Source organism: Taudactylus pleione, unplaced genomic scaffold (genome assembly GCF_031769625.1).
Source record: "Taudactylus pleione unplaced genomic scaffold, aTauple2 ptg000395l, whole genome shotgun sequence".
In the NCBI taxonomy this organism is placed as follows: domain Eukaryota; kingdom Metazoa; phylum Chordata; class Amphibia; order Anura; family Myobatrachidae; genus Taudactylus; species Taudactylus pleione.
The window spans coordinates 2,438,793-2,560,688 of record NW_028284796.1 but is presented as its reverse complement, the minus strand read 5'-3'; the positions used below and the strand labels follow the sequence as shown (position 1 = coordinate 2,560,688).

The 121,896-nt window shown below is 44.4% G+C and overlaps 1 protein-coding gene across 3 annotated transcripts; it reads left to right on the top strand.

Moving 5' to 3' along the window:
* Positions 1 to 2,491: 2,491 nt before the first annotated feature.
* Positions 2,492 to 97,313, top strand: TRPC1 (transient receptor potential cation channel subfamily C member 1). Of its 3 annotated transcripts, XM_088446270.1 has the most exons (15): positions 2,492 to 2,656; positions 3,884 to 4,054; positions 8,095 to 8,249; positions 14,643 to 14,729; positions 15,270 to 15,371; positions 33,101 to 33,303; positions 41,254 to 41,385; positions 42,836 to 43,031; positions 44,060 to 44,396; positions 60,340 to 60,479; positions 63,136 to 63,279; positions 74,703 to 74,878; positions 83,473 to 83,674; positions 87,307 to 87,501; positions 96,506 to 97,313. In XM_088446270.1, exons 2-15 carry the CDS (start codon positions 3,928 to 3,930, stop codon positions 96,731 to 96,733), a joined length of 2,424 nt encoding a protein of 807 aa, XP_088302396.1. In that variant the 5' UTR covers positions 2,492 to 2,656; positions 3,884 to 3,927; the 3' UTR covers positions 96,734 to 97,313. The 3 variants fall into 3 exon arrangements, with proteins under 3 accessions (XP_088302396.1, XP_088302398.1, XP_088302397.1); XM_088446272.1 differs by lacking the exon at positions 14,643 to 14,729; XM_088446271.1 differs by lacking the exon at positions 2,492 to 2,656 and having other exon boundaries at positions 3,831 to 4,054.
* Positions 97,314 to 121,896: the final 24,583 nt, after the last annotated feature.

Here is a 121,896-nt window from a genome sequence, read left to right as displayed (position 1 = left end):
TTTGTGATGTATATCTCTCCACGTTATCTCTCCGTGGGCGCGTTGAGCTAAAAAAATCTTCTCTCATATCTTTTAGGCTCTCTGTATGTGTCTCCCCCAGAGGTCCACCGGTAAACCTGGTTATCCTCATATTCCTGAATGACTTTTACCAATTTGAGTTCAAAATTTAATTAACTTCTTCTGATATCTGTCACATTGGGTTTGCAACTTGGTTATCCAATTGGTGGCAGTGTCTGTACAGAGGGTATTGATGTTAATCTTCTCAAAGGATGTAATTGTTTATTTGACCAATTCCAGCTCCCTGGCTGGTTCCTCAATAACCAGGAGCACAAGGTCAAACGACCATTTGTTCAGCACCGCCACCCACCTGCGGCAAAACTCCTGGCTATCACGCCCTATAGTGGGCATGTTTCGTACTCGGAATCCTCGCGGAATTCTTTTGTCACGGAAGTAGTCAGAGAGGGTAACACCATGGAGTGTGTAATCAATTTTATTTGCTTCCTCTGTTGTAAAACTTAATGTCTCGCCCAGGGCCTCTGGGCGAGACATTAAGTTTTACAACAGAGGAAGCAAATAAAATTCTGTTTACTGAAAATCTTTCAATGACAGGAGGAATTGACACCTGTAACGAGTTATATCAACAATTATACAGGTTTAAAAACCGAGAAATTGATTACACACTCCATGGAGTTACCCTCTCTGACTACTTCCGTGACAAAAGAATTCCAAATCGGCGAAAATGGGACCCGGCGAAAACGAAATCGAAGAAAAGTCCTGTCATTGTTTGTGAAATCAGCCTGACACCCCCCAAAAGATGCTCTGATTTGGGGGTTCACTATGGGTACCCCCGAATAGACCTGCTAAAGGTATTTGGGGTCTTTAAATGGTCTCAATAGGTGCTATTCCGCATCTTTGGGAAAGTGGTGAAGAATAGCATTTAGCAACTTTAAAAAAAAAAATAAGTAGTCCCATCAAATTTGGGGTACATGAAAATGGGTACTAGCATATTATAAACTTGCTAATGTGCTAATGTGAAGTTTTAAAAATCGTGAAAAATGCACCTGCCGCAACCACCTGCAATAAAAAAAACACCTGGGGCATGCTTGGGAACCCCCACTGAGTCTATTTCGCTAGTTTAGAAGTTTGTTTTCCAACTTTGTTTTTTTTTACCCCCAAAACGAATGTACTTTTTTTGCGGTGTCCTAAGGTATATTTTTTTGACACAGAATACCTTAGGGGGACTGTCCAAGGGGTGCTGGGTGGTTGTTGGAAGTTTGCACCCCAAAATCCAAATTCTGCACTTTTTCTCGTTACCTATTCATAGGTGATACTTTTTTGCAGGGTCTGATGCATTGACTTTTCACTCCGGAGAAAGGCCGCACAAATTGAATACGGGGATAACTCAAATCGGCGAAAATGACATCATCGGCAAAAAAGTTTTGCTTAAAATGGCTTTTTGCTCCGAATTGAATATGGCCCTTAGATGCTACCATTGATCGTTTGCACCAGCCCTATGGCAGGTGAAGTTTCTCTGTCTGACCATGGCCTCTGTGGAGTACATTATGCAGGTGAATACACTGATACACCCACATCACTTAATACCATACTGGGTGGATCATTTTTGCGGGCACTGCTAGCTACTCCCAGTGATTACCCAGGAAAACCAATCACTTTTCTGCAACAATCATGATACCATCTATTATGATACCATTTGTCTCGCTTGTGCGTTCACTCTGTGCACTTGGGGCAGGGGTGCCGAGAGGGGGGAGCGGGTACTAATTATCCGGGCCTGGGCTTGTTGGTGCGGCCCGGCAGCCGGTGTGGATTAACAGATAGACAGTAAAAAGGTCGACAGTGTCTAGATAGACACCAGATGTTATACAGTCAATAGGTCGACTGGGACAAAAGATTGACAGGGACAAAAAGTCAACGCACTAAAGGTCGACATTTAAGAGAGTCGACATACGCCTGTGGTCGACACAAAAAAAATGGTCGATACATGTTTTTTTTCTAGCCCTAATCTTCACTCTAACCCTCCCCTTGGTGCCTAACCCTCACTCCTGGTGCCAAACCCTAACTGTTGGGGTGGTGCCTGACCTCAACTGTCCCTTGTAGTGTCTAACCCTAACCCTCTGGTAAGTGCCTAACCCTCCCTCCTGGTGCCTAACCCTAACCGTCGGGGGGAGTGCCGAACCCTAACCGTCAGGGTAAGTGTGGGCTAGGGTTGGGTGGGCAGGAAAATTTTCTTCAGGAAAGAGGCCAGAAGCCTGCAATCCAGAGCTTGATTAAATATGTGAAACCCACACCCCTAATTATCTCACTTGTGCTTCTGTGAGGAGACCTGGAAAACATGCACTGTTTGGGGTCCTGAGGACTGAATTTGAGAACCTGTTCTCTACTTCATGCCCTGTTCAAAGATGGCCGCCTATCTCACTACTGAGCATGTGCAGGGGCCATCTTGCCTGTACTCTGCAGTGACAAACATGGTGGGAGACAGAAGTCTCCTACTTAGCTCCTGTGAGAGACCAATGTTATTGCCTGCTATAAAGCTGTTCCATGTTCCTGCACTGCTTCCCATTTGCAGCATACCAGCTGGTGAGCTGTATAAAACCCTGCTTCGCACCAGCTCCTCTCCATTACCAGTGTGTATATAACAGTGAGTATGCCTGCACCTGCTATTTATCAACACCACTAGTTAAGTAACTGGGCTGTTCATAGAGTTAGTCATCCGCTGGAGTGTGTCTATATAACTCTGCTGTATCAACACCTGCGCACACAGAATTTCCTACATTTCTTGTAGTCAGCATGGGATGCATATTGTTGCCCTTACATTACTTTAGCTGTGCTTACACACCCCGTACAAGCCCCATCCTATCCCCCTTAATACAAAGAGTAAGTACAAAATGGGAACGAATGTGAGGTTGAAAAGAAATCGCAATTTGCGGTGAAAATGACATTGGGGGGTGTAGTGTCCTAAGTAGAATGTATTGCCCATGAAAGCTCTCTCTCACACAATAGCGTGCCCTTTGTAGATGCATGATGTCTTCCTGGAAATTGTGCTCCCATGCTGAATATGAAGATGTAACAGTTATGTAAAGAGATTATCGTATACTGGGGAATATAAAAAAAAAAAGATTAATTCATCAAGCCCGCTCAGCAGCGTCACTGATATCTGATAATGATCTGTAGCCAAATGTTATTTACTATCTATGTAAGATGCTATTCTCTTTTATTCTAGTATCAATGACATATACAGTATGATGTACCAAATGTCACTTCTCTCAGTAAATCCTTTCGGCATGGGTGCACTCCTTCCAGCTCTAATTGCAGTTAGTTCTGTAGTGGGAACATTGTATTGCAGTAGATACAGTATAAAGGGATGTATATTTAAATATAAAGACTATTCACTGAGGGGCACAGTAGATAAGGGACTGATTGGAGCAGGGATCAGTTGTAATGATGTCAGTTCCCAGCCCCCTTCTAGTCAGTGTCACTGCTGCAGGCCTGGTCATAGATGTAGAGGTTAAAGCAGGAGGAATGTAAGAGCAGAAGCCCTTCTACTCCTATCTGGCAGCAGTGAGCACTGTACTGTGTGAGAGCTGCTGCAGACCCAGCTCCTGAGGGAAAGCACAGTGCACATCATCATCACTAGCCATGCAGCAGGAGGGACCAATGAGCACACAGGCAAAAATGTGCTGCAAGCACCAATAGCAAAACACTGTGCACTGACTGATAGAGAAATGAAGTAACCAATGGGGTGTTGCATTACATCTGAGCATCACAGACCCTATTACATACAGCTGCTGGGGATTGGCATGGGAAGGGAGCAGGAGGAAGCTGAACAATAACAGCAAGGGACATTCACTCCTTTCTGACCCTACAGAGATGCACAGAGAGTGACAAGGTGTCCCATGGATTTCTGCCACAATGGCTGCTCTATATCAGAGCACAGACTCTTCCTCCCCAAATAAATTTTTGGCTCTAAAAGATGTCAGAGAAGTAAAGGAAGAGACCACTTTGGATGAGAAGCTCTTCTTGTTGGCCTGCGAGAAAGGTATTGTCTGTCTGTCTATCTAACCTATCACCTTTGTTATGTTTTTAAATAGAACCATTATATTATATTGTATTGTACATTAGTGGCTTAAGAACATATAACAATACAGACTGGCATCCATACACTATAACACAACCCATTATGCAGAAAGTTAAAACAAAAAGTAAACTTCTAGGTGATGTTGTCATACACCCAGACATGACCAGTAAGTACCACCTTCTACGGTCACTATATGCTGTGTCTATTACTTATTAACATATATTTATACAGCACATACAGCATATTAGGGAGCTTTTACATCGAATATCGAATCATTCACAATAGTAGACTACATTCCTTACCCACGCAGACAGATACAAACACACATTAGGGTTAATTACTTTTGAATGTAAGCTCTAACGAGCAGGGCCCCCGTCCTTCACGTGCGTCTCCTATCCCTACTTATAGTATTATTTACTCCTAACTCCCCATTTGGCACCCAACATTTGTTTGCTGAGGCCCTGCTGCTTGTGTTATGTAGCTATGTGTATAAACATGTCCTTGTCCTGCATTGTTTTGTATTACTATTAACTGTTTTTATTGTGTGCTCATTTATGTACTGTGTAAGGCGCTGCGGAACCTTTGTGGCGCCATATAAAGAATAATAAGTAGCAAATCATCAAATGAGTTTTGACAGCATAAAAATGAAACAACCTAAAGCTCGGTACTCACATTGGGGTCTATTCATAGAGCAGTGAAAGTCCTGTTTAGCTGAAAACAGGCCTTTTCACTGCTTTCGGCAATTCATATAGAGGGTTACCGTGGAGGCTTCTCCAGTGGCCCCCCTGCTTCGTGTATGAATCGCATCACCATACTTTTGTATGGTGAGTGCAATTCATAAAAGAACGGAAAGCTCAGCTTGCCGTTCCTCTGCAGTGTACAGAGTCACCATCTCAGGATGGCATAATCTGTACTGCCTCCCTGCTCTCTGCCCAGCACCAGATGCTGGCTCCACCCCCTTTAGCCCAGCATTCTTTGCAACAGGTCTGACCTGACCTGCTGCTCTCAGGCGCTGGCGCATGCGCATTGGGAAGCCGACATATCGGGCACTAGAGAGTCTCTGTGCAATGTGGCTGGTAGAGGCACTGTATACATGATGACTGGCAGAGAGTCTCTGTGCAATGTGTCTGGCTTATGTACATAATGATTGTCATAGAGTCTTTGTGCAGTGTGACTGGTATAGAGGCTCTGTATACAATAGTGCCTGGCAGAGTAACTCTGTACAATGTGGTTGGTAGAGGCTCTGTATACATGATGCCTGGCAGAGAGTCTCTGTGCAATGTGTTTGGTCACTGTATATATTGTGCCTGACAGAGAGTCTCTGTGTAATGGTCACTATACATGATGCCTGGCAGAGAGTCTCTGTGTAATGGTCACTATACATGATGCCAGTCAGAGAGTCATTGTGCCATATATCTGGTAGAGGCACTGTATACATAATGCTGGCAGAGAGTCTCTGTGCAATGTGCCTGGTCACTATACATGATGCTGGCAGAGAGTCTCTGTGCAATGTGTCTGGTCACTATACATGATGCTGGCAAAGAGTCTCTGTGCAATGTGACTGGTAGAGGCACTGTATACATGATGCTGGCAGAGCGCCTCTGTGCAATGTGTCTGGTCACTATACATGATGCTGGCAGAGAGCCTCTGTGCAATATGTCTGGTCACTATACATGATGCTGGCAGAGAGCCTCTGTGCAATATGACTGGTAGAGGCACTGTATACATGATGACTGGCAGAGAGCCTCTGTGCAATAGGACTGGTAGAGGCACTGTATACATGATACCGGGCAGAGAGCCTTTGTGCAATATGACTGGTAGAGGCACTGTATACATGATGCTGGCAGAGAGCCTCTGTACAATATGACTGGTAGAGGCACTGTATACATGATGACTGGCAGAGAGCCTCTGTGCAATATGACTGGTAGAGGCACTGTATACATGATACCGGGCAGAGAGTCTCTGTGCAATATGACTGGTAGAGGCACTGTATACATGATGCTGGCAGAGAGTTTCTGTGCAATGTGTCTGGTCACTATACATGATGCTGGCAGAGAGTCGCTGTGCAATATGACTGGTAGAGGCACTGTATACATGATGCTGGCAGAGAGCCTCTGTACAATATGGCTGGTATGGGCTCTCCACTAGGGGAAAATGACTCAGCAGGGTGTGTGCCTGATTATGTGTATTCCGTTATTTGCAAGAAAGAAAAGTGTTATCTGGGAGGTCGGCTTATTGTCCCAGGTGTTCAGGAGAACTTGCTGTAATTTGGGAGTAAGCATGTATGCTCCACACAGGGTAGTTACCAAAGATACTAGTGCAGATGTCAGTGCAGTATACCTGCCAGCCTCCACAGATTATTATTATTTGTTAACATTTATCTATAGATTGTCAGCATACACTGTAGTTTTCGTCACAATTGCATGACAGTGGATCAAATTTAAGGTGGCAACACCCCAAAAATAATTGGCCAATGACTGCCTCACTATATGAGGCCTAACATAAACAATATTTTTTAAAGTGAACTTCTATACACAGGGATCACTGCAACCTTCCTGGATACCCAACAGCAGTTTCAATTACATGCCATGCGCTTATAACCACCATCACAGTAGCTGATGTCTGCTCACACCTCCAGCAGCAATGTGACGAGAATCACATTCTTTGAAGTGTCCATTAGCGGCTCCAGCTGCAGCTCCTGTGTAATTAAATTGGCCCCTTACAATGCTTTTGATATAGCACTTTACATTGTCCTGTTTTGTCGGACTTTTAAAGGTGCAGCACCTACTAAAAAATTTACAGTTTTAGTCCAAAGTGATGCTTGTGTGGATGAGGGCAGGTTTAGATGGATTGCGGGCACAGATTACTTTATGCACAATTTTGTAAGTTTTGTTTTTGCAGCTAGGAACTAGGGTTGGGCTGCAGGGGGGGAGGATTAGGGTTAGGCTGCGAGAAAGGGGGTTTAGGGTCAGGGCACTTACGTAATTGGGTCAGGATTCTGACTGTCGGGATGCGGCTGTTATTCTGACCGCTGGGATCTTGTACCCAACCCCTTATGTTACCTGACCAATAAGCATGATAATAATATTATTTGATGACAACTGTCCCTTATGAGGAAATTGTCAAAGTTTCATCCCAAAGTGGGTGTATTGGGCAAATCAAGGACAGGGCTTATTACTGCGTGTTCTGAATTTGCATGTTTGTATATTGGAAAGTACAGTATGATATAACTAATGTGTGTGTGTGTGATCACAGTCCAGTGCAACTGAATATTAAGTACAGCACTCATACATGTCCCTTATACATGATAAGAGCTAATACAGAGGCACTCTTTAATATTTAAAAGCAGGGGCAAGTATTTCTAGGGACAAATCTTCAAAACCTTGACAACAGATATGATATGGTAAATAGGTTGTCCTAATCCAGATCACTGAGCAGTAACTCATGTATACTGCAGTACTACAGATTTCTTCTTTCAAAACAATGCTCTTTACCCTAAGCATTATTAGACAACAATTCCTGGTAGGGCTCTGCTTATCCTGCATGGCAGGGAGGGGATGGTTTTGCATACGGGTTGGGTATGGGATGCCGGCACTCAGGATCCCGGCGGTCAAAATCCTGATGCCGGCATCCCGACAGGGTTAGGATACAGATACCTGTCGGTAAGTATCCTAACTCTTCTCCTACCCCTACCCCTAACCTTCCGCTCCCTAAACATAACCCCCATTCCCCTACTGCCTAACTCTCCCCATAGTGCCTAACCCTTAACCCTCCCCCTTGCCCTTCGGGATGCCGGCGCTGGATTCCGTCAGGTTTTGGTATTCCGGCGCCGTTATTCTAATCGCCTACATCCCCTTTGCTGGGATGGAGACCGTATCCCATGCATACATGCATGCCTTTATGCTATGCATCATTCAAGAAATAAAATATAGCATGCTATGCCATTTTTCATTAAATCCAAATGAAAAGTTATTTATTACGTAATTTATTTTTTATTGCAGGTGACTATTATATGGTTAAAAAGCTTTTGGAGGAAAACAGCACAGATGAATTAAACATTAATTCAGTAGATGTCTTAGGGAGAAATGCTATTACAATATCCATTGAAAATGAGAACTTGGACATACTACAGCTTCTTCTGGATCATGGCTGTCAGGTAGATAGTTTTCTTATTTATGTTGTCAGTCTGCTTTGTGTGATATACAGTGCATTATAGTCACCTATCTTGTTCTACTCTATCAGTGCACTTAATTACCCAAGTGATGTTAGCAGGTTTGTGTGCACTCTCCTAAAAAATGTGTTCAGAACAAGCATTTGCCATTTTGTTCCTGGGCGAGGCATAATTTCAACACATTCCTCCACACTACTATCGTAGAGGGATTCACTGCGGCTTCTGCTACACCCCCCTCCTTTTTATTACACTTCAACCTCTGTATGTTGTTATACGAGGGGGCATATTGTTATGCACATACAAGGGGGCTGATCTACAGTTGAAAGCAAAGAAAAAAAGAACCTTGGCAAAACATAATGCAATGCAGGTGTGGCAGATGTGCAGAGTGAGTTAGATGTGGGAGGAACATGATGCAATGCAGGTGTGGCAGATGTGCAGAGTGAGTTAGATGTGGGAGGAACATGATGCAATGCAGGTGTGGCAGATGTGCAGAGTGAGTTAGATGTGGGAGGAACATGATGCAATGCAGGTGTGGCAGATGTGCAGAGTGAGTTAGATGTGGGAGGAACATGATGCAATGCAGGTGTGGCAGATGTGCAGAGTGAGTTAGATGTGGGAGGAACATGATGCAATGCAGGTGTGGCAGATGTGCAGAGTGAGTTAGATGTGGGAGGGGACGTGTCCTAGGTGAAGTCTATACTGAAGCATGCTTACCAACTTTTCTCTTCTCTCCTTCGGGTGAAGCCGAAGGAGAGGTTCAGCTGTTCCCTGAAAGGGAGGGGCCAGGCACCTCTTGTCATTTCGCCGCAAATCACGGGTCTGTAAAGAAGGGTGGGGACAAAATTATGTAATTCTTTCTTATTGAATCGTGTCATATTGGCCCCGTCCAACATTATGCACCACATCCGGCCGTTTTCACTAAGAAATGGACGGGTGCGGGAGGGCCAGTCTTCCGATAGCCAGTGAAACTCCTGCACCTTCAGGAGAAGAGATAAGTGTGAATTGAAGTACAAAATAAAGCTGTCCAGCATACTGTATGTGGGTTACATGCAAATGCGGCAAGTACTTACGTTGCATGCAAAACGATAATACCCCTTCTACTTCAGGGTCCATAGAGTATCCACAGGATACCTTGGGGTATAGGCGATGACATCAGAGATCGGGCACCACAGAGTAAAATTTTCAGCCTCCCAGGATGCACTGGGGTCCCTCTCCTATACCCCGCCCCCGAGTCGAAGGCCACTCCGTTTCGTTGGTGCCTGGCTTGGAGTCGGATCACCTTAACAGAGGGGGGCTGTTATGGCCCCTGAAGTTTCTTCAAAAGCAGCTGTAGCTGCATATTTAAGTTGTACAGCATGGACAGTCAGTACTACACCCGCCGGACCAGAACGCTGGTACTGATCTGGGGATGCTGGTAGGTATCTGGGGTCACAGCTAGCGGTGACCCCGGATGCCTGGACTGTAGCCGGATCCAAGGGGAACAGGTAAGCAGCGAGGTCTCGCGGAGGGCACCCGCCGAGCAACACAGTCCTAAGTCCCCAGGCAGGGGGCTCCCTGGGGACTGGCTGCAGCGTGGGGGTGACCCACTCTATGCTCCAGGCTGGAGTTATAGTGCGGTTCCGTTGTCCCAGAGGGCTTCTGGGTATTACTCCAATCTCTTTCTGGTACGGAAACCCAATGGGTCTTACAGGCCCATCCTCAACCTCAAATCACTCAACAAGTTCTTGAGGGTTCCTCGGTTCAGGATGGAGACCCTGCATTCCATAATTTTGGCGATGGAGCCTGGGGATTTCATGGTGTCGCTAGATATTCAGCATATCCCTATTGTCTCAGCGCACCAACGTTTCCTCAGGTTTGCAGTGGTCGACAAACTGTTCCAATTTCAGGCACTGGCCTTTGGTCTGGCCATGGCGCCTCGAGTATTTACCAAAGTTATGGCAGTTATGGCAGCCCACCTACGGATGCAGGGGGTCCGCTTGTTGCCCTATCTGGACGACCTCCTGTTGTTGGCAGGGTCTCCAGAGGTACTTCAGTGCCATCTGGAACTGACAGTCTCTGTTACAGAATCACGGCTGGCTGATAAATTGGAAGAAGTCCTCCCTGGTTCCCTCACAGAGGATGATCCATCTCGGAGCCCTGTTGGACTCCCAACATCAGAGGATCTTTGTGACGGAGGAAAAAGATCTCTGCATTGCAGGCAAAAGTACGCAGTTGCCTGTACACTCGCCGGGTGTCTATTCACTCGGCGATGAGATTACTGGGTTCCATGGTGTCGATATTCGACATGGTGGAGTGTGCCCTGTTTCACTCTAGACCTCTGCAGAAGTTGATCCTCTCCAGATGGATTGGGTTGCCCCATCGGATAAAGACACAGACAATGGTGCTTCCCCCGGAGGTACGTCTGTCTCTGGCCTGGTGGCTGAAGACTGCTCACCTGAACAGTGGGGTCCATTTTGGATTGCGGACTGGGTCCTTCTGACGACGGACGCCAGTCTCCGAGGCTGGGGAGCAGTGACGGGTCCACACTTCTTCCATGGAAGGTGGACGCCAGCGGAATCTGCTTTTCCAATAAACATCTTGGAAGTTTGGGCAGTATTCAAAGCTCTCCAGCAAGCAAGACATGTCCTGCACGGAAAACCCGTGCAGGTACAGTCAGACAACGCCACCACGGTGGCCTACTTAAACCGCCAAGGAGGGACCCGCAGCCAGGCGGCCCTGATAGAGGTGTCCCACATTCTAGCTTGGGTGGAAGGCAATCTCCCTGCCATATTGGCAGTGTTTATACGAGGAGTCCTCAACAGGGAAGCAGACTTTCTCAGCCGTCAAGACGTACATCCAGGAGAGTGGTCTCGTCACCAGGAGGTGTTTCAGCTACTGGTGAACAAGTGGGGCCTTCCAGAGATAGACACAGAGGAACTTCTTGTGGACGCACTGTCGGTCCCGTGGACCTTCCAGTTTGCGTACCTCTTCCCTCCGTTCTCCCTTCTTCCTCGAGTGATTCGCAAATTCTAGCAAGAAGGCAGCACGCTCCTGCTGATAGCTTCAGCGTGGCCCAGACGGCACTGGTACTCAGACCATCGGAGTCTCTCAATAGACACTCTGATTCTGTTGCCTCTACGTCCGGACCTATTGTCTCAAGGTCCTTGTCATTACCCTGACCTGGGTCGTCTGTCTTTGACGGCATGGCTGTTGAAACGGCCCTCTTAAGGTCCAGGGGTTTTTCCAGCTCTGTAGTTAACACCATGCTCAGAGCTCTGAAGCCGGCTTCTGCAAGAATTTACCACAGAGTGTGGCATACTTTCTTTGAATGGTGTCGCCCTAGAGGCTATGATCCTCAGGTGTTCAGGATATCCAGGGTTTTGGCTTTCCTACAGGCGGGCTTAGATCACGGTCTTCACCTTGCTTCACTGAAGATGCAGGTTTCTGCCCTGTCAGTGTAGTTTCAGCGTAGGATTGCTACTATTCCTGATATCCGCACCTTTATGCAAGGTGTACTTCGTATTCAGCCTCCCTTTGTTCTACCTGTGGCTCCTTGGGATTTGGCTGTGGTCCTGAGGGCTCTCCAAGGACCGCCATTTGAACCACTGAGCTCAGTGGATTTAAAATGGCTTACAGCTAAGACTGTGTTTCTTCTGGCCATTGCTTCAGCCAGAAGGGTGTCAGATTTGGGGGCTCTGTCATGTCGCCCTCCTTTTCAGATTTTCATAGAGATAGGGCGGTGCTTCGCACTCGCCCTGGTTTTCATCCTAAGGTGGTATCTAGTTTCCACATCAATGAGGAAATCATAGTACCGGTCCTTAATCCCCCATCCCTCTCTGCTGGTGAGGCCTCCTTAGATGTGGTACGGGCTCTAATGATTTATGTTGACCGTTCCTGTCCATTTCGGAAATCGGACTCTATGTTTGTCCTCTATGGTTTTCATAAAAAGGGTTGGCCTTCCATGAAGCAAACTGTGGCAGGATGGATTCGCATGGCAATTTCTGAGGCTTACAGTCATGAGGGCCTTCCTGTTCCATCCTCTCCTAAAGCTCACTCTGCTCGGTCTGTGGGTCCTTTGTGGGCAGCTCGCCGTGGCGCCTCTGCAGTTCAGCTTTGCAAGGCAGCCACGTGGTCATCTGCCTATACTTTTGTAAGGTATTATGCATTTGATACCTTCGCCTCTCAAGATGCTTCCTTCGGGCGGTGAATTCTCCTTCCAGCACAGGAGCATCCCCACCCTTAAAGGATACTGTTTTGGGACATCCCCAAGGTATCCTGTGGATACCCTATGGACCCTGAAGTAGAAAATATGAGCTATGGTAAGAACTTACCCTTGTTATCTCTATTTCTACGAAGTCCATAGGGTTCCACAGGACTCCCGCCCTGTCGCACCTGTGCTGCAGTTGGGCTTTGCTCTGGTCACTGGTTTTTCCGTCTCCTTCTGGTGAGAATGTGGTTCTTGTGTGTTCCAAACTTTCTTCTCTCTCTTTCTTCTCCTCCCCCGGCCTATGGCTTGTTATGTAACTGGGTGGCCTTTGGCTCGGCGGCGGGGTATAGGAGAGGGACCCCAGTGCATCCTGGGTGGCTGAAAATTTAACTCTGTGGTGCCTGATGTCTGACGTCATCGCCTATACCCCAAGGTATCCTGTGGAACCCTATGGACTACGTAGAAATAGAGATAACAAGGGTAAGTTCTTAACATATCTCATATTTTCACACTTCTAGCAATAACCCGGGTTATTTCACGTGAACGCACAGCAACCCGGGTTACTGTGCAGTGTGAAAGGGCTAGGTTGAATTAACCTACAGTAGGTCCAGTAGGTAACAAGCAGGGTTGAACACTGGTTTAACCTGGCTCGCGGTGCAGTGTGAATGGGTAACCCGGGTCGATGTGACCCGGGTCCCGTTCACAGCATAAGAAGAACCAGCGCTTGGAGATGATCTTATCTTCAAGCGCCGGCTCAACACGTGATGGCGGAGACATCATTGACCCGGCAATAAACTGGGTTGGGCCGCCAGCATGAAATGGGTCTCAGCTGGGTCTTACCTGGGATTGACCCGTGTCCAAAATTCTGGGTGCAATCCGGGTATGCAGTGTGAAAGGGGTATAAATGTATTTGCCCCCCTTGCATTGCAACATGTGTAAAGTTACTCCATTTTGTGTTTTTTTTTTTCTTTGCTCCCAGCTCAGAAACAGCCCCATTACATTTCCGCTGCCTGAAATAAATCTACTTCTGAGATCTATTTACTCCCCAAAAATGTTTATTGTCAATTCCTATATTTTGCAATCTAATGGTTAGATTTTTTTTATACTAAAGTTAATTGTTGTCTAGTGGGGGTTGTACGGGTATGGCCCAGTATTTAATGTGCAGCTTGGTCTGTATTGGTAGATGGCTCAAACCATGATGGGAATTGGTTGGGTAGGTCTACAAATCTGTTAGGCTAATGGTTGAAGCAGTAAGTATGTGAGGTTATCCGCTAATCATATGGTATCTGCTTATCCTGGTTTTTCAGTTCACCTGGGCTTTCCATGTGCATGGCCAAACTGACCACTGATCCAGTCACTACGAGCTTCCAGCATATCCAAACCTCACTGACTTCTTCCTAGATCAGGGATGGGGAACCTTTTTTTCTGCCGAGGGCCATTTTGATATATATAACATTATTTGCGGACCTGGTGCAGGCCACGCCCCTTCTGTGTGATGTCACTCGGGGACGGGGCAACAATCGCCGGTGATTACAGCAATGCCTGGAGCATCCTGAGGATGCTTTGGGGAGCTGTAAGGGCAGCGGTGTGAACAACTGAAGCATCCTAATGATGCTCCAGGCGGCACTGCTGCATAGATTCTGTCCGCAGGGTGCCATTATAGGCACCCTGCTATCCAGATGAGGCTAGCAGAAAAAAGCTCAGAGGGCCAGTCCAAATGACTCCCGGGGTCTTATAAGGCCCCTGGGCCTGAGTTTCCCCGTCCCTGTCCTAGATGGAGTAACCTTATGGCACAGTTGCTGCGTTGTTCATGACACGATTGCAGTAAACAAGGAAGCAATAGTCAGTTCTAATGAGGTAGATTTGTCTAGTAAGACAGGGAAGCATGGGAAGTACACATTTGTCAGAAATATAATGGAAAGATTCTCATAAATTTGACTTATTAAAAAGATCAAGTGATATTTTAAAGGATTTATTTAGATTCAGGTTCTCTGTACTCTGTATGTTTGTACTTATAATTTAGTACCCTACAGTATTTGTGCTCAAGCAATGTTTACGCTGGTTTGTCAGTCTTTTGTTACAGTAGGTGTTTCTTTGTTATATCTGTATATTTCACCCTTCCATTTCTCACTGCATCTTCCTCTGTCTGTTCCCCCTTCACCCATTGTCTTCTCTTCTCCTGTCTCCACAAGTGCTGCCATTCATGGGGTTGCGGGGGGTCTCCTATACTGAGCCCCGATGCTGTCAGGGGTCTAGAATTCCAGTCTGAGGGTCATTTGGTAAGTCATGGAAGGCTGTTCATTCTACCTGTATTGAGCCCCAGCCTTCTTAATGGTTATTTAAAAAGTGAACTAGGAGTCTTTTTTTTATTTTTATTACATTTCTCACTTTCACTTCACCCGAGAGATCATCTCTTTTCCCATTTAAGCATACAGTATCAGATAAAGGAGCTGAAATTAACCACTGCCTTAATCTCTCTCACTTTCCTAATACATTCTGGTGTATTAGTGAGTTCTAAAGAGAGGTTTTCAAGTTATTAGTTTACATTATCCTTCATCACAGCTGGAGTTAATAGATTTGACTGGAAGATGTTCAGCATACAATTATATGTTTTTTCACATATCTCTGTCCCTGGGAGAAACAGTCTGTGTTGATTGAGTAAGTCCGGTAGGTATTGGGAAGAGGTCACATCTTTAAAACCCTGTAATTGCATTCTTGGTGAACCTGAACAGAAAATAACCATTTGCCCTGTTTAGTGATATAAACATAATGTTTTTTGCGAAAGGTCCATAGTAACACTAAAATATCTGATGTTTTAGTCCACGGATGCATTGCTGGTAGCAATTGACTCTGAAGTGGTGGGAGCGGTGGACATCCTATTGAATCATCGTCCAAAATGGTCTACAAGGCCAACTATCGTGGTAAGTTTGAGCCAAACATATTTCACATTATTCAAAACTACACTTTGTGGCATTTATCGCTAAGAGTAGACTGCATGTATGTATTAAGTAAGATCCATTCAAATACATAATGGTACCAATGCAGAGTTGAACACAAGTCGACTGCAGTTGCGCTTTTATTGCATTCATGGAACTAAACGCATATAGTTGCAGAATTATCTATGCAACTGCACTACCCCTATACGTACACTTAGTTTCATAGCCGCCATCAATGTCACTAGGCACCTGTCCTATCGCTGGAGATGCACCTGAAAACAAGCGCATGACTGCATAGACCGCAGTTGCATCAACATGACCTGAACCCTCCCTCACTAAACTTAGCCTACGTGTGACTCCACCTAGTTATGATTTTTCAGCCGCAAGTATAGATGCAAATCAGATACATAAAATCATCTTTGCACACAATTTTGTATACGCTTGGGCATGCCCTAGGCAGCTATATGTAATATCCATCTGCAAAACTGACTTATGTTCAACTCCATATTGGCCCCATTGTGTGATTTTTTTCTAGATGTATTTCGGATAAGGTTAGAATATTATAATTAATGAATGCTACATACCTCACCAGTCTTCTTACAGAAAATTTTGCCAGCTGGGTGGCATCAAGAAGTAGCCGGGTGGGGGCCTTCGCAATAAACAGCGTCCAAATACTGCCCAATAATTGCTTTTTGGACACAGATAATTTTTTAAACAGTGCCAGATACTGCCCAAATTTTGGAGGGATTTTTTTCCATAGCACCCAGCTGCTGGTTACACAGGAGGGTGCCCAGTTACAGGTGTCCACAAACACAGGATGGACGCAGGAGGACCACTCTCTTAACTGTTCGCTGGTGACTATCACTGCTGGCAACCACAGTGCCCTTCCTCTAATACAGGGGGAGGGATCTACTCTACCGTCTTGTCTGACGCTGCCCACCACTGTGATGCGGACGAAAGTTGCGCTAAACGTTAGCGCTACGCTACTTTTGTCCGCATCACAGTGATGGGTGGCAGGGCTTAGTGCAGCGCAGCTTTGGGTACGTCACAGTGCCGGGTGGAAGGGGATTTTTACCGGGTGACCCCTCTGACAGTGGGGAGAACACTGCTCACTATAATGTAAGTTGTAGTTATAAAGCTTTAATTTTAATGATCTCTATCTTTCTATTGTTCTAATATTTGTATATCTTAGTGCGAATGAGTCTGAATCCGTATACGCGATGCAGCAGCCGTGGCTTGTTCTCACGCAAAGTTCCGTTGTACTTCTTCTGTGACTTTCTACATGTTTAAAACTAATTCCTGTGCGGTTAAATTCGCAGCCCGTCGCCTCTGGTACAGACTGAGTGGTGTTTTACTGCATCTGTGATGCAAATAAGATGGAAGTATAAAGGAAAAGTTGCTACGCTACACCACTCAGTGCGGCTCAGTCACACTGGGCGTCTTGTCTGGGTATATTTACTAAAGGTCAATTTTGGCTTATTGGTGCATTTATAGGTGATTTTCTGTGTGATTAGCAAATCAGGGATTTACTAAAGACAAAATCAACTTAAAAAACCGAATCACGAACAAAATCGACCATCGACCAAATATTGATATTTAACATAGGGCCTGATTCTGCAAGGATCGCAATTGCAAAGCTGCACGCAGGCTATAGATATGATGCTTGCACACAGGCAGCTTTGCAATTGTGACCCTAGCAAATATAGTAATGCAGCAGGAGGCATCACGCCTTCTGTGTAGTATTTATCTGAGCTGCGTTGTCCAACGCAGCATTGGATAATCTGCGTACCATCGGCCGGCTGCCGTGACCCATAGAGTCCCGCAGCCGTCCACCGCAGTTTAGAGGAAAAGGCCAGGAAATCTCCGTCAGCTGACGGAGATCCTGGCTTCTTCCCTCCCCCGCAACGGTGGCAACATGCCTCCGTTTTGGGGAACAGAGGGCATCGCCGCCCCCTCCCCGCCTACAAACGGCAGTAGACTGTCAATCACTGCCAGTCTGCGAGCAAGTTAGCAGGACCCATTCTGCACACTCGTAGAATGGATCCTGCGCCTGCGGTGATTCCCAAACATCGGGAATCTGCGTTCAACAGTGCACTAGCAGACCCATAGACCGCTGCAGGATTCTCTCATTTACTAATGGTTGGTTTGAAAATGTACTTAAAAACGGCTACAAAATCAACAGTAAATACCCAAATAGACTTTTAAAAAACAGGTGATTTGTATCTTCTAAATACCATCCTGTTGGTAGGAACCTAATTATGATGCCTATAAAAAGAGACACAAACATGTGGTGCACTGTGACATGCACGTTAACTCCTCACACCAGTTCCTGTGGCATAATTCCCTTGACCTGTTCCTCATACTCATTATAATCCACCTCAACAGGTGAACCTCCTCCAGTGCTGCATGTAGAGCGCCATTCCAGGGCCATCTTGGATTTGACATGGCGTCCAAAAAACGCTTCACTCACTGGAAAATGCCACATTATAAATGCCCAGTAGAATTTGCTGCATCGTACACATTACACGATCCGGTGCTCGACCGCCACATATGTCAACACCAGCTGCATCCTACTGCATGGGATCCTCAGTCGCATTGTCAGATTGAGCTGCATATCGGGCCGACCTAGCAATGCAACTGACGACCATGCAGGAGCGAGCATGGCCCGACATAGGATCTCATTCAGAGGCGGTCGTTAGATACAAGCGGTCGCTCTGAATGAGGGCGGCCGCTTGCATCTTGGTCGATCGCTAAGCTATGGGTCACCACCCACAGCTCTAGCGACCGACCAGTGTGATGGTCGCAATGGTCAAGACCATCGCGACCATCGGGGCTTGCGACGAGACTCTAAGGTTGGGTCTCGGCACTCGCAAGCTCCAGGGAGCTTCGTGCTCTGCTCTGACATTGCTGATGTCAGTGGGGCCGCCCCCAAACTGCAAGCGTTCCGTCGGGAACGCCTCCGTTTGGCCGGCCACACCCCCTGCCCGCCTCCCAAACGGGGCGAGCTGTGCGAGCTCACCATCGACAGCTCACCCCCTTTGGTGCGAGACCCCTAGCGATGGAGCCGGGTCTCGCGCATGCGAATGTCGGAGCCGGCTCCGACGTGCGCATGCCCAGTGGGGAAACATCGACCCGTTTGCGAGCGCTCTGCGGCCAGGTCTGAATGACCCCCTTAGTGCTTACACATTAGGCCATTTTGAAAATATGTTGGCAGATCGGGCAAAATATTGTCTAATGTGTACACAACTTATGTCTTTCTTCCACTCATCTTAGTAGGACTGAAAGTTTTAAATTGAAATAAACATGAAGGAGATTAAACCATGAGGTGTTTCTCTGTGTATTGCCTCTTTAATGTGTTGGAGTTGTTTACCCTTTAAGATCAAGAATATTAGTTGTGGTTTTCTCCCGTCCTACAAAATTGTTAAGGTAGAAGTTTGTTAAATCTTAGCTAATGCTAGGCAGATTTAGTACCTCTCTGATCTGGTTCATCCTCCCACACTTTCTATGTGTGTGTGACTTTACTGTATTGGTTCAGCTCACTCAAATGAAGACCACAAGCAACAAGAATATGCAATAGTACCAGGAGGATTCACTTATAATAGGCTTTTTTTAAGAAGTCACGTTGCTGTGCCTGTAGTCACAGCATAATAAAAAAAAAACAGAGTTTAAAAAAAACAAACAACCTCTTCGGTTTAAACCAAAGTAGTTTAAACCAGCCAATCTTGAAAATACTGCTATAAAGGAATAAACATGAATCAGATGTATACATATGTGAAAACACATGCTTATTTATTAAATTTTTACAAAATTTATACTACAAAATATATCCTTAGTATAGTCTCTCTCTAATGCAGGTGAGCTTCAAGGACTTTCATTAGGAGCTGGATGTATCGGATCCAGTGCTGGAGCCTGGATGTTCAGGCAGTGTGGCCGCGCTCATGATGGCTCAGATGTTCTTTAGGTCTAGGCAAAGTGTGGAGCTTGTGGAGTGGGGCCAACCATTGGAGTGACCACTGATAGAAGATGAGTCTGAGACTACTGGGGCAGAAGCAGTGTGAGCTGTGTTTGCAGGCAAGCCTGTTGTGAGAAATAGGCCCTGACAGGTGAACACTTGGTAGGCCAGAGGCACAGAAGATGTTGGCAATACAGCACTCCAGGGTGAATAGGAGGCAAAATGGTATAAAAAGAGTGGATTAGAGAGTAGGAGAGTCCCCAATAAGCAGGTTTAATAGCTTGGTAAACAGGAGCTCCAGGGATAAATGCCTTACTCAGTCGGCAGCACATCTAACAGGCGTGATGCTGTTGTGCCTTAGAAATACATTGCGCAATGATGTTCCGATTCTGCTTATGAAGCCTCGAAAGCCAGAACGTGGCGTCTTTCCGTGGAGTCTCTCATTTAATTTTCTTTTTTCCAGCTGGAGTTCTCTCAATTCAGCTTTTATCTTTTTCATTTCAGCTTTTACTTCTTGTTTCCGTTGTATTAATGCCTCTGTATTATCATCATCGTTGGGGATTGCCGGTGTTATTTCCTCCTGCTGTTCTTGGGACCTTGCAGCTGGGCTGCTCTGTTCTCCGTTCCTCACAATACCTTCAGGGTCCTCTATATCAGTGGTAGGAATTTGTGGGGTGTCAATGATGATCGACCTTGCACAGTATGCCATTTCCATATTCTTCCAGCCTACTGAAGGGTCATAATTCCATGTATCTGGCACACCAAACATAGCAATCTCCGTGAAGTTATTCCCTATGGTCACCACCAGTTGGTCGTCTTCTGGATATATGGGACATGAGTAGTTTCTCCGCTCTCTTTTCCCATACTGTAATTCCAGATATTGGTTTCCCATACTTTGGGTAATATATTCCTGTATCACATGTCCAACAGGGTCCATTTCAGCGTTAGCTTGGTATGAATCCATGCCAAATATCTAAGAGCTGCTTATCAGTCCTGTGAGTCTGCAGCAAGACAGGTGCCTGTACAGCGAGCAGCTCTTTAGTACAGTCCTGGAACAGACGCCATTGTGACATAATCAGCTGTGCAGAGTTCTAATCCCGCCCCCTCTCTCCCCCAGCACCTAACTGACAGTTTGTCCATCTTTTATATTCATTTTTGTAAGTAAAGTTTACATTTTAGTAAAAATATAAGTTTTATAGCTGATCTTTTTCATATATATTTTTTATTTAATTAACTTTTTATTGATTTTTTAAGATGAATTACAGCAGATAGGAAAGGCATAATAAAGTAAAGTAGTCGGTCGTAAAGACATCAAATACATATAAAAAGAGAACAGCATTGAAACACCAGATAGTATACAACTGTTACATATAGCATACAAAACAATGAAAGGCTTGGGTGGTCCTTGGACCAACCAGAAGCCAGACCTACACAAGATGTTGCCATCCCATCACTGCAATTCTATAAAATAAGGGAAGGGGGGGACTGTAAGTAAAAGCGAGCATCTAACATCACAGAGTATGCGTATGATAAAAAAAAAATACATTTCACCAAAAGAGTCAACGCAAATTTTTCAGGAGCTGACTGGGTCTGAAACACAACAAGGCTATACAAAATAGGTGGAAAACAATCAAATAACATACCAGGCCATGTAAAAATGTACAATATCCTCATGTCAGTTGCCGATACAAGTACAAGATGTTGTTTCAACATCTCATACGTTAAGGATCTTGGTTTCTGTGGAGGAATCAAGCGATTCAATATATTTACCCCACTTTTTTGTATGTTCAAATGCGTCTTATTCGCAAAGTGATGTGAATAGGACGCACAAGCAGCTGATATGCCTATATGGGATGTAGTCGGCATCCCAGGGTGCGGGAGGATGCCGACAGTCCAAATGCCGGCGCCGAAATACCAACAGAACGGGATCCCGGCACCAGTATCCCGACCGTCGGCATCCCGAAGGTAAGTATCGGGGTGTTAGAGGGAGGTTAGCGTTAGGCATTAGGGGAAGGGTTAGGGTTAGCCATTAGGGAGGGAGTGTTAAAATTAGGGTGCGGGAAGGTTAGGTTTAGGCACTAGGGGAAAGGTTTGGTTTAGGCACCGAGGAGGGGGCCTTAGGTTTAGGGTGCGGGGAGGGGGAGTTTAGGTTTAGGCACTAGGAAGGGGAGGGGGTTAGGTTTAGGCATCGGGGAGGGAGCGTCAGGGTAGTGGTAGGGAAAATACTTACCTTTAGTTCCTATGGGTGTCGGGATTCTTGCTGTCAGGATGCCGCTGTCGGTATTCTGATCAGCGGCATCCCGACAGCTGGTATTTCATACCCAACCCGCCTATATTCTGTGTGCATTTGCAGTTATACCTGCATGTGAAATGCTACGTTATAGTGTCAGCGGCTGTGACACGGTAAGGAAACGTTTTGCATGCAGATACACCAGCAGCTGCACACAGAATGTAAAAATGCTGCATATCATTTTAATCAGCAGAAGCTGCTTGTGCATCCTATTCACATCACTGTGCGAGTGAGACACATTTGAAGGGAAGAAGTCGCACGAAAAAACACTTGGCGCTAGCGAGTCACGCCACAGCATTGCGCGACTAGAAGGGCTGTTTAGCATGCAAGGAGGCTAGATGTATGTGAACACATTTGTACAGGTATAAGTATTACTGAAAGCATAATATACTATATATAAATAATATAATAGTTCTTCTTTTGGGGCTCCTCACATTGGGGCCAGTGACTGTGGTTGGTACCCTGGCTGGGCTTCTCACTGAGGGCCTGATTCAGAGCCGGACGCTATTTAAGCTCGCTTGTTCAGAAAATAGGGGTGGCTATTCAAATGAACCGTTTGCTCTTTGTGGTCTGTTCACGCCTCTAGGTCTGAACGAGCGAACAAAACTTGCGGTCGTTTTTTGGAAAACTACGCCCCCTGGCCGCTCGCATCCTACGTCATGTCCGCTATTTATTAGATTAATCGAGTACATCGACCAGGGTAAGAGTTGTTCGCTATTCTTGTGGTTGGTTTTTCCTACCACAATCTTGCGAGCAGTTCTGACTATAAAATAACCCAGTGACGTGGTCAATGACACTGCTGTATTAATTATGCACACCCATAAAACGCCCGTTTTGACCTTTAAGCATGCCTGCGTTCTGATCTCCACTCCCCGTTTTCAAGCACCTTCCCCTGTTACCACCCACATACGCCTTCTCATGTCACTCAAAATAGCAGGCATTCGCTATTTAGCGAACAAACGATTCTCGGCCGCACTGACTGGTTCGCGCATGCGTATTACGATCCGTACGCATGCGCAGTTGTGCAAACATCGCTCGGAACGAAGGAGCGGCCGCTTACGAGCGGCTCTGAATCAGGCCCTGAGCCTGAGTGATAGGGAGCAGCTGTACCCCAGGGGTACTCGCTGTGACAGAAGACATCTCTGTAATGTTGGGGTGGGACATGCAGTAGATAATGTCACACAGGTAAAGCAATGTCAAAGGTATCCTCAGCTCCATGCATCACTGTAAGACACTGATAACAACATTTTAAAAATCTATATCTGTGTCCCTGTAACTACTAATAAGCTCATGTTATTCCTTTATAAGTAGCATACTCATTATATTTCTGGAGTTGAAAGGGTTTGTACAATAGACCTCGCTTCTAAAGGACCTGTTTCAGACCCGGGATAAAGGACCTGTTTCAGACCCGATCGCTTGATGCATATGCAAATTCAGCAAGGCAGGCGATCGCACGGCAAGGCATTAGCACGCCCACTATGTCTTGGTGTGCGATCGCATTGTGTATGCAGACGCCCACCAGCCTGTCTTAAGACGCCCACTTGCGCACGTCATCTCCAGGAAGTGTATGAAATCATCGGTAACATCGAGCACTTGTGGTTGACCATACCCTTCCGCAAGCACTGCGAGCACTTCAGTGTTTAAACCAGCCAGGTGACATTTACTATGACGCTGCCTCTTAATTATGCACGCCTCTGAAACGGTGTTAATACGCTCAAGCACGCCTGCTTTCACATCTCCACTCCCCCGTTTTTAATGGCCAGCCCCTGTAACCACCCACAAACAGCTATTCCTGTCACTCACTCTGCTGGGCAGTCTATGCGCAGTGAGCGAACGCTTCCCGATCTCTCGCAGTGGTTTGCGCACTGCGATGTGTACACATGCGCCCAATGCACACCATCGGCAGCTACGAGCGAACGTATCTTAATGAGCAGGTCTGAATCAGGTCCAAAGGTCCCAGCTCACGGCCTACTTTACTGAACAGATTGCACGTGGCATGAATTATCTTTACAAACCGTTTTTTTTTGTATTAATGTTTTAATGATAAAGAAAATTAAATCTTGCTTATTATATTAATACTGAGAAACATTACTATGTATTGTATTGAAAACCTTGATCAACCATGTTTTAATACTTTTAACAATCCAAAGTTACAGTATTACGATTGTTATCTCATGAAAAGAGAGCCATATCTATCTTCCTTCCACTCATTTCAGTAGGACTGAATTGAAATAAACATGAAGGAGATTAAACCATGAGGTGTTTCTCCATGTATTGCCTCTTTAATGTGTTGGAGTTGTTTACCCTTTAATATCGATGTTAATTGTAGTTTTCTCCTGTCCAATAGGAGTGTTAGGGGAGGAGTTTGTGGAGTCTTAGCTGATGCTAGGCAGATCTAGTACCTTTCTGATGTGGTTTCTCAAGCGCTCCCTATTTCTCTGTTGTGTGTGAATTTACTGTATTGGTTCAGCTCACTCAAATGAAGACCACAAGCAACAACAATGTGGAATAATACCAGGGGATTCCATTATAATAGGCTTTTTTTTAAAGAAGTCATGGTGCTGTGCCTGTGTTTAAAAACAAAACAAAACACAGCAGCGGTTCCTACCTTCATGTATGAGTGTGGTTGCTATTGCCGTGGTGCCTGCAATGCACTAGTCTGGACAGAGAGGAGGGGTCAGTCCTAGGCCCACTGGACCTCGGCACCTGTGCAGTGGACCTGGCAGGTGATGGGACTGGCACAAGCAGCGGTGGTACTGCCCATGCGCAAAACACTGGCTTCTAGGGTCTGCATTAGCAGCCCCTAGAAGCCAGGTGAGGTTGCCGAAAAGAAGAGAAGTGGCTTCCCACTAGAAGCACGCTCTCTGTTAATCAGAGCCCAAACTGGCAGTCCCAGGGGGAGAAAACACCTCCCCCTGGGACTGCCTGACCTTTGTGTGATTGGGCCAGTAGCACTTCCAATGGGAAGTAATTGCCAGTCACAATGTAGCCAGTGCAGTCATGGACTTGCAACTGGCTCACTGAAGTGGCAGATTTTACTGGGGGGATAAAAACCCCTAGGTTAAATCCGCTACTGGTTAATATATATAATTATTTGTTTAGCGAAGATATAGGGCCTGATTCAAAGATGTACGCTATCTATCTATCTATCTATCTATCTATCTATCTATCTATCTATCTATCTATCTATCTATCTCTTCAGCTCTTTATTCACTATCAAAGCTGAAAAATACACAGCATGAAATCTATACTATATAAAATGTGCACAATTGTCAGAGTTCCTTATTTAGGGCCTGATTCAGAGTTGTACACTAATGCCGCTGCCGTTGCTGTGTCTGTGGATGCAGCTGCTGTGCAAATATATGCAAATTTCGCAGCCCACCTACGGTTGTGATTTACTTGGAGATGCGGTTAACACTGAAGGGGTCATTTATACTGGTGTGTTGAAGAAGTTCTTTTACCATCTTGATTATTTACGTTGGAGGAAGTATACTAAGAAGAATACTCCATCTGAAGAATTTATTAACTTTTTTTAAAGAGACTTTTTTTAACTAATTTTAAATTAGTGTGAGAATTGACCTCAGAGGAGGAGCGCTCGAGTTTACTTTTCTGTTTTTACAGCTGTAATCCCGTCTGGATTTTTACTGAGATGCCCACAGTCAGCGTCTTAAGATCTGCTGCTGCCGCTTGTGCGATAATCGCACTTCTGAGTAGCCATATGGTCACTCAGAATGGCTGTCGGAGTAAGGCTCCAGAACCATTTTCTGGGATTGCAGTCGCAAGCTGTGACACACTCCTGAAATGGTTCCAACACTCCTGCGCCACCAGCACCACCTCTCATTGCCGCCCCCACAAACTGTCCCTGCCTGTCAATCAGCTTGCGTATAAATCCTCACTGCGACCACCGTCACAGGACCATCGCGGCACATTCGTAGTGTAAGCCATACATAGCAGAAAACAATAGTCCATTTGCGAAAGCATTGGCATTGCGAACGTCTCTGAATCAGGCCCAAAGCCATTTAATCTTATATTGAAATTGTTTTACTGAGGATTAATTTTATATACTTTAATTGGAAAAATGGGCTTAATAAACCCAAATAAAGACTTCGGCCCTGATTCAGAGGCGCACGCTATTTGCGTGCGCTCGCTCTGAATCAGGGCGTCCCTATTTTTTTTTTGACCGGCCTCCAGGCCACTCGCACAGCTGTGGGTGACCACCCACAGCTTGGGCGTGCGGCCTGGCGATGGTCGCGATTCATCTGACTTGCGAGGAGACCCTGTGGTAGGGTCCCAGGTCTCGCAAGCCTGAGTGGACTTCCTGCTCTAATAGAGGTTGTTCCCAAGCGCTCCTAATGGGAATGGTGGACAGTATTTTAAATGTCTTTCTTACACAGTTATCCGTGCGTGAAGCAATAACACCACTAATCAATCCAAGTAGAATGCTCCTATATCAATGTCACTGATCCGGAAAAAGTTTGAAATAATTCACCGTAACTTCTATTATATCAGGTCGTCGTCATTCAAAATTTTGTTTAGGTTCCTCCTTCCAGGGCAGCACCTCCTTTATAGTGGTATCCTTCAATGTGCATACATGCAAAACAAAAAAGGGGGTTGCCACAATAGTGTGAAATCTTCACAATTTTTAATAAAGTTTAAAAAGTACAAATGGATGCGTACCATAAATGACCTTTCAAGTGAGGTACACTGTAGAACATATAGGGGTATTAGTGTGCTCCCCCTATAGAGCGTTACCTTCCCAGTCTTAGGTACTCCAAGTATGATCACCATACAACCACCAACGCGTTTCCACCTTCTATGAGGTCTTTATCAAGATATATGGTTAAATCTAGACTGACCTGATATATATAGCAGCAGTGGGCGGAGCCACCCTCGTTATATAATGTATGTAAAATGCGCACTTACTGCTTTTACACGGAGCTGTCTCCAAGCTCCATGGTGCTGAGACATTAACAGCGCACCACGTGACCGTGCTCGTGTCCCGGAAGTGCCGCGTATCCATTCTATCTTCCCCACGTGATGCGTTCCAGCTCCTGGAGCGCATCACGTGGTGCACGGCTCTAGCTCCTGGAGCGCAGGATTTAGTGGGCTAATTTTATCATCGGCGCTGTCACGAATAAATTCAGCAGTAGTCGCCCAGTAATTGCTAAATAGCGGACAAGTACCTACCATATATAGGTGCTAATCATTACTTGTGGCATATAGAGATATTAAACTCCATGAATACTTAAATATGCAAATGCAGATATGGATATATCCTGCATATGTATAAAGTGCATTGTGGCTTAAACATGCAATGGGACCATTGTCATATGAAATTTACAATATAACCTATACAAGCAGGTATATAATGGCATACAATAATCATGGTGAATGTAAAAATGCAATATAAAAATACATAATAAATAAGATAAAAATCCAATAATAAAAGTGGAATCAGAAGAATAAATATATGACCATATCAATAGTCTAAAATGGGTGTGGAGATCATAAAAACCATATAACTGCAGAAATATAAGAAATAACAAAAATATAATATACAACCAGAAAGATAAATATATGACCTTACATAAAAATTGCATAAAAAGATGTTAAGATCATAAAAACCATTTAAGTTCAAAATCCGCATTCAGGCCATGCGGTTCTAGAGTTTTTACTTCATAAATGTATTTAATTTCTGTTTTTGCTAAAAATGTGTCAATGCCTTTGGTTCTCCAGTTTCCTTCTACCTTTTTTATGCCCAAGACAGTGAGAAAGAAGCCTCTGATACGGACTTCAATCTAAATATACGCAATCAATTTAGACCGAAATCTATATTCAATCCAACATTTAATAGAGGGTGTTTTTTGGAAAGTTTTAACAAAATTGTGTGTACAATTAGAACAACTAGATGCTAACCAAAGTTTAATACATAATTTATCCCAGAGTGAATTTAGCGCCCTACAACAATTAGAGAAGAATCGAAATATTACAATTAAACCTGCAGACAAGGGTGGGGATATAGTCATAATGGACACCATTAATTATAATGCAGAAATTCTAAGACAACTAAATGACAGGGACACATATAATCCATTAAGGGGCAACCCCATAGAACGGATTGAGAAGAATCTTATAAACCTCATTTCTCAATATGAGGAAAAGGGTGTTATTACAAAACAAGAAAAGGAATATATTATTAAGGACCATCCGGTCCTTCCAGTAATGTACATATTACCCACAATCCATAAGGATCCCATTAATCCCCCGGGGAGACCCATTATTGCCGGCACAGACTCGATCACATCTAATTTGGCACATTTTATTGATTTTCAAAGATACTGTAGATACTATTAGAATTCTAAAGAATACCAACATCCCTAACCATTGCCATTTAGTCACAGCAGATGTTACAGCATTGTACACTATTATAGACCATGAATTGGGAATCAATGCAGTGGAATATGCCATTAGGAAAAACTTGGATTTTACTAGTGAGGATAAAATTCATTTTATTAAAGAATCTTTGAACTTTATGCTTACCAACAATTATTTTTGGTTTAATGGACAATACTACACACAGAAAAAAGGGACCGCCATGGGAAGTCGGGTAGCACCGGTTTATGCGAACCTATTTATGGCATGGTGGGAGGATCTAACCATTTGGAACAATAACCCATTTCTGGATAACATCATAACTTGGATTAGGTTTATAGATGATATATTCTTCATTTGGAAGGGGGAAGAGGAGGACCTAAAGAATATTTGTAAAAATCTAAATAATAATGAATATAACATACACTTGACTTTTAACATTAATCAAAAGGAGGTAAACTTTTTAGACCTTGTAATTTATTTAACGGATGAAGGATTGGCTACTACAAATTACAATAAACCGACAGATAGCAACTCATATGTCAATATAAAAAGTCATCACCATCCCAGATGGTTGAAAAATATTCCTAGAAGCCAAATCCAAAGAATACGTAGAAACTGTACAAAAGATGAAAATTTTACAGAACAAGCAGAAATATTACGTCAGAAATTCTTAGTGAAAGGTAATAATAATAATTGCATACAAGAAGCTATTGAAGAAATAGGTGTTATCTCACAAAATGAACTCCTAGAACATAGGGATAAAAAGAGACAAAATCAAAAACCCAAAGTCGCTTTTATTTCCACATTTCATAATCAATATAGAAGGGTTGAACACATTATTAAGAAAAATTGGTATCTCCTACAACAGGATCCCATATTGAAGGAGATCATTCCAAAGAAACCAATGTTTACCTACAGAAGGGCCCCTAACATTAATAACAGATTGGTAAAAAGTGCCATAGCTGAAAAGAGAACCGGCAGGATAAAAACAAAGGGGTTCCACCGGTGTGGTTCATGTGTGGTTTGCATCACGCACACCAACCAAGATTCAAAAATAGAAACGTTTGATTCTAAATCTAACCCCAAAAGATTCAAAATACAAGAATTCATGACCTGTAATAGCAATAATTGTATTTACATGATTGAATGCACCTGCGGTTTACAGTATATAGGAAAAACATCCAGAAAACTCAAAGTCAGGTGGGCTGAACACCTACGTAACATCAAAAGGGGTGTAACGAACCATGCTTTAGCCAAACATTTTCATGAGAAACACCAAAATTCTGTATATGATATCAAATACATTATGGGCATAAAAAAGGTAGAAGGAAACTGGAGAACCAAAAGCATTGACACATTTTTAGCAAAAACAGAAATGAAATACATTTATGAAGTAAAAACTCTAGAACCACATGGCCTGAATGCGGATTTTGAACTTAAATGGCTTTTACGATCTTAACATCTTTTTATGCAATTTTTATGTAAGGTCATATATGTATCTTTCTGGTTGGATATTATATTTTTTTTATTTCTTATATTTCTGCAGTTATATGGTTTATATGATCTCCACACCCATTTTAGACTATTGATATGGTCATATATTTATTCTTCTGATTGCACTTTTGTTATGGGATTTTTATCTTATTTATTATGTATTTTTATATTGCATTTTTACATTCACCATGATTATTGTATGCCATTATATACCTGCTTGTATAGGTTATATTGTAAATTTCATATGACAATGGTCCCATTCCATGTTTAAGCCACAATGCACTTTATACATATGCAGGATATATCCATATCTGCATTTGCATATTTAAGTATTCATGGAGTTTAATATCTCTATATGCCACAAATAATGATTAGCACCTATATATGGTAGGTACTTGTCCGCTATTTAGCAATTACTGGGCGACTACTGGTGAATTTATTCGTGACAGCGCCGATGATAAAATTAGCCCACTAAATCCTGCGCTCCAGGAGCTAGAGCCGTGCACCACGTGATGCGCTCCAGGAGCTGGAACGCATCACGTGGGGAAGATAGAATGGATACGCGGCACTTCCGGGACTCGAGCGCGGTCACGTGGTGCGCTGTTAATGTCTCAGCACCATGGAGCTTGGAGACAGCTCCGTGTAAAAGCAGTAAGTGCGCATTTTACATACATTATATAATGAGGGTGGCTCCGCCCACTGCTGCTATATATATCAGGTCAGTCTAGATTTAACCATATACCTTGATAAAGACCTCATAGAAGGTGGAAACGCGTTGGTGGTTGTATGGTGATCATACTTGGAGTACCTAAGACTGGGAAGGTAACGCTCTATAGGGGGAGCACACTAATACCCCTATATGTTCTACAGTGTACCTCACTTGAAAGGTCATTTATGGTACGCATCCATTTGTACTTTTTAAACTTTGTTAAAAATTGTGAAGATTTCACACTATTGTGGCAACCCCCTTTTTTGTTTTGCATGTATGCACATTGAAGGATACCAGTATAAAGGAGGTGCTGCCCTGGAAGGAGGAATCTAAACAAAATTTTGAATGACGACGACCTGATATAATAGAAGTTACGGTGAATTCTTTCAACTTTTTCCGGATCAGTGGCATTGATATAGGAGCATTCTACTTGGATTGATTAGTGGTGTTATTGCATCACGCACGGATAACTGTGTAAGAAAGACATTTAAAATACTGTCCACCATTCTCATTAGGAGCGCTTGGGAACAACCTTTTTCTTTTGTCTGACATTACGGTGGTGATTTGTGAAAACCACTTTTACTTCCCTTGCTGCCCTATTTAATGTGGATCGCTATTGTTTTATATTGATTTATCTGTACCTATTCCCACATATCTACTCGAGCTTGGGTGGTATAATCCTGCTGTACTGACTTAAATGGATGTCAACCAGTATTGTCTCTGCTGGCGTTCAATAACAATATGTAAAGCTATAGGGTCCTATTCTTCATACGATAAATATGATAAATATAAATACGGTAACCATGCAGAAACGCTAGTTTCCACATATTTAGGTTACCGGGGTATTCATCATCAGGGGTCCGATAGAACCCCCTGATATTCAGCGTAGCCAGACGACAGCTGCGATACTGACCACGGGGACAACTGCTTTTCGGAGCAGCTGTCCCCTCACTGGAGCAATGATGAACTGCTGAAGTGTCACCTTTCCCCTGCTGCGAGTTGGATACTTAAGTATCCCTTGCAGCGAGTTCAGTACTTCATCATCGGGGGCCATATGGTCTCCGATGATAAATACGCCCCATAAGCATAGAAATGCGAGATGACACGAGGAGTTGAAAATGGATAGCATTATTATGCTAAGTACATAAACCCATTATTCTAAGTGTGTTTTGTACCATTAATTGTGATTGATTTTTGCAGTTTACATCTTAGAAAAATAATGCATAATTTTTTGTGTATTTATTGTTTTGTTACACAGACCTTGTTGTTGCAATTGCTCTCTATATATTATAAAGTGTTTGGCTGGCAATTAGATGTAGTCAATGGGGGATAAAATGATAAACTTGCTGAGTACTCCGAATGATGCATCACACAGCAATCTATATGCACTTCTTTAAATGATTATTAAGAGAACACATTTTTCTAATTAAATATATCAGGGTTTTTTTTTTTAAATGTTTCCTCCATGTTGCACTTTATATCTGCTTCTGCCTCATTCAATGGAGTCTTTAAACATAGAAACAGGGAGAGAGCTTTTCCGGTGTCCAGAGGGGTATAGATGAGTGCAGGGGTCATTTATTGGGAGTGAGGGTCTGCAGGTAAAGGTCCATTTCATGATATATAGGGGTATATATATACTAAAGTGAGAGTTTTTAGAAGCCAATAGCAACAAATCAGATTCTACTTAAGATAATAGCTAGAATCTGATTGGTTGCTATTGGCAACATCTCCACTTCTAAAAACTCTCACTTTAGTAAATTTACCCCATAGACTCACATAATCCTCCCACAAAAAATGAAAGAAAAAAATCCGACTAATTTCTGAGGGAATATAAAATGACAGTTTTTAGTAAATGTAAAAGGGTTTTCCACCTGCTGCTTTTACTAAATACATCTCTTGATACTATACCTTTACTGGTGTCACACTGCCCTCCGCTGAATACCTCTAACACTTCACTTAAAAACGCCGGTCAGGTGTCCATACCCCTCCCTTTTGGACAGTGGGAGACCAGGGAACACATTGGTAACCAGACAGATGTGGTGAATGCTGAATGCATTCCCATTCGCCACAGTGAGCATAGCTGTGTTATTTGACTTTATCTGTATATTTGCTGGTGATCCTGAACAAGTCCATAGTTTTGATGAAGATGCTGCTCTGTAGGCTGACACTGTTCACCCCCACACTTATAATGCAATTATCATTTTCCTCATGTCATGTATATTATGTATAACATTCTAATTTGCTAATATTATTTTAATTCACGACTAGAGTATTCATTTTGCCCTCAGAATAGGCCATATGGTTACAGTGCAGATCATTTCTGAACATGATAATTAGGTATGTACGTGTCTCCACAGTCCCCAATTAATCCTCATACCTACCTGAGATTAAAACCAGACTTTTGTTATGCTAATATAATATGGCTACCTCTAGTAATTATGCAGTGTATGTAGTCATGGGACCATGGTCTTTGTTCAGTGCTCCCAATGTTACAACCCCTGAATGGACGATGGTGAGAAAAGCCAGTTTATGTGCTGAGTGTATATAATCCAGACCTAATATTCCAAATTGTGATCAGGGTTTCTTGCTTGTGGCCAGCATTAGGTGCTAGCGCACTACTTTCCCCCTCAGCAGGACCAGTTCCAGCACAATGACTAATGTAATCTTATCTTAGCAGCTTGTATGGAGTGCTGGCACACAAGGAGTATGCTATCCACAACAAATTATTCTCTATAAACATTATTATATGTATTATAATTATATTATTATCGCAATGCTATTAAGGTTTAATGAAGCAGGATAATGCTTTCAGAGTGACTATAATCATAGTTATCCTTTCTGCCTGTACAGTCTATTGCATTTGATGCAATCTTAACATCTGTTTCCTTTTTCAGAAACTGATGGAGCGTATACAGAATCCAGAGTATTCAACAACCATGGACGTGGCCCCTGTCATTTTAGCTGCTCACAGGAACAACTATGAGATCCTTACAATGCTTTTGAAACAAGATGTGTCTCTCCCAAAGCCTCATGCTGTGGGCTGCGAGTGTACCCTGTGTACAGCCAAGAACAAGAAAGACAGCCTGAGACATTCCAGGTTAGGGCTTCACAGCAGAAGAGGGGATCATAAGTAATGTTGCTGTCAGTAATCTGTGATTGTCCCAATATTACTGCAGACGAGGCGCCGAATGATAATGATATCTGATAATAATGTGACCACAGTCAGTCTGACCTTTGTGTTGTAGGCCTAGAAATACTTGGAAGATGACTGCTTTCAGCCTGTGTGTGCAGTTACATTGTGGATGTTCTTGCAGTCCCTCATGTGGCCGGAACATTATCAATATGTGTAGCTAACTTGTGATCATGAGTTGTGGTTAGGTAATAGATCATAATCGGCTTGTGTGTCCAGTGTATGTGTCTAATGCACTTACTGTAAGTGGGCAGGCTTAAATTAAATCTCATCACATTTTTACTTTCAACAAAGTTTCATTACCCTGGGCTCTATTTAAGAACAAGTCATAACCTCTTTAGAACTAAGGAGTCCATTCAGTATTTAGCAAACAGCTGTATGCTTAGCTTACCATTGTTTGTCACTGTACTGCTCATGCTATAAATGTATGGTGTCAGTAGTAAAGTCCTCATTGCCATTAGAGGGGACCCAGCAATAGCCTTTCCAGCTTCAGTGAAGCTTTCCAGGCCTTGCTGAGTCCTTGCCCGCTTGTAGTACTATGCGCATACACAAATAGCCGACGGGCATGCACTTAGTTAACGACTTGTTACCAGCAGTGGTAGGCTGCTGTGGTGACACATGAGGGGACACCGCAGAGGTAGGGGACACCGTGGAACCTGGCTGGACAGGTAATTTATGTTAAATACCAGCTACATATTTATAAGCATCTCAGTGACTCTAAATGTAACATGCTGCCAATGTTTGGCATCGTTAGTAAATGGAACTCATTGACTCTTGAGGCAATAATGTGTTTGTGGTTGGCCTGGTTGCTTAGTAAGCAGTCAATTTACTAAAGGCAGACAAAAAAGCAAACATTTTGTAAACCCACCCACAAAACACAACATTGTGACAATTTCTTCAATGTAAAAGATAGAAATTTATCAAGTGGCAATTTTGCAAATCACCATAAAACTGCTACAAAATAACGAGCTGGTGTTGTGACAGATCTGATACCAAAAAACTGCTGTCTGAGCTATCTGGCCAATCAAAAGGTGAGGAATCACAATACACTTATAGGGGTATTCAATATGGGTGCGATAACATCGTTTTTTGCGTTAATATCGCACTTTTTAACGTTTTTGCGTTAATATCACTTGTTTTAGTTTTACACCGTATTCAATTTCAAAGACTTATCGCAGTTTTGAAAAGTCTTTGATAAAAAACGGTGATAACTTTTCACCATTGAATAGGTGTCGAAAAAAAGTGCAGAATTGGGGTTTAGGGGTGCAGGCTTAAAAAAAAATAGCTGCACCCCTGAGATTGACATTTAAAAAAGAACTGTGCCAAAAAAAGTTTCAAAAAAAAAATAGGGACACCCCAAAAAATTATTTTAAAAATTGGGGTGCAAAAAAAAAAATGGGAAAAAATTGTTAAACAATAGGGAAATAGGTTCAGGGCTATTCTGCAAGTATGCGGCAGATGTTTTCTAGAATAGAATTATAGCGACAGGTGCACAAATGCAAAATTTTTTAAAAATTACTTTAGGGACACCAAAATATGCTAATACCCATTTTCATGTACCCCAAATTTGATGGGACCTCTTAAAAAAACGAAAAAAATAACCTAAGTGCTCTTCTGCATCACTTCTTCATTGTCGGAAAAAAAACACCTGCTGCGGCTATTTAAATCCCCGACTTTCAATTAAAGGCTAAAACGGGGGTACCCATAGTGTTCCCCCATGTTTTTACAACTTTAGGGGGGTCTTACAATTATTTCAAGGAAAAATTCATAACTTTACACAAATCCAACTTCGGAGTTTCCCGTTTTCGTTAATTTTATTTTCAATACGGGGATAAGCGGGATTGCGCACCATACCTTTACGCAGAAAAAAACTCCGATATGAAACGTTAACTTCGCCAGGGAAGTTAACCTTTCATATTGAATACCCCTCTTAGAATGAGGACAATATTTCGGTATTGAATAAAGAGGCAAATTTATTAGGGGGCAACATTAATGTTTCATTTTATTAAGAAAGCAATATTATTTATTATATTAGAGGGGAAATATAAATTTATTGTTAATTGGTGTACAAAATGTTGTTGTTTTTTGTTAATTACAGGCGCAATACAGTGCCTTGCAAAAGTATTCACCCCCCTTGGCTTTTTACTTTTTTTGTTACATTACAACCTGTATTTTTTTTTTACTTTAATCTGAATTTTATGTGATGGATCTGCACAAAATAGTCTAATTTGGTGAAGTGAAATGAGAAAAATATATATAAAAAAGAATCTTTATAAATAAAACTCTGAAAATTGGCATGTACATATGTAATCACCCCCTTTGATATGAAGCCCCTCAAAAGTTCTGGTGCAACCAATTACCTTCAGAATTCACATAATTAGTGAAATGAAGTCCACCTGTGTGAAATCTAAGTGTCGCATGATCTGTCAGTATAAAAACACATTTTCTGAAAGGCCCCAGAGGCTGCAACACCACTAAGCAAGAGGCATCACACCATGAAGACCAAGGAGCTTTCCAAACAAGTTAGGGACAAATTTGTTGAGAAGTACAATTCTGGGTTGGGTTATAAAAAAATATCCAAATATTTGATGATCCCCCAGGGTACCATTAAATCCATCATCATCAAATGGAAAGAACATGATACCACAACACACCTGCCAAGAGAGGGCCGCCCACCAAAACTCACAGACAGGGCAAGGAGGACATTAATCAGAGAGGCAGCACAGAGACCAAAGGTAACCCTGAAGGAGCTGCAGAGTTCCACAGCAGAGACCCTTGTATCTATGCATGTGACCACAATAAGCCGTGCACTCCATAGAGCTGGGCTTTATGGAAGAGTGGCCAGAAAAAAGCCATTACTTAGTGATAAAAATATGAAGACGCAATTTGAGTTTGCCGAAAGGCATGTGGGTCGACTCCCCAAATGTATGGAGGAAGGTGCTCTGGTCAGATGAGACTAAAGTGCAACTTTTCAGGCCACCAAAGAAAACGCTATGTCTGGCGCAAACCCAGCACATCCCATCACCCCAAGAACACAATCCCCACAGTGAAACATGGTGGTGGCAGCATCATGCTGTGGGGATGTTTTTCTGCAGCAGGGACTGTGAAAATGATTCGAGTCGAGGGAAAGATGGATGGTGCTTAATACAGGGATATTCTTGAGCAAAACCTGTTTCAGTCTGCCTGTGATTTGAGACTGGGACGGAGGTTCACCTTCCAGCAGGACAATGATCCGAAGCATACTGCTAAAGCAACACTCGAGTGATTTAAGGGGAGAAGCATTTAAATGTGTTGGAATGGCCTAGTCAAAGCCCAGATCTCAATCCAATTGAGAATCTGTGGTCAGACTTGAAGATTGCTGTTCACAAGCGGAAACCATCCAACATGAAGGAGCTGGAGCAGTTTTGCCTTGAGGAATTGGCAAAAATCCTAGGGGCAAGATGTGGCAAGCTCATAGAGACTTATCCAAAGCGACTTGCAGCTGTAATTGCCGCAAAAGGTGGCTCGACAAAGTACTGACTTAATGGGGGTGAATAGTTATGCACGCTGAAGTTTTCTGTTATGTTGTCCTAAATGTTGTTTGATTCACAATTTAAAAAAAAACCCAGAACTTCACAGTTGTAGGCGTATTCTGTGAATGAAATGATGCACACCTTCAAACAACTCATTTTAATTCCAGGTTGTGAGGCAACAAAACATGAAAAATGCAAATGGGTGTGTGAATACTTTTGCAAGGCACTGTATGTATTATTTTATCATGTGGGCACCATTTATGTAGCCGTAAAATAATAAATGTTGCCATAAAAAAAACCAAAAAAAACATTTATTTACACCAATTAATAATCTTGCCCATTTAATATAATTAATAATGTTCTCTCAATAAACTGAAACATACTGTACATTTTTCAGTCTAATTATGTAATGAAATTTATAATTAAACTAACCTATGTATCCGTCTTCACCCGGGTAGACCTTAGATATTTTCATTTCCTTAATACCATCTTAACTTTACTTACATGCTTAGTTTATTTTATGCCTCTGCTCCAGAGGTGGGGCTGCAGTGAAGTCCAATATATAAAAATAGGGGAGCCACACCAACTGTCACCCCAAATGCTTGCAAACATCACTGGCAGTTGGTGTGGATCCTCTATTTGTATATATTGGACTGTCCTGCAGCCCCACCTCTGAAGCCGCCACTCGACCCATACAATGACCTTACAGCCCCACAGCACTTCGGACATGTTGCTTTGTCACCCAATCAACTCATTCGGAGAAGGAAACATTTTACCACTTTTCACCTGCTTAAGGAGTCAAATTTTGAAAAATCCCTCCTTAGTAGATGTGTACTTCATAGAAGGAATATAGGACCTTATTCAGAGGCGGCCGTACGGTCTACGACCGCACGGCCGCCTCGATGTTTGGCCAGTGCGCATGCGCACGAGGGAGCTGGCTCACTCGTGCGCATGCGTGAGACCCGCTACGACCAACAGCGCCGGTCGTAGCGGGTCTCTTTCCAAAGGGGGCGAGCTGTCGATGTTGATTGACAGCTCGCCCCGTTTGGAAGGCGGGCCGGGGGGGTGGCAGCCCAAACGGAGGCCTACCCATGGGAACGCCTACCGTTTGGGGGAGGCCCCACTGACATCACAAGTGATGTCAGTGGAGAGCTTCCGGCTCTGACAGAGCCAGAAGCTCTCCGGGGCTTACGACAAGTGAGACCCTACCCTAGGCTCTCGTCGTAAGCCCCGATGGTCGCGATGGTCTCTGACCATCGCGACCATCACCCGAGCGGTCGTTAGAGCTGTGGGTGTAAACCCACAGCCTAACGACCGAAACAGAGGCGGGCGGTCAGAATGCAAGCGGCCGCCCAGTTTCTGAGCGACTGCTTGCATCCTCCGACCACCTCTGAATGAGGGCCATACTCCCCAAATTTAATGTTTCTAGGTCAAGGGGTTTGGGCTGGGCGTTGATGAGTCAATCAGCACATTGCACAGGCGGAGGAAACATTTTAGCCCTTTTCACCCCCTTAGGAGTCAAATTTCAATAAATCCCTGCTTAGTGTGTGTCTACGTCATGGAAGGAATATACTACCCGACTTTTATATTTCTAGGTCCAGGGGATTGGGCTGGGTGTTGATGAGTCAGTGAGTCAGTCAGTCAGGACATTTGATTATATATGTATATATATATAATGTGTAGATTAATGTGTAGATTAATGTCCTTGTTACCAGTGCTTTGTAGTTCCTCACCTTCTTTGCCAGATAGATGAAGAAGTTTTACGGCAGTTTTGTGGCTTTTTTCCAGGGTTTTAACTTTTTACCAAGCCACAGATGGTTTATCCATTTGACCGGCTACACCGTAGAATAGTAAATACACCAGTTAGGACATCAAAACCTCCTGTGATGTGAGGCAGTTTCAGAGGCAGTTTCAATTTCAGTTCCCCAGCAGTTTCAATTCCATGTTGCTTAGTAAATCTAGCCCTGAAATCAATTTGAAATTTAAATTTTTCTGTGTATATGTCTGCATTTTACCTGGTATAAATAACTCACATGCTTAAACCAAAGAATAAATGTTTTTTTTTTTTTTTTTTAATTAAAACTGGCAACGGTCAGTGCTAATTTATAATATGTTTTGCCGGGAACAATCTTTTAGGGGGCATTTTTTGCGGTGCATTTGTTGTCAAGAACATGGTATACTAATAGTATTTAAAATTTCCATAAATAGCCGTTATTAAGAGACATTTTTCAGAAGAGAGGTTGTGTTGGCAGAGGAAATAGGTGTCAGTGGTGGAAGTGGGAGGTTGGAACTACAAGTTAATTGAAGAAAAACTGAGAGCTTGTGTACTTGTGTGCAGTCACTGTGGGAAAGCCGCACTGACGGTAGGTCAGAGAAGAAAATAGAGCAGTCCTCCCTATTTACATATTACCACGTATTGAACTGCAGTGCTCTGGAATAGAACTTGTTTTCCAAACAGAGTTGATCATGTAGTATACAGGCCACACATGGTAAAATGTTTGCGTGTGTGGCCAGCATAAGCAAACTGGTAGATGATGTTCAGCTATATTCTAGTTATTGGAAGCTTGTGAGTAACTTAGTGTACATTGCAGTTTAAAGTTACCCATTGAAATTGAATTTCCATGCCGCATATTCACATATTCATGATTTCTGTTTGAAGAGGTTTCAAGATTTTATGGCTGGGAGATTTGTTATTTCTAGAAAATAAGATGCATTTGCGCACATTACAGAATAAATGTATGTTTACAAATGATACTGCGGCTGATGCTAACTGAACATATGTCTATTTGTTTAGAATAAAATATGCAAATTAGTACTGCGCATGCCCACAGACAGTGTACACCTACAACCGTATGCAGATTTCATTGCATCTTACACTTGCGACTCCTGTGATGGGGGACAAAGGGGAGTCCGATTATAGTGAGTGTGTAATTGGGACTGGAGACACAGATACATCTGTCAGCTGACGTGTGACATGTAGGTGACTGAGGGCTGGTGCAAATACAAAATAATGATTAGCTAATCGTCACTGATTGGCTGACTGCGGATTCACCACTGAAGCTTTCTTCATTGCTCATGCCTGTATTACATGGTTTAGAGGGTGTTTTACCATGACATTCTTTTTACTGTCCTTGGTAGACGTGAAGTGTGATTATATAGTACCTGTGTATTATTTTTATTCAAACCAAAACTATTAATAGCAAATACTACTATCACATACTATGTATGTTAAAATAAATGTTCGCACATGAGGTAGCCCCAGAACATTCACAATGCACTAATGGGTTTGCGTTGGATATATCTGATGTACAGTATTTCTGACATAGGGGGAGATGTATCAAGCCTCCTAAAGTGTGGAGAGTGGGGAAGTTGCCCACAGCAACCAATCAACTCTGCCTATCATTTTATAGAATGTATTAGATAAACAGAGGCATCCCAAGGAGCGGTACGGGGGCTGTGGACCGCACCTGGGTGTTATCCTTCCAGGGGTGACACCAAAATGCCAGCTCCTCCGCAATGACAGGGAACCAGGTGCTGCACTGTGACATTATTGTGCAGCACCCGGCTTCTGTCACTGGGGAAGAGCTGGCAGTGCAGGCCCAGTGTCCAGGGGCAGCTCAGCATCTTCGGGAATGCTGTGCACGCCCCCGGAGTGATGTAAACGTGGGCATCTCGATAGACGATGCCTCTTCCCGCGAAGGCACACCCCTTCCCACAAGGCCACGACCCCTTTTTGGACGCGCATGCAGGGTAGCTATTTAGCGCACTGGGTGTAACAGACAGTGCCGCCGCTGTAGATAAATACTAGCTATAAGCTGATTGGTTGCTATGGGCAACTTCTCCACTTATTAGGAGGATTGATATGTCTCCCCCATAATCCTGGTGCACATACAGTACTACTGGTGTAGAACTGGACACATCTTGAGATGCCCATAAAGGCATACAGTATGTGTGCGTAAATACGATATTTTATGTGCCTTTTTGGATGTACATACATCCATTGCAGTATCCGCCGCACTGTGTCACTGGGGATGGGTACAGGATGTCGGCACTCGGGACCCAGATGTTCAGAATCCTGACGCCGGCATCCCGATGGGGTTAGGATACCGACACCTATCGGTCGGTATCCTAATCTACCCCTCTCCTAACCCTCCCTCCCTGGTGCTTGAATCTAACCTCTCCCACCGGTGCCTAAACCTAACCTCTCCGCACCCTAAACCTAACTTGCATTCTGACCGCCAGAATCCACATGATCGGTATATTTTGACCGCATCCCATCTCAATGATTTACTCTTTATTTTAGTGCTGTGTTTAATATCTGTTTTGTTTTTAAATGATATTGCAGGTTTCGTCTTGATATTTACCGATGTTTGGCCAGTCCAGCCCTTATAATGTTAACAGAAGAGGATCCTATTCTGCGAGCCTTTGAACTCAGTGCAGATTTGAAGGAACTTAGTCTTGTAGAGGTGGAATTTAGGTAAGTGAAATGTTCAAGTTATATTGTCTTTATTTAGTTATATATTAGGGACTGTCTAATCCCGGCAGGTGTCTAATGACAGGCGTCGAAATCCCGTTGCCTGTCATTTTACCTACGCCGGGAGCCTGACGCCCAGCATACCGATCGAAGGTACGCCGGGGCGGCGGGCGCCGACAGCCGCGGGGGGGTGGGTTAGGTTAGGGACTCTCGGGGTTGGGACTTAGGGTTAGGCACCCCCCGGGAGGGTTAGGTTACGGGAAGGGGGGTTAGGGTTAGGCATTCCCCCTGGAGACTTAGGTTTAGGCTGCGGGGAAGGGGGGGTTAGGTTTAGGCACTTACAAGGGGGGTTAGGGTTAGGCACTTACAGGGTGGGTTAGGGCTAGGCACTTACGTGGGGGGTTAGGGTTAGGCACTTGGGGGGGGGGGGGGGTTAGTGAATATAGAAAATACTTACCTGTCGGGATCTTCACTGCCGGTCTTCCAGCGTCGGGCGGTATTTTATACCAATCCCATATATTATCACGCATGTTTAAAGAATCAATAAATGACTCTATAAGATGGAATCTGTTGTGGAATGGCAAATATCCACTAAAGTCATTTAGGAATGTGTAAACCTGGTACACATAGGGTCCTGGCAGATCTGCATATTGGAAATGACCATAGGTAATAGCTGTCTTACTGGTAATGCACTGTATAGGCAGGAACATAATAAGGATGCTTGTAGAAAACAAATGGTCTTCTACGGAGATTGGCAACCCTGTGACACAGAATTAGAGGCAAGGAATAAATACCAGACAATATTTGACATAACTGGATCGTTGATAGATGTCATTACTAATGTGTTTTACCTTCACTGACCACTATGCTATACATTCCTTCATGTAACACTACAATAAGTCATGTGACATAAGTGGTGTGCAATATGAAGTGCTCTCAGATCGGCGCTTTTCCTGCCCCTGTCCTGATTCATGAGCGCAGGTGATGGTTGAGACTCGTACCTTCTCTTTAGCTGATAATATTGTATTAACATAATGAAAAACAAAATGAAGAAAATGTTTTTGTTGCTTGATACATGTACTTAAAATGAATCAATGTCAATCAAAATGTCTTGACTCATTTTATGCAGCTGATTAAATGACGTGCACCTGGACTGACAGATTGTATGGTGATACCAAGCTAAAGTTCTGTGTATTCATCTACAAACTACATTCAGCATATTTAAAAAATAATTCTGAGTTGCTGAGATACAGTAGTATGATCACGGTTTGTAACTGTTTTTATTGCATTTGTTTTTTTAGTATTTCCACAGCAAATTACCTTTGTATTGAATAAGAATAATATCCTTGAACCGAAGGTGTCTGCATATTGTCTTAGCTGTTATAGTAGAACAGACATTGCCCTATTATAGATAAATCAGGAGCTTTGTACTACACATCTTTCAACTTTCTAGGAATGATTATGAAGAGCTTGCTCAGAAGTGTAAGACATTTGCAAAGGACTTGTTGGCTCAGGCCAGGAACTCCCGGGAACTTGAGGTGATTTTAAACCATCAGTCCAGTGACGAACCATTGGACAAGAGAGGACTTCTCGAGGAACGAATGAATTTGAGTCGTTTGAAGCTGGCGATCAAGTACAACCAAAAGGAGGTGGGCATATCTGAGTGATATCCACTACAGTAAAATACTCCAAACAGCTCATTTAGAATAATCTCTGCAAACTACAGCACTCTATAATATATTGCCTCATTATAAATCAAAGATAATATGTATAGTACTAAATCTTAGCTACTACTGTATTTAGCATGAATGTGTACTGAAAGATATCTATAGAACCTATTCCTGGAGACATGTAGTATGTGTATTTGCAGACATATATAGAATGTGTACATGGAGACATATATAGAATGTGTACATGGAGACATATATAGAATGTGTACATGGAGACATATATAGAATGTGTACATCGAAACCTACAGTATATAGAATGTGTACATGGAGACATATATAGAATGTGTACATCGAGACCTACAGTATATAGAATGTGTACATGGAGACATATATGGAATGTGTACAGAAAGTCATAAATAGAATGTGTACTTGGAGACATAAGAGTATATTTACTAAAGTGCGGGTTTTTAGAAGTGTAGTTGTTGCCCATACGAAATGTCTTGTTACAGTGTCAGCGCCTGTGACACTATAACGTAGCGTTTCACATGCAGATACACTCGCAGTTGCACACAGAACAAAGGCATGCTGCATATCATTTTAATCAGCAGAAGCGGCATGTGCGTTCTATGTGCACCGCTGTGCAAATAAGACGCATTTGGAGGTAAAAAGTTTCATGAAAAGACATTAAGCGCTACTGAGTCACACCACGGCATGGCGCGACTAGAAGGGATGTTTAACATACAAGGAGGCTAGATGTACACATCTGTAGAATGTGTACCTGGAAATATATAGAGCATGTACTTAGAGACATATATAGAATGTGTACTTGGTGACATATACAATGTTTTTGCACCGTTCATGGTTTCATATTCAAGAGTCCCCTGGTCTCCTGTGACAATAGGAGTTTCCTATGTTTCCTCAATGTGAAATTGTTAATTGTGTTTATATAAATATAATGTGACGACATTTTCCTACTGACATTTCCATCTGTTTCTCTTTATGTTTAGTTTGTATCTCAATCCAACTGCCAACAGTTTCTCAACACAGTCTGGTTTGGGCAAATGGCGGGCTACAGACGGAAACATACATGCAAGAAGATACTGATTGTTCTCTCTGTGGGGATTTGCTGGCCATTACTCTCCCTGTGCTATCTGCTAGCTCCCAAGTCACAAGTTGGACGGATAATTCATACCCCCTTCATGAAATTCATCATACATGGGGCATCTTACTTTACATTCCTGCTGTTTCTCAACCTATATTCCTTGGTCTACAATGAGGATAAGAAGAACACAATGGGACCAGCCTTGGAAAGGATAGACTATCTGCTTATTATATGGCTCATAGGTAAGTTATCTTGCCTCTAGATTACTATAAGCCTATGTAATAATTATAATTTGCTGTTGGAGCTATGCTGTCACTGAACCATAGCCAATCAGTTACTTCATTTGTACTTTGATGTGCATTGTTACTTGCACCCTTCTTTGTTTTCTATGCTATGGACTTACATGATTACTATTTAGTGGTCTCCTTGTTAAATTATAGCACTAGCCACAAACAATATAACAACAACAGCGTCATTATTACCTTAGTGACTTTGGTGTACGTATTGGTAGTACAACTTGGATAAGGGGACCACGGGACGCCGTGTTTACCCCCCCGGAATCCACAACAGAATTCATCCGACATTTCTGATTGTGAAACACACAGCAACTTTAAGCAATACAGTCTACTTAACCATCCATTATTCATTATTATTATTATTTGGGCTTTATGTATTGTAGTGACTATTTTATTCACAAGATTCATATAGGGATTAGACCACAGATTTTCCTGGATGAAAATACCATTCTGGTTTGAATATTATATGATCTTTTACATCTGTAAAGTATTTTTGAATATTATGTGATCTTTTACAACAGTAAAGTATTTTTGAATATTATGTGATCTTTTACATCAGTAAAGTATTTTTAAATATTATGTGATCTTTTACAACAGTAAAGTATTTTTGAATATTATGTGATCTTTTACAACAGTAAAGTATTTTTGAATATTATATGTTCTTTTACATCAGTAAAGTGTTTTGTCAACATTATGATCGTTTTCACATGAGATTCCTGATTATTACCCACTTGCACACCTTATAGGATTGGACAAGATCTTATCCTTACTCCAAACATAGGGGCATAGAGAGGGAACTCATAGATTTGTGACTCCCGCCCACGACAATAAGTCAGATTACACCGTGTCAGGAAAGGAGCAGTGCGTAGTAATATCTCGATTTATGATTGACATGCAAGCAGCGTCTGGGAAAGGTAACAGGGAGTGGCAGGCGCGTCCAGACAGTTTTTGGGGCACATTAGTGTGCAGAAAAGAAGATCCTACTGATATGATTTGCTCAGGTTAGTAATTGTTTAGTCATTTTAATTTTATCAGTCTAATACAGAAAGTCCAGAATCAGGGAACTATTACAATGACTAGTGTATTTTGTTAATGATAATGCTTGCTTTACCACTCACATTGTAGCAAATAAGTAATTAGATTTGGTCAGCCACCTACATAGCCAACACTGCCCTCTGCCAAGCGCTGCATCACTTTTATCCTTTATCCTAACTTCTTCTAAATGATCTCAACTGTTTCCTGAGCTGCAGCCAGACCTGGAACCAGACCAACATGTTTACAAGAATCTGTGTACTAGAGTATCAGTGACACAGCTCCCAGGCCTGGAAGAAACTAACCTTTCTACTTCAGGGTCCATAGGGGGTCCACAGGGTTGACCTTGGGGTATAGGTTGGGAACCAAATCCGGGCACCACGCAGTTAAAGCTTTTAGCTCCCAGGATGCACTGGGTCCACTCTCCCTATAACCCCACCCCCAAGCCAGAGGCACCTCAGTTTAAGTTGGTGCCCGGCCGGAGTCGGGTCACCGTTAGCGCAGGGGGAGCTGATTAGCAGCCCCTAAGCTTATTTTATTTTTTTAGGGACAAAGTTTTTTCATAGACTTTGGACTCTTCAGAGCGGCAGCGTCGGACTGTCCATAGGACGTCTAAGCTGCCGCTCCGTCACCCCGCTGGCGCTGAGACGCCAGTACAGATCTGGGGATCTCAGCGGGACCCCAGAGTCTGTACTAGCCGGACTCTGCGGGCGCCCAGGACTGCTGCCGGATCCACGGGGAGCAGGTAAGGTCGCGGATCACCGCTTGCGGTGATCCGCGCATTTCAAATGCAGTCCTGTGCCTCCGGTCTCAGGGGACAGACCGGAGGCGCCGGCAGTGGCGGCGGGCCCCCCATACCCCGTGTGTCCACTAGACCACCAGGGACTTAACGATCGGTGCAGGGAGCCGGCGTCCCGGGGGTTAATAGCCGGCCAGGGGAGGCAGCCTTCCCTGTTACAGCGGCTCCTCCCCTCAGCTCAGCGCGCCTTTCAGTATCCATAGTCTGGCGTCGCTGAGCTGCTTCCTCCGCGGGCCACGCTTCTTCTGAGGTCTCCAGCGGCCATTTTATCTCTGTGGTGCAGCAGAAATCTCTGGAGATGGCAGTGAGTCCAGTCCCCCTGCGTACCTCACCATCAGGTCAGTGTACACAGCGCTGTAGCCTTCCCAGACACTGAATCTGGGCAGTTGAATGCAGTGTAATAGTGCAGTATATTATATGACATGTTTATGTATATATGTATATATCTGCATTGTATGTGACTTATGCTAGTGCTGACTGTACTTTATTCTCTCACCTGTCAGTGTATATCTATCCCTTTTCTTTATCTGCCCTAATACAGCTGTACTTAGGGTGGTTCTGAGACCTCACATTTATATACTTGTTAATATTTGTGTGGTTTGTCACATACTGTTGCGTGCTGCACGTTGCCATATTTTAGATGGAACTGTGTGTTGCATACGCTGAAAATGGGTCCCTGCAGCTATTTTTGGCATCAGTCAGGACCAGTATAGTGCTGCTTAATATTTCCGCCAAGATGGGTCAGATATGTCTGACCAGGAGATAGAGCGTTATACTGCACCCATTTTTACTATCCTGCAAGTCATGTGCTGCAGGTGTTAGTGCGGAGGATTTGACTCATAAAGGGTTCTGTATGTGGCGTCATCTGGTGCCGGCCTCTTTCACGACCCCCTTGGGCGGTTTGTTTTCTCGGGATCCTCTCAATTGCGGATCGCCGGGCGGGCCCCATTGTTGTACCTCACTTGGGGTTACTTCACCATACTGCCCTTTTCATCTCAGGGTATCTCGCAGCTTCTTGCACTCTTCCCCTGTGACACAGACTACCGCTCCCTGCAGGGTTTTTTTTTGCAGTATATGAATTCCCCCTGGTGCCACAATAGTCTGTCATTCCCCTTGCAGGGATTACCACAACAGCCACCCTGGGTGGATGTCGTTTTCTACGAAACGCTAATTGGCGTGGTTGACGCCCTGTGGTTACTTCCCAGTTGGCTCTGCCGTGAACTGGGTACTGTTCGGGGCTCTTTCCCTCTTACACGGGGGGAAGCCTATTTCAGGTATTATTATCCCTGCTTTAGGGCTGGTAGCAGGTCCATTCTGGTTAGAGTGAATGTTGACCTGCACCTGTATCATACACCCTCAGTATTGCGTGCCTTCGGGTTACCTGTTGCTGACTAGCGGGTGGATCGCATAGCGGGACTCTGGCTGTTGCCAGATAGGAGGTGTTACAACAGTGTTTGGCCTCCTGTCCCAAATTCCCTGAGGGCATCACGAGCCCCTCCTGGGGGGGATGGGCGTGTTACTCGTCTGATTACAGACGTTACTACGCCTCCCATTCCTGCGTGGTCGGATTCTTCGGATCCGTAGGTGGTAACTCTGCCTGAAATCAGTATACTTGCTTTCGGGAGTTGTTACCCATCCTACCATGGCTATAGCATGGTTGGTTAATACTATTGCATATTGGGTTGATGCATTTGTAACGTTTTTTCCCCTCCAACACGTCGGGGGTTCAAATGTATTTGGTCGCTCATGTAATATATGCAGTTGTCATAGGTGGACATGCCTATATTGGATACCAGTCTCCTAACTTTCAGAGTTCCGGCTGCGACTGTATCCTCCGTAATACCCTATGGCTGCGCTCTGAGAATGCAGAGGTGCAGATACCATCTTTAGGGTTGATATTGTTTGGTCCTGACCTTGACAAGATTGTAGTAACATTGGCAGTATTACTAACGACAAGTTTACCGCTTTCAGCTATGCACACTACAAGGCCTCAGACTAAGTCTGTTAAGTCTTTTTTGTCCTCTCGGTCAGCCTAAAGGTCTGTTTCTTCGTAGACTGTCGGCATCTACAAGGGCCGACATATCCAGTACCGAGCAGGCCTGGACTGCCAGCCGATCCTGCTTCTGAACCTACGGATATCTCTTCAGTCTGACGGGACAGGCCTACAACTGGGAGATACCGATTTTCTCAGTTCGCCCGGTATTAGTGTCAAGTTGCCGCGGCTACGTGGGTAGGAGGGTACGCCCTCTTTACAAGGGCCTTACAGATCCAGAAAGCTATGCAGTTGTTGCGGTAAGCGGAGCTAATTGGGCCATCCCCACTATCTCAGTGAGGGACTGGTTGTTCTGTTTTCTTTCTGGTGCGGTGGCTGAATGGTCCTCTTTGGCCTGTTCTCTGTCTCAATTCCCTGAACCAGTTCCTAAAGCTACCTGGGCTCAGGAGGAAATCCCTATGCTCCATCATACGATGTTTGGAACCTGGGGACTTTAGGGTATCACTGGATATACAGGACGCGTGCCTACGGGTACTTACAGAGACCTTTCCTCAGCATGGGCTGAGGTTTGCTGTATCACAGCAACACTTACAATTTTTCGGGCTCTGCCTGTTGGGACTGTCCTCAGCCCCACAGGGGTTTACCAGCGTTTTGGATTTTCTGACAGTTCTTCTGTTCAGTATATCCCAATGCTCCTGTACCTGGACGGCCTCCTGCTCTTAGCGGGATCACCGGGGTACTTTACGGCCAGGTCAGGATGACTGTGGCTTCTTCAGGGTGCAGACGTTTAATCAACGGGGAAAAAGTCCTCCCTGCATCCCTCTCTGGGTATTCTTCATCTAGGATCCCTGCTGGGTTCTCAGAATCTGAGAATTCTTCTGGCGTAAGACGGAATCTCCTCTCTTCCATTAGGAGTACATGGTTGTCTGCGCAGTCGACAGATGTCTTTACACTCTGGGATGCATGGTGGAATGGGCTCAGTTCCATTCCAGGCCTTTCCATAATTGGCTCATCTCCAGATGGAATGAGTTTTTTCTGTCGGATAACTGTTCAAACGATGATGCTCTCTCCGGAGGCAAGTCGGTCCCTGTCCGGGTGGCTATGGCCATCTCGTCCAGGGTTTTCTTTGCTAGGGACAGTGTCTGGACCGAATCCTTTTCAGTGCAGTTGGACGTCTGTCGATTCCACCCTGTCAATTAACTTACTCTGGCATAACTCTTGTTTCCCGGTGAACCTGAAAAGGTTCAGTCCGACAGGGTCAGGACAGTGGCTTCCTTTTTAGCAACACTGTTCGTTGGGTGGCAATGACAGGTATGTCACATATTCGGACATAGTCCGAGGGTCTCCTCCCGACCATCTCGGCAGCGTTCATTTCAGGAGCTCTCCATTGGGAAGCGGGAGTCCTCAGCCGTCACGACGTGCATCCCGGGGACTAGTCTCTTCCCCAAGAGAGGTTTCATCTCCTGGTGAGCAGGGGGGGCCCCCCTGAGGTGACCCTCATGGCCTTCTGACTTTATCACACTAGGGTGTTACAGTTCAGCTCTGGGGATTCTGAAGCAAACTTCAGCGACTCTTTGTCGGTGAAGTGGTCCTTCCACTTTGTGTACCTGTGTTCTCCGGTCTCCCTTCTTCCTCGAGGTCTTTGGAAGTGTTTTCAATCGAGACGGAGATGCTTTCCTGCTGGTGGTTCCTGCTTGCCCCAGATGTCAGGGGTACTTGGATCTTCGGAGTCTCTACATCGATACTCCATCCCTGATGCTTCACTGCCCGGACCTGTTGTCTCAGGGTCCTTGGTTTTGCCTTGGACCTGGGTCGTTTGTCTTTGACTGTGTCCTTACAGTGGTCTTACGGCTTCCCTGGCTTTGTCATCGTTGGAATGATTAGAGCACATGGATCAGCTTTTGCTGGGACCTACCACAAACTGTGGCAGCCATAAATCTTATGGTATTGTACCTGTCGATACAATCCTCCGGTGTCCAGGATTTCCAGATATTCTGGCATTCCTTCCGGCTGGCTTGGGTTTCACACTTGGCCTGGTCTTCCTGACAGTGCGGATCTCTACACTGTCAGTATGGTTAAGATATGGAATTGCTTCACTCTGGTATCCAGTTCATCCTTTGGAGTGTTTTCTTGATTATGCCTCCATTTGTCCTCCCTAGGGACTCCTTGGGAGTAAGTAGTGGTTCTTCGTTACCTCCGGGGACAGTCAATGGAACCGCTGGTTGTGATAGCCATTACATGGTCTATTGCTTAGGCTCTCTCTTTCTCTCAGGGTGTTTATATCAACCAGGAGAGTGTCTGAATTGGGAGCGTTCTCATGTAGCTCCCTCTTCTGGAGGGCATCATGTCAGGGTGGGAGTTGCTCTCGCCCTGTGTTTCTTCTTAGTGGTTTTCAGGTTCCATATTATTCTGGAACTTATGGTACGGCCATTCTGTCCCCAGTCCTCTCGGCTGGTGTGGCCTCATTGACTGTGGTCTGGCCTCTTTGGATTTATGTGATCCGTTCAGGTTCCTTACGGAAATCGGACTCCTTATTGGTGGTCTGAGATTTCTGGTTTTCACAGGAAAGGATGGCCGGCCTATAACCAAATGTTGACTTGGATGGCCTCGTAGGTCTTCCTCAGGGGCCTACCCATGGGTAGGCCTTCCTGTTGTTGATGCTTGTTTTTTCTCGGGCCATGTGACCCTCGTGTGCGGCTCGCTGTGGCACCTCGGCTGTTTTGCCTTACTAGGTGGCCACGTGGTCTTCTGTCCACACCTTTTTAAGGTTCTAGGCATTGGTTTCCTTTGCCTCTCAGGATGCTTCCTTTTTGGCGACGGATTCTCCTCTCAGCACAGGAGCGTCCCCACCCTTGGTTGAACTGCTTTGGGACATCCCCAAGGTCAACCCTGTGGACCCCCTATGGACCCTGAAGTAGAAAACAAGAGATATGGTAAGAACTTACCTTTGTTATCTCTGTTTCTACGAAGTCCATAGGGTCCACAGGGCGCCCGCCCTGACGCACCTGGCTTCATATGGGCTGTGTGGCTGGTCACCGGTTTTCCGTCTCCCATTTCGGTGAGTATGGTTATTGAGTGTTCCAGTTTTCTCTCTCTTTTTCTCTCCTCCTCCGGCCTTTGGCTACTTACAAACTGAGGTGCCTCTGGCTTGGGGGTGGGGTTATAGGGAGAGTGGACCCAGTGCATCCTGGGAGCTAAAAGCTTTAACTGCGTGGTGCCCGGATTTGGTTCCCAACCTATACCCCAAGGTCAACCCTGTGGACCCTATGGACTTCGTAGAAACAGAGATAACAAAGGTAAGTTCTTACCATATCTCTTGTTTTCTGCTCCCTGCACTCCTGATAGTACTATACCTATACACATCTGCTCGTTTATAATTATGGTAATGGACACCCAGCTAAGATGGGTAATTCACTGGCTCTGTTCAAAGTATTTACACTGTATACAGTTTTCTCACCACAGATATGATATGTCTTAATCTTTCCCCGAGTGTCTTGTATTATTTACTATATAATGGTTGAATGTGCCACAAAATAAATATATTTTTCCGGAAACACCACAAGTTGTAAGGAGCTATGGCCCTCATTCAGAGCCGCTCGTTAGCGGCAGTACGCTCGTTCCGAGCGATGTTTGCACATCTGCGCATGCGTACGGTTTTTAGTACGCATGCGCGAACCAGTCAGTGCGGCCGAAAATCGTTTGTACGCTATATAGCGAGTGCCTGCTATTTTGAGTGACAGAATGAGGCGTATGTGGGTGGTAACAGGGGAAGGTGCTTGAAAATGGGGAGTGGAGATCCGAACGCAGGCGTGCTTAAAGGTCAAAACGGGCGTTTTATGGGTGTGTATATTTAAAACAGCAGCGTCATTGACCACGTCACTGGGTTATTTTAGAGCCCGAACTGCTCGCAAATTTGTGGTAGCAAACACCAACCACAAGAATAGCGAGCAGTTCATACGCTGGTCGATGTACTCGATTAATCTAATAAATAGCGGACATGACGTATGGTGCGAGCGGCCAGGGGGCGTTTTTAACAAATAAACGAGCGTATGTTTTGCTCGTTCGTTCAGACTTAGAGGTGTGAACAGACTGCAATGTGCGTACGGATCATTTGAATAGCCACCCCTTGTTTTTAAACGAACGACCGCAAATAGCGAACGGCTCTGAATGAGGGCCTAAGCCAGTTACATGGCCAAACATACCTCCTATAGAGCTGCCTGACATACTATGCATTTACGATAAATACATACAGTATATAGTACTGTAAATGCACAGAGTGAGCCCCAATCACCTAAATCAAGCCAGCACAAACTTAGCAGCATACTGATATCAGATACTCATCTGCATGGTGACTTGTACATAATCCTTATGTCCTTTATCAAGGGCCGTTTCCAACAGGGTCATTGGGTCTAATAACAATACAATATGAAACTGAGGGGCTACTGGCTTCCTGCTTTATTGTGTGCCCCCTAAAATGGATATCTTTAATCCCGTATCACAGACACCGTATGCCCCAGTCATCTGAAGCCTGGTTGATGGCGTCCACAATGTCGGCATTCAGACATTCCCTCTCCCTGAACATCTACTTGAAGCCACACACCAAATTCTCCTATTGATAAATTTGACTTCTTCCTGTGGTGTGGTCTCACCCAGATCCCAAAAGTAGTGATGGCCATTAAAGAATTCACCATTGCTGGCCTTCACCGATGGTGCTCTTGGTGCTTTACGTCAATGGCATGAAAGCAATGAAGGAAAACGATTAATAGGCATCACATGCCTAGCATGTCTACTGTGGGACAAGGCGGGACAATCAGAGGAGGGGGCAGTGCGAAGTACAGTGACGGGGGCAGGAGTAAGTTCCATGATTTCTTATCTACTTCACCAACCTATCTCTGGTTAGTGTGCTGCTAAGATAAAAGCTTAATATCTGATGATGGATGATTGGTCTACTACCCCTGGGTTAGCTCAGGGAATGCAATATTCAGCTTTACAGTAACCCTCTATATGAAATGGAGACCACACACTGGGCCTGATTCAGAGCCGGACGCTCTGACCAGAGCGCTTGCTCTGAATGAGGGCCCTCCTTCATGAGAATGGAGTGGCCTCCTGGCCGCTCGCATAGCTGTGGGTGACCACCCACAGCATATGCGAGCGGCCAAAAAGATGGTCGCGATGGTCTTGACCATCGCGACCATCGGACTTACGACGGAGACCCTGCGGTAGGGTCTCCCTGCCACAAGCCCTAGAGTGATTTTGGCTCTATCAGAGCCAAAATCACTCCCACTGACATCACTAGTGATGTCAGTGGGGCCGGCTTCGGACGGTAGGCTTTCCCATGGGAACGCCTCCGTCTGGCCGCCATGCCCCCGGCACGCCCACCAAAGGGGTCGTGCTGTCAATCAACATCGACAGCACGCCCCCTTTGGTGCGAGACCCGGAGCGATGGAAAGCCCGTTGCTCCCCGGGTCTCGCACATGCGCACGACGGAGCTCCCTCCGTCGTGCGCATGCGCAGTGGGGTACATCGACCCACTTGCGAGTGTACTGCCGCTCGCGAGTGGGTCTGAATGACCCCCACTGTTCTTTGTAGGAACACTAGGTGGTACATGACTGATCTAAGTGAGACAATTATAAGCAGCTGTAAATGTGAATAGTATGATTACCTTTAGCCATCAGCTTGTGTGATATTTCCAAAACGCTAAGATGGGAAACATGAAGCACATACTGTATTGCAGGCTATGATATTAGAAACAGAGGCTGTATTTTATGGGTGGCTCAGCATTCATTACGCTTTGTTGGCTGAGATACAGCACACACAGGTAAGTTCTGCAGGAATATTATACCTTGGCATGAACAGTAACAGATTCTGTAGAAAATAGGCTGGTAATACATCTGACAACACTGTACACTATATTCCAGAATCATTACTATGTCATTAATGGTTTAAGCCCCAAGGTGGCCTGGCCACCAGTTACATTGGCACCTAATAGGATTACTCACACTAACGCCACTGTTTCCAAAATATTAACAAAATACCCAAAATGCCTCTTTTCAAACCTTACAAAGCTAGAGGCAATACTGTCTGTACAGAAACTGAAAATACAGTCAGTGCATAAATATTGGGACATTGACAGAAGTTTCAGACTTTGGCCTCTATTCACCACCACAATGGCTTTGAAATGAAACAAACAAGATGTGAATTAACTGCAGACTTTCAGATTTAATTTGAGGGTAATTACATCCAAATCAGGTGAACGGTGTAGGAATCACAACTGTTTCTATATGTGCCTCCCACTTTTTAAGGGGCCAAAAGTAATGGGACAAACTAAACAATCCTAAATCTAACTTTCACTTTTTAATAGTTTGTTGCAAATCCTTTGCAGGCAATTACAGCCTGAAGTCTGGAATGCATAGACAGCACCAGACGCTGGGTTTCATCCCTGGTGATGCTTTGCCAGGCCTCTACTGCAAATGTCTTCAGTTCCTGCTTGTTCTAGGGCATTTTCCCTTCAGTTTTGTCTTCATCAAGTGAAATGCATGCTCAATCGGATTCAGGTCAGGGGATTGACTTGGCCATTGCATAACATTCCACTTTTTAGCCTTAAAAAACTTTGGTTGCTTTTACAGTATGCTTCGGGTCATTGTCTATCTGCACTGTGAAGCGCCGTCCAATGAGTTCTGAAGCATTTGACTGAATATGAGCATATAATATTGCCCGAAACACTTCAGAATTCATTCTGCTGCTTTTGTCAGCAGTCACATCATCAATAAATACAAGGGAACCAGTTCCATTGGCAGCCATACATGCCCACGCCATGACACTACCACCACCATGCTTCACTGATGAGGTGGTATGTTTTGGATCATGAGCAGTTCCTTTCCTTCTCTTCTCTTCCCATCACTCTGGTTCAAGTTGATCTTTGTCTCATCTGTCCATAGGATGTTGTTCCAGAATTGTAATGGCTTTTTTAGATGTTGTTTGGCAAACTCTAATCTGGTCTTCCTGTTTTTGTGGCTCACCAATGGGTTACATCTTGTGGTGAACCCTCTATATTCACTCTTGTGAAGTCTTCTCTTGATTGTTGACTTTGACACATATACATTTACCTCCTGGAGAGTGTTCTTGATTTGGCCAACTGTTGTGAAGGGGTTTTTCTTCACCAGGGAAATAATTCTTTTGTCATCCACCACAGTTGTTTTCCGTGGTGTTCCGGGTCTTTTGGTGTTGCTTAGCTCTCTGGCGTGTTCCTTCTTTTTAAGAATGTTCCAAACAGTTGATTTGGCCACACCTAATGTTTTTGCTATCTCTCTGATGGGTTTGTTTTGATTTTTCAGCCTAATGATGGCTTGCTTCACTGATAGTGACAGCTCTTTGGATCTCATATTGAGAGTTGACAGCAACTGATTCCAAATGCAAATGTTACACCTAGAATCAACTCCAGACCTTTTACCTGCTTAATTGATAATGAAATAACGAGGGAATAGCCCACACCTGTCCATGAAATAGCTTTTGAGTTGATAGTCCCATTACTTTTTGCCCCTTAAAAAGTGGGAGGCACATATTGAAACTGTTGTAATTCCTACACCGTTCACCCGATTTGGATGTAATTACCCTCAAATTAAATCTGAAAGTCTGCAGTTAAAGCACATCTGGTTTGTTTCATTTCAAAGCCATTGTGGTTGTGAATAGAGGCCAAAATCTGAAAATTCTGCCAATGTCCCAATATTTATGGACCTGACTGTATATTATAAGTTTCTGACCAGAAGACAACTCAAGTAAATTTTACTGCATGCACAATAGGCATCATTCTGACTTACTGACACATGCGCGTACCTCTAAACACAGACATAATAGGCATCATTCTTAGTTACTGACACATGTGCGTACCTCCAAACACAGACACAATAGGCATCATTCTGACTTACTGACACGTGTGCGTACCTCCAAACACAGACATAATAGGCATCATTCTTAGTTACTGACACATGTGCGTACCTCCAAACACAGACATAATAGGCATCATTCTTCGTTACTGACACATGTGTGTACCTCCAAACACAGACACAATAGGCATCATTCTGACTTACTGACACGTGTGCGTACCTCTAAACACAGACATAATAGGCATCATTCTTAGTTACTGACACATGCGCGTACCTCCAAACACAGACTTAATAGGCATCATTCTTAGTTACTGACACATGTGCGTACCTCCAAACACAGACATAATAGGCATCATTCTGACTTACTGACACGTACGCGTACCTCCAAACACAGACACAATAGGTATCATTCCGACTTACTGACACATGTGCGTACCTCCAAACACTGACACAATAGGCATCATTCTGACTTACTGACACATGCGTGTACCTCCAAACACAGACATAATAGGCATCATTCTTTGTTACTGACACATGTGCGTACCTCCAAAAACAGACATAATAGGCATCATTCTTAGTTACTGACACATGTGCGTACCTCCAAACACAGACACAATAGGCATCATTCTTAGTTACTGACACATGTGCGTACCTCCAAACACAGACACAATAGGTATCATTCCGACTTACTGACACATGTGCGTACCTCCAAACAATGACACAATAGGCATCATTCTGACTTACTGACACATGCGTGTACCTCCAAACACAGACATAATAGGCATCATTCTTTGTTACTGACACATGTGCGTACCTCCAAAAACAGACATAATAGGCATCATTCTTAGTTACTGACACATGTGCGTACCTCCAAACACAGACACAATAGGCATCATTCTTAGTTACTGACACATGTGCGTACCTCCAAACACAGACACAATAGGCATCATTCTGACTTACTGACACATGCGCATACCTCCAAACACTGACAAAATAGGCATCATTCTGACTTACTGACACATGCGCGTACCTCCAAACACAGACATAATAGGCATCATTCTTAGTTACTGACACATGTGCGTACCTCCAAACACAGACACAATAGGCATCATTCTGACTTACTGACACGTGTGCGTACCTCCAAACACAGACATAATAGGCATCATTCTTAGTTACTGACACATGTGCGTACCTCCAAACACAGACATAATAGGCATCATTCTTCGTTACTGACACATGTGCGTACCTCCAAACACAGACACAATAGGCATCATTCTGACTTACTGACACGTGTGCGTACCTCTAAACACAGACATAATAGGCATCATTCTTAGTTACTGACACATGTGCGTACCTCCAAACACAGACACAATAGGCATCATTCTGACTTACTGACAGATGCACGTACCTCCAAACACAGACTTAATAGGCATCATTCTTAGTTACTGACACATGTGCGTACCTCCAAACACAGACATAATAGGCATCATTCTGACTTACTGACACGTACGCGTACCTCCAAACACAGACACAATAGGCATTATTCAGACTTACTGACACATGTGCTTTCCTCCAAACACTGACACAATAGGCATCATTCCAACTTACTGACACATGCGCGTACCTCCAAACACTGACACTAGGCATCATTCTGACTTACTGATAGATGCGCGTACCTCCAAACACTGACACAATAGGCATCATTCTGACTTACTGACACATGCGCGTACCTCCAAACACAATAGGCATTATTCTTAGTTACTGACACATGTGCGTACCTCCAAACACAGACATAATAGGCATCATTCTTAGTTACTGACACATGTGCGTACCTCCAAACAATGACACGTGTGCGTACCTCCAAACACAGACATCATAGGCATCATTCTTAGTTACTGACACATGTGCGTACCTCCAAACACAGAAATAATAGGCATCATTCTTCGTTACTGACACATGTGCGTACCTCCAAACACAGACACAATAGGCATCATTCTGACTTACTGACACGTGTGCGTATCTCTAAACACAGACATAATAGGCATCATTCTAAGTTACTGACACATGCTCGTAGCTCCAAACACTTACACAATAGGCATCATTCTGACTTACTGACACATGCTCGTACCTCCAAACAGGCACAATAGGCATCATTCTGACTTACTGACACATGCTCGTACCTCCAAACACTGACACAATAGGAATCATTCTGACTTACTGACACATGCTCGTACCTCCAAACACTGACACAATAGGCATCATTCTGACTTACTGACACATGCTCGTACCTCCAAACACTGACACAATAGGCATCATTCTGACTTACTGACACATGCTCGTAACTCCAAACACAGACGTAATAGGCATCATTCTGACTTACTGATACATGCTCGTACCTCCAAACACAGACACAATAGGCATCATTCTGACTTAAGCTGACCATACACGGGACGATTTTTAACACGATTTTTGCAGTTTCTACAGGTTGGACATACCAATCGTTTGCAAATAGTTGTATTTTGAGTCCTCTGCGACCCCGATGCGCGTCCCCACCGTCGTCTAGTTGGATCGCAGATCAGATGGTTTTGCAGGGAGATCTTAACTGATCATGTACGATGTGATACACTTCTATGCATCTTATCCTATGATCTTAATGATCAATCGTTCACCATTTCACCACATCTTATGAAGAATTTCAAGGCAAGAATTTCAAGGGAAATCGTACAACTGATCTTACCAACTTTGAATCTCGCCATGTATGGGGGCCTTTACTGACACATGAGCGTACCTCCAAACACTGATACAATAGGCATCATTCTGACTTACTGACACATGCTCGTACCTCCAAACACAGAAATAATGGGCATCATTCTAACTTACTGACACATGCTCGTACCTCCAAACACAGACATAATAGGCATCATTCTGACTTACTAACACATGCTCGTACCTCCAAACACTGACACAATAGGCATCATTCTGACTTACTGATACATGTGCGTACCTCCAAACACTGACACAATAGGCATCACTCTGTCTTACTGACACATGCTCGTACCTCCAAACACTGACACAAATGTTCACAAAGACGGTATTTAATATACATAGAGGTCCCAATCTGTGATTTACAAATGCAACTGTACCGCTCACATGTAGTTTACAAAAGAGACATACATCTGTTATCTATTTCCAAATGTGTAAATTATATTACAGTATATAGTCACTGCAAAATGTATACAGTTCATGCTACACCATAATAACTTGCATTACTTACTTTCCCAGAACCTTCAGATTTTTAAACCCTGTTTGAAAACCAATCTCATTACTACAGCTTATCCAACTCCTACCGATACTACCCGCACTAATGCACCTAGACAATTGCCCCAATCCCCACGCTTACCCACACTCGCTCCTCTTGTGTCAGCTGTGCCCTCTATCATATATATTATCAGATCTCATAAGCAGGACCCCCCCTATCCTTTATTTTTATGTATGCATCTACATTGTCTACCTTGAATGTCCCTGTTCTATGTAGGCACTATTTTCCACACTGTGGTCTCTTATAAAATTCTAATGTCAGCAATGATGCACACAAATGCAGAATCTAGCTGTAATTAATTTAAAATAAGACAGTTTGTCATGCTTTTAAATGAATATGGATGTGTAGTTTTTGTTTTAATGTATTGTGTTAGTTTCACGAAAATGACACGACATGGGGTAAATTTACTAAAGTGAGAGTTTTTAGAAGGAAGTTTTAAAAGAGATGTTGCCCATAGCAACCAATCAGATTCTACTTAACATTTAACTATCACCTTCTAGAACAAGCCTGGCCAACCTGTGGCTCTCCAGCTGTTGTGAAACTACAAGTTCCGGCATGCCCTGTTACAGTTTTGCTATTAGGGAATGCTAAAACTGTTGTTGGCCTGGCCTGTTCTAGAAGATAATAGCTAGAATCTGATTGGTTGCTATGGGCAACATCTCTTCTAAAACTCATTTCTAGAAACTCTCACTTTAGTAAATTTACCCCCATAATCTTCAAAATATCTCAATCAGCCCTGGATTGGGAATAATATATATAATGCATGACCATGGAAAATAGATTGGTTGCTGTTTGGGATCAGAGAAAGAACTAAAGAACATTGCTTGTATTCCCTCTCTGAAATCTCATATTTCTTTTTTCAGGGATGGTTTGGTCGGACGTGAAGCGTCTCTGGTATGATGGCCTCGAAGATTTTCTGGAGGAATCTCGGAATCAGCTCAGCTTTGTAATGAATTCTTTGTATCTGGCAACTTTTACTCTTAAAATAGTGGCTCACAGCAAGGTGATTATACATAGTGCTATATGTAGGGAAAAGCTATAGCCCTGGTAACGCAGATGCCAGCAGACTTTGTTGCCTTTATCCATCAATATACATCAATGTGAGAGTCGAGTTCGGTCAGTAGGCTGGGGATGTCTTTCACTTTGCAATTACAGTACTGTATGTCAAAAAACTCCAGTCAAAAAGGAGTCAGATAAAGCAGGCTCTATCATTCAAAGTGGCGTGAATCAGGTCTTTGTTTTTGCCCATAAAAATGATGTTAGGTGTACATAACAGTGGAGGCTAGTAAATAGTTGTCACAGCTGCTCCTCTATAGGGAATTGTGAGTCTCTAAAGCAGGGGTGGGGAACCTTTTTTCTGCCGAGGGCCATTTTGATATATATAACATTATTCGCGGGCCCGGTGCAGGCCATGCCCCCTCCGTTTGAGGTCACACGGGGACGGGGCCACAATCGGCAGTGATTACAGCAATGCCTGAGGATGCTCCGGGGAGCTGTAAGGGCAGCGGTGTGACCGTCTGCAGTGTCCTAAGGACGCTCCAGGCGGCACTGCTGCACAGATTCTGGCTGCATGGTGCAATTATAGGCACCCTGCTAGCCAGATGAGGCTAGCAGAAAAAAGCCCTGAGGGCCAGACCAAATGATTCCGGGGGCCTTATATGACCCCCGGGCATGAGGTTCCCCATCCCTTCTCTAAAGCAAAAATAAATAGCTATTAGGAACAAAGGCCCTCATTCAGAGCCGTACGCTCTGAGCAGAGCGCACGCTCTGCATGAGGGCCGGGCTCCTTTTTCATGGAGCGTCCTCCTGGACGCTCGTATAGCTGTGGGTCACCACCCACAGGCTATACGAGCGTGCATTTTGATGGCCGCGATGGTCGTGACCATCGCGACCATCGAAATTGCGAGCCGGAGCCTGCGGTTGAGGTTTTCAACCGCAAGCTCCGGAGTGATTTTGGCTCTATCAGAGCCAAAATCACTCCCACTGACATCACTAGTGATGTCAGTGGGCCGGCTTCTGACGGGAGGCGTTCCCGTGGGAACGCCCCCGTCAGGGAGGCACGCCCCCGGCACGCCCACCAAAGGGGGCGTGCTGTCAATCAACATTGACAGCACGCCCCCTTTGATCGGACACAACGAGCGAAGGAAAGTCCTTCGCTCGTCGTGTCTGGCGCATGCGCACGACGGAGCTCCCTCCGTCGTGCGCATGCTCAGTGCAGACCATCGACCCACTTGCGAGCGTACAGCCGCTCGCGAGTGGGTCTGAATCAGGCCCAAAGAGCACTGGTGATAGCTTTATATATATTCGTTAATTTATGATAAACCACAAATGTAATATTTTAACTATTTAATATCATTAAAAAAAAATTTCTTATAATATGACAACAATTATGAGACAGTACACAGGTGATATTTCTTAGCAAATAATTATAATCGGCCAGCCTGAAAATAACTTAATGCATGCATATGGCTGACTTCCTTCTTATGGAATAGATGGTAATCATAAAATCCATTGTGTTAAAATGTTCATAGAATCACAGTCTTTACATTCCCCTTATTGTGCCAATGGAGTAAAATCCAAACTAGTATCGTCTTGTATTAGACTCCACCGGTGCTGAGTCTGCTGCCGCTTAGGATCAGTGGTAAGTTGTGCACAAATACTTATTAATTCTCAGTCTGTAATGGGTACTCGGCCTCTCCTGTATACAATCTCTTTCACCCAATCAGTCCCCATTCCTCAAAAGCAACTTCCTCTCATCCAGTAATATGGGAGTATTGGTGAATAAAGCTTTATGAGATATAAGGCCTGATTCAGAACCACATGCAAACCGCGCGTAATGCCGATGTTCACATAGTCGTGTGATTTGTTTGCAACTGTGCATGCAGGAAAAGTCCTAAATACAAGTGCACCCACAAAGGCACTGCTGCGATAGAGACGTGCGGTGTCAGCAATGTAGTGGAAAAGTGATGGGCTTTCCTGGGCGGTGACCGGGAGGTGGCTAGAAATGTACACAATAATGGTCCGTTCACTGAGCATGTTATGTGAGTGTCAATGAAGCGTACACAGACGCACACTCTCAGGCATAGGAGGCCATAGTCAAACAGAAACTCCACCTGCCATAGGGCTGTTGCAAGTATTGATGGTGTGATCGTTGGTGGCGTCGGTATTACTGTATGTACAGGCGCTGACAGTGGGCGTCTCAGTAATGTGGACGCATGGCTGTACACAAGGGAAGGAGTTTGTAGCAGAATTTGCATAAAGTCACAGACTGACAATAGATGCAGCTGCGGGCAATACAGAATCAGACCCATAGTGATTAGTACAGATGTGTGCACATACATCTATCCTTTGTGTGCTACAAGTCGCATTACACATAACACGTGAGCGCCGTGTGACTCGGTAGCGCAGAGCGTCTTTTTGCCAGCAGAAGCTACTTGTGCGTTCTATTTGCATCGGTGTGCGAATAAGATGCATATAAAGGAATAAGTCGCACGAAAAGACATTCGGCGCTACCGAGTCATGCCATGGCACGGCGCATCTAGTAGGGCTGTTTGGAAATCCTGTTTCATCAGAGGTTTCCTTGTTCCTCAGACTTGTGAGTTCAGAAACTTTAAAAGATCCCCAAGTGACAAACTGTGTTTTCTGTTTCTTTTTGATAGTTCTACCATATTGCAGAAAGGAAGGACTGGGACGCTTTCCATCCCACGCTTGTGGCTGAAGGTCTTTTTGCTTTTGGCAATGTGCTCAGTTACCTCCGTCTATTTTTCATGTACACAACCAGCTCTATCCTGGGCCCATTACAGGTAACTCCTTTCCAGTCATACTTTGTTAATCGGTTGCAACAAAGGATAACAAACACAAGGTGGCAGTAAAGAGGCTGACATTGTTTATCAGAATTGTGATGGTTTAATGTATTTGTGTTGGATATTCATCACTTACAGTTAAAATAATTGTAAGATTTTATAATATTTTCAGGGCTACCACAAATTTAAAATCAACTGTCACATTATTCCTCATAGCATTAGTTAAAAGACCAATGCAATACAAAGAGTTTGCTTTATGTAATACTCCAGCAGCAGAAGGCACGCAGATTAGCATTTGTATACTTTTTTCAACTATGTTTTCTTTCACCTATTTTTTTTGGCAAAGAATAAGTAAATTACTGTGTAGTTTAGAGGAACAAGGCAGGAACCAGTAAAATATTCTGGTTTTGGCAATGTATATATTTAGTTAGGATTATTTATTCTTATGCTTTATAATGGAGTGGCTTACAGTGTACTAACAGTAAAACATATGAGTTGATTAAAATCCCAATATGATCTTGTGATCTTGTCACTTACCAACTTGGTGCAAAGTGCTTTGATCAACCCACAGCATCCAATCAGATGGCTTGTAGTGTGGACAGGCTAATGACAACTGACAGTTGCTATAGAAATATGGCTCAGCCTTCTTGTTCTTGTGACACCTGCTGGAAAACTAAAGATAAATACTGCAGCAAGGATTTTTAAAATTGGGCTGAATGGGAGAGATAGGTTAGGTCAATAGATAGTATCTGCAGGATTGGTGAGATGAGTGTTCATTTTAGGGAGGATGGGAATGGACTATGGGAATGGGAGAGGAAGAGGATGAAGAGGGGAGCTAGAGCTGGGCATTCAGCAGAGAAGATGAGAGAGAATAGGGTTGAGCTGGGTGGCTGTGAGATGAGAGGAATGCAGAGACATATTTGCTAAGCCTTGGATGGAGATAAAGTGAACGGAGATAACGATCCAACCAATCAGCTCCTAATTGTCATCTTTCTAACACAGCCTTTGACATGGTAATTAGGAGCTGATTGGTTGGACTTTATCTCCGTTCACTTTATCTCCATCCAAAGCTTAGTAAATAGACCCCCTTGTCCTTTGTTGCAGGTGAGAATGAATGGATAATAGAGTGGTGAGTAACAGTGCAGCTGGCTGGGGCATGCAGACTCTGAAAGAAGTGCCAGTGACTTAGGGACTGACTGGCTATTATAGAAGTGAAGTATGTTTGCTTGGCATGTGAAAAGGGCTCACTGAAAAATAAAAGGATGACTTTATCCGGTGGTGCTTAGCAATGCTGTAGCGAGTCCATAGTGGCTTGGATAGCTGGAGACAGTGGGCCTGATTCAGACCCGGTCGCTATGAGCGTACGCTCGCTTGATGCATATGCAAATATGTGAAAGTGACGCGGAGGGGAGCGATCGCTCACCAAGGCATAAGCACGCCCATCTTACCTGTACGAGCGTTCACTTTGTGTATGCAGACCACTATCGGATGTGAACGCAGTGCTTGTGGTAGCTTATTTCTACCGCAAACATTGCGAGAAAAACAGAGTAAAAATATAGCTGGTGACGTGTACTATGACGCTGCCTGTAAATTATGCACGCCTCAGAAACTGCATTGAAACACTCTGGCACGCCTGCGTTCACACCTCCACTCCCCCGTTTTTACTGGACTGCCCCCGTTACCACCCACAAACGGCCTCTCCTGTCACTCACTCTGCTGGGCTGGCTTTGTTGTACGAGCGAGGGATCTGCGAACGCTCTGTGTAGTTTGCGCACGCGTACAGCGATGCTTGCGCAGATTAGTAACCATCGGCAATAGCGAGCGCACTGCGGATAGCGTCTGGGTCTGAATCAGGCCCATTGTGTGGTGGTGTAAACTGTCATAGATAGAGCAGAAGTGAGTGGGCTATTGTAGAAAGATGCTGCCAAACCAGAGCAAGACAAGGCAGTAATAGGGAAGTGAAGTAGGTTTAGTGACGGTAAGAAGTGGATCGGGCTGAGAGCATTTACGAGTCACTGTGTGCATTCTGATTTGGATGAAAGCAGGGAAGCATGAGGTATGATGAGCCATGGTAAGGCTGTAGGAAAAGAGGTTGTGGTCAGAGAGTGTGAAGGCTGTGTTGGAATAGCTAGAGAGGGAGCAGGGAAACTGAAGTACAGAGAGTGTCTGTCACAATTGCTGGCAGAAGTCCACTGGGAGAGACCAAAGACGGACATACAGTAAGAGAAGGAAGTTCTGTGGTAGCAGGGACTGTGGGGTTATTATCAATTCATATCTGTTAATCAAATCGTATGAGAGTATGTTGGTCAAATTATGAGATATACGTGAACCAGAAGCAGAATTGGGAGATGGAGGCTGTAGCAACGCACAGCTGCATAGCAGAGATGAAAGGTTTGTGTTTCATAGGAAGAGAAGGAGATGGAGGATTCGGGGATAAGACTAGGAAGGCTCAGTGTGGAGAAGGTAGTGTGTCTACTCCTTCCAAACCCTTGTCTTTCTCTGGATCTGGTACCGTGACTGAGGGAGAGAGCCGTGTAGGAAAGAGCTAGAGACTGCTTTCTGTGATAAAGGAGACTCAGGAATAAGACTAGGAAGGCTCAGTGTGGAGAAGGTAGTGTGTCTACTCCTTGTCTCTCTCTGGATCTGGTACCGTGATTGAGGGAGAGAGCCGTGTACGAAAGAGCTAGAGACTGCTGTATGTGATAAAGGAGGCTCAGGGATTTTTAAATGAATAGTTCATGGATGGTTGCAAGTTTGCTATCCACAGATGGTAGATACAAGCTTTGGGGTGAAGAGACGAGCAGATAGTGAAGATTGCACAGGCACAGGTTTGGGTGAGATGTTGCCAGCAGCCAGCAAGGAGCAGGGTAGGAAAGAGGGCATAGTGGGCATAGTGTGAGGCTTGTTTCTGTATCTGATACAGGTAAGGTCATGTGTGCAGATAAGTAAAGGGGGAAGGGGTCAGTAGGAAATAACAATAAAAGCGAGAGGCACACGGAGCTGGAGAGAAGTGCCTTGTAGGAGAAATATGACAGGTAAATGGAGTAGATGCAATGTGGAGTGGTGTGAGAGATGTGGATGAATGTGTGCCTTGGGGTGTGTATCAATTACCGCTGGACCCCTGGCCGGCGGCTCAAATCCCGACAGCGGCTGGCCGACAGAGGAGGAAATCCCGATTTTCCCCAGGTAAGTATAAACTAACCTATTTTTCCCCCTAACCCTCCTTTAGGGTGCCTAACCCTAACCTCCCCCCACCTGTGCCTAACCCTAATCCCCCCTCTAAATGCCTAAATCTAACCCCCCCTTCCCCGCTCCCTAAACCTAAGTCCCCCGGGGGGGTGCCTAACCCTAACCTCCCCCCGGGGGTGCCTAACCCTCCCTTCCCCTAGCCTAACCCTAACCTCCTGGGGGATGCCTTACCCCAAGTCCCCCCGGGAGCCCTAAACCTAACCCTCCCCCCCACGGCTGTCCGCTGCGGTGCCCGACATCCGCTCGATTGGAATGCCGGGCGCCGGTCTACCGCCGTCGGTAAAATGACAGGCATCTAGATGTAGACGCCTGTCATTCGTCCCTCATCGGGATTAAATTGTCTGGAAGCCGGCGGTCGGCATTCCGTCCGCCGGCTTCCTAAACGTATACCGTGTATGGGTAGGTATTGAGAGACAGGGGTAGAGCTGTTGAATTTATGGTGTAATATTAAAATTGGAAATCCAAATAAAATTAACATTTTTAATGTATTTTATGGGATTACATGGAGAATATCGGTCATAAATAAAAATCCTTTTTCCATGTTTCTTCCTTTTTTTTTTTTTACATAATTTGAAAGATCTCCTATATATTTACCCCCAACATGTACTCAGCGACTTCTCCGTAGGATTTATTACTGAGTTTTCTGCCAATAGCCTGAGCCCACCTGCTCCCTGGACCCTGAGTTTATTATCAGCAGCCATATGAGGAATTACTGCCCTTACCAACCAGCTTCATTTCTACTGCACAGAACAATATGCCAAAGACAACTACTTATAAAACAGTGGGTGGTTGTCAGGTGATTAATGGTCATTGCCTAGACATTTGGGGCTGGGCTATCTCAGGAATCTGGGAGCGTGTAGCAAGTAACTTTCTGAGTAATTCTATAGTATATAATATTTCAGTTTGTTTCTTTAAGTATAATTTTACTTTCATTTCTATTTCTGGGACATTCTTATCAATAATCATCACAGAAAGCCTGCATGCAGACCTTTCATGGTGAGAAGGCCGCTGATTTGTGCATAGGCCTCTCTTTAGTAAGTTCTTTTACCCATACAACTCTTCTTAGAGTATTTATGTCTCTGTGTGTTGGTTGGATTCTCACATGAACAGGCCACAGTCAGACCATTCAGTCACAAACACTGCACCTTAGATGGCGAGTACTGACCAGTACACTACAGCAGTCTGTGCTTTCAGAACTTTCCACTCTCAGGACTCCGAGTTTAGTTTGTAAGATCTATTTATACATCTGTGAGGGCATTATGATTCATATAGCAATATAAATCACCTCATTTTTCATTACTTAATAATAATTAATGGCAGGTATATTATGCATTTGAAATGAAGTGAAAGTGACTTGGGACTTTTAACGTTTACAATTTTAGATAAACTGGGAGATATTTTGTCACGATATCCCAGAGAAAATATGGGATCAACACCTGGGGGAATATTTACTAAAGTGCGGGTTTTTAGAAGTGTTGCCCATAGAAACCAATCAGATTCTAGCTATTGTCTTCTAGAATGTGCTAGATAAATAGAAAGTGGAATCTAATTGGTTGCTATGGGCACTTGATGTCACTTTCTAGCATAGTAGAAATTAATAAACGAAGTATGCAGTTACTCTAATGGTGTGTACACACGGTACGATCAGTCAGTGATAACGATATCGCTGACTGATCGTCTGCATCTTCCCAGTGTGCTGGATGATCGATATCAATCATCCAGCACACCACTAACCTAGCAACGACAGGCCAGTGACCCGCGATCAACAATCGCTGGTTCCTATGTAACCTGGACGATATCGCCCAGGTGGGCCTGCATGCACGGCCGATGGATCATATGGTTATCGCCATGCGTGCCCGCGCATCGCTAGTCGTTTGGGGGTTGGAAGGCACTAAAAATTTAACGATCTGAACGATAACGATATGAATGAGCATGGCCAGGCTGAAATATATATTTTTTACGGCTACATATATATATGTGTAAGTACATAATAGACAGTTTTAGCACTTACTTATACATTACAGTATATATGTTCTTGTTTTTATTTACAGTATATATATTAATATCTGTACTAGTGTGTTCAGTAATGCTATGACAGGATACATACACATGTACATCTAACCCTCTTTGTATCTGTGACCCAGAGATACATTGGGAGGAAGAGGGGACTCAGATGTATCCTGGAACCAGCAGAGCAGAGAATGTCTGCACAGCGCATCAGCTGCTATTCTCCAGCTGTAATCTGAGCCCAATGTAATCATTGGCCGCTTTATACTCTAATGCCTCTACGTTTCATAATGATTCCCTGACTGCATTTGGCAGAGAATAGACAGCAACGTGACTCTGCTAAACTTGGGAAGTCATGCATATTTCTTCCTACTGCTGGCAAATGCACTCGTGGGCTACAAAGATTAAATCATTTAATCCTGGAAAGAAGGAAATGTAGACGTTGAATCTGGCCTCTTCTCTGGAGCTCTCTGTTTTAAGTAGAGATTTCATGACTATGCGATCAAAGAAAGTATTTCTGAAAATATGTTCTTACTAGTGAGGGAATAGAGCCTAGTGCTTTTTTATGTGAAGGAAGATGTAGTTGTTTATATTACAGTTGCTCTACTGCATACAGTATTTAGCAGTTGATTTCTCATCAATAGCTGTTATGCAGGGATGTAGTTAATAGACCGGCGGACGCGATGCCGCCGTTCTAAATCCCGACTCCTCCTGCCCGACTTAAGGGACTTAAGATAGGTGTCGAAATGCCGACGCCTATCTTAATCCCGATGCCGGAACACCGACCCCTGCCATCCTGATCGTCCTCGGACGGGTAAGTATAACACTTAGCCCGGGGATGGGGGCGTTAGGTTTAGGGGCACCCGGGGGGACTTAGGGTTAGGCACCCCCCCGGGGAAGGGGGGGTTAATGTTAGGCACTAGGGGGGGAGGTTAGGGCTAGGCACGCCTCGGGAGGGTTAGGTTTAGGGTGCGAGGAGGGGGGGTTAAGTTTAGGCACCCCTGGGGGGAGGTTAGAGTTAGGCACTAAGGGTGGAGGTTAGGGTTAGGCACCCCTAAAGGAGGGTTAGGGGGGGAGAGGGGAGGGTTAGGTTACTTACCTTTAGCTGTTGGGATTTGTAGCCGCCGGCCTGCCGCTGTCGGTATTTGATCCGGTGGCTAAACAGCCGCCGGCATTACATACCGATTCAGTTATACATTTTACTGTACAATATAAGGGGCCTATGTAGTAAACATAGAAAAGTCCTATCTCCAGCTAAACTGGTGTTTTTGCCGGAGATAGAGCTTCTCCCTATTTATCAAAGGCTACTGCTGTGCTATTGCAGACTGTGACCCCCACTGGCAAAATGATTCTTCATCTTTCTCATACATGGGTAATGCATATGTATATGCCCTAATATTTTCCTAGGACAAGCGGTCAGAGGACACTTACCACTCCTGGAGACGGTACTACCTCTGACAATATTTGAATAATACTGCAATTAGATTAATAAATCAGGGTCTGCGTGGGGGAAACTATTTGTGTACATTTGACAATAATCATTGCACACTGAGGGCCTCATTTAGCAAAACTAGCTAAAAGTTGCATGCAGGACAATACTGGTTGCTTTTGCATGTAGTACACGAAAACTAGGCACAGTAGCTTTGTCTTTACATTACAAATTAGAACTGATCTAGTATGTGCCCCTCTCCTAACACAAATCTTGTCACATCATATAATTGCCCCCCCTCATAGCGCACACTGGGGTGATTCAGCAAGGATCGCAATTGCATAGCTGCACACAGCACTGCGAGCAAGGTCGCAAGCTGGGATCACCATCGCGACCATCTGTGTTCGATGGTTGCGATGGTGGACGGTGCCAGGCCTCCAGCCAGCTGAATAAGCCTTATTATTATTACCAGTTATTTATATAGCGCACACATATTCCGCAGCGCTTTACAGAGAATATCTTACCATTCACATCAGTCCCTGCCCCGGTGGAAAATACACTCTATGGGCCTGATTCAGAGCCGCTCGTACGCAGCCGCTCGTTCGCTCTGAGCGATGTTTGCACAACTGCGCATGCGTATGGGTCGTAATGCGCATGCGCAAACCAGTCATTGCGGTCGGAAATCGTGCGCTCGTAAAACAGCGAGGGGCTGCTAATTTGATTGACAGAATGTACCGTTTGTGGGTGGTAACAGGGGAAGGTGCTTGAAAACGGGGGAGTGGAGATCTGAACGCAGGCGTGCCTAACGGTCAAAAGGGCGTTTAATGGGAGTGCATAATTAGTAAAGGAGCGTCATCGATCACGTCACTTGGTTGTCTTTTAGCCTGAACTGCTCGCAGTGATAGCGGTAAGAAAAACCTACCACAAGCACTAATCTAATAAATGCCGGAGATGACGTGTGATGCAAATGGCAAAGGGGCGTCTTTACAAAATAGCGAGCGCATTTTTCATTCGCTCGCTCAGACATAGAGGTGTCAACAAACCGCAAGAGCGAGCGCTCAATTTAAATAGCCGGCCCCTTTTTTGGAACGACCATCCGCAAATAGCGTCCGGCTCTGAATCAGGCCCAATGTTCCCTATCACATGCTTGCAGACATACACAGTATGGTCAATTTTGTGGGGAGTGTGGGAGGAAACCGGAGTACCCGGAGGAAAGCCACGCAAGCACAGCGAGAATATACAAACTCCACACAGTTATAGCCGTGGTGGGAATCGAACCCATGACCTCAGTGCTGTGAGACAGTAACGCTAACCATTACACCATCTGTGCCGCCCAGCTCTCAGGCTTACTCAGACTGGCCGGCTTGTGAGGCCAGGACACTGCGTCGGGTGACGCAGTCCCTGGCCTTGCCCGTCAATCAGGCAAAGGCACAGAAGGGGCTGCGTGCGACTACGCAGGATCCATTCTGCACACTCGCAAAATTGCTCCTTCCAGCTGGATTTATTGGTAATGCCTTTAATGTAGGGATGTGCAGGCTCGGATAGGTTCGAGTTTGCACGTTGAGTTCGGATTTTTCCCTCCAAAAAAACGGAACTCCGAAAGAGGCAAAACGTCATCTTACATGGACGAACATCATCATTCCTGGACTTTTGTCCAGAAATGATGATGTTCGTCCATGTAAGATGACGTTTTGCCTCTTTCTGAGTTCCGTTTTTTTGGAGGGAAAAATCCGAACTCAACGTGCAAACTCAAACCTATCCGAGCCTGCACATCCCTACTTTAATGGCTTTAGCTGTGGTATTTCCTACTCTTATTTCCCTTTTTATTTTGGGGTATCTCAAGGACCTGTCTAATGTCCCTGCTATTATCCATCTACACATTTTTCCATGGTCAAATAAGTAATTCTTTTGGCTTCTAGTGTCACTTTTACATTGATGATACACAAATCCCTCTCTCCACCCTGGCTCATTCATCCATGCCACTTCTACAGTACATGCATTACCAGTTCTCCTTGCATAGCCCATTGCTGTGCATTTTTATAAAGTATTAAAAAGACAAGAATAGGATGCACTTAGTGTAGTGCGTTCACATCAAGCTAAATGATCCCAACAATAATGCACGTACACTGAGCAAATGCAATCAGGCGTTTTAATATACTTAAGTGCTGTATAGGGAGGATCCTTTCAATCCGTCGGATACAAGTCCACAGCTGTTATAAATCTGTGAATAAATACAGCCATTACAGGACACCATCGTGCACTATTTTACACCAACTTTATTATAAAGTATTAGGTGCCATTTGTATCTGCTCCCAGTAAATGATAGATGAAGTGCTTATCTGTACATCACACTCCTGGCCTTATTCAGAGATTTACACAATGCTGACATTTATGCGGCTGAGCCATTATCAGTAATCTGCACATGTGTCTAAGTCGCACTGTGCATGCATCATACTGTAGTCGCACGCAGAGACTCTTTCCTTGCAGTGTGATTGACAGTCAGGGAGTGGCGGCAAAAATATCAAATCCTTCATCTGCGATCCGGTATGTAATAAAAATATCTCTCCGGCATCAGAGTTCCCCTGACCATTCTGAGTAGTCATAGAGTTACTCAGAACTGCGATAATGGAATTATATGTGACTGATGCTGCATCTTTGTACGCAAATGCTTGTATTTGTATTTGAAAAGCTGCAGAGGGTCGTCCCAATGCAATCCTCGGTGTCTGCAACATTTGCATATTTTCGGACAGCTGTTGTGTACGGGATAGCAGCTGTCGTGGCATTAGCGTACATCTCTGAATCAGGCCCTCCAGGCGGAACAAGAACTAGCAGTCCATAGGCTCCAGCAGAAGCACAGTTCCTTCAAGTTACACCAAGCAAGAAGCACAGCAACTTAATGTTGGAGGCCTTGTCACAAAAATTCATGGTGGGCAAAGAAACACCTACTAGCAGGGCCATAACTAGGGTGGTGTGACCTGTGCGATGACTGTGCAGACCTGTCTATTTTCTACTTATTATCATTATCACTTGTAGCTTCCTCTTATTTTATCCCCAGCATCTCCTGGCCTCTCCTATCTCGTCCCTCGACCTTCCCCATGAGGCCATGGCTCTTATGTTCCTATTTACAAAATGGTGTGTGGGGTGGGGGGCGCCAATGCTCTCTCTGGCACAGGGCACCAAAAAGTCTAGTTCCGGCTCTGCCTACTAGTATGATGACCTCCCCACAGACAAGAGACTTTATCTTTTATTCATTCAATTCATTGCCTGATTACATTGCTCAATATTACCTAATGATTACACACACACATATGTGAGCAATATGATCATCAGTCAACAGGTTTTATCACCACCACATTGTGTAGCTAGCTGCTAGCATGCTGCACATGCCCAATAAACTCTCACACGTATTCACCTGTGCATCCCCTCCCATCTCCAGGTACAGGTCAGTGTTATTTTGGCAATTACACTGACCTGTACCTGGAGATGGGAGGGGAGATGAAGGCGTAGGCCGATTACAGTAACAGGGTGTATGGCTCCCACATATGTCTGAGAAAGCTGTATTAGGTGCAGGTAGTAAGGGGCAGTGACAAATGCACTGATGATGATGATGATGATCACCAGGACTAGAAAACCACTTGTGATTGTCAGTTTGCGAATGCGCAGCTAACACTGATAGGTGCTTCCTTGTTGCGTGTGTTTTAGCAAATGTTTTTTTTTTGCACACGACATGGAGAATGGTATATACTGTATTAGATAGGTCTAAGTTTTGCTCATGCCCAATGGTGAATGTGTATTTTGCAAGCAACACAAATGGTAAAAAGCAAGTGCTTAAGTGTATATGATAAGGTATTATTTGTGTGAATGTTTAGTCGTTGGGTTAAATTTTAGTTTCATTTTTATTTTAGTTAAGAATAAAGATACCATTCGTACTAGCTCTATACCAACTTCCAACCGTGCCCGTACTTTAAAAATCTATGCAATGAAAGTTTGTTGGAATTTTCTGAATAACAGTAACAATGGGAAGAAATCAGGAAAAGTGTTCTTATATAATACCTGTATTCCCCGCCACCTTCCTACTTCTGTGGATAAAATTTGCCTAGTTTAAAAAAAAAAGTGTTTTCCCATAAAGCCAGTGCAGCACAACAACATGATTGCAGCCATTGTGTACAAGCCGCCCCCTGTAATGATTGAGAGAAGGAGCACAAATACAGAATACGCATGGCTGCCTCTATTTAGTGGCTCACATCAGCATATACACGTTTAAATATTTACCCTTCCATATGAGCTCTTTGTGGATAGAATTCCTGCTCACAAGTGCAAATTACCGGGATGTGTACGGGGTGCCAGCGGTCCAAATCCCAACGATGGCACCTGTCAGTAGGTATCCTAACCCTCTCCCTAACCTAACCCTCCCTCCCCAGTGCCTGAACCTAACCTCCCCCTCACCGCACCCTACACCTAATCTTCCCCCCTAGTGCCTAACCCTCCCCCCAACCCCGCTACTTACTTTCGGCATTCCGGCGCCTGTATTCTGAGTGCTTGCATCCTCTGTGCTGGGATGCTGAACGTATCCCCAAATGACCTATGTGGATAAATCCTGCAGGTAAATAAAAGCCCAGTGCACTGTAATTTATGAAGCAGATAAGCAGCCAGATTCTACTCAAAGCAATCACTACAGTTGTGAATGAGAGATTATTGATCCTTTATCATACATAACAAGTGTGTTGTTAAATTGCAGATTTCCATGGGTCAGATGCTGCAGGATTTTGGGAAGTTCTTGGGTATGTTCCTGCTTGTGCTTTTCTCATTCACAATTGGACTGACACAGCTGTATGACAAAGGATATCAAAGCAATGAACCAAAGGACTGTGTTGGGATCTTCTGTGAGCGGCAGAGCAATGACACTTTCCACTCGTAAGTTACACGTCTAATGTATGGGTGACCTTTTTTTTTTTTTTCAAATGTCTATCTAAATATTTGTGCCACTTTTATTCTTAACTAAGAATTCTCCATCTCAGTTGACTAATTCGTGTGGTCTAATGTGCACAAACATGGGCGCAAAGCGATGGCTACAAAGTGCCTGTCTGATTAGTCGGGAATAAGCACTTCACGGCCAATAACGTCCCACATGAACAAATTATGGGCACACTGGTGAAGATGATGGTATTATCTGGGATATTTATTGCATTGCTGCATTTGATGCTTAATTTACAGGTGGAAGCAGCCAGTAACAGCTTGGATCAACCCAAACTCTCCTGTGTACTCATTCAGGCTGGCAACACAAATCACACCTCTTATAATTTATTGTGGCGTGGAAATACAGTAGCAAATGTGTCTTGAAATATCTGTTCTCTCACTTATACCCCTCTCACACTGAAAATTAAATTACCGGGTAATTCACTTTTACCCGGTAAATTGCTAAACAATCCGGGAATTTTCCATGTGAAAGGGTCATCTCCCTGTTTTTTGCAGGGTCGGCGACCCGGGAATTTAGGCCCTTATTCAGAGGCGCACGCAAAATGCGAGCGGTCGCTCTGAATGTGGGCGGCCGCTTGTCTTTTGAAGTGCGGCCTCCTGGTCGCTAGCTAAGCTGTGGGTTACCACCCACAGTTTTAGCGACCGACCAGGTTGATGGTCGCGATGGTCAAGACCATCGGGGCTTGCGTCGAGACCCTTGAGGTTGGGTCTCGGCAACCGCATGCCCCAGGGAGCTTCCTGCTCTGAACGAGCAGGAAGCTCGCCACTGACATCACTGCTGATGTCAGTGCGGCCACCCACAAAACGGCATGTGTTCCTTAAGGAACGCCTCCGTTTGTGGAAACCACCTCCCCTCCCCCCTACTAAACGGCGCGAGCTGTCGATCAACATCGACAGCCGCCCTGTTTGTAGCGAGCCCCGGAGCAAGAGAATTTCTCTCTCGCTCCATGGCTTGTGCACGCGCCGTGTGTCCGCTGCGTGTGCGCAGGGCCTAAACATCGACCCGCTTGCGAGTGGGTCTGAATGAGGTCCTTAGTCCCGGGATGAGCTTTTCACACAGGCAAAAATACCGGGTTGCTTAGCAAATTACCGGCTAAAAGTGAATTACCCGATAATTTCATTTCAGGATGAAAGGAGTATCAGACAGAGAGTGGGAAAAAACATGGCATGCAAATGCCGGGTAAAAGCCGGGTTTTTTGCCATTTTCTGTCTGAAAGTGGTATTATGGGCATATCCAATTGAGTGCAGGATTTTGCCCAAAAAAACTTCAAATCCAAAGCAATCAAATTTGAACGTTAAAATAATTTTCTGTTCTTGATACAGTACATTCAGAAAGTATCACTTTTCAAAAAAAACCCAGATGTTCGGCAATATTTTACAATGTGAATTTTTTTGCACAATATATCTAAAGCCTACAGTTTAATACATACCATGAAATATAAATTAGCATGAAAACCATGCAAAAAGTGCCATTTTCGCTAAATGTTCCTGACTATTGCCTTGATACCTCTGAGTGGTAAATGACAGATGTGGTTGTGCTTGTATTTCATTATATTTTATATTGAAAATGGGACTTTGATATGTCCCAGTAAGTCCCAATAAACAAATAACAGTGCAACTTTTGTAACAGAAATGTTACACTTACTATGAGGAGCAAAAGGTTCAAACTGTAAATCATGCATAGCGCAGATATTTCCACATACACCCTTGCTCAAATCGCACCAAATAGCCATGATTGGCTTGCCACAGACTTTGCGACCGCAGAGACTTTTTTATATAATATGCGTCTTATTCGCATAACTAATGTGACAAAAGTACGATGGAAGTGTGCACTGAACACTGACGCTGCCGTCATCTCATATACTTCTGTGTATCTGGGTAAAAAAAGGCAAAAGACAGAGGCCCTCATTCAGAGCCGTACGCTCTGAGCCGAGCGCACGCTCTGAATGAGGGCCGCCCTCCATAAAAATGGAGCGTCCTCCTGGACGCTCGTATAGCTGTGGGTCACCACCCACAGCCTATACGAGCGTGCAGTTTGATGGCCGCGATGGTCGTGACCGATGCGACCATCGAAACTGCGAGCCGGAGCCTGCGGTTGAGGTTTTCAACCACAAGCCCGGGAGTGATTTTGGCTCTATCAGAGCCAAAATCACTCCCACTGACATCACTAGTGATGTCAGTGGGCCGGCTTCTCCCGTCAGGGAGGCACGCCCCCGGCACGCCCACCAAAGGGGGCGTGCTGTCAATCAACATCGACAGCACGCCCCCTTTGATCAGACACAACGAGCGAAGGAAAGTCCTTCGCTCGTCGCGTCTGGCGCATGCGCACGACGGAGCTCCCGCCGTCGTGCGCATGCGCAGAGCACAACATCGACCCACTTGTGAGCGGACAGCCGCTTGCGAGTGGGTCTGAATCAGGCCCAGAGTTGCAATATGAGCGACCGCGCCATGCCTCATATCGTTATGTTTAATCTGCGACTTTATACCAATCCCTTTGTGACAGAAGTACTAATATAGTATGCCTGCTACACTGTAAGCGACTTTCTACTTCAGGGTTCATAGGGGGTCCACAGGGTTGACCTTGGGGTATAGGTTGGGAACCAAATCCGGGCACCACGCAGTTAAAGCTTTTAGCTCCCAGGATGCACTGGGTCCGCTCTACCTATAGCCCCGCCCCTAAGCCAGAGGCACCTCAGTTTAAGTTGGTGCCCGGCCGGAGTCGGGTCACCGTTATGGCAGGGGGGGCTGATTAGCAGCCCCTAAGCTTTATTTGAATTTTTTTTTAGTTCAAAGTTTTTTATTTTTACTTTGGACTCTTCTGAGCGGCAGCGTCGGACTGTCAATAGGACGTCCAAGCTGCCGCTCTGTCACCCCACCGGCGCTGAGACGCCAGTACAGATCTGGGGATCTCAGTGGGACCCCAGAGTCTGTACTAGCCAGACTCTGCGGGCGCCCAGGACTGCTGCCGGATTGACGGGGAGCAGGTAAGTCACTGAGCGCTAATTTGCGGCGCCCGTGGGTAATATGCAGTCCGATGCCTCCGGTCTCTGGGGACAGACCGGAGGCGCTGGCAGTGGCGGCGGGCTCCCCCTCCATGGAGGCAAACCCCGCGTGTCCACTAGCCCACCAGGGACTTAACGATCGTCGCTGGGAGCTGGCGTCCCGGGGGTTAATAGCCGGCCAGGGTAGGAAGCCTTCCCTGTTGTAGCGGCTCCTCCCCTCAGCTCAGCGCGCCGGTGTTATAGTCTGGCATCGCTGAGCTGCTTCCTCTGAGGTCTCCAGGCGGCCATTTTGTCTGTGGTGCAGCAGAGATCTCCGGAGATGGCAGTTGGTCCTGTCCCGCTGCGTACCTCACCATCAGGTCAGTGTACACAGCGCTATAGCCTTCCCAGACACTGAATCTGGGCAGTTGAATGTAGTGACATTTTGCAGTATATTATATGTCATGCTTATGTATGTATATATATTTCTGCATTGTATTTGACTTATGCTAGTGCTGACTGTCTGTGCCTTTTCTCTCACCTGTCAGTGTACAGTATATCTATCCCTTTTCTTTACTATCTGCCCTAATGCAGCTAAAGTACTTAGGCCCTGATTCAGAGCCGGACGCTCTGAAAGAGCGCTCGCTCTGAATCAGGGCGTATTTTTTATTTTTTGGAGCGGCCAAGATGATGGTCGCGATGGTCAAGACCTTCGCGACCATCGGGCTTGCAACGAGACCCTTGCGTAGGGTCTCGTGGCCGCAAGCCTCAGGGAGCTTCTGGCTCTAATAGAGCTGGAAGCTCTCCCACTGACATCACTGGTGATGTCAGTGGTGCCACCCACAAACGGCAGGCGTTTGCGTCGGAGCCGGCCCCGGTGTGCGCATGTGCAGTGGCCTAACATCAACCCGCTCGCGAGCGCATAGTGCTTGCGAGCGGGTCTGAATCAGGCCCTTAGGGTGGTTCTGAGACCTCACATATATATATACTTGTCAATATTTGTGAGGTTTGTCACATACTGTTGCGTGCTGCACGTTTACATATTTTAGGTGGAATTGTGTGTTGCATACGCTGATATTGGGTCCCTGCAGTTATTCTTAGCGTCAGTCAGGACCAGTATAGTGCTGCTTAATATTTCCGCGATAGTCAGATATGTCTGACCAGGAGATAGAGCGCGATGCTACACCTGTTATTATCTCTGCTCTGGGGCTGGCGGTCAGGTCCATTCTGGTTATAGAAAATGTCGATCCTGCACCTGTACCATATACCCTCAGTTTAACGTGGGGATCCCCGTTTCTGTCCAGCGGGTGGATCTCAGGGCGGGAGTCTGGCTGTCGCCAGATACGAGGTGTCACAAAAGCGATTTGGCCTCCTGTTTCCCATTCCCTGAGGGTCATCACAAGTAATAGAAATCACCTCTTGGGTTGGATTTGCATGTTACTCGTCTGACTACAGGCGTTACTATGCCTCCCATTCCTGACTGGACGGATTCTATGGATCCGTAGGTGGTAACTTTGCCTAAAATCAATATACTCGCTTTCAGGGGCGGTTGCCTGTCCTACCATGGCTGTCGCTTGGTTGGTTAATACTATTGCATACTGGGCTGATGCATTTGTAATGTTTTTTCCCCTCCAACACGTCTGGGGTTCAAATGTCTTTTCTCGCTCACATAAGATATGCAGTTGTCATATATGGCAATACCTACATTGGATACTAGTCTCCTAACCTTCAGGGTTTCGGCTGCGACTGTATCCGCCGCTGTACCCTAGGGATACGCTCTGGGAAAGCAGAGGTGCAGATACCATCTATGGGGAAGATTTTGTTTGGTTCTGACCTTGACAAGTTTGTAGCAACATTGGCAGTATCCTTAATACAGGATTACCGCCTTCAGCTACTCCCACTACAATCGGACTAAATCTGTTAAGTCTTTTTGTCCTCAGGGTCAGCCTAAGGGCCTATTTTTTCGTAGGTTGTCGGCCTCCACAAGGGCCACCATACCTGGTACCAAGCAGACCTGGACTTCCAGACGACCCTGCTTCTAAACCTAAGGATAAACCTTCCGCCTGAGGGGACAGGTCTACATCTGGGGGATTCCAGAGTGAGATACCGACTTTCTCAGTTCACCCAGTGCTGGTGTCAAGTCACCACGGAGCTTGGGTAGGAGTTGTAGTCTCCCACGGGTGCGGCCTCTCATTGCTCAGGCGGCCTCCTCACATGTGTTGTTACACGGGCCCTTCTTCAGATCCGATCAGGGCCTTACAAATCCAGAAAGCTATACAGACTTTGTGGTAAGCAGAGCTATTTAGGCCAGCCTCACTATCTCAGCGAGGGACTGGTTGTTCTACTTTCTTTCTGGGGCAGTGGCCGACTGGTCCTCATTTGCCTATCCTCTGTCTCAAATCCCTGAACCAGTTTTAAAGGTGCCTGGACTCGGGAGGAGTCCCATATGCTCCATCATCCGATGTTTGGAACCTGGGGACTTTATGGTATCTGAATATTCATTACACGTACCTACGGGTACATATAGAGCCCTCTCATCAGCATTGGCTCAGGTTTGCTGTGCCACAGCAACACTTACAATTTTCGGGCTCTGCCCTTTGGACTGTCCACAGCCCCACCAGGGTTTACCAGATTTATGGATTTTCTGACAGTTCACCTATTCAGTGTATCCGACTGCTCCAGTATCTGGACGGCCTCCTGGTCTTAGCAGGATCACCGAGGTACTTTGCAGCCATATCAGGTTAACTGTTGCTTCTTCTCACGCACACATGGTTAATCAACGGGGCAAAAGTCCTCCCTGCATCCCTCACAGGTATACTTCATCTGGGAGCCCTGCGGGATTCTCAGAATCTGAGAATTCTTCTGGCGTAAGACAAGATCTCCACTCTTCGACTAGGAGTGCGTGGATGTCTACGCAGTCGACATATGTCATTACACTCTATAATGCGCATTCTAAAATCCAGAGTGCCTTTGGAAGGGTGGAATATTCTCAGTTCCATTGCAGGCCTTTCCATAATCGGCTCCTCTCCAGATGGAACGAGTTTTTCCATCGTATCACTGTTCAGACGATGATGCTCTCTCCGGAGGTGAGTCGGTCTCTGTCTGGGTGGCTATGGCCATCTCATCCAGGGTATTCTTTGCTACGGACGCCAGTCTCTGGGGGGCAGTGTCTGGTCCGCATTCGTTTCGGGGCAGTTGGAAGTCTGTCGATTCCGCCCTGCCAATTAACTTGTTGGAACTTTAGGCTGTCTTGGGCCTTCACTCTGGCCTAACATATACTTCACGGTAAACCTGAAAAGGTTCAGTCCGACAGTGTCACAACAGTGGCTTCCATCTAGGAGACACTGGTCGTTAGGTAGCAATGACAGGAATGTCACACATTCTGACATAGTCCGAGGGTCTCCTCCCAGCCATCTCTGCAGTGTTCATTCCGGGAGTTCTCCATGGAGAAGCGGACTTCCTCAGCTGTCACGATGTGCTTCCCATGGACTGGTCTCTTTTCCAAGTGAGGTTTCACCTCTTAGTGAGCAGAGGGGGCCTCCCAGAGGTGGTCCTCATGGCCTTCTGACTCTATCACACACTGATCGAGATGGAGGTGCTTTCCTGCTGGTGGCTCCAGATTGCCCCAGACGTCACTGGTACTTAGTTTTTCGGAGTCTCCCCATCGATTCTCCGTTCCTGCTGTTTCACTATCCGGACCTGTTGTCTCAGGGTCCTTGGTTTTTCCCTGGACCTGGATCGTTTGTATTTGACTATGTCCCTACTGTGGTCCTAAGGCTTCTCTGGCTCTGTCATTATTGAAATGTTTAGAGCGCATAGACCAGCTTTTGCTGGGTTCTACCACAGACTGTGGCATACATAATTCTTATGGTATCGTCCCTGTCACTACGATCCTCTGGTGTTTAGGATTTCCAGAAGTTCTGACATTCCTTCCAGCTGTCTTGGGTCTCGCCTTCTGCCTGGCCTTTCTGAGAGTGTGGATCTCTGTACTGTCAGTAGGGTTCGGCTGTGGAATTGCTCCACTCTCTGGTATCCGATCCATCCCTCAGGTTGTTTTCTGGATTATGCCTCCCTTTGTCTCCCCTAGGGGCTCCTTGGGATTTGGTAGTGGTTCTTCATGCCCTTCTGAGACCTTCATTTGAACTACTAGCTTTGATTGCCATTACATGGTCTATAGCTTAGTCTCTCTCTCTCTCTTATGGCGTTTGCATCTGCCAGGAGAGTGTCGGCTTTGGGAGCGTTCTCATGTGGCTCCCTCTTCTGATTAGTCCACCATGTCAGGGCTGTGAGTCGCACTCACCCTGTGTCTCTTCCTAATGTGGTTTTTAAGTTCCATATTGTTCTGGAACTTATGGTACTGTCATTTTAATCACCAGTCCTCTCGGCTGGTGTGGCCTCATTGACTGTGGTCCGGCCTCTCCGGATTTATGTGATCTGTTCAAGTTCCTTCAGGAAATCAGACTCCTTATTTGTGGTCTTTGGATTTCACAGGAAAAGATGGCCGGCCAATAGACTGACATTGGCTAGATGACTTTGTATGACTATCTCAGGGGCCTACACATAGGATAGGCCTTTCTGTTTCTGTGGATGCTTATTCTACTCGAGCTGTCTGTCCCTCATGGGTGGCTCGCTGTGGCACCTTGGCTGTTCTGCCTTGCAAGGTGGCCACGTGGTCTTCTGTCCACACCTTTTTAAGGTTCTATGCATTGGTTTCCTTTGCCCCTCAGGATGCTTCCTTTGGGCGACAAATTCTCCTCTCAGCACAGGAGCGTCCCCACCCTTATAAGGACTGCTTTGGGACATCGCCAAGGTCAACCCTGTGGACCCCCTATGGACCTTGAAGTAGAAAACAAGAGATATGGTAAGAACTTACCTTTGTTATCTCTGTTTCTACGAAGTCCATAGGGTCCACAGGGCACCCGCCCTGACGCACCTGGCTTCATATGAGCTGTGTTACTGGTCACCGGTTTCCCATCTCCTTCTCTGTGAGTATGGTTCTTGAGTGTTCCAGTCTTCTCTCTCTTTCTTTCATCCTCCGTCCTTTGGCTACTTACAAACTGAGGTGCCTCTGGCTTGGGGTCGGGGCTATAGGGAGAGTGGACCCAGTGCATCCTGGGAGCTAAAAGCTTTAACTGCGTGGTGCCTGGATATGGTTCCCAACCTATACCCCAAGGTCAACCCTGTGGACCCTATGGACTTCGTAGAAACAGAGATAACAAAGGTAAGTTCTTACCATATCTCTTGTTTTGTATGCAGCTACAATGCGAATCAGCTACAGAATCCCGGAAAGTATTTCCTACCTGTGAAAAAGCATTGTAGCGCCAAACACTTTCAACCATATGGTGCAGAAATGCTAGGTGAATGAGGACACGTCTGTATTTTTTCAGACAGTTAACCAGCATGTTCTTATCCACTTACTATATGTGACCTGTAGAATATTTGCACTTATAATTACACTACTGGGTATTGCACATTATTTATATCAACATCACACATATTGGTTACAGTGGAAGATTCTGTGTATCTGACAGTAACGTTCTCTTGTTGCAGGTTTATTGGGACATGTTATGCTCTGTTCTGGTACATCTTCTCTCTGGCGCACGTGGCCCTTTTTGTGACCAGATTCAATTATAATGAGGAACTGCAGTCTTTTGTGGGAGCAGTAATTGTTGGCACATACAATGTGGTGGTTGTGATTGTACTAACCAAGCTTCTGGTGGCCATGCTTCATAAAAGCTTCCAGCTCATAGCTGTAAGTGGTCTATGCATGTATATTCCATAACTGTCATTATGAGAGTGCACTGTAAGTTGTGTCAGCGTTTCTATTATACCAAAGAGCTAGGTATCAATAGTATATTTCTATGTCCCATAGTTACCTAGATCCTTTCATGTATCAAGTTGTGATTTTGAGTTTGCTCAACAGTGTCGGTGATAAATTAAAACTTCCATTGGCCATGGATATTGCACAAGCCCTAGGCTATGTTAATAAAGTGGGTATTAGACGACTCCTCATGGGGGCTTACTAATGGATCTTATAGCAATAAAGACAGCTTAGGTGAGAGTGTAAAAAGAGCTTCTATATTCGCTCCATGTGTATAATGAGAACAAAGTATCACTTTTTGAACAGTCTCCTCTTCCCAGTTATTAAGGTACGATTACTCAGATCAAAAACTTCATCATCAACTTTACCCTCTTAAGCCTTACAGAGGCCTAAATTTATCCCAAACCCTAAAACTCTTCCAAGATTGAAGACCCAGCATTAGCTCTAATCCAAATGTAAAGCATTACTGTAAAGCTCAACACATCAGGTGATGATCATTGGGAGTAATGGGAAGTATTATGTGGATGAAGTGTCACTTGTGTTTCATTTGTAAGTTGTGGGAACCATAGATATGGGTCCTGTAAGAGGTGTTAGTAAGTAATGGGACTGCTAGTGATAATTCTATAAAGGTTTAATGATATGTCCTCTTACACTATATAACATGTGCTGAGAAAAGCATACACATACGCGCACACATACACAACCAACAAATATTTTGGAAAAACACAAATTGGCATTATTCTGCGCTGGCCCTCTGCTGTTACATGGGAATCCTCTAGGCGTCCCCTATTACTACTGTATAACTGGTTTAAAATCTATTTTTTGTTTAAAGCGGGGCATATTCCAGAAGATGCATTTGATAGAGTTATATCTCACCAATCTGGAAGTGTGACACTTATCGTGAACAACCAGATTGCAGCTTGTGTATGTGGTCTTATAGTGCATACACATGGTCAGATATGTCAGATGTACGATTTGAATGATTTTGCCTGTATTAAAATGAATGAAATCTGACAAATCTGACTGCAAACACATCAGATGTCAGATATCGTTACAGATATCTGGTACAGATCTGACAGCAAATCTGACTGTGTGTATGCACCATAACGCTCAGCAAACATGTGATGCTCTATACGAAGTGTCATCTTGACTGACATGTTGCTCAAACTAATTAACTAGAGTTAAGTGAAGGTTTAAACTGCAGAATTTGCTTAGATTACCCTAGATTCTTATCGCACATTGACAGTTTTCACTTCCTAGAAAACAAAATAATGTGTTTATGAAATAAGGAGACCACCTTTATATGCCACTTAAAATATGATGATAAGAATAATATACATCTGGTGGCTACAGTCGTATTTCAGTGGTTTTGTTTTGCACTAGCAGCGCATTATAAATAATACAGTTGTCTGCCCTACTAAATCCTTCTACATAAATTAGATGAATTATTTAGCATTTGTGTTGCAATAACTGGGCTTGGCTCTACCTCACTGCTTTAAATTGCATGTGACATAGGAAGTTGTGTTTACGCATAACAGCCACCAATATAGAGGTAGACTTTGGGCTAGTGCATATTCACTCAGTTACATGTTGTTTGACAGGAGAATGCCAAAGAGGCAGCTTCACATGGGGGTCTGCATATTTATGAAGCAATGATGACCCCTTTTTTCCTGAAGGAAGGGATTATCACTTGTACAGTACCCCATATTTAACAATAGGGGGTACATTTACTAAGATGGGAGTTATATTAAGAAATGATGTTGCCCATAGCAACCAATCAGATCCCAGGTATTATCTTCTAGAGGGTGCTAGAAAAATGTGAAGTAGAATCTGATTGGTTGCTATGGGCAACCTCACTTCTTAAATAGAACTCCCATCTTAGAAAATGTACCTCTAGGACTACTACAGAGGAATCACAGATTTCTCCTGCGTTCCCTCTAACGTCACCTGTTGCCGCAGTCTTCGCAGTTTTGCTGTGTGAATGCACAGCCTGATGACCGCTCATGTGCAGTGGCAGTAGTGATAGCGATAGCTGTCACCTTACTGCAGGGTTTTTTTTGGTAAAAAAAAATAATTTCTACATTAGAAATGATACTTTTCAGGGCACCACTGATAAATTCGGATGTGTCCTCATACATCTATCTTCAATACGCCACGTGGCGCGACATGCCTGTAGCGAGTGAGCTGCTGGGTCCCATGTGACTCTGCTAGCGCAGGACGACTTTTTGCATGAGGGACCCACCTACATCTAAAGACCCAGCACAAGAGAGCTTACCTACTGATAGCAACTCTGTTCCCTCTGCTACAATGAACTGTACAGAAATATTCAGCGTAGAGCAAACTGAACCCTAAAATTCTGTTCCATTGCTGGCTAATAACATTCAGTTCTTTCCTGTTCTCCCCTGCAACCTGTTTGGTTGGTTATTCAGTTAAAAAAAGGAGACAAAGCTGCTAAACAACAAAACTAGGACAGAACATCATGGAGTGGGATTTAAATTGTAGACTTGGCAACCAGGTGCTCAGCCCTGTATTGCATACCAGGCAGTGGTGTCTGTATTGTACACTAGCTACCAGAAATGGACAGTGTAGTGACCACTAGGCAGTGGTTTCTGTATTGTACACTAGCTACAAGAAATGTACTGTGTATTGACCACTAGGCAGTGGTGTCTGTATTGTACACTAGCTACCAGAAATGGACTGTGTAGTGACCACTAGGCAGTTGTGTCTGTATTGTACACTAGCTACAAGAAATGGATTGTGTAGTGACCACTAGGCAGTGGTATCTGTATTGTACACTAGCTACCAAAGATTGACTATGTAGTGGCTACTATGCAGTGGTGTCTGTATTGTACACTAGCTACAAGAAATGGACTATGTAGTGACTACTATGCTTGTATGTAGTGACTACTATGACTTCTATGTCTGTATTGTACACTACCAGAAATGGACTGTGTAGTGACCACTAGGCAGTGGTGTCTGTATTGTACACCAGCTACCAGAAATGTACTGTGTAGTGACCACTAGGCAGTGGCTCTGAATTGTACAAACTACCATAAATTGACTCTGTAGTGTAAACTACATGTCAATAGGGTTAAAGCAGTGACTAATTCACCTGTTGTTCTAGTGGAATTGGAAACCGCTGGTCTAATGCAAGTTATGAAAACAGGGAATACATTATTTCTATGGGCACAACACTGTTGTATTGAATTATCCTAGCTAATTAATATGGTTAGAGGTTTCTATATGCTTTACTATAGTTGCTCCAGTTTATAACTGTAGAAGGAAAATACATAGCAAATGCACCTTTAACCTCACAATTCCTGCATTTTCTTTCCATGTGTAAGTTATTATGCATTGTAATCTAAAAATGATCTCTTTGTGTGTATGTTCATAAGAATCATTTTAAAACTGTTTTGTTAAATATTATTTTTTTAAAAGTGAAACAGTTCCTTTGTACATTCCGACAGAGGACACTCTATCTTATCAGATGGCTTTGGGTTTAGGATTTCTCCATATCACATATTCTTATAGTATTTGGTGTCTTTCTGTGTTTGGTGTCTTAGAACCATGAGGATAAAGAGTGGAAGTTTGCCAGGGCCAAGCTGTGGCTCAGCTACTTTGATGATAAATGTACGCTCCCTCCACCCTTCAACATTATTCCTTCTCCCAAGACTATTTGCTATTTGTTCAACAGCATGAGTAAATGGATTTGCTCTCATACACCATCAGGAAAGGTCAAACGGCAAAACAGCCTGAAGGTAAGACATTTCCAGAGTAATCTCTTTCTAAACAGTCTCAGACAGCGGAATATCCAACTAATACTGTAACTTTGTATCTGTGCCTAAAATATCACTCCAGGGATTCTAGACATATGTACAACGAGCAGGGCCGGTGCTAGGGTTCTAGGCACTCTAGGCAAAGCTTCACTGCCCCTGCTTTCCCCAGCGCATGTGCTGTAGTCCCACGCCCCCCACCAACATACATATATATTTATAACTACATACATACACAAATACAGATACACATTTACATAGGTATACAGTATATACATACACACATACAAATACTAGATACTTAAGTACATACATACACACTCATATACAGATACTAGATGCACATATACATAGGTACATGCATATATACATATACCAGATGCACCTATATATAGGTACATACATAACACACATATATAAAAACACAAGATGTACATACACATAGGTACATTTGTAACACACACATATAAAAACACAAGATGTACATATACATAGGTACATACCACGGTGGCACAATGCAAACTTTTAATTCTCAATCCAGGCCTGACAGCTGGCTCTTCGTCAGTCATATTGCCCCAAAGGAAGAGGGGAGGAAGAGCGAGAAGGTGAGGAGCTGGATACAGGCGCATGTCCTGGTATCACAGTGGACATCAGAGCTGTGACTGCCCGGCTGTCAAAGACAAAGCCTGACCTGGAGCAGTCAGCGTGGGCCGTGGCGATGATTCACAGTGGGGTCGGGGATAGCAGCAGCTGAGAGGGTGGCGGTGGCTGCGGAAGACCCGGGAAAAGGGCCCCTGGGCTGTTTTGACAGCGGACGTCACTGACGACGTCAGCACTGTGACAGCCCAGACGCGAGTACAGACAGATCCAATAGTGTACAATGATGGAGAGCTGAACATATATAGTTGACACAATTTAATACCAATCACTAAAAATCGCAAAATAGATATATATAAAACATAAGACATAATTTAAGTCACGCACAATAAAAAAATAATGACATCAATTCACACCGATTTGTGAACCTGGAAGGCTCTATAAAAGTGACTGAAGATGTATGCTGTTAATGTATGTTAGTACATAGAGCCAGCCAGTCCATCCATTAGTTGTTAGTAATAGCAAGTCAGTGTGCCAGTTGTTGTTAGAAGTCAGAGCATAGCAAACCGATTTGTCTTTATATTCATCTCAGCGGGTAGAAAGCATAGAGACAGTCTTATGCCCGGAAGATACAGACTACATCCCCAATCATCCATACATAATATTAGTGTTGCCGTGCACGGCTGAATTAGCTGTTAATTCCAGGATGCAATCACATATTGTGTAATGCTGCAGTCCGGGTGGACGAGCGCTCCGTATCTCCGTTTCTCAGTCCCTGTGAGAGGCGGTAAACTTTTGCCCACACTGTTTCTCATGTGCAGCATTGCTGCGGATCGCCCCAGACAGCATTCTCGCCGAATCTAAGCAACACACACTGGACAAAATTTGCTAAGCGGTGGTTTGACGGCGGGTTCTATTCTGTTCTAAACCCCGGCGGTTTGACGGCGGGATCTATTCTGTTCTAAACTCCGGGGGTTTGGTGGTGGTTGTGCAGCGGTTTCTAAATGACAGCCCTGTTCTATTCTATTCTAAAGTGTGTTTTGACAGCAGTTTTGCAGAGGTTTTGCAGTGGTTTTGGCCTTAGTAAATCTGCAGATAGCAAAATCGCCGCCAAACCGCAGTCAAAACACATTTTAGAATAGAATAGAATGAGGCTGCCATTTAGAAACCACCACCAACCCCTGGGGTTTAGAACAGAATAGAACCTGCTGCCATCTCTCTAACCAGTCCCCAACTCCCCACCGCGCTGTGTCTCCTCAGCCAGCATGCAGCTCCGTCCAGCCACACAGACAGTGGCCGGACCACGCCGCCGCCTCCTGGAATTGCCAGGCCCCGCCCACTGCCCCGGAGCAGCAGCGAGGCCCGCACACAGTCTTCCCCCGCTCCCAGACTGTACTCGGAGCAACGTCCTCATGCAGCCACTCACTGTTGGAGACCCGGAAGCAGCACGGTGACCACAGGGAGTCTGGCTCACACAATGGCAGCAGTTGCACCACGCCACCCCCCCCCCCCCCCCCCCCCCCCCCGCGCTTAGAAGATGATTGAATAGACATAAGGAAGGTCAGTACACCCGGCTGCACAACACTCTTTCTGCATTAATCACACAGAACTCATCTCTCACATACAGTCATACACACAGTGTGTAATATATATATATATATATATGTATATATATATATATATATATATGTATATATATATATATATGTATATATATATATATATATGTGTATATATATATATATGTATATACATATGTATGTATGTATATATATATATATATATACATACACACACACACATATGTGTTTATATATATATATATATATATATATACATCTAATGTGTGTGTGTGTGTATATATATATATATATATATATATATGTGTGTGTGTATATATATATTTGATGTGTGTGTGACTGTGTGTGTATGTGTATATATATATATATATATATATATATACATTATTATTTTTTTGGAAACCCCCCCCAAAAAAATCCTGCGTTTGCCCCTGGATAAAGTGGAGAAGTTGCCCAAAGCAGCCAATCAGCTTCTAACTGTCATTTTATAGACAGTACTAGATAAACAGCAGCTGATTGGTTGCTTTGGGCAACTTCTACACTTTATCTCTCTCTAAAGTTTGATACATCTCCCCCTATGCTTTGAATTATATAAAGTCAAATAGTCGGCTTACTTTATCAGTAGTACTTAGTGCAGGCAATACTGAAGTGAATATGTTTGGAGGGCATATATGAAGTAAAGCATCAGGCTTGAAATTGTAAAGCCGACACTGTTAAAATACTTTAACCACTTCACTGATTAATATTTTTCCCAATAATGTCCTAAAATTGTTGTTTTTTTTTTAATTATCAAATGATGCAAATAAGAGATATTTAAATACTATTCAGTATAATTGTATTTTATATGCAGATTTGTTAATAAAATATTGAATAAGGGTTAAGTTGCTCTTATTTACATCATATGATCAGCAATTTCTGGGACATTTTGGGGAAAAATGGTGTTCTACAGTTACAAACAGAAAACATTACGGCGATATATACACTGATCAGCCATAACATTAAAACCATCTACCTAATATTGTGTGGGTCTCCCTCATGCTGCCAAAACAGCTCTGACCCGCCGAGACATAGACTCCTATTGTATCTGGCACCAAAACGTTAGCAGCAGATGCTTTAAGTCCTGTAAGGTGTGAGGTGGGGCCTCCATGGTGCGGACTTATATTTCCAGCACATCCCACAGATGTTCGACTGGATTGAGATCTGGGGAATGTGGAGGCCAAGTTAACACCTTGATCTCTTTGTCACGTTCCTCAAACCATTCCTGAACAATTTTTGCAGTGTGGCAGGACACATTATCCTGCTGACAGAGGTAACTGCAATCAGGGAATATCGTTGTCATGAAGGGGGGTACTTGGTCTGCAGCAATGTTTAGTTAGGTGGTACATGGCAAAGTAACATCCACATGAATGCCAGGACCCAAGGTAAAACATTGCCCCAAGCATCAAACTGCCGCCACCAGCTTGCCTTCTTCCCATAGAGCATCCCAGTGCTACAGTATCTCTTCCCAGTTAAATTACGCACATGCACCCGGCCGTACTAATGATGTAAAAGAAAACTTGATTCATTAAACTTCCATTGCTCCATGGTCCAGTACTGAGATTCACATGTCCATTGTAGGCACTTTCAGTGATGGATGGACCAGTCTGCGGCTACACAGCCCCATATGCAGCAAGCTGCAATGCACTGTGTTTTCTGACACCCTTCTATCATAGTCACCAATAACTTTTTATGACACTTGTGCTAAATTAGCTCTTCTGTGGGTTAGGACCAGATGGGCTTATCTTTGCTCCCCACGTGCATCAGTGAGACTTGGTCGCCCATGCCCTTGTACCTGGTTCACTGGTTGTTCTTCCTTGAACCATATTTGGTAGGCACTAGCCACTGCATACTGGAACACCCCACAAGACCTGACGTTTTGGAGATGCTCTGTCTCGTCTAGCCATCACAATTTGGCCCTTGTCAAAGCTGCTTACATCCTTACACAATTTACCTGCCTCCATCACTAACATCCAGAACTGAGGGCCTGATTCAGAGCCGCTCGTAAGCAGCCGCTCGTTCGCTCTGAGCGATGTTCGCACAACTGCGCATGCGTATGGGTTGTAATATGCATGCGTGAACCAGTCATTCAATGGGACCCTGCTTTTCTGGGACTGTCCCACCCACGGGCCGCAGTGTCCCACTGTGGTGGTGGGGGAGATTTGGGGGGAGCACACACCGCTGCAGCATCTATTCATTGTGTATTCATAGTGTAGAGAGAGTCTGGAATCAGCCCAGCATCTCCCATAATGCTGAGCGCGCCAGCCCGGGCAGGAGCTGCGTCGTGAGCAGGACCAGGAGCAGAGATTCAGGTAAGTATATTTTTATATATATATATATATATATATATATATTTTTTAAACCTATCTGCACAACGGGGAAGGGGGGTGGCTACTACTGGGGGGACCTCTACTGGGGGAGGGGTGGCTACTATTGGGGGGACCTCTACTGGGGGAGGGGTGGCTACTACTGGGGGGACCTCTACTGGGGGAGGGGTGGCTACTACTGGGGGGACCTCTACTGGGGGAGGGGTGGCTACTACTGGGGGCACCATTGGGAGGACCTACTCTACTGGGGACTACTACTTGGGGGGGAACTACCACTGGGGGCATTATAAAAGGGGCCTACTACAAGAGGCACTGCACTCGGGGGACCACTACTGGGGGATTAATAGGAAGGGCCACTACAGGGGGCACTGGATAGGGGGGATCACTACAGGGTGCCTGCATAAGGGGACCACTACTGGGAAAACTTCATGGGGGGGGGACTACTGCTGGGGGCACTATATAAAGGGCACTGCATAGGGGGGGGACTACTACTGGGGGCACCATATAAAGGGCACTGCATAAGGGGATACCGCTACTGGGCGCACTGAATTGTGGGGACTGCTACTGGGGGCACTGCATAAGGGGGAACACTACGTGGGGCACTGCATTTTGGGGGGCCACTACTGGGGGTACTGAGTAAGGGGAACTAATTGGGGGCTGTATAAGGGGGACCACTACTGGGGATACTGTATAAGGGGCACTACTATGGGCCTGCATAAGAGGGACCACAACTGCATACTGGGGGTACTGTATAAGCGGTAATACTGGGGTTAAGGTGCATATGGATAGGAATGTTCAGCGTGAAAATAAAGGGGTGTGTCATGTTGACACGCCCCATTTTTTCGGCGCCGCACAGCTCGTGATGTTGGGGGGGGGTGGGGGGGGGGGCGCTCCCTTTTCAAATTTTCCCTGGCCTCCAAATACCCTAGTTACGCCACTGCATTACAAGCCCCCACATAAAATAGCTTTCAAAATACCTAAATGTGACACAAGAGATAAAGACGTTCCTTATGTCCACTTGCTCTAAGTGATTATGTGAGACAAAAATGATCCACAAATGAGAATTATTTTTGGAGGAAAATTTAAAATTTGACATTAAGGGGTTTTCCAAAATGCGTAGTAAGCAGGACCATACTGTCTTTCCATCACATGCCATTCCCTCTGGCCTGCAGTCTTGCAGACAGGGTACTATGGCACCTAATAAACCAGGAGGTAGGTGCACAGTGATGTATGCACTAAGCGGACAAACAGGTGAATTTGCTTACAATGAAATGCAGTACGTGCTCTGTACTTTGTAAATGAGCCTTAGAGACTATGAATACATATAGTGTTTTATAAGCTCACAAGTACAACATTAATGGAGTTTTTCTTCAAATTACATCAGTAAGATAGATGGAAATACATTACATACACTACATTAGTAGGATCATTTGTATTACTTTGGCCCTGGTTTCTCATTTGATTTTAATTAAGAACAGATGGAGAGCTGAAATGTGTGAAGAAGCCCTTACACTCTGGGGATACCCCAGGCAGATTGTTAGGCTGAAGACCATCATTATCTAACAGTGCCCAATAGCAACATCTGGATTGGAGGTGATGTGCAACATTCTTAACCTAAAACTGTCAGAGGGCTGCTTGCACTCTACAGATTACAACCATTAGTCCTAGAACACCTTCCTCAGGCTCAGATCTACATCCAACATATTACTGACTTGTGACTCATTTATGTGACTGTACTTTCCTCTTGCTCATGTTCAATTAATATTCACAGCAACCAGTCTGCATCATGTTTTCACCTTCGTGTTCTTAAAGAGACCTGATGATATAGCACATGAGAACTGAAGCGAAGAAGGATAGCTGATAATTACCCAGGACAGCCCCACCTAATGCACATGCAGGGACACAGGGCAGGGCAGGCTTCTAATATGCTGCACATAGCTTACTTATGGGTGGTTCATTAAATCATCTTCATTAAACAGTTTCTTACAATGTCAGAATGGTGAGCAGGGTCCATTAGTTTGTCACACCGAATCTTCATGTAACCTGCACTGTCTGCAGAATTTATCCTCCAGGTAATAGAGGCAGGTATTGGGGTATCTGCAGTTGGGGTATCTGTTAGCATTACATTTGTAGAATTGGGACAAATAGGCCATGCACCTGGCCCATCATACCACATTTGATCAAAGTCAGAGGGGCTTGATCATGTAGGCTAGCAAAGGGGTCTCTATGTAATCAGGGGTCTCTATGTAATCAGGGGTCTCTATGGAATCAGGGGTCTCTATGGAATCAGCACTCTGTGATTTGTGCATATAGCTGGCAGTAAAGTCTATGGAAAGTCTGTGCTATTGGCCCTGAGTGGAATAATTATGAAGCCACACTGCTAGTATAACTATAATCGGGGTGTAATTGTATTCTACAATGCTAGCTGTACAGATGTGTCCTACTTCACCGATCACGCTACAAACATGCTCACACATCACTCCATGCGATTACCCACATACGCACTGCAATCACACCATGCATTCCTCGCAAGCGCACACCTTGCGGAACACTGCGTACGCAGCAAAGATGTAGCAGGACACATCTGTATGTGTAAAGCTGGGTATACACTATACGATGTGTCTAAAGATATATGGTTCCGACGAGGATCAGAACGATATATCATACACACCATGTAGTGTGTACGTACGATCCGTCGTTCACACTGGTCATTCATTGCATCGTCCAAGTTGTTGTTCTGCACAGCAGATGGACTGCAAAGAACAATGCAGCATGTAACGACACATCGCGCCATCGTACACCGGATCATGCACTGTGTGCGGCGCGCACAATGTATTCTTACATTGCATCGCACCGACGGCTGGGTCACACAACGTATAGTGTGTACCCAGCTTTACTCTCATTAATGGTGATGATTTTAAAACACGTGGTTGCTTACATATTCTCAGCTGTCAGTGACTCATTATAGGCAGCTTGTGGGGCTGTCCAGCTGGTTTATCACAACAACCTGTTCTGCAAATGCGCAGAATGGGTCCGACGCAGACCCGGAAACATCGGTTATATACGTTCATTATCGGATGAACGTACATCTCTAAGCAGGCCCTATGTTTGTAATTCTATGTGCTGGCAACTGGTCATTCAGATGCACATGAGTTGGTCAATACCCCACAGCATACTCTTTTATAATGCAGCCTTATGTCAGGTCCAAAATCAGGAATAAGCATATGTGAAAAGCTGATTCAGAGGTGGGTGCAGTGGTGATGTCAGACACAAGGGGCCGATGTTTTCAATCTGTACATGCTTCCAGTTGCACTGCCGATGTGTCCTGATGGTTACCCCCGAAAGCCGCAGAACGAATTTGGACGCAGGCTAGCAGCTGAGGTCTTTGCTGCACTTGCACTGGCACCGATGGCCATGTTCAGATGAACATTCTGTGCCTCCACAGTGTTGGCAATGTTCCATAGTGCAGTCGATAGTGCAACTTAATACTGAAAGCGGCGGATTAGCGCCACAGTCAGTGGGCGTCTCTGTACGAATCAGCTGCAGCATTAGCATAAAGACTCAGTCACACTATGGAAAAAGGCGCAGTTGTGGCCGTATTAACGCTCACCTCTGAATTAGGCCCTTTGTCTCCTTTAGACGGTATGTTTATTTTTTAGCATATTATTGGGGTACACCAATTTTACTTTTGGCATATCCTCTTTATTAAGACAATTGCTTTTGAATAGAAGTCCAATCCATCTATCCTACAAACTATTAGTATTGTTGATTAGATGCAGCGCTGTACAGAGGCATAACATTAAAACAAATAAGGCCAGTGAAGTCCTCCTTGAGATGCTAAACATGATAAATATGATATACTGTAAGTGTCTATTGATGTTACAGAAGTGCACACATACACCTATCCTCATATTGTGCCACATAGCGCTGTTTGACATGCCACAGATTTTGCAACTAATCCCCGCCATACTTCCCGTCACACAGTCTTGTACCGAATTTGTGTCTTAGTTGCATCGCTACTGTGACAAAAGTACAATGCACGGGTACCTTGGACATTTGGCGCTGGCATTGGGTAAATAGGAAAATAACATAGGACCCATACAAGTCAGCCATTCAGCGTTGTTCTTAATCTAAAACTTTTTACCATCTGCATTGCAACTTAAATACTAACCCTAAGCACCCAGTATGCTACAAGTGTCTTTGGATGCAACTACAATGCAACACAGATACTAAATTGGTAAATAGTTATGAAGGTTCAGGAATGGCGCTTAAATGATGGGTGAATGAGGACACGCCTGTATAGCCTTAATATAGGTGAACCAGAAAAAATGGGTAAAAGGAAAGTAGGAAAGCCTCATCATGACAGCTACAGGAACCTGGACATGAGAGCTATAATCATTTAAATTATGTTCATCATGTGTTCATGTTAATGGTTGTTTGATATTGCAGGAATGGAAGAGTCTCAGACAGAAGAGAGATGAGAACTACCAAAAGGTCATGTGCTGCCTTGTGCATCGCTACTTGACTTCGATGAGACAGAAGATGCAGAGCACTGACCAGGCCACCGTGGAAAACCTAAACGAGCTCCGTCAGGATCTTTCCAAATTTCGGAATGAAATGAGAGATCTTCTTGGCTTCAGGACCTCCAAATATGCAATGTTCTATCCAAGGAACTAAGACCGTCAGTGGACAGCTGAGTCTTTTATGTCTAGGAATATATTTGTTCTTATATTTTTTGCATTTGCTTGTGGCAGTATTTCATAGTCTCACACCTAAGGCTGGTGTCACCTCTGTGTTTTAGTAGCTGTGTATGTCTGACGTTTATAAATGCCCAGAAAATGTTAGGAGTGTTTTCAAGAGTATCTATGAGTATTTTATATCTGCTTGGTGAAATGCATCTTTTATACGTCACTAGCTTTGTACAGCTTCTATGTGACATATTACAGTGTTTTACGTTCATTTCAATGGCTCTTGATTTTAGCGACTATTTTAAGTGAAAACTCCAAACGTTGCCAAGAGTATAACAGCTAGTTTGCTAGCAAAGTCCAGATCCGACAGACGTCCATGATCTGAATTAATGGGACATTTGCTTATTTTTCTGACACATAAATTATTGCGGCTTATAAAAATGCAAGTGTAACACCAGCCTCAATATTTCTTTCCATGAACATTCATATTAATGACTATTTGTGCCATTCATTCCATATTAGTTAAACAAATATATAAAACTATTAAAAATATTATTATTTTTTTTAAATGTTATTTTGTTGATTTCTTTTACAAATCAATGCAACGTCTAGTGCTGAACTTACAACATTTTTACTTGTGGCAATTTTGACGCCTTGCTATAAAGGTGTAAAATAGAGTTTATTTTGCCATAACTGTCAATATATAATTTGCCTTGAATATCAGTTTTTCTCGTATAACAGAAAACATGTAAGATGTATTTTTTATCTATACAATGTACATTTGAATGCTAGCAAATGACTGATTTTCACTTCTTCAGTGGGGACTTTCGGAAGACAAGTGAACATGCAACTGTGAAAACATGTGCTATAATAAAGTAAATATAATGGTCATTCTTCTAGTATAATTAAGAAAATGAAAACAAATTACAAACTAGTTGGAATGCTGTGTCCAAGACTCGGTCCCTCCATTTTCGTCCGCAAATGTAGCCCCCATAGACTTTTATGGGGGCTGCAGTGCTGCCGGATTAACCAAGTTCCCGGAATGCAAAACATTACGGTACATATCTCTGATTGAGATTTTTTTTCTCAAGGTGATTTGAACTAAGGAGCTGATTCAGACCCTCTCGCTATGATGCGAACGCTCGTAGCTGACCAATAGTTGCGATTTGCACATGCGTATGCATCGCGTACGCTCGCCCAACATAGACAGCCCAGCAGAATGAGTGACAGGAGAGGCCGTTTGTGGGTGGTGACAGGGGCAGACCTCTAGTAACGGAGGAGTGGAGGTGCGAACGCAGGCGTGCCTGAGGGTTGCAACACCGTTTCAGAGGTGTGCATAATTAAAAGACAGCAGAATAGTACATGTCACTTGGTTGTATTTCACACTGAAGTGTTCGCAGTGCTGGCGGCAAGGTATAGTCAACCTCAAAAGCACTGCGATTGCATCCGATGGTGCTCGATGTACCTATGTTTTCAGGCACTTCCAGGAGATGGATGGTGGGCGTCTGCATACACATAGTGATTGCACGCCAAGACATAGTGGGCGTGCTAATGCCTTGCTGTGCGATTGCCTGCCTTGCTGGGCGTGCGCTGGATTTGCATACGTATCAAGCGAGCGTTCGCATCTAGCGAGAGGGTCTGAATGAGCTCCGAAGAACAGTTTTTTTATTGTTTAGTGTTTAAGCATTATTTGTGATAGACCCAAACCTTTAGATTCCAAAACACTTACCGTATATACTCGAGTATAAGCCGAGTTTTTCAGCACAAAAAATGTGCTGAAAAAGTACCCCCTCGGCTTATACTCGAGTCAAGTGTAGCGCTGACCGGACGGAGTTCGGTCAGCGCTACACACTGCCAAACACACAGCCGCCGGAGCTGGCAGCTGCGTGTTTGGTGTAATCAGCAGCCGCTGAGAGTCTGTCAGACTCTCAGCGGCTGCTGCTGCTCCCACTGCGGGAGCCATCTTCCGGCTCCCGAAGTGGGTGATGGGAGACACGTCGTCATGATGACGTCTCTCCCATGCAAAGCGGCCGGAGGAGCGGACAGCGGCGGGACCAGGAGCGGGAGTTCAGGTAAGTGATTTTTTTTTTAAATCTTTTCACGTCTCTCTCTACTAGGGGGGGGGGGGGACTACAGGGGGCACTACCAGGGGGCATTATCAGGGGGCACTACCAGGGGGCAATTACTACAGGGGGCACTACCAAGGGACATTATCAGGGGGCGATTACTACAGGGGGCACTAAAAGGGGGGATTACTACAGGGGGCACTACAAGGGGGGGATTACTACAGGGGGCACTAAAAGGGGGGATTACTACAGGGGGCACTAAAAGGGGGGATTACCACTGGGGGAACTACAAGGGGGAGATTACTACAGGGGGCACTACCAGGGGGGATTACTACAGGGGGGATTACTACAGGGGGCACTAAAAGGGGGGATTACTACAGGGGGCACTAAAAGGGGATTACCACTGGGGGAACTACCAGGGGAGGATTACTACAGGGGGCACTACCAGTGGGGGATTACTACAGGGGGCACTAAAAGGGGGGATTACTACTGGGGGTACTACCAGGGGGGGATTACTACTGGGGGTACTACCAGGGGAGGATTACTACTGGAGGCACTGAAAGGGGGGATTACCACTGGGGGCACTACCAGGAGGGATTACTACTGGGGGCACAACCAGGGGGAATTACTACTGGGGGCACTACCAGCTGCTGCCATTTCCCACACTAGGCTTATACTCGAGTCAGTAAGTTTTCCCAGTTTTTTTGGGTAAAAGTAGGTACCTCGGCTTATATTCGGGTCGATTTATACTCGAGTATATACGGTAGGTACTTTTCAGTTATGATCTATAAGAATATTATTGGCAGAATTCAATTCTCAACTGTATCCACAAAGTGCCATCGTAACACCCTGGGCATAGCCTCGCATACACCCACGTCACCAACACCAACCAATTTTTCCTCTCAACCTATACCTCTATAGGTTGAGAGGAAAAATTGGGGTGCGCAGTAAAATAAGCAATGTTGGACTACCGTAATACTTGAGAATATGCACGGTCGAACATTGTGACTTTACGTAGCCAAGGATGAATTCTTATTCATGTCCGATTAAATATTAATATTGGCCTCTCTGTGTAATTTCTCTATGATTTGCTTATGAATTTCTACCTGTTTTATCCTGTATTAAGTTAATTTCAATCAATTCAGGAAAAGTTGCTATAACTTTGGCTAACAATGTTTTATCTATTTTACTCCTGGATTAAGATGATTATTTTACACTAATGATGACAGGGTTTATATGTGTTCTTTCATTCTTAAATATTCAGGCATGAAACTAGTAAGTATAAAGTTCAAGCAGTACATAATGCTTGAGATGAAGCTAATGGAAACAGTGAGCCATTGATTATTTTGCGGTCTAAATTGTAAATTATGTATAAACAGAGCTAGTTTTATGCTTGTATTGTATATGAAAGCAATTATCACTATTAATAAACATAATATTGTGAGTAAATTGTAATGTATTCCGTGTATTACATGTTCTGTAGATGTGCAATGTGAACAGTAATATATGGAACCTTTGGAATACATCAAGGGAGAGGTTACTGTAGGGAGTGGTACACCACATCCATTATCATATTGTGTGTATAATGGAAGCATATAAATGTTTCCTGTAACCATACTACAGCATATACAATTAGGAGCCTATTCATCAAACGATAATCCGCATGTTCTACTTACCGGGCCATTCATCATCAGGGGTCCGATTGGACCCCCTGATATTCAGCAAATTCCAAAAACTGAAAGTTTTCGGCATTTGCTTCCGAGAACAAGCACCATCTTCAGACGGCGCTTGCTCTCGTAGCCCCGCTCCTTCCTATGGGAAGGAGATCCAGGGATGCGAAAAAGGATCCGAGCGGATCCCTCCGCAACCTCACGGACTCCCTGGCGGCTGTGCGCATGCGTGACCTCGGGCCGACGGAGAGGAGGTAAGTGATACAGCTCCAGTGTAATCTGTCCTCCGCTGTGAGTTGGATACTTAAATATCCCTTGCAGCAAGTTCAATAAGGGGCCTATTTCGATGATGAATAGACCTCTTAGTGCTTTTGTGATCAGGGATGATTTCATTATGCACCCATTGCATGGTGCAACGAATAATACCGGTAGGGCTCACATTTTCCTAAAGCAGAAGCCCATGGTACCCATATGACAAAAAACTTTCTGGGTCTATTGGGGTAATTAAATTAGGCATGTATGGCAGTAATTTTATCATCGCTGTAATGTACACGCTTCCTCATACACCTAGCACCTATAGGCTATACGGTGCGAGACGCCCAGCGTGACTGAGTCACTCGTAGAGGGGTAGCGTTCTGTCTTTTTTTTCTTTACATTTTGCATCTTGTTCGCATCACAGATGCAGTGAAATATCAATCACATGTACTAGAGGCGCTGGGCTGTGACTTTAACCAAACAGGAATTTTGTTTTAAGCACGTGCAAAGTTACAGATGAAGCACAACGGATCTTGCTTTGAGTAAAAACAGTGGCGCTGCATTATAGCACCTCATATACAGATTCAGACTCATTCGCAAATAGATATACAAGTGTCACACATCAAATTGATCAGTGCAATCTAGCAAAGTCGTTTTGTCATTTCCAGTTTTATCTATGTGAATCAGATGCACATTTTGAGTGAGAAAGATGCTCTGCGCGGATGAGTCGTCCAGGACCTAGCACTCCGAGAGGGGCTCTTTGACGCGATGGAAGCTACAGTGTACGAGGACACATCTGTATTGCTGACATCATGCAATTTTCTATTTTAATTTGGCCTAATCTCTGTATAAGTCCTCCTCTTTAACGAGAAAATTGCGATTAGTGGCCTCATCTACAGTGTTACTGTAGTCTCATGACATAATCACTTCAGTCACAAGAGACAGTGTGTATACTGTATGCAGACACACTATGTGTGTGTAAAAAAAAAAACACAAGTAAAAAAAAAGTACATTTAGACCTAAGTTGTAAAAAAAAGGCTGCAGCAAATCACACCAGGGGTCCTCATCAAAAGTAATACAAAAGACTAAGTGAGACCTTTATATTTCAAACAATGCGGAAGATCTGGCACTCACTGCATACAGATGTGTCCACATACATCTTACCTCTGACAGCTACAAGTCTCGTTAGCAGCTCCAGACGTCTTTTCGTGCAACTTTTTACTTTCAAATGCATCTTATTCACGAAGTGATGCAAATAGGATGCACAAGTAGCTTCTGCTGATTAAAATGATATGTGGCATGCCTATATTCTGTGTGCGACTGCGGGTGTATCTGCATGCCAACTTCTACGTTACAGTGTCAGCGGCTGTGACACTGTAACATAGTGTTTCAGTGTCACAGGAAATCCTTTGTATACCGACCTTGGCATAATTTTTTTCTTTGAATTACTTGAGATGGTCCTCAATAGAAATTATTTCTATTACAATGGCCAATATTTTCTACAAACATTAGGATGTGCGATGGGGTCCAGTGTGACCCCATTGTACGCAAGCTCATGCTTGTAACAGAGAAAGACATTCTTTTCTCAGATGAAGAGGTTTCGCAGCATGTCCTGTAATACTCACGCTACATAGATGACATTTTACTTCTGTGGACGGATATTAGGGACCAGCTGTGTTTAGTGCTGGACTCTCATAATGATAGTTCAAGTCCAGTCAAGTTTTCATACAAAATGGATAATGAGTCCATAGTTCACTTTCTTCATGTCACTATCCAAAAACATGGCTAATAAACTCAGCACCAACTTATACGTAAAACCTACCAATCACAATAGTCTATTCTCCCCTAAAAGTTTCCATCCTAAGTCTATGCAAAATTCTCACAATTACTACGGGCACGTAGAATATGCAGTCAGGCCCCATGATTTATGTTGTTGGCCCTGTTTGTACCAGTCCTCAGGCATCCTTAAGTCATACGTCTTTGAATGTGTCTGCACGGGTCAGCATCTGCTCACATTCATGCAAACATGCCCTCACTGTACTCGTCCTATGTTGGACCATCCCTTTCCTCCCCCATCTGGTCTCGGAGTACTGTACAAGCGAGTGCAGGTGCCAGATAGGAAAATCTGCATACGCACATGTGTGTGGCCTTGTGTGTATTTTATGCTATGCATACTGGGATACATATTACATCAACATAGGCTTAGATGCATCGGCTCATCAGCAAAGTGTCCTTGCAAACTACTTAAAAGTGCTGTCATCTATGAATATTGGGTCACATAAAACAGAACACTAGGCCAAAGGATAGCAGCAAGAATGAAGGCTGAAGGTACTTTTCTCTGTACCAACCTAATCCTATTTTGCCGACTTCGTGGAACACATATCGCCTCAGTTTTTCACATTGCCAATCTCTCCATAATATCGTCAATATAAATAAATACATTTATAGCACCAGCCATTTAAAATGATGGAAGGATAATAATAACTGGCTTGTATGCATTAGAGAAGTATGATGAGAATTATGGTCGAAACAGTGGGCAATCTACTGCCACTGCAATCCTGTTGCCATAGCCAAAGGCCTGTGTCTCCCTGCCACAAATCCAGGCCCATTATGGCTGCTGTTGTGGGTTGACCTTAATGGGTTTTTGTAGTCACGAGAAAATAGCATATCACATGGCTGTAACTAGGGTAGTGCGACCAGTGCCATGGCACAGGGCACCGCAGGGCAGGGGGAGCTGTTTGGGCCTGTCAATTTTCCTGTTTATTACCATTCTCACTTGTAGCTTCCTCCTCTTTTATCCCCAGCATCCCCTGGCCTCCCCTATCTATTCCCCGGCCCTTCCCCATGAGGTCATGGCCCTTTTTCAGGTGCACTATCTTATGTTCCTATTTAAAAAATGGGGGGTGGGTGCCAATGCTTTCTGTGGCACAGGGCACCAAAAAATCTAGTTACGGCTCTGGCATATCACTTGTATTTCTTTTTCTGAATACAATACTGTGCATAGCAAGGGCAGAACTAGAAACCCCTGCTCCCAGAGCTAAGTAGTGAATGGGGCCCTGGACACAGAAAGAAATCCATTCCACTCCTGGGCTGCTACGGCTATAGTCATCTTGGTACATTGCCGGGCATGAATGGGCTGATGCCCCTGGTGCAGTTTGCAGATGGACAAGCAAAGTATGATGTATAACCTGCTTTGAAAGTGAGATAATCAGCCTGTAAAATGTGTAGTATGAACAAGTTTCATCTACGCGTTTAAGAAATCCGGATACATTTCTTGGCTGTATATCTGATTAGAAGTAGTGTGAGATTGATCTAACAGTTGCTAAAGGCGTTCTGATTTTCCATTTTAATATTGCAAACGTTTCAAAACGTGAGGAATTTTATAAGCCGAAATATGTTTTTTTCCAAAGGAAAAATGAAGAATTATGGCAGTGATTAACTATTTAGCTACATGAGAGAAGAAGGATGTGCTGTAGAGGAAGGATAGTATCAGTCACAGGGTAGTTCTGTAGAATAATACATTTTAACTTCAAGTACAGTATCATAAGAAATGGATCTCTAAATTGTAAACTCTCACAGGGCTCTCTCTATTCTGTGTTCTCTACGTAATTATGTAATCTGACCACTGCAATTATATATATACGGTTTGCACAGTGTTGTTCTTGTTTGTACCATTTTGTTCTTATGCATTTTGTTGTATGTTTTACCCCTATGCAGGATGGGGCATAAAATATACCCCAGCATTCTGCCCATGTGCCGTAGTTGCCTCACGTCACTCTCTGCCTAAACATGATGGCAAGCAGAGCATCGGGGGAAGGGGGGACTGCTCGGCAGGCCTCCAGGCCGCCGGACTGGCCCATCAGGCTATCGATCCTTCTGTCATTTGCCAGAATTGCAGGATGGCCAGTCTTGCCATGCCTCTATGGATGCAGAGCAATATAAATAAAAGATAATATTAAAATGAAAAGAATGTTTTACTGGCATTGAAATGCAGAATTTAGTACTAACTAATATGTTTACCTTTTACATTTTTCTGTAATGTATCAAAAATGAAAACGCATACAAATATTGGCTTGTGAGACAGGTAAATGGGGGTAAAGTTTTGCCAAATACCTTTTTTGGAAATCTCGATTTCTGTAGCTCTTGCCTGATGCCCAGACACATCTCTCTACTTCCCTGTGCCCAGAGTGTACTGCGCCATTTTCCGGCATTTTGTGCAGGGCTAAGACACCCGATGCGGTTCCTCGGAGAGGTAAGTATTAGATAATATAAATGCAGGGTGTGAGGTGCAGGCCCCCCATGACCCAGGAGCCCATGTGCACCGCACACCCGACACCCATTATAGATACACCCCTGCCACCAGCTTTTCCCTCATATGTCACTCTGGCCAAAATATTTTTCCTCAGTATGCCGCTCTGACTACCAGGATTTTTCTCAAATGCACCACTGCCCACCAGATATTTACTCACATGTTTATGTGCACATCAGCTTTTCTCTCTTATGCCCACCAACATTTTTCTCACTGAGCTGCTAATCAGCATTTTCTCGCATACCCCATTTGCCTACCAGCTTTTCTCACCTGCCATCCCTGTAATCAGCTTTTCTCTGATATGCTCCTGTGCCCTCCAGATTTTCTTCAAATGACCCTCTGCCCACCAGCTTTTCAATTATGTGCCCCTCTGTCCACCAGATTTTCTCTTATATTCCCCCTACCCATGAGCATTTCCTATACATGCCCCTGACCACCAGCTTTTCTCTCACATGCCACCCCTGCCTCTAGCTTTCTCCTAACTGGTCTGCTGACCACCATCTTTTTCCTAAAATGCCCCCTTGTCCACCACCTTGTCCCTGACATGCACACCTGTACACGAGCCACCCCCTGCAAAATTGTGAGCCCCACATTTGTCTTTTTTAATTACCTGAATTCCCACCATTGCTGCTCAGGAACTGTCTCCACGCTGTATCATGTGATTGCAGCAGTTACAAGACAGTAAGAATGAGACAGAGCAGCAGGAAGGACTGTCACTCTTCATTGTAGCTGTCGGGCTAGCAGCTTTCATGAGCTCTAAAGGCGTGGGCTGAACGCTGTGATCTTTTCTGCTAACAACAGTCATGTCAGTGAATGGCAAGCGTGGAGGGCCCCATGAGAGAGGACCCAGGAAACGTATCTCTTATAATGTTTGCTGATAGACACACTTTGGTATTGTCTGGAAGGGGTAAACAAACTGTCAGGTTCTGGTCTGGATCACCTCTTTTCTCTAGGCAGCCTCAGTTACAATTGTGCTTGAGATAATTCCCAAGCTCTTGAGCATACATGTTCCCAAGCTCTTGAGCATACATGTGCTTTCCTTTGGAACATGCTCTGTGCTTCTGCTGCGCTCTCATCTCATAGAATGTGTCTGCAATTCTAGTTTCTACAGTTTATCTGCTTCCATATGCTTAGTCCATTGAACTGTATTTTCACAGAGTTCTCTGTTACCAGACCCTGGCTGTCTAGTTGCTGCTTACACCTGGACTTTGGTTGTTCAGATTCCATTACTCCTTTACTGTCTGTCTATATCTTGTCAGAATTCTATTTGAATCTAGCTTGTTGTGTTCCTGTCTGAGTTGCATAGCTTCACCCTGTATTCTGTCTCCCGATTCTGCAGTGTCCTATCATCTGATCATCTGCTCTGTGTCAGGGAATTCTGCCAGAGACACCATCCTTTCCAATAAGTTAGATTTTTTTCCCTCCCACCTCTCCCTCTCCCACCTCTCCCTGAATTCCCTGACAGAACTCTTGGAAGGATGTTTATCACAAGATGTCCCATCCAGAAAATCCCAAGGCCTTTCCAGCCCTACAAATACATTATAAGAACACCAAATACTGGGGAGAAGTTTAGTTCATTCCACTGAGACAAGTCAATGGGAATGTTAACACAAATACCTAATGTGTTCAAATACCGACAGCGGCAGCCCGGCAAGGGTGAAAATCCTGATCGTAAATTAAGGTAAGTATTGCTAACCTTTATAACCCCTCTAACCCTTCCTTAGGGGTGCCTAACCCTAACCTCCCCCCAAGTACCTAACCCTAACCCTCCCTCTAAGTGCCTAAACCTAAAACCCCCTTTCCCACAGCCTAACCCTAAGTCTCCTGGGGGGGGGGGTGCCTAACCCTAAATCCCCCCCCGGGAGCCCCTAACCCTCTCCCCCCCACCCGCGTGGGGATTTCGACGCCTGTCATTAGACCCTTGCCGGGATTAGACAGTCGTGATGCAGACCGTCGGCATCCCAACTGCATACCCTATGGGTTGGGGGGTATATTAAGGACTTCTAATACAGTGGCATTTATTTATAAGACATGTAAAAAATTTTAAAAGTGACCAAAATTAATGCAGCATTTAGGGCCAGCAGCAAAACTATGTCCAAAACAAATGCACAACATGCACTTTCCCATATTGCTCACAGACTGAGAGTTATACGTGTAGAGGGGTTGGGTATGAAATGCTGACGGCTGAATAGCCGCCGGTTCAAATCCCGACGCTGGAAGCCCGATCAGTGAAGATCCCGACAGGGGCGGTAAGTACCCTAACTTCCATGGCTGTTCTTGTTGTGGATTAATAACATTAATTGTTTAAATGATTATTATTCTATGGTTCCCTGTAGGTCCCAGCATGCTCAACTGCCTTAATTGGTTGGACATGCTGGTGCTTATACAAGTACCAGTATACCCGTGGCTGCTAAATCACTTCAGGTACCAGATTCCTGGCATCCAGGGCTGGCTCTGGCCTGTAGTGCATACTGGATTAAAAACACTGAATTGCTATTCCTGACCCCTCCAACTTTATAGGCCTCTTACAATACTAATATTATTAAAATGAAAACAAAATTGTGCATCATACACTTATTTTAAAATATACATTTAACTTCTGGAGATCCAAACTCCAGTACACCTATGCCAGTCAGATATTTACCTGGCGAGCTATCTGTAATTATGTAACGTGTAAGTGCACCTTATTAATAATGACCTTCCCCCTGTATTCAAATACAGAGCATTCAGGGTTTTGAACAGTAGACCTCCTGTATTATAGTTAGACACTTAACTCATAAACTATCTGTAATAATCTATTACATATTTGCACCTTGTTACTTCAGTGGCTTATATATTAAAATACAATGCAGGTGATTCAACCACCAGAAGTCTTGTACCATAATCACACAATTAATGCGTGAGCGATTTGCAACTACAGTAAGTAGCTACCATACTAATTCTAGCTATGTGTAAGCTTCTTGTATTGCTAAGTTAACACCAGAACTGCCACAATCCTCTATCTGCCCCTCTATGTAGTGTAAGGCTGCCGGCTACTAGGGAGTTGATCACCCCCATTGCCTCCCTCAGGTCCTGCATTGCTGTGTACAAATTAAGTTGCGATATTAGGTAAGTCCTTGTCAAAATGATATAACGTATTAGCAATGTTAGGGACCCAATTGATGGGGTTCACCTTTACACGGTGGATGGGCTCACATTTGGCTAAATATGCACCACCTCAATTATGCTCCATCTTAATTGTAGAGTTTATTACAATTGTTTTGGCTAACAGTGCTTAGAGTGTGTGTCACGAATCAGGGTGTTAGCGTCCCTTTCAGACTCAGACATTCATTCATTTCAGTTTCCAAGACATCCCAGAGATGCCTCCATGTGATTAACTGATGCACCTGTGTGCTCACCTGCTGGCTATTGACCACCTCCTATTTAAACCAGTTCCTGTGAGCAACCCATTACCTGAACAACATGTTTCTACCCCATATAGTTTATGGCTCCGGGCTTACTCCTGTACCCTGTGTTCATGTCCTCTGTGACTTCATCTGCTACTTCGTGGGCTATCCATATTTACCATCTATGCGGAGTATCGTTCACCTGCCAGCATTGCAGCTTCTATGCTGCATACAAACCTGTGTTCCGTCTTCTGCTGTGTTCCATTACCTGTCAGCGCCTCAGCGTCCACTCTGTATACAGACCTGCACTAACCACTTCATCTCAGCCAGCAAGTATATAATTTTCATGGGATGTAGTCAGGATACCGACGGCTGCTGTCTCGGCCGCTGAAATCCCAACACTAATACCCTGACACGGGACTAAAGAGAGGCGTTGAAATTCCAATGCCTATCATCCCCACGACAAAATGCCGACACCCGGCATACCGAACGAAGGTAAGCCGGGTGTCTTAGGTTCTAGCTGTGGGGGGAGGGTTAGCTTTAGGAATCCCCGGGGGGGGGACTTCCACCCACCAGGAGGGTTAGGCTATTGGAAGTGGGGGTTAGGCACCCACGAGGGGAGGTTAGGGTCAGGCGCCCCCCCAAGAGGGTTAGGTTTAGGGTGCTGGAATGGGGGGGTTAGGTTTAGGCACCAACGGGGAGGTTAGGGTTAGGCACTAAGGAGGGAGGTTAGGGTTAGGCACCACTAAGGGAGGATTAGGGTACTTACCACCCCCCGTAGGGATTTTGAACCGTCGGTCTTCCGCTGTCGGTATTTGATTAGCCGCCGGCAGTACATACCGATTCCCATTTTCATCTGCCTGTGTATCATTACCTATCAGAGCCGGCGAGATCAGCCGTGGTCTCATTGCATCATACCGCTGGGATAGTGCATGCAAGTTACTTATGCTGCTATACTCTATGCTCAGTGCCACAGGCAAAACTAATGGGTGTTCCGGGTGTGAACTGGACCACCCATTAACCCGCTTGCAGAATTTTTTTCTCTACCCGCGACTTGGGACCGCTGCCACCTGCCTGCTGAGGAGTAGATATTGGACACCTCAGAGCTCTGCCTCCCCTGGCTCTAAACATTGGGCCTTTTACTACCCGCACAATGTGATGTGATGACATCACATTGCGCATGCTGTCTGTATATACCTGTCTGCTGTGTGTGAACTTGAAGTGCTGAGGAGGAGCTACTCGCTATTACAGGAGTAGGAGGCTACCGCAGACCTAAAGGAGAGGAGAGGGGGGGTATGCGGTCAGGAAGCCGGCAGTTGAAATGCCGACCACTGGCTTCCTGACTGTCAAATTCCCGGCATGGGACTATTGATAGGCGTTGAAATCCCGATGCCTATCATTATCCACCCACCGAAATCCCGACGCCCGGCATACCAAACAAAGGTACACCGGGCGTCGGGAGCGGACAGCCACGTGTGGGGGGGGGGTTAGGTTTAGGGGCTCCCTTGGGCACTTAGGGTTAGGCACCCCCCCGGGAGGGTTAGGCTAGGGGAAGGGGGTGTTTGGGTTAGGCACCCCCGGGGAAGGTTAGGGTTAGGCACCCCCCCGGGAGGTTTAGGGCTGCGGGGGGGGGTTAGATTTAGGCACCCATGGGGGGGAGGTTAGAGTTAGGCACCCCTAAGGGAGGGTTGGGGGGGGAAAGGTTAGGGATAGTATAGTTCTTACCTTGTCGTGTTCTTCAATCTTGTCTTCCGGTGTCGGTATAACATCCAACCATCTGGGGTGCCCTTGGTATGTGACAACACCATCTACATAAAAAATATCATACAAACTCAGCACTCACTTACAGTATATATAATGTGTGTATACATGTGTATGTATGTGTGTATACACACACACACACATATATACATATATATATATATATATATATAGTATGATTTCCCTTATAGAGCAAAACGCCCCTCCAGAAAAAAACAGGCGGCACTCCTCTTTGATGGTGAAACGTGATGTAATATGACAAATCACATAACAATGGTCGGCGTTTCAAGACCCGCAGGTCTTTTCATCTCTACATGTGCCGGGTTGCCCCGATAACCGGTGCAGCAGCATGGAAGCAGGCGCATCATCACCCCTGGACACCACCGCACCTAACATGGACGGCCAGGACCGAAAGATGAGTTGTGTGCACAACAGTGTAGATTTATTTAAGGTAAGAATATTTTAGTACAAACATGTTACCTTGATAAAAGAGTGAGTGCACTCTGAAACGTCGGTATTTTAATATGTGACATGCCATAAATATCATCAGAACTTTAAGACCCGGAGTGCCGCCCTTCGTTTGTTACATCATCTCCCCATACATTAGGGAAGGCATCGGGGCATATTCATTGCATCACTGGAATCAGTGCCGGTCCTTTTGGCTTTATGTATGTATGTGTGTGTATGTATATATGTGAATATATATATATATATATAAATATATATAGGGTCTGTGTCCCAGGGGGGCGCAACTTTTGTATATTTATATGTATATATCATTACATGTTGTTGTGTGTTATGTTGTTTACTTAAATTACAGTATGTCTCCTTTACCACATATTCTTATCTCTCTATCTCTGGTGTTCCCTCTAAATATCTTTTTTATGGTCTAGTGGAATTATTTCCATATGTTCTTTATATTTCTTTCCTGGCTCCCTGAGCTTGTGTATCACTGTGTCCTTTATATTAGTGTGCTGTAACTTCCCCGGTGATCCTGTATCCTGTATCCTCACTCAATGTTGTGTGTCATATGTTATACAGTTCTGTTATCACGAACGTTGGTTGCACATTGCCATAAGGTACCCAATGTCTGACACCTGGGCACTGTTGTCACCGTGCAACGGTGGGGGCCGGTGATGCGTGATGTCATCACGCACATGGAGTCCTGCCGGGGCCATGTGGGTGATGTCAGCAGTCCTGAGACAGACGGAGGTTGTGCCAGCAGATACATATGGAGATTGTGCAGTATAAAGGCATGTTTGTATCTCATGGTATGTGTTCTTGATAAGTCTTAATTGACTGAAACGTCAAACTAACAACAAGTCTATTATCTTATTCTTCATTGCAAGACCCGTGAGTGCCGCTATTTATGTACTTTGTTTAATAGGTATCTCCTTACCTTTGAGGGCACCAGGGCAAGTTATGCACTTAATTGTGGAGTGCTGGCCTGTTGTTTATGGTGTGTGTGTGTGTATATATATATATATATATATATCTCTCTATATATCTATCTATATATATATATATCTATCGCTGCATCTCTCCCTCAGTGTCCCAGCTCACACCTTCCCTGTAACTCCCCCTCAGTGTCCCTACCCTCACACTCCCTGTATCTTTGGTAGTTTATCCCCTTCAGTAGAAGTATCCCTGGAAGTAACGTGGAGTGAGGGCAGGAGTGCGGTTCCATGCCCATAAAGGCCACCAAAAGAAGAAATTTGTCCCCTTGCGGGCTCGCCACGCTTCGGGCATGGTGGCTCGATTCGCCCTCTATGTCCACGTGGACAGCAAGGAATGACATTGAACAGTATCTGATGATGTCAGGGTACAAATACTGTAGGGAATCGATCCACTATTCTGTAACTTCCCCTGAGTGTCCCTGTAACTCCCCCTCAGTGTTCCAGCTCACACCTTCCCTGTCACTTGCCCTCAGTGTCCCTGCCCTCACCCTTCCTGTAGCTTCCCCTCAGTGTCCCTGCTCTCACCCTCCCTGTAATTCCCGCTCACTGTCCCTGCTCTCACCCTCCCTGTAACTTCCCCTCAGTGTCCCTGCCCTCAACCTCTCTGTAACTCCCCCTCAATGTCCCAGCTCACACTCTTCCTGTAACTCCCCCTTCTAAGGATGACGCTAATTTGCGTATGCAGTCACACAATAAATAAAGACTTAGACGTGGAATCTGTGGTTCCAAAGCACAAGTGATATTCAGGTAAAAGTTCAGACAGTTACACGCAATTGATCAAGACACAATTTAGGCGCAAAAGGAAATTATACAGACCCAAGTACAGTATACATACGCAGGCGCTTCCGGACCCAGAGATAGGCTTCAGCAAGAGACCCCTTGCCATTCAGCACGAAGACTCAGAACCAGTGTTTGTGCACTCATATTTATACCCCCCCAGAATTAACAGGACAAAAGGGAAGTCTGTTGCTGATATCATTGGTTCTCAGGGGTGAAGCATCTGTTACAGAACATTTAACAGGCTGGTTCAAACAGACTCTCCCTGCCTCTAACAGCTGGGGGTCTTCCTCTTCACGCCTTCGGCCGCATCCTAACAGTTGTTTCTAAAATATACATTTTGTTGCTTGTAGGCTCTGCGATCCATAACTCGGAAATGCATGATGCGATCTCCCCACCGATAACACCGGAATACTCTGAAAAGAGTACGCATCAGTACAACTCCAAACACGACTGGTTTAGCATGTATAATACCTTAGTTATCAAATATCTTTATTTCTCAGCATTTAAACTAACTGAACCTACTTAAATCATACACTTTAAAGCTTATTGAACCTTATGTGTGAATATGTAATGTGTGGGTATCCAGGGTTTGATATGAGGACACTAGTTAACTTGGGGCAGATGCGTGCGCATAAAGCTAATAAAACAGCGGTTTCATACAAAGTCCTATGCATTCGCTAATATGCGACTAGTTAACAGCGCTATTGTATGTATTAATGTGCGTATGGGAAATGATGAAAAATGCAATTGCATTAGTATTATCGCCACATGTACTAAAATGTGAGTTTATCTAAAATGGAGCTTAGGCGGCCATTCGCAAAATTGTGTCTTGCGATCTCATTTTCAAGATGTAGTCTTGTGGCCATTCGCAAGATGGCGTCGCTGCGATTTAATTTTAAACTGAACTTGTCTTAGCCAATTATTCAGCTTCGACAGTCCACCCTTTGATAGCAAACAACATGCTATCACAATCTGCTATTAGAATTTAATTTAGGCTTACATTTACATATTATTTGGTGTTATTATGGGATGGCACAAGGTGGTTCTTTATCCATCAATAATGTGTCTCTCTGGGTGGGGCCATAAAACTACTATTATACGCACACCGCGGATCTTGGAAGATCATGTGAAAGGTGTGGGAATGCACCAGTCTTATAATAGCAGTCTTGAAGGGGAATTGAGACTTTACATCATCTGAGGTGTTCTATGAATAACATTTCAATAATACATTCTATGCATGTCTAAATATAATACATCAAACGATTGTATTTCCTAGTTCAGGGTTGTAATGCAGTTCTATATTTACCTCAGTATACATATTGTCATTACTAACCACCATCATAGTTTTATTCTTTCATTTCACTCTGTTTTTACATTTTCCATACTTCAACACAATAGGAACACACCGGACGCATATGCCAATTATTATGATGACAATCAGTATAAGGATTAAAAATTTGCCTATGCTGGCGATCACTTCCTGGACCCATTCCCCTAGACCTGAGAACCATTTCACTGGGTTCAGCCATGACACCCATCCTTCTATCTTTTCCCCTACTTCAGCCACTGAAGCGTTATGGTTCTTGCGAAACTCCCACTTTAGCTGCAGAATTTCATCCATCTTCCGGTCTATCACCTCCTTAGGGTTGTTGGTATCGTTGGTGACATAGGTGCAACATTTTACTCCAAATTGGGTGGCCAATGTTACGCAATACTCTCCAGTAACAGCAGTTAAATAATTCAACACTAGCCTGTGTTGCACCAGTTCTTTCTTGTACGCTTGCAATTCTTTCCCTGTATACCTAAATGTGTCATCGTACATCTCGGTGATATTATCTATTAATTTAAGTTCCTGGATATATCTAAAATTTAATGTACCCCAAGCGATCCTGGTGGGGTCCAATGTGACCAGAACTTGAAAGCCAGTTGTCTCACTGATTAACTGAGTGGCTTTATGTATATCACCAGGTACCATATTTCTTTTGCCTCTGTGTTCATATTGTGTGTGAAGATATGGTGACGGTGTGTTTTTATGTATACCCAGCATTTCAACATGTGTGAGGGTCATAACTTCTGGGACTACTCTTCCCAGGTAACACAAACCTTCGGAACTCGGGGAGAGCCATTTATACGCTTTTCTTCCACAGATGAAATATACATTATAAGGGAGAACATAAGGAATGGTATGCATCATTATCATTAAGCAAATTTCCCTTTCAAACAATCCTATTTCTGGTTCTTCCATCTGGTACATGCAAGTTTCTGGCTGTATTATTTTAGCACAATAACCATTTGGCACCTTACCAATAATTTCTTTGGTGGAACTCAGTGTATACCGATACCTAAAATGTTTCCCACCAGACTTAATGGAGCGCAGCAGATCATGGTTTATGGGCTCATTATCAGATCTTTGTGAAAAGGTCATCGTCTGATTATTCCCTGTCACTTCCCAACTCCCGGGTTTATTGGGGTTGGTTATGTTTAAACACAAAAGTGATCTATCTACTTGGAATTGATAGAGTTTGAAATGAGGTGGTTTGGATGAGAGGAATTTTCCATCCAATGTTTTCCCTTTTTGTAATTCTAAAATTTCCGTGATATTCAGCGGAAATGGCACCAACCCTACGTTATGCTGTCCCTGGGGCACATGTGAACACACCCAGCAATCAGTTTGATTTAACACTTTGCCTACCATGCTATGATAATCTTCTAGAGGATACCCACCCCAGTACGGATTATATTTAGGTTGGATACAGTTCTCATCAACTAGGGGCCCACAAAGCTCACAAATACAGGAATCTTCAGGCGATAACCCTCCACACCTTCCCCGAGTATCCGGAATGACAGCTCTTTTAACAATAATAGTACTAACATTGGAAAGGCACTCCCCTGATTGGCATTGCACTCCTCCTGATTCCACTCCATCAGCACTGCCATCAGCTCCCGTTTCCTCAATCGGTCCCCCATCACAGACACTGGATATCCCCGGACTGACCAGGATGGTGAACACTCTAAAAGAGAATATGAAAATGAACACAGCAGGCCCGTCCATTATCACAAGAAGACCTGCAAATTTCTCTCAGTTCAGGTATCTTACTACGACCTTTTCAATCCTCCCGGAACAAGCTCGCGAGCGACAGATCCATGCTATCAGCTTTGTCTCCGACTTGTTTATCCACCGGTTGATTGACCTTTTTGCAGTGAGTGGAATGGACCCAGGTATCTCTCTCGGCCACCTTCAAAGATGTAGTACTCGTCAGCAGCACCTGGTACGGACCTTCCCACCGATCAGTCAAACAACCTGAACGCAAGAAATTTCTGATCATTACATATTCTCCTGGTTCAACATCATGACAGTTCGTTTCAGGCATATCATTAGACAACAATTTCAGTTTCTGCTGCTGTTGCTTTAACTGCTTACTCATTGATATAAGATACTTCACAGTTACCTCATTGTTACCCTTTAGATATTCCTGTGGACTTATAATCAAATGAGGTTGTCTACTGAACAATATTTCAAATGGGGACAGATTCAGAGGAGGTCTAGGAGTGGTCCTTATGCTATGTAGGACCAAAGGTAAAGCTTCTGGCCATCCTAATCCAGTCTCTGCCATGATTTTACTTAGTTTATTTTTAATAGTCCCGTTCATCCTCTCTACCTTGGCACTGGCTTGCGGTCGGTAGGGGGTGTGAAGTCGGTTATTAATACCCATCAGCTTACACATATTTTGAAAAACATCACCTGTGAAATGGGTTCCCCTGTCACTCTCGATGATTTTAGGGATACCGTACCTGCATACAAATTCCTGAACTATTTTCTTAGCAGTAAACGCAGCAGTATTAGTGGCCGCTGGGTAAGTCTCAACCCAGTTAGAAAATACGTCTGTGCACACTAATACATACTTAAGGTTCCTGCAGGGTGGTAATTGGATGAAATCAATTTGTATCATCTGGAAAGGTCCATCAGTCGGTGGAATGTGGGACGGTTCGGTAGGGATCGCTTTCCCTATGTTCTTTCTCAAACAGGTCAGACAGGACATTGCTATCTTCTCTGCTTGTGAAGAAAAAACTGGTGCGCACCAGTATGCCCTCACCAACTTGCACATACCCTGTTTACCCAGATGAGTCAGACCGTGTGCTGCCTCAGCCAGGCTGGGGTAATATGCCTTGGGGGCTACTGGCTTACCATGTCCTTCCCTCCAGAGCCCAGAGGACTCTTGCCCACACCCCTTGGACTTCCAAATGGATTTTTCCTGAATTGAACACAAATTTTGCATCTCAATTAATTTCAGCATATCAATAGTTTGACATGACATAATTGTTTCAGTTGGAGGAAACATTTTTAACTCTGCTGCCCATTTTGCAGCTTCGTCAGCTCTGTTGTTGCCCAGTGACACCGGGTCATCCTCACATGTGTGGGGTTTGCATTTAATTACTGCCACTGCTTTGGGCAGTTGGATTGCTTCTAAAAGATGTTTTATGTGTCGGGAATGTGCAACTGGTGTGCCTGCTGCTGTCATAAAATTTCTCAGATGCCATAGAGCCCCAAAATCGTGCACCACCCCGAACGCATACCTCGAGTCAGTGTAAATGTTAGCAGATTTGCCTGCTGCCAGTTCACATGCTCTAGTCAATGCTACTAACTCTGCCACCTGGGCTGAGTGAGGAGGACCGAGAGGTTTAGCTTCTATGGTGTCTGTGTCATTTACAACAGCATAATCTGTACATAATTCACCTGTGTCTGTTTGTCTATGACAACTCCCATCCGTATAAAAAGTTACATCCACATTCTCTAAAGGTGTGTCATGTATGTCAGGTCTAGCAGTAAAGGTCTGATTCAGATATGTCATACAATCGTGCGTATCAATATGTCTGCCGAACTCACCTCCCGCCAGCAACTCCTCTCCTTCCACCCTTTGTACATCATGTTGTACATATGGTAGGTATGTTGCTGGATTCAGCGTACTGCAACGTTTAACAGTAATATTTGCAGGAGCGATTAGAGCTAGTTCCCATTTGGTGAACCTAGCCGAGGAGACGTGTCTGGTTTGAGCTGAGTTCAACAGAGCAGATACAGCATGGGGAGTGTTGACAATCATATCATGGCCCAATACTACGTCCTCACTTTTACTCACCAATAAAGTGGTAGCTGCTACACTTTTCAAACAGGTGGGGAGTGATCTTGCTACCGTGTCCAATTGGGCACTGTAGTATGCTACAGGACACCTGCAGCACAACCATCAAAAGGTTTTTCATAATCAGGTATTCCCAATGCAGGAGCTCTTGTCAGACTATCCTTAAGATTGAGGAAAGCCTGTTCTGATTCCTCTGTGTGTATGACACGATCAGGCTTTGAGGAAGAGGCTAATTCCTGTAAAGGTAAGGCCAAAATAGAAAAACGTGGTATCCACATTCTACAGTATCCACACATTCCCAAGAAGGTACGAATTTGCTGTTGATTCTGCGGCAGTGTCATTTTTTGTATGGCCTGGATTCTATCTGTTGTAAGGTGTCGTAACCCCTGGGTTAGGCAGTGTCCCAAATATTTTTCTCTGGATTGGCACGGCTGTAGTTTGTCCTTAGCCACCTTGTGTCCTGTTTGTGAGAGATGAAGTAACAAAAGTTTAGTATCATTCATACATGACATAAACAAGTTAGAACATAGCAATAAATCGTCCACATATTGAATTAGAACAGATCCATTGGCAGGTTGAAAAGATTGTAAACAGTCGTGCAATGCCTGGGAGAAGATACTGGGACTGTCTATGAAACCTTGGGGTAATCATGTCCATGTGTATTGTAAACCTCTGTATGTAAATGCGAATAGATACTGACAGTCAGGATGGAGAGGCACAGAGAAGAAAGCTGAACAGAGGTCAATGACATCAAAATGACAGCTGGATTCGGCACTACGGGGAATTGGCTCTCTACTACCTTATTAACACCTCTAAGGTCTTGTACCAGCCTATAACCCCTCCCACCACTCTTCTTCACTGGAAAGATGGGACTGTTGGCTACACTAGCTGTACGAACTAAAATTCCCTGTTGCAATAATCGCTCAATTATTGGAAAAACCCCTAGTTCTACCTCCTGCTTTAGTGGGTACTGGGGAATTTTTGGAGCTTGCCTTCCGCTTTTTAAATTTACCATTACTGGGCTTACGTTTGCCATTAATCCAGTGTCCTGTTCATCTTTAGTCCAAAGGGAATCTGGAATTAGGGACAACATTTCATCTACTTGTGATGGAGTTTCATTTAAAACGGTAGAGTGATACATTATCCTTTGAGGAGTGTCTAACATATCCCGCACCTCGTATACCATTCTCTCTGGGATATCTAAAAATACACCATCAGGGGTGCAATATATAACACATCCCATTTTACATAACAAGTCTCTGCCCAGTAGGTTAGTAGGAGCCGCAGCAGCCAGGAGAAAAGAATGTCTGGTATGCAACGGCCCAATAGTAACCTCTGTGGACTTTGTTAAAGGATAATATTCCACTTTACCTGTAACACCCATTGTTGGTACTGTCTCGTCGGTCACCTGCAAATTAACGGGAGATTTTATCACCGACCTGGTTGCCCCTGTGTCTACAAGAAAAGGATATTCAGTACCAGCTACATCAACCATCATGACCGGTTCTTCCCTAGTACTTCCCGTTAACCTGGCCATCTGTAGACTACAGGTATGACCTGACCCCTAGCGTTGGCTACCATTCTCCAATAAAGCATTTACGGCTACAATTGGAGCTGGTGCCTGCTGAACATTTGCTGGCCTCTGTGCCTATCCCTTATGGGGATAGCTAGGTCTTCCCTGATGTGAGATCCCTACTCCTTTTACTGTACAGTTTCTACTTAAGTGTCCTGTTTGTTTACAGTTAAAACATGTTCGTGTTTCGTGTGAAGACATGTGGTGTTGTGAGGTTTGCGCAGAGGGTAAAGGTGGTGGATATGGGTAAGGATAGGGAGGGTAAGGGTATTGTGTGGGATAAGAGGTTGGTGGATAGCCTGGGACCTGTGGTTGCATCGGGTTAGTGGGATAGAGTTGTGTTTGTTGTTGAGTGGGGTTAGTGAGAGCACATACTTGTTCAGAAGTGAGTGTGTGTGCAAGTGCAAGTGTGTCTGTTGGCTGTGGTGTTACCGTCATTCCCTCCAGAGCTTGTATACTGACAGCCATTAGTTTTTCGCTCTGGGCTTCTCTCTTTTTGGAGATGTTTTTATCATGTTCAATAGCAGTTTCTATGAGGGTATCTATTGTAAGTCCCCGCCAGCCAGGCTGTGAGGTCTAAACCCGAGTTTTTAAACTCTCTTTCAGACCGTCCACAAGTACCGTAACTATCATTCCCCTGTGGTGAGTGCTATCTTTAATATCTTCTATCCCAGTGTACTGGGTGATAGCCTGCAGAGCCCGATCGCAGTAATCTTCTGCAGTCTCACTCTCTTTTTGTTTATTGGTGAACATTTTGTTCCAGTTAACTACTACTGGAAAATATATACCCAATTGAGTTACAATGCGGGAAATGTTACCTTGGTTTACTTGGTCTGTTAAGGGAACGTCACCATCCAATACACAATCCGTGATAAATTTTGTCACGTCGGTATTGCGTGGCAGGCAGGCCCTTAACACCACACGCCAGTCTTTATTAGTGGGCTCATGTGAACTACCCAAATTTCTCAAAAATCTTTGACATTTGGTTAATTCCTTTTTGGGATCGGGCAAATCATTTATGATGGAATTTAGTTCTGCTCTTGTCCAAGGACAATGCATTACTACTTCCCTTGTGGGCACTATACCGTTTGCGTCTGCATTTCCATTTGGAACAGTTATTGTCCGAATGGGATGCAGACCGGTAGCGCTGCTACCTTTGACCTGATTACCTGGCTGGGGGTTTAGTCTGCTGCTGCTACGTATGGTATGAACAACTTCCTCTATGGGTGCAGAGGGCATTAACACTTCCCTTGCTGTTACCGATGGAGATGGCGGCACCACTCGTGATTGTGATGATGCAGCATCTATCATCTGCACAGCATGGGAAATGGCAGACATTACAATAGGCTCATCATCCGCATCATGAACATTTTCTTTATAATTGCTTAAGAGAGGGTACAAGTTGCTTGTTACATTTTTATGGGTATTTTTGGTTACTGTACTTGCACCTCCATCCACATAAGGTGGGGGAGGTGAGCTTGAACTGCTAGCAATACTCTCCACGACGCTACCTTGTCGCACGTGCGCGCTATTTTGTGGCTCGCCCGTATTGCAATTTAGCGTCGCGGATGTATTTTCTGACAATGTGCTCGTGACGCTAGTTTGCGTCGTTTGCACATTGTTAAGCCACGCATCCCCTTCATGCTGCTACAGTTTTAAACATTCAAAATATTTAACCTTTTTCTCTCGGGAGCGCATCAAACTGATGTGATCCAGGACATTGTCTAACACATTTTTATCGAAACTACCAATTCTGGGAAACGGTCTAACACTCTTTCCCGTCATATTAAAACATAAATCACAATACTTTATTGCATAAGTACTGTATTTGGTATGCATGATACGACGGGCCGATCCGATCGGCGCCTCCATTAGCAGCACATCATTGCCTAACATCTCTACTGTTTGCGTGGCTCCCATTCTGAGACAACTCCTACGCTTTTCAATAAAGATTTAAACCGGTGAAAGACAATCAAGACACTTTCACTTACCTGTGGACGATTTAAGTCGGCGGCGCCCACACACCTGGATAAGATTTAGTAAGGCAACTTCCACACCTGGATAAGATTTGAAAAAGGCAACTTCCACACCCGGATAAGATTTAGTAAGGCAACTTCCACACCTATGAGAGTTTGTATGTCGGCTACTCTCTCGTACCTCTCTACAACAAAGACAATATGTACACCTGCTACTGTGTATAGAACGGTAAAGCTGCTTACCGAGCGGCTAGACTAACCCTTGCACCTAGCCTTTAAGGATCATACGATACCCTTAACTTTGTTCAACAAATATTCACTGTTACACACTTTTTTCCTGCGCAGAAAAATACACGTTAACCCAAATATTGGTAATAGAAAAAAATGAAAACCTCAGTGGCTTTGTTCAAACACGTGGCAGCACAACCGGAAGTACGTATACGCTATTGTGCGACCAGCTGCATACACAATAATGCGACTACCCCACAACCGTATAATGGCTTTATAACTGCGTACGCAAAAGTGCGTCTTTGCTATGCGCAAACCTGCGACTTAGCCGCGTACTCAGTACTGCAACACCCCTTTAAACGTAAGGTTGTATCAACAGATGAAAACAATCTTTTTCCTCTCTTGTCCCTGGATTCTAGTCAGCTCCCTTGATTCACACGGAGATGGATAGCGATTTTTTAGCACAAAGTGGTTGCAGGCAAACCCTGCATGTATAAAAGAAAATATGGCGCGCTTTTTGTTCAGATACTATCTAGTATAAACACCTGCAGCTGAC

Bases quoted from the DNA above. Each gene is read 5' to 3' on its own strand.
- TRPC1 (XM_088446270.1), top strand. From the start codon at position 3,928: ATGGCTGCTCTATATCAGAGCACAGACTCTTCCTCCCCAAATAAATTT. The intron at 14,730-15,269 runs GTAAGTCATGGA...CTGATGTTTTAG, and splicing joins TCCAGTCTGAGGGTCATTTG to TCCACGGATGCATTGCTGGT. The intron at 33,304-41,253 runs GTTAGGGCTTCA...ATGATATTGCAG, and splicing joins GACAGCCTGAGACATTCCAG to GTTTCGTCTTGATATTTACC.